Genomic DNA, 144,179 nt, shown 5'->3' on the forward strand with positions numbered 1-144,179 from the left:
AAAGTCCACTCATGTAGAGAGAAGGAACCTGCACAAGTTCTATTCTTGGAACTAGAAAAATCAGTCTTCCCTTTGGTGTTGAGTGTGAATTTCTGACTGGGAAGTCCAAGCTGAAGAGCAGGTGGAGGCCTGGGGGACTGGCCATAGCTTGGAGAAGGCAGCCACAGTTCAGCTGAGGCGGCCATGAGAATAGGACAAATTGGCCAGACTACTCCTGGCAGCACAAGTTAGAGAGCATGTTGGGTGCGTCTGTTAGCGGTAGAGAATCCATATTGGTCTGCACCAACCTCAGTTCTTGCCTCCTCAGAAGAAAGAATTTGGCCAAGGGGTATAAAGCAGAAAAAAAGTCCTGGCAAGTTTTAGAGCAGGAGTGAAAGTTCATTAAAAAGCTTTAGAGCAATAACGAAAAAAAGTAAAATATACTTGGAAGAGGACCAAGCAGGCAACTTGAGAGATCAAGTACACAGTTTGACATTTGACTTGGGGTCGTATACACTGACATGCTTCTGTGGTTGCATCTCTTCTTCCCTAATTCTTCCCTTGGGGTGAGCTGTCTGCACGCGCAGTGTGTTTACGGGAGTTGTACGCAGGCTCACTTAAGGCATTCTTCCCTTACTAGCCGAAAGTTTCTAGAAAGTCACATACCAGTTAAACTCTGCCATTTTGCCTCTTAGTGTGCATGCTTGAGCCCACTCGCCCAACTCCCGAGATCTTATCGGGAAGCTGTTGATCACCAGCTTCAAGTGTTTTCTGTCTGTTAGGAGACTGCCTTTCCCTGGAGCCAGCTGTGCCCATTATTATTTTAGAGAGACAGTTAACAAACCTCCTGACCATCACCTGATGGTTGCCTGACATTCCAGGTGTGGGGAGGGGCCCCCTCTTGTCCTGCTCACATCTGCCTGACTATCTACCGGAACCATTCTCCAGAAACAGCACATAATATCATTCAGGTGAGACCAGGATGCACTGAACACTGGGTCTTCAGGCTAGGGTGGTGGTGATGGTGGAGCTTCAGGGGAGGCCCAGAAGGCCAACACACACACCTGGAGAGCACAGCAGCAGCTCCTAGTCCCATTCCTCATCTTGGGAGTTGAGGGATAAGCTAAGAGCTGGCCGTTTATTTACAAGCTGAAACAACCTTTGCAAATTTATAACTGAGGAAATTATGACAGTGAAAGAAATCAGACCTAACCGACTGCATCTTGCTTTTAACTTTAAACTGTCCTTGTTCATTCCTGGGCATAGACCGAACTAACTTTGGGAAGGAATTCAGTTCATAATATGACTCTGAAACAAAATTGATAACAGCCCTTTTCCGAAAAGACCACCCTTCGTGCCTGGGAACAAGTTTAACTTTGCAGGACTAACAAATAAGCTATAAGATTAGAAATCACCGTTTAGGGGTCATGTAGTGTCTGGCTCTAAGGGTCTGAACTGCCCCAGATTTTAAAACCTAAGAGCAGTGCTTGAGATATTTTGCAGACCCTGCACTTGATGGATCCGCTGACACCACCCAGACCAGGAATCTGGCTCAACCAGTTCTGCCATTCCACCTAGAAACAGAAAACAGCAAGAAAAACTCACTTTGACCCCCTATGATTCCATCTCCAACCTGGTCAATCAGCACTCCTCACTTTCCAAGCCTCCACCTGCCAAATTATCTTTAAAAACTCTGATCCCTGTATGCTTGAGGAGACTGATCTGAGTAATAATAAAGCTCTTGTCTCCCGCACAGCCAACTCTGTGTGAATTCCTCTTTCTCCATTGCAATTCTCCTGTTTTGATAAATTGGCTCTGTGTAGGCAGTGGGCAAGGTGAACCCATTGGGCAGTTGCAATGCCTCAGATTCCTTTAGGACCAATGATTGAAATTTTTTCCTAAAATCGGGAATTCCAGAAGTGGAAGCAGTGCAAAGGTCATCACATATAAGAATTACCCTGGCCTCGAACATCACACATGGGGGCCTGTCGTGGGGTGGGGGGCTTGGGGAAGCATAGCATTAGGAGAAATACCTAATGTAAATGAGAAGTTAATGGGTGCAGCAACCAACATGGCACATATATACCTATGTAACAAACCTGCACATTGTGCACATGTACCCTAGAACTTAAAGTATAATTTTTTAAAAAAGTAAAAAAAAAAAAAAAAAGAAACCATCCCGGCCTCATTTTGCCCTCCAGTTCCCCCCAGAGCTTTCGTGCCCCGCAGCCCACCAACACCTGAGTACCATGAGAGCAAGTTGCTATCTGTCTCCTGAACACAGCTCTGCCTGAGGAAACTTTCCTTTTGGATTGAGTGACAATGAATCTTGCTGTAGCTTTCTTTCACCAGAATTGCTGTCCCTTTCTCAGAGACCTCTACCACAACCTTGCTAGGTGACCTTGGGCAGCTCACCTTTTCTTTCTGTGTCCACATTTTCTCTGCCTGTCTAATGGAATTTCTGGCAAGATCAAGTTAAATTACTACATGAAAGCACTTTGAACAAGTAGACTGGACACATGGTGGTCACGATGGTTATTGGTGTGTTTGGTATTATGTTTCGGCTCTCTCTGACCATGGTCTTCCTGTGCTCTGCCAGCTGCAGAGCTCTATACTCTGGACTATGAAGAAAAGATCTTGTATTCCAGTGCCCAGCTGTCCCTGTGTGAGCCACTCATTGTTCTGATCTCCTCAAGAGAGGAGTAAAAACAAATTTAGGAATTTGAAACATTTAGACCACACCCCCAAACACAGCCCTAACAAATAACATACATTCAAGTTTTCTGGAAAGATTAAATCTTGTCCACATATTCCATTAAAAACTACACCCCGGTGCATCCAAGAGCTCTTCAACAGGGGTGTTTACAAACCTGAAACCAGCCATCAGAGCCACTGAAACTTCAGCGGCATCTGTATCAGGGAGTAAAAAGACCTTTATTCTCTGTGTTTAGGTTTAGTGCCTGGAGTTCTGCAGATGAAACAGAGAAAACACAGGTTAGCAAGAGAAAAGGGTTTCTTTCATATGCATATGGAGGACACACAGAGAAATGAAAAAAAAATCCCATGGGGTGCTCATACCTGGAGACTTATATACCATTTTAACAAAGAAAAATAATTTATAAAGAAGTGAGAAGATAAAGAAAAAGTTTGAAGTTGTTACGAGTAGTAAACTATGGGAAGGTAAATACGTGGAGGAAATAAATGAAATAAAAGGGATATTTTAGTAATACTGGTATGCTGGTTCCCCTCAGACTCCAGTGATTAAGAGTCTAATCTCTTTGCCCTTCCTGGTATGAGCGATGAAAAGAGCAATGTCCTCACGAAGGGAAAGTTATGCCCTGCCTTTAGGCAAATAGGAGTAGGATAGAGAAATTTTTTTGTGTCTGCTGTTTTTTAGTTGCCTTCAGCTCAAAATAATCCTTATGCCAAAGTGGCATATTTGGGGTGGCCTATTCTGAGCACCTTCACTTGCATAATTGTAGCAAAAGCATCTTCTGAGCCATTTGTACTTCAGTTATTTCCCTCTCATTGTCCTTTGGTCAATCATGCTGAGACTGAAAATTATCCAAAAGTTTTGCTGGCCACAGTTAAGAATCTCCGACTCTCTAACCAAAGGGTCAAGACCCATCCCTACCTGTCAAGATCCTACTTGTGTGTAAAGGGATTATTTTAAAGGCAGTAAGTAGTTGATGAGTACTGAGTCATTGATTTGGAAGTGTAGCCACAAACTGACTTTCATCAATCGTCATTGAGTGCCTCCTAAACACCAGGGCCTGTTCAATGTGCTAGAAAACAAAGATAAATCAAGCACAATTCCTGTCTTCAGGGAGCTTTTCCTCTTGGGGGTCTGATATAGTTTGGCTGTTTTCCCACCCAAATCTCATCTTGAATTGTAGTTCCCATAACCCCCACATGTCATGGGAGGGACCAGCTGGAGATAATTGAATCATGGTAGAGGGTTCCCCCATCCTGTTCTTGTGACACTGAGTTCCCACAAGATCTGATGGTTTTATAAAGGGCTTTTCCCCCTTTTGCTTGGCAGTTCTTCTTGCTGCTGCCATGTGAAGAAGGACGTGTTTGCCTCCCCTTCTGCCATGATTGTAAGTTTCCTGAGGTCTCCCCAGCAATGCTGAACTGTGAGTCAGTTAAACCTCTTTCTTTTATAAATTACCCCATCTCAGGTATATCCTTATAGCAGTGTGAGAATGGACTAGTACAGTAAATTGGTACCAAGGGAGTGGGGTGCTGCTATAAGAATACACAAAAACGTGGAAGCAACTTTGGAACTTGGCAAGAGACAGAGGCTGAAACAGTTTAGAAGGCTCATAAGAAGACAGGAAAATGTGGGAAAGTTTGGAACTTCCTAGAGACTTCTTGAATGGCTTTGAGCTGAAAGGGATATGGACAATGAAGTTTAGGCTGAGGTGGTCTCAGATGGAGATGAGGAACTTGTTGGGAACTGGAGTAAATGTCACACTTGCTATGCTTTAGCAAAGAAACTGGCAGCATTTTTCTTCTGCCCTAGAGATCTGTGGCACTTCGAAGTTAGAGAGATGATTTAGGATATCTGGTGGAAAAAATTTTTAAGTGGCAAAGTGTTCAAGAGGAAGTGAAGCATAAATGTTTGGAAAAATTGCAGCCTGACAATGTGACAGAAAAGAAAACCCCCTTTTCTGGGGAGAAATTCAAGCTCGCTGCAGAAATTTGCGTAATTAACAAGGAGCTGAAAGTTAATCACTGAGACAATGGGGAAAATGTCTCCACGGCATGTCAGAGACCTTCACAGCAGCCCTTCCCATCACAGGCCTGGAGGCCTAGGAGTGAAAAATGCTTTCCTGGGCCAGGCCCAGGGCCTCTCTGCTCTATGCAGCCTCTGGACGTAGTGCCCTGAGTTCCAGCTGCTTCAGCTCCAGCCATGACTAAAAGGGGCCTACAGCTCAGGCCCATTGCTTCAGAGGGTGCAAGCCCCAAGCCTTTGTGGTGTACATGTGACATTGGGCCTGTGGGTGCACAGAAGTCAAGAACTGAGGTTTAGGAACCTCTGCCTAGATTTCAGAGGATGTATGGAAACACCTGGATGTGCAGGCAGAAGTTTGCTGCAGGGACAGGGTCACTGTGGAGAACCTCTGCTAGGGTAGTGTGGAAAGGAAATGGGGGATTGGAGCCCCCACATAGAGTCCCCACTGGGGCACTGCTGAGTGGAGCTGTGAGAAGAGGGCCATCCTCTAGACCCCAGAATGGTAGATCCACTGACAGCTTGCACCATGTGCCTGGAAAAGCTGCAGACACTCAATACCAGTCGTGAAAGCAACTGGGAGGGGGACTGTACCCTGCAAAGCCACAGAGGTGGACCTGCCCAAGGCTGCGGGAGCCCACCTCTTGTATCAGCGTGTGCAGAGTGTAAGACATGGAGTCAAAGGAGATCATTTTGGAACTTTAAGGTTTAATGACTGCCCTATTGGATTTAGGACTTGCGTGGGGCCTGTAGCCCCTTTGTTTTGGTCAATTCTCCCCTTTGGAATGGGTGTATTTACTCAGTGCCTGTACCTCCATTGCATCTAAAAAGTAACTAACTTGCTTTTGATTTTACAGGCTCACAGGCAGAACAGACTTGCTTTGTCTCAGATGAATCTTTGGACTTGGAATTTTGAGTTAATGCTGGAATGAGTTAAGCCTTTGGGGGACTGTTGGAAGGGCGTGATTGTGTTTTGAACTGTGAGGACTGAGATTTGGGAGGAGCAAAGGGAGGAATAATATGGTTTGGCTATGTTCCCACCCAAATCTTTTTTTTTTTTTTTTTTTGAGACGGAGTCTCGTTCTGTCGCCCAGGCTGGAGTGCAGTGGCCGGATCTCAGCTCACTGCAAGCTCCACCTCCCAGGTTTACGCCATTCTCCTGCCTCAGCCTCCCGAGTAGCTGGGACTACAGGCGCCTGCCACCTTGCCTGGCTAGTTTTTTTTTTGTATTTTTTAGTAGAGACGGGGTTTCACCGTGTTAGCCAGGATGGTCTCGATCTCCTGACCTCGTGATCCACCCGTCTCGGCCTCCCAAAGTGCTGGGATTACAGGCTTGAGCCACCGCGCCCGGCCTTTCCCACCCAAATCTTATACTGAATTGTAGTTCCCATAATCCCCATGTGTCATGGGAGGGACATGGTGGAGATAATTGAATCATGGGGGCAGTTTCCCCTATCCTGTTCTTGTGATATTAAGCTCTCACAAGATCTGATAGTTTTATAAGGGGCCTCCCCCTTCACTTTGCTCTCATTCTTCTCCCTCTTGTCACCATGTGAAGAACATGTTTGCTTCCCTTTCTGCCATGATTGTAAGTTTCCTGAGGCCTCCCTAGCCATGCTGAACTGTGAGTCAATTAAACCTCTTTCCTTTATAAATGACCCAGTCTTGGGTATGTCCTTATAGCAGCGTAAGAATGGACTATTAGAGGGTCTCAGAATCAAAACTGTAAGTGCTCTGAAGAGCTATAAGTGCTGTGATAGACTGAAATGTAGTATACACAATGTGGATATAGGGAGGAAGAGGTCACTTCTATCTGAGCAGGATGGGGTGGGATAGGGTAAATGAGATAAATTGTCATAAACAAGTGATGTTCAAGGCTGAGTTTTGAAAGAATGGGTACTCAGTGGGTGTTTAGGGGCCTGGGGCAATAAAATATTGCAATGATTCCCTTGTTTCTCCATGGTTTGTATGATTTACCCAAGGCTCAGTCATTAGTCACATGTCAAGATTTGTATTCCTATTTGGGAATAATCTGGTTTCTTCATTCCTTGATTCAGCAGGGGAACCTAAACTTCAACTTGACAAGCTTTCAATGGTAGCATCCACCTTCTCAATTGGAAATTATTTTCTTTGCATTCCTATGACACTTTCTGAATTCCCTTCTTATAGGATTTACCTAGTATTATAACTGCTGATATACCTATACTATCGGTTATCAGTTGTAAGTGTGATCAGAGCTTTGAAAGGAGAAGCCCAGTGTGATGTTTCAAGGTAAAGAAGGGAAACTGACATAGTGGAGATCACAGGAAGGGACCCTCAATGGGTACATAAATTTTTTTTTTTAGACGGAGTTTCACTCTGTCATCCAGGCTGGAGTGCAATGGTGCAATCTCAGCTCACTGCAACCTCCGCCTTCCAGGTTCAAGCTATTCTGCTTCAGCCTCCCAAGTAGCTGGGATTACAGGTGCATGCCACCACGACCAGCTAATTTTTGTATTTTTAGTAGAGATGGGGTTTCACCGCATTGATTGGGCTGGTCTCGAACTCCTGACTGCGTGATCTGCCCACCTCGGCCTCCCAAAGTGCTGGCATGAGCCACTGTGCCCGGCTACATAATTCTATGTTGTCTAAATTAAGCTGGAAGACACTTGTCCCCAACTCCTGCCTGACTAGTTTTACTCTTTGGTGTGCAATGCTCCCATATTTACCCTCTAGTTCAAAATCCTATTAAATGCCTCTCTATATAAATTCACTGTACCAGAGATCAAAGCCCCAATAGCTATCTATCGTTCTCTTTTCATTTGTCTCCTTCTCTGTCTTCTATAATAAAACACCAATATTTAGCTGGGCAAATGGTCACTCAGTTAGCAACTGTATTTCCCAGCCTTTGTTGTAGCTAAGAGGGAAATATGACCAAATTCCTCCTATTGGAGTGTGAGCAGAAGTGATGTGAAGAACATCAGGGCCACATTCTTTACAGACAAAAGGGCTTGTTGTGCTCCACTATCCATTTCCTATTGTGTGGGGAAGAGCAGCAACAGCAGCAGCCACTTTAGGCCACATGGGTGCCACCACTGAGGGTAACAGAGCTGCCCTGTGCCGGTACCTTGGGATGATCTTAGGGAACGGCATTGCCTGTCTGCTCTGGAATTCTAGACTCTCTATGGACCCTTTCAAGAGGGAAAATTAAACTTCTGTCTCACTGTACTTTGGGGTCTCTTTGCCAGGGCAGTTAAACTTGTGTCCTAACTCATATACCCAGGCGCTGCCTTTGGGCATGTCTTTAGTTTAGCTGAGGGCCATAAAAGCATCTACCCACTTTGTCGTAATCTGTGCATAGTTTCAGTGGGAGGTTTCTCTTGAGTGATTTTCCAGTTTAAGTATTATCATGATCCCCATCTGGCTGTCATTTCTTTTCACTCATCCTCCCCTAATGCTCACTTTTATTGTACAGAAGCTCTAAATATTTTGAGAACTGAAGTCATGGAGTCATGGGATTTCTTGGCTGGGTCATAATACTTTGGGAAGAGTGCACTAAGAGAGAAAGGGGATGTGAATGAGATTCTAATATGAGGATGAAAGCCTTAGTTACCCAGAGTCACAGCTCTCCATTAATATGAATGTTTTCACCACACCTTGAGAAAGAAAAAAACTATAATCAAATAAGCTGTTATTAGAGATCCATTCAAAAAACCAATCTCGTAGGCCTATGCCAGAGTTTCAGCCCAATTGGCTACCCTTCCATGATGACATCCACAACTCTCTGTGATGAAGTGAGAATTTGTCTTTTCTTGTATATTTGTTTGAGTTCTTTGTAGATTCTGGATATTAGCCCTTTGTCAGATGAGTAGGTTGCAAAAATTTTCTCCCATTCTGTAGGTTGCCTGTTCACTCTGATGGTAGTTTCTTTTGCTGTGCAAAAGCTCTTTAGTTTAATTAGATCCCGTGTGTCAATTTTTGCTTTTGCTGCCGTTGCTTTTGGTGTTTTAGACATGAAGTCCTTGCCCATGCCTATGTCCTGAATGGTACTACCTAGATTTTCTTCTAGGGTTTTTATGGTATTAGGTCTAACAAAACAACCCCATCAAAAAGTGGGGAAAGGATATGAACAGACATTTCTCAAAAGAAGACATCCATACAGCCAACAGACACATGAAAAAATGCTCATCATCACTTGCCATCAGAGAAATGCAAATCAAAACTACAATGAGATACCATCTCACACCAGTTAGAATGGCAATCATTAAGAAGTCAGGAAACAACAGGTGTTGGAGAGGATGTGGAGAAATAGGAACACTTTTACACTGTTGGTGGGATTGTAAACTAGTTCAACCATTATGGAAAACAGTATGGCGATTCCTCAAGGATCTAGAACTAGATGTACCATATGACCCAGCCATCCCACTACTGGGTATATACCCAAAGGATTATAAATTACTCTACTACAAAGACACATGCACACGTATGTTTATTGCGGCACTATTCACAATAGCAAAGACTTGGAATCAACCCAAATGTCCATCTGTGACAGACTGGATTAAGAAAATGTGGCACATATACACCATGGAATACTATGCAGCCATCAAAAAGGATGAGTTTGCGTCCTTTGTAGGGACATGGATGCAGCTGGAAACCATCATTCTTAGCAAACTATCACAAGAAGAGAAAACCAAACACCGCATGTTCTCACTCATAGGTGGGAACTGAACAATGAGATCACTTGGACTCGGGAAGGGGAACATCACACACTGGGGCCTATCATGGGGAGGGGGGAGGAGGGAGGGATTGCATTGGGGAGTTATACATGATATAAACGTCATGCACATGTACCCTAGAACTTAAAGTATAATAAATAAATAAATAAATAAATAAAAATAAAACTTACAAATTGTTTAAAAGATATTTTTTAAAAATAATAAAACAAAAAACCCTCATAAACTCTTCAAAAAAAAAAAAAAGAGAATTTGTCATAATATCACTGAGGCCATCTTTTCAAGATCAGAGAGTCTCTGCTTTGTCAAAGCATTTTCTTTGAGGGGAAAAATGGATGGCAATGCTTATTAAAGAACACATCCTGGCTGGGCGCCGTGGCTCAAGCCTGTAATCCCAGCACTTTGGGAGGCCAAGAGGGGCGGATCACGAGGTCAGGAAATCGAGACCATCCTGGCTAACATGGTGAAACCCCATCTCTACTAAAAAATACAAAAATTTAGCCGGGCGAGGTGACGTGCGCCTGTAGTCCCAGCTACTCGGGAGGCTGAGGCAGGAGAATGGCGTAAAACCCGGGAGGCGGAGCTTGCAGTGAGCTGAGATCCGGTCACTGCACTCCAGCCTGGGCGACAGAGAGAGACTCTGTCCCAAAAAAAAAAAAGAAAAGAATACATCCTAAAGAAGTACTATACACATGTGCAAAGGTACACCTACAAGGATATTTATTGTGGTGTTGCTTACATTGGCAAAAAAAGTACAAACATCCTAATAGCCAGCAGTATGAGGAAGATTAATAAAGTATAGTTTGTCTTATTATAGAAAGCAAGGCAGCCACTTCAAAGAAGGTATGTCTGTATCGACTGACTTGCAAAACTGCTCACAATATGTTGTTAGCAGAATGATTCTATTTTTGATAACAATAGACAATAGATATTTATGTATATATTGTCATATACCTAGAAAAATAGCCTGGAAGGATATGCATGAAATTATTAATAATGATTACCTCTGGGGAGGAGAATTAGGCAGGATGGAGTAGACTTTCATATTTTACTCTGTATAATTCTATATTGTTTGAATTTTTTATGATGGTGGGAATTAATGATGAGACAGAGGTCATACTTATCCTGCTCACTGCTCTCTCATGCATAGAATAGAGGAGGTGATCAATAATAATAGTAACAGTTATGTACCACCTGCCATGTGCTAGGCACCTTCCTATGGACTTTACATATGTTAATCTATCTAATTTTCATACGTATGCTATGAGATAAGTACTATTACTCTCTCCAATTTAAAGATGAGGAGACAGAGCATAGAGAGAGTAAGCAGTCTGCCCAACAGAACAAAGTGATGGAGCTGAGATCCAATCCAGGCAGACTGGCTCCAGCAACTCATCTTAACTACTATCATTTGTTGTGTTGATTAATTGATTGAATTAATGAATGAATGAATGCTAAAAAAATTAATTTTCCGGCTAAGTCTTTCATAAGTAGAAGAATCAATAAGCCAGGAAAGCTCATTCCAAGAGCATTCTACTTAATCAGGATTTTACAATTTATCTTTCATTGCAAGGTAATGGGCTATTTATACTTAGAGCCTTCCAAATGCTGAAAAGACACTGATGTTAACTGTTGTTGATGAGTGACAGGGAGAAGCTGAACATTTTAATTTCAAGTAAGTGAAAGAATTAATTGTCAGCAAATTAAAAGCCTTCATCCGCTGTTCCTCTGCCTTCCACCTGGAACAATAGCAAGGGCATCGTGAGCAGAAGCATGACAGCCTGACTTTTCCTTTTCAAGCTGCCTGGTTTTCCAGCTTGTGAAATTGTCTTCTCTGTGTTTACATCTGGTAATTTGGAAATGTAGGACAGAATTCTATAGTCTGGAACTATCTCTATGCCCTAAGTGACCAATGGGACTCCTCCCTCGGGGAAAATGGCTAAAAAACAGACCATGCTCTTGGAGCAGAGGAACTAGCTTTTGTCTTATTAGTATTCTCAGCATCTGGCAGAGTACCTGGCACATAGTAGGAGCTTTATATAACCTAGAACAAGACCATCTTAACTGTCAGGTCAATAGAAATTTTTATGGTTTAGAGAAAAGCACAAGAAAATAAAGCATAGGCCAGGTGTGGTGGCTCACATCTGTAATCTCAGCATTTTGGGAGGCCATGCAAGCAGATCACTTGAGGTCAAGAGTTTGAGACCAGCCTGGCCAACATGGTAAAACCGTGTCTCTACTGAAAATACAAAAACATTAGCTGGGTGTGGTGGTGCACACCTGTAATCCCAGCTACTCAGAAGACTGAGGCAAGAGAAATGCTTGAACCTGGGAGGTGGATGTTGCAGTGAGCTGAGATCATGCCACTGTACTCCAGTCTGGGCAACAGAGCAAGACTTTATCTCAAAAAAAAAAAGAAAAAAAGAAAGAAAAAGAAAAAGAAAGCATACTCCTTGGTTAAAATAGTGTTTTCTAAGTATAAAAATAGCATTCATTTAGCAAATGAATACTTAGCACCTACTATGTGTAAAACACTGTGGGAGATACAAGTGAATACAAAATGGTCCCAGTCTTTAGATTACTAGAGCCTGAGAGATATATGCACATATGTCAGCCTTGTGAATTTAGGATAGGAGAATTTTGTAAATTTGCAGTATTCCCCCAACTAATCTTGTTTCTTTTTTTGTTTGTTTGTTTTTTGTTCTTTTTTGAGATGGAATCTCTCTTTGTTGCCCAGGTTGGAGTGTAGTGGCACGATCTCAGTTCACTGCAACCTCCGCCTCCTGGGTTCAAATGATTCTCCTCCGGCTTCAGCCTCCCAAGTAGCTGGGACTACAGGCGCCTGCCACCAAGTCCAGCTAATTTTTGTAGTTTTAGTAGAGATGTGGTTGCACCATGTGGGCCAGGCTGGTCTCAAAATTCCTGACCTCGGGTGATCTGCCCACCTCGGCCTCCCAAAGTGCTAGGATCACAGGCATGAGCCACTGTGCCCGGCCTCTCTCAATCTTAAAGTACAATTCAGGAGTAATTTTGTGGGCGTGTGGAATTTGTAGACAGGGCTAAAATGCATTTTTGTGTTATAGAGGGAACAAATAGAATCTCTTCCTGAGGAAAATTAAATGTGGTTTCCTGGCAGAATGGGGGTTGAGCTGAGTTGAGAGTAGGTCTGCAGATAAGCACCCATGAGAGAGAAGGCAGAAGAAAATCCTATGGGAAAAAGACACATCAGCTTGTTTGCTGGAACAAATGAAGTTTTTGGGGGAGGAGGAAAGGAGAGCAGTACTTAAATTAACAGTTGTGCTGGCTCCCTGATCATTAATGGTCTTTATAAAAAGGGCATAGAGCACTAAATAACTGACACAAAACTAGGGTGGAGTTAGAAAGGTACTTGTGGGAGAAAATTTGTGACGCTCACACTGTGTCTCACTCAAAGTGGATCTGCACAAGCATTAAAGTTCTGAGCTCACACAGAATGGGAATGTTGCAATTCTGTCTGTTTCTGTTTAGAAATAATAACACCTTGGCCGGGCGCAGTGGCTCATGCCTGTAATCCCAGCACTTTGGGAGGCGGAGGTGGGTGAATTGCCTGAGCTCAGGAGTTTGTGACCAGCCTGGCAACACGGTGAAGCCCCATCTCTACTAAAATACAAAAAAAAAAAAAAATTAGCTGGGCATGGCGGCATGCGCCTGTAGTCCCAGCTACTTAGGAGACTGAGGTAGGAGAATTGCTTGAACTTGGGAGGCGGAGGTTGCAGTAAGCTGAGATCGCGCCACTGCATTCCAGCCTGGGCAACAGAGAGAGCTTCCATTTCAAAAAAAAAAAAGAAAGAAAGAAAGAAATAGTAACACCTCATCATATATTTTTCATGAATCTTTGAGCCTTTGGGAAGACAGCATAGTTTAGTGGTGAGAAGAACAGGTGCCAGATTGCCAGGGTTCAAAACGCATCCGCTGTGTTACTCTGGGAAAAAAACAAACAAAGAAACACCTTATGTGGACAGTAATATATTCAAAGGGCTAATGTTAAGATTGAGACAATATATGTAAAATGTGCAGCGGATCATAAGTAATCAAGAACTGCTAGCTATGAACAGCAACAGCTGTATAATTATACATGACAACAAGAGGTAATGTGTGTGGAACCTTTGTTTGCAAAGTGTTTTCTTATGCGTGTTCTGGGGTGGGATCTTACATGTCTGACTTCAGATACTGGTTCCCTTCTCACCAACTTTGCAAACATAGCCAAGTTAGTTAACCTTTAAGCTGCAGTTTCTTCATCTGTAAAATCAGATGAAAACAGTAAAAAGCTGTCCTCACAGGGCTAACAAGAAGATAGAAACATAGTTAATTCTGGACAGAAATATAGCTATAATTAAACATTAATCAGGCTGAACTTTGACTCACTTTTTTGCAACCAAAAGTCAGGGAGCATTAGATACTGACCACTTGTATCCCCATTGTTCCCATAGATAGGATTTCTAGCGTTAGCATCGTAAGGCTTTTGTTTAAGATAGATAGAATATCTGACATTAGAATCATAAAGGTTTTGTTTTAGGAATTGCTTAAGCAGATCCTGAATTCTGGTTGAATAGCTGATGCCAACCAGTTTGAAGACCCCCACAGAGGAACCCAATCAGCATTGGAATACAGTTTCTTTATCTTCCTGCTCACGACGTCACCCTGTCGTGGATGGTTCAACCAATCATCCATCTCCACACTTTGGCCCACTCCAAAACCCTTAAAAACCCTCCTCCTCAGGGGGTAGATTTGAGGTTTCCTTCTGTCTCCTCAGGCAGAAGCCCTACACTTAAACCTCTTTCTCTGCTGCAACCTGGCATCTTGGCACATTGACTTGCTACACATTGGGCAATGAACCTATTATGGTTACAAGTACATAAAGTGTACAAAGCAGTTCTGAATGTCAAATTGAATCATTATGTAAGTTGTTTAGTATATAGTAAGTGTTCAATAAATGTTAACAATTGTCCATCATCCTATTTATTCTCCTAAGAGGTGTATTCTGAGGGTCCTGAGGCTCAGAGCTGGAAGCATTCCAGAGCACAACTGAGATCAAATTCTAGTGCATGTGGAGCCCTTGCCTGAGAACATTTTCCACTGATGACATAAGGCAGATGATACAGTTTGGGTGTTTGCCCCCTCCACATCTCCTGTTGAAATGTGATTCCTGTGTTATAGGTGGGGTCTAGTGGGAGGTGTTTGGATCATGGCAGCAGATCCCTCATGAATGGCTTGGTGCCATCCTCACAGTAATGAGGGAGTTCTCACTCTACTAGTTCACATGAGATCTGGTTGTGAAAAAGAGTCTGGGACCTTCTGCCTCTCTCTCTTGCTCCCTCTCTTGCCATGTGACACACCTGCTCCCCCTTTGCCTTCTGCCAGGAGGAAAACTTCCTGAGGCCCCACCAGAAGCTGAGCCAATGCCAATGCTATGCTTGTACAGCCTGTAAAACTGTGAGTCAAATAAACATCTTTACTTTATAAACTATCTATTCTCAGGTGTTCCTTTAGAGCAATACAAAACAGGCTGACACAGAAAGTGTCTCAGGAAATGAGCTGGAGACTTTCAGAAGGCATACCTTGTACCTGAGCCAAAAATGAAGATTCTAGTCCCAGAGGCCTTAAAGCCAGCAAACCCTTTCCCTTGGAGGAAGGACTCTATTTGAATCTGGCACAGTGACACAGAGATTCTGTCACTTCCCTAAATGAGGACATTAAGTGGGCATTCTCTACTAGGCTTCTTTCTCATCATCAGGAATGAAAGCCAGTAGGGAAGTCATAATGGGCCGTGATGTGCTCAGAGAGCTCTTGGCTGTCCTCAGAGCTCTGCTGCCCATGCCCTAAATTAAAGAAAATCCAATACAGGGAGTCACAGAAGTGGGGCCAACTTGGGTCTCTTGGATCAGCACCCATGAAGCTGTAGGATGCGTGATTCAGCTCTGAGATCTCCTGCTAAGTCAGAGATAATGGTCTCCTTACAGGCACATGTAGCATTTGCAGTAAGAGACATAAAAGAACTACATTCTGTTTCTGTTGATACTATCCTCCATTCCCCCTGCTTATTTTCTCTTTCCCCCTCCAGTTACCTCTCACACTGCGCTTACTCAGACCCCACCTTCTTCCTTGTGAACCCCTAATAACTGAGACAGGTCTCAGTCAATTTAGGAAGTTTACTTTGCCAGTGTTAAGGATGCGCACCTGTGACACAGCCTCAGGAAGTCCTGACAATCTGTGCCCAAGGTGGTCTGGGGCACAGCTTGGTTTTATACATTTTAGAAAGACGTGAGACATCAATCAATATATGTACAATGTACATAGATTCAGTATGGAAAGGTGGGACAAGTGGTGAGGGGGGCTTCCTGGTTATAGGTAGATGAGAGACAAACGTTGCATTCTTTTGAGTTTCTGATCAGCCTTTCCAAAGGAAGCAATCAGATATGCATTTATCTCACTGAGCACAGGGATGACTTTGAATAGAATGGGAGGCAGGTTTGCCCTAAGCAGTTCCCAGCTTGACTTTTCCCTTTAGCTTAGTGATTTTGGGGTCCCAAGATTTATTTTGCTTTCACATCCTGTATGCAGATGTCTACTCACTCAACTCTGTTATTGAGTTTTATGTATGCATGGTCCTCTGCATAGACCACACTGTCTTGATGAGTGTCTATGCCTATCTACGTACAGTGTTCACAGCAGTGTGCATGTGAATGTGTGTATTGGTGTAACATAGATATGTAGGGTCAGGGACTTAAGCCAAAATCATGAAGCTAAATCCTCAAAGAAACATAGTGGTTTGCTGAACTAAGGTAAATCTAAAAGTTAAGCTTATCTTGAACCAAAGCTTAGAAAAACAAAAGGGGGGCTTAATTTGATTTAAGACAAAAAATAATTTTTTAAAAAATTATTTAATTTTTAACGTAAAATGTTTATATGATTCAAAATTAAATAAACTTGTATACATATATTTCTTTTTTCCACCCCTGTCCTGCATATGTTCATTTCCACTTCACCTTTGCAAACCAGTAACCTGTCAATGTTTTCTTTGAATTCTTTTTTTTTTTTTTGAGACAGAATCTCACTCTGTCGCCCAGATTAGAGTGTAGTGGTGTGATCTTGACTCACTGCAACTTCCGCCTCCCGGATTCACGCAATTCTCCTGCCTCAGTCTCCTGAGTAACTGGGATTTTTAAATATTTTTACTAGAGAGGGGGTTTCACCATGTTAGTCTGGATGATCTCAATCTTTTGACGTCATAATCTGCCTGCCTTGGCCTCTCAAAATGCTGGGATTACAGATGTGAGCCACTGTGGCCGGCTTCCTTGAATTCTTCTAGAGATTTTACATTCGTATACAAGCAAATACAATTTTACAATTCAATCTCTTCTTTTCCATACAAATTAGAAAACTATGCACATTATTCTGCATCTTACTTTTTTTTTCACTGTATAATTCATCTTAGCAACCTTTCAATATCAATTCATAAAAAGTGTCTTCATTCTCTTTCTATTAATACAACTATACAATATTCTATTATATGGATGTACTATAACATATTTAACCAATCCCCTATTGGTGGACATTTAGGTTGTTGTCAAATTTCTTGCTACAGTAACTGCAATGAATAACTAATTTTTTTTTTATACAGGGTCTCACTTTGTCGCATATGCAGGAGAGCAGTGGTGTGATCACAGCTCACTGCAGCCTCGACTTCCTGGGCTCAAGTGATCTCCAACCTTAGCCCCCAAAGTAGATAGGACTATAGGTGCGTGTCACCATGCCTGGCAAATTTTCTGTATTTTTTGTAAAGACAAGGTTTCACCATGCTTCCCAGGCTGGTCTCAAACTCCTGAGCTTAAGCAGTCTGCCTGCCTCAGCCTCCCAAAGTGCGGGGATTACAGGCATGAGCCACCATACCCAGCCTTGAATAACCAATTTTGATGGTTGTTGCTATGTTGCCCACCTACATGACTAAATGCCATTTGCAGCAGTGGGTAGGATAGTGCTCATGTCCTTCTTCCACGATGACAGTGTGAATTAGTACACTTCAATGTTACTAATTTGATCGTGAAAATGGTATCTCATTGTAGCTCGAGTAATGTGAGTAAGGTTGACACTCATATATTTAAAAGGTGTATATACTTCCTTTTTTCTTTGAACTGTCTCTTTATATTCTTTGCCCAATTTTCTTTTGGATAATTGATCTTTTTTATTGGCCTGTAGGAGTGCTTAAAATATTAAGGACATTAAACCATGTCTGTGAAATGAGTTGCAAACAACTTGTTCCCATTTGTCTTTTGACATTGCTCAAGTAGTTTTTGCCAAGCAAAGATTTTGATTTTTATGGAATTTAATTTTTAAAACCTTTTCCTTTATGCCTTCTAGATTTTATCTCTCATAATTAGAAAGGTCTTCTTGCTCTGAATTTATACAGGAATGTTCCTTTTAGGACTTACTTTGTACATATAATATTTGATTCATTTGGAATGGATCCTGGTATAATACATCAGGCATAAATCCAACTTTATTTTTTCCAAATGGACCCAGAGTTGTTCCAGCATGATATATTGAATAGTCTATTATTTTCCTCACTGATGTGAGATAGCAACCCTCTCATAAATCCCTATATGTATTTGAACCTATTTCTGAATTTTTGATTCTGTTGTACTGATCTGTCAAATAACAGAATATTTAAAACTGTGTAAATCACTGAGCTATCAGCCAAAACAGAAATATATCCTAAAGGACAGAGAAATTTGGGAAATGAAAATAATACTAAACGAAAGCCTTGTACAGGAATACTTGCTTTTCACAATTTCAGTGTGAATCTGAGGAGTGGGGCCAGGAAAAAGTCAGAAGGATGGTCCTGTGTGATCTGAAGGCTGGACACAAACATCCAGATGATTCTCGTGGCTTTGCCATGTTCTCCATGAAGCCTTGCCCATCCAGCCATAGATATCTGGCCCAGGGTTGAGGCTCTGACCCGGAAGAGAGCCAATCAAAAACCTTTCCAGGAATTTCTGAACTTGAGACCAGAAAGAGAATCAGGCAGTTCTTGGTGGAGGTAATCATAAAGTGTAAACCTTGGAACTTCCATGAGCCAGGTTTTTTCTGCACGAAATAGGCAGCAGAGAAAGAATAAAGCAATACAGAGAAAAAAGCAGAGATGATGGAATACTATTCAGCAATCAAAAGGACTGAACTACAGGTCACACAACAGCATGAATCAATCTGAGTGAAATCAGACAAAAATAAGTACCTACTAGATGATTCCATTTATATAAAACCCTTGAAAATGGAAACGAATTCGTAATGGCAAAAATCAGGTCAGTCACTGCTGGGAAGGGAGGAGAGGAGAGGTGAGGCAGGTATGGGAGGGGGAAATCGCAGAGACATGGGGAGATTGGGGGTGTTGGATATAATGAGGGTTTCATGGGTGTGTGCGTATTTCAAAACTTATACAATTGTATGCTTTAAATATGCACAGTTTATTTTATCATTTCAATTCAATAATACCTCAACAGAGTTGTTTAAAAAAAAAAAAGCAGAGATGAGAGGGAAACTAGTAGAAAGAAGCAGAAATTAGGGTTGTGAGTAGGATAGAGGGCAGACAAGAGGAAGAATGGATTTAGATTACATTTGTTCTTTAGTTCTAGATGCCCAGCTGCATCTCCAATTTGTTTTCTTAACCTAAATTTGGATTCTGAGGACAATATAGTTACCGTTTTGCCCAAGCTGAGTTTCTGACTTTTGCAGACAGAATAATAAGACCAATATTTACCCACACCGTTCCCAAGAAAGAATCAGAGTCCATTTTGCTATTCTTCCTTATCTGTCACACTCAGTTTATCACCCAGTACAACCAATTCTACCTCCAAATATTTCTTGCATTTGTTCTTTCCCATCCAGATGTGCAGAGTCCAGGGTCCCATCCTCTTACACTTCAACTCTTTTAAGGCCTCCCAAAGGGTCTCTCCCCCATCTTCTATCTGCCATGTTGTTTCCAAAGTTACATATTTAGAGCATAGATCTGATTCTTTCATCCCTCTTCTTAAAACGATAATATTGGCAATTAGTGACCACTTAACACGGTATGGTGCTCACTGAGCCAACCCCCAGCATCCCCTCCCAAAAATCTCCAGCAGACCCATCACTCTCGCAAGCATCAAACCTCAGCCATACCAAGCATATTTACCCTTGAGTGCTCTTATCCTATTTGTCCACCTGACAAACTTCCAACTCAATGTTGGACTGTGTAAATCATCTCAAATGTTGCCTTTTTATATCTTTATTTGGCTCTCTCCAGCTGAATTAATTGTTCCTTCATCTGTGTTCCCATAGCTCTTACCATCTCTGTTGTGATGATTAATGATTCTGTTTTTCCCACAAGATGATAAACTTCTAAAGAGCAGAAAGTGTGTCTTATTTATTTTTATATCCTTAGAAACAAGAATATTTCGCAAAATGTAGCAGGTGCTTAATTAATGTCCGTGTAATTGATTTAAATCGAGGGAATTGAAATAGATCAATGGTTTTCAAGCCTTTTTGAATACCCCACAGTACAACTCCTTAAAAACAAAATGTTACAAGGAATCTCAACATGTAATTTAGATGAAGGTGGAACTGATCTTGTTGAAGAGTAAATCAATGCATTTGATACAGATGCTATTCTGGTTTTTCATAGTTTTCTTTCTGTCTGCATCCATGTATATAAAAGGTTTGCTTTTCTGCCACTTTCCTCAATTTCCTCATCTTCTCCATCACCTGATGAAGACTCCACTCACCCTTTTTAGATAGAAGTATCTGTAACCCTTCTGTATCATGAAATGTCCCCCAGAACAACTCTTTGTGCTACCAGGCGCACCTGCTCACAGCTTTCATGTATCGTAAAAAATTCCCAGTCATGAAAAAACCAAACGAACAAGTTTTTGGACAAAAATATCTCTAACCACAGAGAAAGACAGTTCTCATAAAGAGGTTTCTATTTGCTCAAGTTACTAAGCTAGTTTCCAAACAAGTTAAATGCAAGATTAAATGTGTCTCTAAAGTACCAAGGAGTCTGGGAGTTAAGCCACTAGTTAAGTCATTCATTCCTCCTGATTTTAAATCATAATAATAGGAGTGCTTCTCCTATTTATTCTTCCTGCATGCAGAGTTTTAATTTAAAATTTTGAGTCTGTTGTCATTTATTTCCAGAATACCGCTTTATAAAATTGATTCTGACCTTGTTTTTGTCCTGTATTATCCAAAGAGATACCATGTATTAATTCTTCCCACAATTTTATAAATAAAACTGGTTCAATACAGAACCCAATGGGCTTCATTTGTAACCCACGGGAAGCATTCAGAATATTTGTGACATATCAACTTTATAACAAAGATAAAACTGAAGCAATTTCATTGTGTTTGTAGGCAAAACGAGGGCATTTAGCCAGATGATCTCCAAGGGCTCTTCCAACCTTGAGAGTTAATGGCTATAGGGCAAATGAGAACAATGGCATAGGTTTCAGATGAATTATGTGAGAAGTATAGTGTCTTTGCACAGATGAATAGAATATAATGGCAACAAATCCCAGGACGAACATTTCCAAAATGATCTTAAATGCTTTATTATTTTACCGTTTCATTTTTTGGTTTTCTTACTTTGTAAGAAATGCCACTATTGTGGGGTTTCAAGTGTAATTCAGCAAATGATATGTCTAATTCCAGCTTCTTCCATATTCCCGGGACAGAAGCCACAGGACCAAGAGCTATTTTGCAAGGTCAATGGGACTAAGTGAGGAAAGGAGAGAACATTATCCAGTTGTTTATGTGTCCAGAAAGAGAGTGTTTCAAAAGTTCATCTCTTGGTAGGAATTCAAAATGCATTTGCCCAAAACATCGAAACTATATGGTTAGGTTACCAGGCTAGATTCTAAGAGCCTGTTTAACCCTAAATATAAAAAGGTTATTAAGCTGGACATGGTGGTTCATGCCTGTAGTCCCAGCTACTTGGGGAGGCTGAGGCAGGAGGGCTGCAGTGCTGTGTGCTGATCAGGTATCTGCATTAAGTTCATCATCAACATAGTGACTTCCTGGGAATGAGAGACCACAAGGTTGCCTAAGGAGGGGTGAACCAGCCCAGTTTAAAAACAGAGTAATTCAAAACTCCTATGCTGATCAGTAGTGGAATCACACCTGAGAATAACCATGGCACTCTTGCCTGGGCAACTCAGCAAGACCCCATCTCAATAAATAAATAAATAGGATTCTTCAAAATTTTATTTTGATTTATTTAGCCTCATATATAGCATCTTTTTCTTGGGAAAAAAAGTCCACACTCCCAGCTGTAATGCAGTAGACATATCTCCCCCAGCCCAGCAGTAGAAACAGACTTGCAGTGGTGAAGACAGTTTATGGGCAGGGATCTGTGTAGGTGATCAAATCCGCTGAGTAGATACACCCAAGCTTTGCATCTGCCTAAGAGAAAGCAAAATTGTTGCAAACTGGAGAACAAGGAAAAGTTACCTTGAGGAGTGGAGTTCTGAGTGTCAACTCTCCCCCTTGCTATATTTAAATTATATTACACATTGAATATTCACAAACGGCTGCTCGTCTTTGCATTCATTTTGAATCCTGTTTTGTGACTGTAATTGAGGACTCAAAGGTTTTTTTGTCCTTTGTCATACTTAGTAAATGGTTTTATGTTCCTTGATTATGATAAATTTGTTTTTGAAATTCATTGCAATATCTAAATTGATGATTATCACAAATGAGTGTCAGTGCTTGGCTATCAGTGTTTTTCTTTTAGCGGAAATGAATGAACAAAATTTTTGAATTACTATCTTGTGGGTTTCACTTTTAACTACTGGAAGAGAAAAAACACAGAATGATGAAGTATATTTTGAACCAAACATGAGCTCAATCATTCATTCAACAAACATTTATTGAGTACCAATCATTGGGCTAAGTGCTTTGGAGTGTAAAAAGACGAATAAGTCACATTTCCTGAACTCACAGAACATGATTTGAGGAAATAAGACAGATAAATAAATAGCTCTACTAAAGGTAAAGTGAATAAATACCTTAAGAGATGACAGAGCTCTTAGGGCATCAAAGTGGGAGTGGAGACCACATTCAGCTGAGAATTTTCCAGAGAAATTGGCACACAAACTGATTCTTGTTAGAGAGGGAAGATTTAAAAAGTGTTCAAACGGGACCCCAAGAGGAGAGAATGGAAAACCACTGATGGTTTTAGAAAGGCAAATGACATGGGTTAGCTGTGTGCTTTAGAAAGATCACAGGTCCTAGCTCGGTGGCTACTGTAGTGATTCAGATAAAGCTGTGAGCCAGGTGAGAGACCACAAATGTGAACGGAACACACAGATTTGAGAGAGGCTTCAGAAGCGGAATCAACAAACCTTGGGGATCTTTTGGAAACAAGAGGTGGAAACACAGATCTGGCAATCAGTAAAAGTAATTACTAAAATCTAAAAATAGTGGTTCTTAAGCTTATCAAGCACAAGAATTACCTGGAGAGCTTATTTAATGGCAGGTTTCAGGCTCCACTCTGCGGAGAGAAAGATTCAGTTAGATTCAGTGTTGAGACCAGGAATCTATTTTTAAGCAGCATCCTAGAAGATGTGGATGCAGGTGCTGGGCTGATCACACTTTGAAAAGCACTGCGATGGAAGTAGAGATTCCCCAGAGTGCCTAGGAAGAACAACAGGCTCCTGAGAACAGCTTTTGTGAACCACCTACACTCAGGAGGTGGGAGGAGGAAGAGAATCTGCACACTGGAGCTCCTACTGTGTGCCCCATGCTTTTCCTGGGATGTCCTACTGTGTGCCCTGTGCTTTTCTATGTCCTGGGATAGCAAGGCCTTGACTTCTTGGAGCCTCCATTCTAATGTAAAATAATACACACAATAGACAAACACATAAATATGTAATATGGTTTTAAATAGTGCCATGGAGAAAATAAAGCAGAATAAGGGCTTGAGATTAATGGGACGTGGGGAAGTGGGGGAGGGGGGAAGGGGAGTGGGGGTGGAGTAGCGCTTTTTGATTGAATAAGGAGAAGCCTCTCAGGCAGTGACATCTGAATAGAAACCTGAGAAGAGGCGGCCATAAGAAGGTCTGGAGGAAGAGCATTCCAGGCAGAGGAATGAGATGTGTAACGATTCTGAGTTGAGAAACAGCTGGTTGTGTCTGGGGAATGGCTGCAGAGCCAGGCAGGGTCCAGCAGGGCTGCAGCAGAGTGAGTACTGGGGAGGGGAGGAAGAGAGGAAGGCAGAGGAGCCAGCAGGAGCTGGGCCAGGGAAAGAAAACTTTTGGCTATGGCCTTGTAGGCGGTGGTAAAAGGTCTTGGAGTTTATTCTTAGATGTGTTGGGGACCTCACTGGGAGCTCTGAGGAGAGTGACATGATCTGACTTGCTTTTTAAAGGCCCAGTTTGTCTACTGTGGACTGTAGAAAGTAAGTGTGGAGTGGAAGACCCACCAGCAGGCACTGAGCTAGTGCCCAGAGATCACAGTGGTTGGGTCATGTATGGGAGCAATGGAGATGGTCAGAGGTGGGCAAACCTGACATGCGTTTTGAAGGCAGAAACAACACAACTGCTGAAGGGTTAGCTGTGGTATGTGAGAGAAATTTCTGGTTTTCTAGGGTTTTGGTAGAAGGAACAATTGAACATTTAAGAGATAAAGATGATGTAATGGGATTGATGGCAAAGGAAAAGAGGACATCAGAGCCTTCTATGTCTTGGTATTGCTAATGCCTTACACCATGACGCGCATGGCAAGCTCTTAACGAATATGTTTTGAATGAATGTTTGGATGACTCAATGCTGCATTTAAGCTAAGCAGGCAAGGACTGAAAAAGTCATTAGATGGTATAATTAAGATGCTGTTGGGGGTCAGGGTGGACGGTGATGTTACTAACCAGATGAGGGACATGGAGGAAGCGGCAGTTTGGGGGTAAGAAGGTAACAGTTTACAGATGTGATGAGGAAGATCAACAGAGGAGAATGGGCCTTGGCAGGGCTGAGCTCCTACCGATGAGAGAGAGAAGGAGTTTGAACCTAGAGTGGTAACCTAGACCAACTGAATAATGACTGATACCTAGAAGCAGCACCATAATTAAGTGCTAAATGGTTCTTCACCCTCTCCTGTGGGGACATGTGTGTGTGTATAGATGAGTGTGCTTATACATTTGTGGAGATTTGGATCCATGAGAGTGGTGTTGGATAAGAGGAAAAGGTGTTTATATCACGGAAAAAATATCTTTGTGCCAGCACATTGTAGAACTTTCTTCCATGCTTCCCTTTCTCTCTTTCCTTCTCCCTTTCATCTCTCTTCCTTCATTCTTCATTTTTTTCCACCTAGTTTTCTTTGTTAATAATTTTTATATTGATTACATGTTAAAGTGATACTATTTTGAACACATTGGGTTAAGTAATATATAAGTCAAATTCATTTCACATTTCTTGTAACTTATTTAATGTGGCTACTAGGAAATGTAAAGCCACAGATGTGGCTTGTGTTATTATTTCCATGGGCCAGGGCTGCTGTGGAGTCTCACGCTCAGCAGCAATGTTCTTGCCTGCTTTAAAGACCTTCAATTAATGAGCTACGATACTCCCTTGGAAAAAGGATCTAATTTAACTATCTTGGTAATCAAGAAGGAAATGAAGGATTTCTGACCAATGTCATACTTTAACAAGGCCCTAGGACAAATGGGAGTAGACGTTGTGTTTCCAAGCTGAATTGGTGACTTAAATGTGTTTCAAAAGAGCCTGAGGCTACTTTCCAAGCAATAAGTCAGTGGACTGCCTTTTGTGTGTTTCTAAGCATAGATAAACTTTGGATTTCCTTTCATCTGTGACCCTTTGAACTATTTTGGTCAGAAAATATGGTTGAAAAAGGCTTACCCCGTGCCAGTAAACAGCATCCATTATCACTTAACGGATAGAATCTTGGAGAAGTATTTCACTTGCATAACATTTTATCTTTTCCAGACAGGTCCATTAAATTAGTTTTAAGTACCTCATAAAATAAGGCCATATTCCAAGTTTGTGTTCCTATAAGATTATCTTTAAATAAAATATCGTAAAGACTTTTTCTCTTGACACAACAAACTACCATTTTAATACAACTTCCTGAATTTGAGAAAATTGCCGTATCTAAGTAATCACTTTTAATTGGTTAAACAATCTGCCTAGTCTACGCAAACTTACAACAGCAAAACTAATACCACATTGGACTAGTTAGTACCCCACCTGTTTTGTTGTTGTTGTTGTTTTTGTTGTTGTTGTTGTTTGAGATGCAGTCTCGCTCTGTCACCCAGGCTGGAGTGCAGTGGTACGATCTCAGCTCACTGCAAGCTCTGCCTCCCGGCTTCACGCCATTCTCCTGCCTTAGCCTTCTGAGTTGCTGGGACTACAGGCGCCCGCCACCACGCCTGGCTAATTTTTTTGTATTTTTAGTAGAGACAGGGTTTCACTGTGTTAGCCAGGATGGTCTCACTCTCCTGACCTTGTGATCCACCAGCCTCAGCCTCCCAAAGTGCTGGGACTGCAGGCGTGAGCCTCCACGCCTGGCCTACCCACCTGTTTTTAAAGATATATGTACAAGTTTTTGTTTGCACCTGCTTCAATTTTGGTTGGTATATACAAAGGAGTGGAATTGCTAGATCATATGCTAATTTTATATTTAACTTAATGAGGAACCACCAATCAACTGAGAACCTTTTACAGTGTCCTCTCTGAAGACTTTTTTGAACTGTCCTTTCCCTTCCCACTCAAGTTATCCCTCCTTCTATTCCCACTGTTTCCAATTTACACATCACGCCTAGCACTTGACTTGAGTTTAATAACCTTATATTACCTGCTTCCTATCAGTAGTTTGTAAACCTCTTAAGAGCTTACTCCTTTGTATTGTTTACTTCAACTCCATTTATCTTTGATATAGTAAGCCCTCAATAAATCTTTACTGGGCAAAATAATAGAAAGGCTGTTCTGGGTACAGAAAAGACTCAGCTTCAAACAGGGTGACTTTTCATTTGGAGAACCAAGAACCTGAGATGTTATGAAGTGTTAATTGCTGTTTTTATCTGTAATTGCTGAGATATGCTGGCTCACCAAGGTTGCTATTATATTTATTTAGGCAAGAAAGAGAGGGTGTATGTGTCTATATGTGTGGGGAAAGGGAGGCTGTATTTGGTATGCTACGGCTTTTTGACAGTAAGCTACATTTACAAAATCTGTCTACCAGCCAAGTGACCTCAACCAAAGTGGGAGGAGCTTCTCAGAACTTCAACTTTGCACAAGCTGAAGTTGCTGGGCTCCTGGCTGATATGTAGATATCTGAAAATGCTGCTTTTTACCAGCCATGGTTCTGCCTAGAGAGGCTAAAATTTTTGGCAATCTTGCAAAAATCACAAGGGTTTTAATTAAATTGCTTTCAACAGAGCTTTACTTCATGGGTCATAGGACAAAATGTTGAATTAACACAAAGAATTTCCTAATAAAGTGAAAACAAATGGGAGGTGGCTTCTCTTGTGAGCTTCCTGTAATTGGAACCACCAGTCAGAGGTGTCCACATAAGGGCTCCCTGAAGGAATCTTTTTTTCTTTTTTTTTTTTTTGCCTCTGAGTCAGCATACAACATTAAATGCTGAAGAAAGGTTGACTTTCCAAGTGCATCATTGCTGAGGATCAGACAGAGAAGCTAAGGCATCGCTTTTCTGCTTGCTAAGGGCTTATCATCTAGCTGTAGAGGTGTGAAAGGGACACAAAAGATCATAATAAATGTAGGTAGCATGTAAGAGAACTGAAGGAATAATATAAACAATTGAAATGAGGGGCATTCGTTGGGATGGAAGTCGAGGGGCGAGTGCTCACTGCAGCCTTGGGTAGGAAGAGAGATGTTACTTGAGCACGCCCTCGAATTGTGGAGAAGTTCATTAAGACAGGCAGAGAGGGTGCTGTGTGCCAAAGGAAGAGCATGATTGTGAAAAGTGTGTGAAGGTCAAGGGCCGTGGAGTAATCTAGTTTGAATGGAGTAGGACATTCAAATGTGCCAATGCAAGAATGGCATGGGTACATTGGGAACCAGATTGAAAAGAGCACTGAAAATAAAAATAAGTTTAGACAAGGCCAAGCGCAGTAGCTCACACCTGTCATCCCAGCACTTTGGGAGGCTGAGGCGGGTGGGTCATCTGAGGTCAGGAGTTCAAGACCAGCCTGGCCAACATGGAGAAACCCCATCTCTATTAAAAATACAAAAATTATCTGGGCATGGTGGCAGGCACCTGTAATTCCAGCTACTCGGGAGGCAGAGGCAGGAGAATCGCTTGAACCCAGGAGGCAGAGGTTGCAGTGAGCCGAGATCATGCCACTGCACTCCAACCTGGGCGACAGAGTGAGACTCCATCTCAATAAATAAATAAATAAATAAATAAATGTTTAGACAGATTTTCTTCTGTAGGGAGTGAGAAGCTGTTTAGGTTTTCAAGCGGGAGAATGACACATTGACAGTTATACTTACAGCAAAGTAATCTAACAAGGTTTTGTGGACTGGCCTAACTGGAGAAAATAATGGAAAAGAGACATAAATTAAGAGGTTATTGAAATAGTTCAGCTGAGAACAGAGAGCTTGAACTAGAGCGGTGGGAATAGGGATATAAAGAAGGGTATGGGGGGCGTGTAAACCCAATCAATAAAGTTTGAGTCCCTTTTTTTTCTTTTTGGAGATGGAGTCTCACTTTGTGGCCCAGGCTGGAGTACAATGGTGCAATCTCGGCCCACCGCAACCTCCACCTCCTGGATTCAAGTGATTCTCCTGCCTCAGCCTCTCAAGCAGCTGAGATTACAGGCATGTGCCACCAGGCCCGGTTAATTTTGTATTTTTAGTAGAGATGGGGTTTCTCCATGTTGGTCAGGCTTGTCTCAAACTCTCAAACTCAGGTGATCTGCCGCCTTGGCCTCCCAAAGTGCTGGGATTACAGGCGTGAGCCACTGCGCCCGGCCTAAGTTGGGGTCTCTTTAGTTTTAGGTAGATATTTTAAATTGATGGGTTTTATTTTATTTTATTTTATTTTATTTTTTTAATTTTTGAGACGGAGTCTTGCTGTGTCGCCCAGGCTGGAGTGCAGTGGCGCGATCTCGGCTCACTGCAAGCTCCTCCTGCCGGGTTCACGCCATTCTCCCGCCTCAGCCTCCGAGTAGCTGGGACTACAGGCGCCCGCCACCACACCCGGCTAGTTTTTTGTATTTTTAGTAGAGACGGGGTTTCACCATGTTAGCTAGGATGGTCTTGATCTCCTGACCTCGTGATCCACCCACCTCGGCCTCCCAAAGTGCTGGGATTACAGGCTTGAGCCACCGCGCCCGGCCGGGTTTTATTTTTAATGTCTCTGTTCTTACTTCATTTTCTCCAGACAGTGCTCTGTTGGACATAAGAATCCCTTAGCTGACCAACACACAGTCATGGGACTGCTCGCATTCATAGCTTTGATTCTAACCTCAAGAGGGTCCCAAGTGCTGCCTGGCAGTCTGAGCACATTTCTCTAGTGGATTCACTGGAGTGTGAGCTCTGCATGGACAGGGATCTCTGTGCTATCCCAGGTGCCTGGAAGAGTGCCTGGTATATGACATGTGCAGTGAATGCGTATGGCTAGTCATTTCATACTCTCTCCTCTTTCCTCAGACCTCAAATTCATTTACCACAATTTGCACTCAGCTGTCGGTCTTACTACTTGTTCCACTGTGAAAATAGAATTAATCTGAAGAGAACATCTACACACTCCCACAACAAAGTCAGCCAGCCCATGTGCAACCTTATCCACAGGGCTCCTTCCCACTCATCATAATTCAGCTTGTCCCAGCTGCTGTCTAAGGCTAACCCTCCCAACTGTGCAATGGTTGTTACCCTTCCTACTGATTGACTCTTCTCTCTCCTGCATGATCAGTTTTGCCTCTCGATGGGATAATTCCCATCAGTATACAGAGAAGTTCTGGAGGAATCCCTGAGGTAGAAAAGCAAAGAGGTCCTCTGGTGTGTGTCTGAGGTAGGATGCTAGAAACTTGCACAGACCTGCCCACAGGGCTGCCTTGAGGTGGGTTGCAGGCACCCACAACACCTGCTAAAGGAGTTTACACAGTTTTCAGTGCGTAATTTTACACCTGAAAATAAGTAGGTGCTCAATATATCGTCACTGAAGAACGAATATCTCCTATTTTCAATTATCCCTCCTTTGACTCCACATCCCTTCTAGCTACCATCCCATTTATCTGCACCCTTTTATGGCAAAATCCATGAGATCATTGTTTATATACTTACTGTCTTCTCCTCCTGTCCTCTTAGTCTCTCTTGCTCTCACTTGATTGGACTTTTGTCTTTACTCCTCTCCTGAAACTATTCCTTTAAGATCGCCAGTGACCTCCATTTTACCAAATCCAGTTCTTAGACGTCTTCTGACTGGACCTTTCAAGCACCATTTGACGAGTGAGTCACCTCTTCTCTTTTCCTCATTGGCCCCTTCTTCTCAGTTGAATTTGCTGCTTCCTACTCAGCTCTGCAATCTCTTCATGTTGGGATCTCCCAGCTTCTGCCCCCAGACAGCTTGTTTCTATCACCCTCTCCATCTTAATGTCCTGTCTAAGTGCTGGTGACTCTCAAGTGTACATCCAGGCCCTGAATGCAAGACTCATGTATTCAGCATCTCCTCTTGGATTTTGAATAGACACTTCTCTCTTTTAAATTTCAGGCACATAGAATCATAATCTGTGGTTGATGACACACTTGTTTTTGTCAGTGCTTGGCCTTTTTCTAAATTTTATTTATTTATTGTTTTAAATAATCCAATGAATACCTGTGAACCCACATCCCAGTACAGAAAAGAGAACATTGACACAAGGCCCACAAGGCCCTGCATGACCTAACCCTTTGAGTCCTCCTCTGCTACCGTGTTCTCCTTGCTGTTCCTTTGGCATAGTCTTTGAAGTTGCTATTTCAACTGTCTAGAACACTCCCTTTTTTTTGAGGCAGAGTCTCGCTCTGTCACCCAGGCTGGAGTGCGGTGGTGTGATCTCAGCTCACTGCAAGCTCCACCTCCCGGGTTCAAGCCATTCTCCTGCCTCAGCCTCCCGAGTAGCTGGGACTACAGGCGCCCACCGCCACACCTGGCTAATTTTTTGTATTTTTAGTAGAGACAGGGTTTCACCATGTTAGCCAGGATGGTCTCAATCTCCTGACCTCGTGATCCACCCACCTCGGCCTCCCAAAGTGCTGGGATTACAGACTTGAGCCACCACCGTGCCTGACCAGGATACTCTTTGCTGAGATATCTTCATGTCTTTCTCCCTCATTTTATTTGCCTTGTTACTTATCAGTGAAGCCTCCTTAGCATCTTCATTAAAAATAACATTCTTGCTTGGCTCCTGGTATAGTTTGGCTGTGTCCACACCCAAATGTCATCTTGAATTGCAGTTCCCATAATTCCCACACTGCCTGTATGTCATGGGAGGGACCTGGTGGGAGGTAATTGAATGATGGGGGTGGTTACCCTCATGCTATTCTCATGATAGTGAGTGAATTCTTATGAGATCTGATGTTTCATTTTGTTTTATTTGAGATGGAGTTTCACTCTTGTTGCCTGGGCTGGAGTGCAATGGCATGATCTTGGCTCACTGCAACCTCTGCCTCCCAGGTTCAAGTGATTCTCCTGCCTCAGACTCCTGAGTAGCTGGGATTACAGGCGTCTGCCACCATGCCCAGCTAATATTTTGTATTTTTAGTAGAGATGGGGTTTCACCATGTTGGCCAGGCTGCTCTCAAACTCCTGACCTCACGTGATCCACCCGCCTCAGCTTCCCAAAGTGCTGGGATTATAGGTGTGAGCCACTGGGCCCGGCCGAGATCTGACAGTTTTATAAGGGGCTTTTCCCCCTTTTGCTCGGCACTTCTCCTTGCTGCCACCATATGAAGAAGGACATGTTTGTATTCCATTCTGCCATGATTGTAAGTTTCCTGAGGCCTCCCAAGCCATGCTGAACTGTGAGTTAATTAAGCCTCTTTCCTTTATAAATTACCCACTCTCAGATATATCTTTATTAGCAGCATCAGAACTGACTAATACAGCTCGTAAGTCACTTTCCAATTTGCTTATTCTGATCATCACCTCCTTTAACGTATTATGTGTGTATGTTTATTGTCTGTCTTCTCCCAGTAGATTGTATGCTCTGTGAGGACAGAGACCTGTTCTTGTTCACTAAGCCACAAGCTAGAATAGTACCTGGTACTTGGGAGCCACTTGTTGCAGGTTGGTTCTCTGGGAAGCAGACTCTGCAATAGTTTGATGTGCATGACTTCTGTTAGAGAGTGCTTTTAGGATCAACAGCTATAAAAAGAAAAGAAGGAAACAGGATGGGGCAGAGGAAGAAGTTGAGCTGTGATGCAGTCTGACGACAGCCCCAGTCAATCTCATAGGAGGCTCTGAAGTTGTTCCAAATTGGTGTATGGGGCCTGAACCTTTATAAACCTACATAGACCAGTTATTCATGCAGGTTGTCCTAGGAAGGGGGCATGACGTTGGAGGAGGGGCTCTTTTTAGCTAGACAATTGTATTGTGTGATAAGGGCTGAGGGCTTGCTGTCAGCAGCACTCCCAGGAGCTGTGTAGCACATCATAGTGCCCATAAGAGCCCCAATAAGGTGGTTGGTTGAACAAATGGACTCAGTGAGATCTAAAAACAGAGCGGATGCAGTGAGGGTTCATGATATGCAAGACAGAAAGACAAGGAGAACCAGGTCAGTGAATCCTCCTGCCCAAAGTCCTCCATTTTCTTGTTTATCCATTTTCCTAGTATAGGCAAAGCCCTGTCTGGGTACTATAAGGGATCTAACATCACAGACAATGTCCCTGACCTCAAGGAAGAGAATGAAACATAGGCACAAATATCCATGGTACAAAGTAGTGTGATATAATTTACATGTATGGCACAAATGGGTGCTTATAGAGGGGAAAGAGGAGGGAGAGTGCTTCCAGCAAGGGGAAGGAGGAAGAAGGCCCAGGGAAGGCAACATGGAGGAGGCTTTCAAAGCCTTGAAAGAGAGCTAAGATTTTGTTGCACAAAGGAGAACGGAAGGCAGCCAACAGGCAAAGAGGTAGTAGATCAAGGGCTCAGTTGTAGAAAATCCCAAACCTTGGGGTCAACAGTCCTCTCACCTCCTATGCTCTGATGCTTAAATGTTGGAGGCTTGACCACATATGAATCCCTCAAATGCATACAACCTGTGTGTTCAGGTCAAATCCTGAGAGAGGAAATTGCTGCCTCTTTGTCTGCCAACACAATCAGCCTCAGGGGGTAAATTTGTAGTTCTATGTGACTTGTTCTATTTTAAAATTGTAATGAGCCAGTAAATCCAATCACCCAAACTATAAAGCAGACCATTGTATTTGGGAAATGGAATGTAATCTGCATGGAAAAGACCACACCTTTCTAAAGAGAAACCAATGGGGTGTTAGCTGGGTCCCTAGTTTTAAAAGTTTAGACTCAAGTACATGATGTAAAGCTCATTACTAGGGTAATCTTACAGGTGAGGAAACTGAGGCACAGAAAGGTGAAGGGACTTCCTCAAAGTCATGCAGCAGATCAGTGTTTGAGGTAAAATCCAACCGTAAACACACAGTCCCTACGTTCCTTGAACAGCCCTCTAAGGTTTTTGATCAGGACTCCTTGTATGACATCTGCTTTCCTCCTTCTTTAATTAACAACAACAAGAGCCACTGGCCAGCCAATCCAGTTGCAGGTCAAGTGGCCCCTCTCATCTAATCGTAAACACTGCAAAGAGGCCTGACAGCAATGGCGTCAGCTTGGAGTGTGTTTTCTTGTAGCTCATGGATGGCAAACCCAGAAATAAACTATGGGCTTTATTTTTGCAGTAAGAGAATGATATACAAGGCCCTGGCAGGTCATCGGCCTTGGCTCTGATGGAAAGAAGGAAATAGTCCGGGGCTGCAATTTTAGGGAGTGACAAATAGTCACTTGAAACCATGGTTTCAGCTTGAGGTTCCAACTTGGTTTTGTGTTTTCCTGCCAGTTAACTAATTTCTGTTTGCCTAACATAATCAAACTGAGTAACAACTTCCTGATGTGCTTCTAAAACAGTCTCTTCCCCCGCTCCCCATACTAGAAAGGCACCCAGCATTTTTTTAAGGAACTAGACTCCTTTGACTATGGAATAGTGATCTCGGACTTCAGCTTGGAATGTGTGGAATATCTTGTGATCAGACCAGGGACCAAGGTGAACACCGGGTGCCAATAGCAGTTACTGCAGGGTTTGACCTTCCTGGAATCAGAACCCAGATGGGAAATGACACTGTTAGAAATTAGGCCTGAAAGATACAACGAGCCCACATACAAAATTATTCAAAGTGTGTTATTAGACCTCAAGAAATACAGAAGCAGGCAAATGTTTATTATTTATTCCAAATGTGATGGCTTTTAACTAGTGAAGAGGCACACCTAGTTTTCTTAGTAGCAAGCCACATGACCACAGATACCTGGGTGTGGACCACATGAATCCTTTATTCATAATTATGGGAATTCAAATGGTCCATGCTTGCCCTACAGGTTCTGGCAGGGACCGAGTACATACAGATGCTTACATGATACCAATTATTCTATTTGTCAGGATCCCCCACAATGCCCAGTTTCAAGATGAAACTTGGGTAGGATGAAAAGTTATAGAATTACACTCAGGCTCAAATATCATCATTAATGTATAAAAGCCGGCTAGTGTTAGACCAGGCAGAACAGTGTGTTAGGCCATTCTTGCATTGCTAGAAAGAAATACCTGAGACTGGGTAATTAATAAGAAAAGAGGTTTAATTGGCTTACAGTTCTACAGAGTGTACAGGAAGCATGGCTCTGACATCTGCTTGCCTTCTAAGGAGGCCTCAGGGAGCTTTTACTCATGGTGAACGACAAAGAGGGGGCAGACACATTACATGGAAAAGCAGGAGCAAGCAAGAGAGAATGAGGGGAGGTGCCACAGACTTTTAAGTGACCAGATCTCCCTGGAACTCCCTATCACAAGGACAGCACCAAGCCATGAGGGATCCTCCCCTATGATCCAAACGCCTCCACCAGACCCCACCTCCAGCACTGGGGATTATAATTCAACATGAGATTTGGGTAGGGACAAATACCCAAACCATAGCAAGCAGTTACACAGCTGTTGGGCTTGTGTGATGAAGCTTATTAGATACTAGTGGCCCACCAGCTTAAGGGTTAGACAATTAGTAAACATGTTTTTGCGTTTCTAAAAATCTTAGACCGGCCACTCCTTATGGATCACAGTTTGGAGACTACAGTTCAACATGTCACTTGTTAGTGCCTCAAGTTTCCATTCTCTCTGTCATTCACTTCTCGATGCCAGACTTTTGTCCAATTATCTTGTTCAAAGATGGATTAACCACGCCATTAACTTGACCCTTTCACATCTACTAGGTACCTGATTCTACCGTTCTTCACATGGCTGCAAACCTGCTCAACTTAATCATTTCTTACTATTCAGATTCTACCATGATGGCCTGGTGGTGGTGATGGTATGTGTGTCTGTGTGTGACATATGTCATCTTGTTTCATTCTAAAAGCAGCCATGCTCATTCCCATTTTACAGATGACAAGATGAGAGGATGCAGTGATGACAATGGTAACAGGGACCAGATGAATGCAGATCTTCTAGGCCAGGACAGTTTAGCTCGAGTGGGAAACCACTGGAGGGTTGTTAGGAAGTACATGATGTGATCTGCTTTATGAATTTGATCACTGTGGCTGCCACTGTGTAAATAACGGACTTGGTGATAAGAGTATCGAGGAGTCTGCAAGGTACTTCAGGAGAGAGTTCATAGCTTCTGTTGCCCAGTGCTAATTCTTTATCTTCACTCCTCCAGTAGGCTTTAAGCAAATGAGGAAAGCTTTGGTGCTGCTTAGGATAGCAAGATTCTGGTTCTTCTCCCATATCCCCTCCACCCATTGCTGCTCAAGTGCCCCTTGGGTGGAGTGGTTGGAAGCAGACTCAACAGGACTGACTGCTGTCAAACCCTCTTCCCTTTCAGACCCAGTGACACTGATGGCTCCACCTCAGGAAAGCCATGAGCCAAGAATATCCCATGAGGCTGAGAGGCTTGATAGCCTGCTTTGGTTTTGTTTTGATTCTGGTAAGAAGGGAGTTATGGGACGTGGGGGGATGTGGGGAAAGAGGTATGATGATGAAAGACAAATTGAAATAAAAGCTGGCTGTGATGACCAGTGAAAGAGAGGAAAGGAGAAGAAAGGAAGTCACAGAAAGTGCCCACATGTACCAAAGATTCTTATGATGCCACCAATCCAGGGACTATGGAAGCAATAAAAAGAGGGTTTGGGGCTTCATCCCACTTTTGTGTCCCTCATAAATGTTTGGGGTGGCATACCTAATGACCATTCCAACCCCTTTCCTCCCTTTATATCTCCCTTTATTTTTTTTCTCTCTCTCCCTCCCTTCCTTCCAACCTGAGAGGTTTTTTATTTGCCATGTAGCTGATTTCACGGTAGTCATTTTCTTTTTACGTGTATAAGTCACTTTCCTACTAAATTGAAGTTTCCCAAGAACAGCAATTGAATCTTATAGTTGTAACTCCTGAGGTGCTTGATACATGCTACATAGATGATTGATGGATCCTGGCATGATTGATGCCAAGGTCTCTCATCTATGAGACAGGGATAAGCATTCTGATTTTGTGACTTGTTGTAAAGATCAAATTAGACAGCATATATGAGCATCTCTGACACACAGTAAATCTTCTTCAATAAGTCTATGAGTCTGAATTTATTGGGGTCTTTCCACAGTCATTGGGCCACACCCATCATCGGTTATTTGGATTGGGTGGATGTGGCCTCAGTCATCTGTGTCTAAGACCGCCCATTGGGAGATGGATACAGCTCTCATTGTGGGAGGCCACAGCAGAGTGGGGTAACATGATTTTCTGATAGGGCCACAAGTTCTGGAAGTGATTATATTGGGCCAGCATTTCTGAATTTATAATTGTCAGTTTCTTACCTGGATGTCTGCTGCCCCAAGCTAAGTTTTCCCTCTCTGTTGTGTGTCCCATGGTCACTGAAGACAGCTATGCTTTTAACAAGCAATCACTTGTGGAGCAGCTACCAGGGACAAGGCATTATGTTAGGGGCTGTGAGGGAGACCCACAGAACCACCATGTGTTGAGTGTTGTTTTCTGTGTACCAAACTCTGAGTTAGGCCTTCTATATGCCTTATTTCATTTACAAAGATGAATAAAGTTTCTCATCATAAGGAGGTAAATATTATTTAAGGAAATAAGCATATATACACAAAAGGATAATGAAGAAGGAAGAAGTCACTGCTAAGGGTGTGGTCATGAAAATCTGCAAATGAAAAGTTGAGTTTGATATGGGCCTGCAAGGATGGGCAACATTTGAGAAGGGAGAGAGAAGAAAAGATGGCCACGCTGGACGCAGTGGCTCACGCCTGTAATCCCAGCACTTTGGGAGGCTGAGGCGGGCGGATCACCTGAGGTCAGGAGTTCAAGACCAGCCTGGCCAACATGGTGAAAGCCCGTCTCTACTAAAAATACAAAAATTAGCCAGGCGTGATGGTGGGCACCTGTAATCCCAGCTACTTGGGAGGCTGAGGCAGGAGAATCACTTGAACCTGGGAGACGGAAGTTGCAGAAATTGAGATTGTGCCACTGCACTCCAGCCTGGGTGACACAGCAAGACTCCCTCTCAAAAAAATAAAAAAGAAAAGAAAAGAAGGCCATCCCCTGGAAGCATTGCATGAGTAAGTCTACAAATGGGGATGAATTTAGGTTATTGCCAATCTTTTGCTATTATAAACAATACTGCATTGCATAACTTTGTGCATATGTCACTTTGTATATGAGTATATTGTAGGATAAGTTCCTAGAAATACAATTACTAGATGAAACAATTTGTGCATTTGTAATTTTCATAGCTGTTGCCAAATTGTCCTCTATCAGGTTTTACTCCCACCCACAGTGTATGAGAGTGCCTGTTTCTTCATGTCTTTACCAGCTCAGCATGTTACCAAACCCTTGTATTTTTGCCAGTCTGACAGGTAAAAATTCTATCTTGAGGGAGAATCTGAATTTGTCTTACTATGAATGAGATTGAGCGTGTGTCCATATATTTAAACAACGATTTGTATTTTCTTCACCGTGAACTGTATGTTCATAATCTTTGCCCATTTTTCTTTCTTTTTTTTTTTAAGGTTTTACATTTAAGTTTTATTTATGTATTTATTTATTTATTTATTATACTTTAAGTTCTAGGGTACATGTGCACAAAGTGCAGGTTTGTTACATATGTATACATGTGCCATGTTGGTGTGCTGCACCCATTAACTCGTCATTTACATTAGGTATATCTCCTAATGCTATCCCTCCCCCCTCCCCCCCCAACTTTGCCCATTTTTCTACTGAGTTGTTGGGCTTTTAAATTTTATAAGAAGGAAATTTACATAGGGAAAAATGTGTATTAGAAACATAAGCCCTTTGTTTGTGGTATGAGTTGCAAATAACTTTTTCATTTTGATTTTGCTCCTGACATTAGTTAATTTTTTCTGTGTATAAACCATCCCAAAATAGTTTGGCTCGAAGCAACAGTCACTTGTTTGCTCAAGATTCTAGGGTTTGGGTTCTGTTGAGACAGTTCATCTTTATTTGTATGTTGGTCACAGGTTCCAGGAAATAGCAAGAGAGCAAGCACCAGCGCCCACGTGCTTTAAGACCTTGCTTGCATCACATTTGTTATCGTCCCTGTGGCTAAAGCAAGTAACATGGTAAAGCTAGAGTTAGGATGGGAAGGGAATACCTAAGAGTGTGAATAAAAGGAAGGAATTTTGTGGCTATTTTTGCAAACAATCTACCACACTTATGAGATTTGTTTGCTTGGTTTTTATTTCTTTTCTTGGTGATAGTGGTGTTAGTTTATTTTTCTATCAAGTATGAAATTTTTAAGTAAGGCAGTTTGTAATGCAATATTTTCCTTCAAGGGTTCTGAGTTTTGAATAATAGTTAGAAAGCCCTTCCCCACTCTCAGCTTATAAAGGTAATTCTTATTTTCTTCTAGTACTTTTACGGTTTCATTTATCACATATAAAGTTTGATCCATTTAGAATTCACCTTTGTGCTCACTCCACCAATATATTCTTAGCTAAAGCCCAGTTCTCCTCTATTTGGGAAGGTTGTTTTTTCATTCGGGATTGGCAAAGTTATGACCAATAACAAAAAACTTTTAAGTCTCAGTGGCTTTTAACAGTACGGTTTATTTCTGGCTCATTCTACGTGCCCATCACAGTTTGGTATAAGCTCAGTTCCATATGAACCTTCCTCCAGGTCCCAGACCGGTGGACCACTTCCATCTAGAACATTACCAATCTTGCCCAAAGGGAGAGAAAGCACAACCAAGCACGCACTGCATCTCACAGCCTCCCCTTGGAAATAGCCCATGTCCCTCTCATTCATATTTCACTGGCTAAAGCAAGTTACATGACCAATCCTGCTGTCAACAGGGTAGCGAAGTATAATCTTCCCCTGAGAAGGGAGAGCAAATATTTGGGAACATTTCATCCTCCATCATCATCCTTTCTGTTGATGTGCAGCTTTGAAAAAGCACACACCTGGAATCAGAAGCAGGCTAGGGAGCCCATCTCACCAGGTAGGCCAGCGCATCATCCCTGACCTGTGATAATGTGTCTCAGAGTCAAATTAACCCCACATCCAACCTTTCTCCCCAAGATCTTGCATGTTGCTCAGAGCAGACAGCGTGTGTGTAGTCAGGAGCAGCAGAGTGGAGAAAGGGAGGAAAGTGGGCCTCCTCCAGGGAACATTAGGATCGAATTGTATCCCAGTATCTTAATCCATTTGGGCTCCTCTAACAGAATACTATGAACTGGGTAGTTTAAACAACAAACATGTATTTCTTACAATTCTGAGGCTGAAAGTTTAAGATCAGGGTGCCAACATGGTCAGGTTGTGGTGAGGGCTCTCTTCCGGGATGCAGACTGCTGAGTTTTTGTTTTTCCTCACATGGAAGAGAGAAGGTGAGAGAGCTCTCGGAGGTCTCCCAGCTTTTTTGTTGTTGTTGTTATTGTTGCTATAGAGTTTTGCTCTGCTGCCCAGGCTGGAGTGTAATGGCGCAATCTCAGCTCACTGCAACCTCCGCCCCCTAGGTTCAAATGATTCTCCTGCCTCAGCCTCCCGTGTAGCTGGGATTATAGGCACCCACCACCACACCCGGCTGATTTTTGTATTTTTTTAGTAGAGACCGGGTTTCCCCATGTTGGCCAGGGTGGTCTCAAACTCCTGACCTCAGGTAATCCACCCACCTCAGCCTCTCAAAGTGCTGGGATTACAAGCGTGAGCCACTGTGTCCGGCCAGGGGTCCCTTTCATAAAGGCACTCAATCTCATTCATGAGGGCTCCTCCATCATGATCTAATCACCTCCCAGAGGTCCCATCTCCCAATGCCATCACATCAGGGGTTAGGATTTCAACATATGCATGTTGGAAGGACATATTCAGTCCATTGCACCTCCCAAAAAGATATACTAGAGTCCTCACCATCCCCCTTTAGTACCTCAGAATGGGACTTCATTTGGAGTTAGAATTTTTTTTTTTTTTTTTTTTTTTTTTTTTGAGGAAAAGTCTTGCTCTGTCACCCAGGCTGGAGTGCAATGGCATGATGTTGGCTCACTACAACCTCTGCCTCCTGGGTTCAAGTGATTCTCCTGCCTCAGCCTCCCCAGTAGCTAGGATTATAGGTATGCACCACTATGCATGGCTAATTTTTGTATTTTTAGTAGAAATGGGGTTTCACCATGTTGGCCACCCTGGTCTTGAACTCCTGACCTTGTGATCCACCCACCTCAGCCTTCCAAAGTGCTGGAATTACAGGCGTGAGCCACCGCGCCCGGCCTGGAGTTAGGATCTTTAGAGGTATTCAAGTTACAATGAGGTCATTAGGGTGGGTCTAAATCCAATATGAATAGTGTCCTTTAAAAAGAAAAAGTTTGGACACAGAGGCAGATGCATAGAGGAAAGATGTTATGAAGAGACATAAAGAGAAGATGGCCATCTACAAGCCAAAGAGAGAGGTGTGGAACGGATCCTTCCTCACAGGCTCATGCCTGTAATCCAAGCACTTTGGGAGGCCAAGGAGGGCAGATCACTTGAGGCCAGGAGTTCGAGACCAACCTGGCCAAAACCTGTGAAACATGTTGAAAACCCGTCTCTACTAAAAATATGAAAATTAGCTGGGCATGGTCATGCACACCTGTAGTCCCAGCTACTAAGGAGACTGAGATGGGAGGATCACCTGATCCCAGAAGGTGGAGGTTGCAGTGAGCTGAGATCACGTCACTACACTGCAGCTTGGGCAACAGAGTCAGACCCTGTCTCAAATAAATAAATCAATTTGGGGTCTGCTGACCAGGGATTCCACTCAGGCCCCAGGACATTCTGACTTAGTGATAACAGTAGGGGTCACACAGATTTGTGAACTGGTAAACCAATAGGCAGGGCTGCCAGGAATTGATGCCTGAGGGCTTCTAGCTGAAGGATGAGGAAGGAGGAATGGACAAGAAGCATAGCATCTGCCTCAGATACTGGTCCTCAGCCTGGCCAGTGATGAAGCAATCAGCCTTTCCCTTATATGGAGGTGCCAGTAACTAGCAGAAGAAAGTCAAGGTCTCAGACAAAGTGATAGCTCCTTAATATTTTACCAGATGTCAGCATCCCTTTCAATTAGCCTTTTTGAAGTTTGCTATATTAAGACTACAAGGTCTGCTCTTCCCAGCTCTGCAAAATATTATAAGATCTCTTCTCCTTTAGCAGGATTCCAAATTCCTGCTATTGACAAGGTGTTTCTCAGAATTGAAACTGCCTTTACAAAAATTGTAAGTGAGAAAATTATGGCAGTTGGGGAGATCTGATCTAGCCAACTCACTTTTGACCTTTAGCCTTCAAGCTACACTTATTACTGGGCTTGGGCCAAGCTAATTTTGGGAGACATTTAGTTTATAGTTTAAGTGAGAATAGCTCTTCCCCCAAACTTAACTGCCTTTGTAAAACCAATGACAGACCACCAGGCTAGGAGGATAAGGGAGCCTGAATTCTGCTAAGGTGTAGACAAACAATTGCCAGCCATTACTCCAGAGGTCACAATGACACAGGATTTTTCTTGATCACTCTGCCAGTCGGAGAGCTCCTGTCAGCAATGCCCCTGCCCAGGCCTTGTTCAGGCCCAACCCTTCAATTGTCAGCATGACCTCATTCTTCTTGGACATGGGACAAGAACTTAAGACCCATCAAATGAGGGGACACAGAAGGCTGTAACACTGTGGCCCCCTGCCCTCCACCGGTGAAGGGCAGCTGCCCCATGCTATGGAAAGCAGTGGTGGTGCCAAGTTAGCCCCAGAGCCGCTGGCCAGAGTGGGGCGAGGAACTCACAGAGCTGTTAACATGCCATTGTCCACTAGGCAGCAGAAACTGGGACTATAAGAACTAATTAGCATGCTGTAACACCCCCTCTGGGGCTTTGGGGTCATGGACACCCCTGCCTGGGTGCCACTGCATTCCCCTTGTCTGGATGCCAGAGACCACCAGGGGAGTGGCTTGCAACATGCCTGGTCCAGTCACAAGCACACCACAGAGCCTGCTTCTGTGCCAGCACTTTGAACAACCGGCTAGACCCACACTCACTCACAGGCGGCTGCTCTTCCTATCAGAGCCAGAATGTGCTGTGATTCCAAGGAAATGTAAGCCTTATACACAGGAAAATGTGCAGATACACAATGAGAAAATAGAGCTCCAGGTGACCGGATGATTTAAATAATTTTTTAAAAAAATTCATAAGACATTTTGATTCCAGATACACTAAGTAGTCTCTGCCTCTTTCCCCAAGATCAACAAGGAGAGAATAGATTTTGTGCTTATCTCCTGCATCTGCTTTATCTTTGTCTTAATCATCAATTGTTCCTCTATCTCAAATGCGACTTGTTCTCTGCTGCCTCTAATAGTGTCAATCCAGCTCACAAGACATCTCCTCCAGAAAACATTTGATTGATCACACCCCAGGTTGATCCCTGCTCACTCATCCATCAAATGTTACTGAGTGCTTTTTATGCCTGGCACGGTGCTAGGACCTGATAACAAAAAAAGATGAACGAGGCCTAGTTTTTACCCTCCAGCAGCTCACAGACTAGCAATGAGATAGATGCATAAATGGAAAATAGTACCATTACTGTGTGCTGTGAAAGAAAAATGTGCATTTATCCAACAAATATTTAATGATTGCTTACTCTGTGCATGCATGCCTTATGCTGGTGTGAAATACAAAAATGAATAAGACACCTTTCTATTTCTAAGGTGTGTCTAGTGAAGGAGATAGACAATTCAATAGTCCCAATTTAGGAACATAGTAAGTGGCACCAGGTTCACATGGGAGCCCAGAGCATGGCACCTGCCAGATGGTAGTTGTTTGGAAAATTTCCCATAAATTTTATATAAAACAAGAAAAAGGTAGGGATGGATTCCAAGTAGAAAGAGCAACGTATTTAAAGGCAGGATGGCTTGGGAGAACATGCTGGCATTTTAGAGCAACCTGAAGCAGCGCAGTAGAGCTGGTCCACAGAATGAGAAGAGGGGACGTGAGGGAAAAATCTGGACAGGTTGGCAGAGGCCAGACCACAGGTTCTGGAGAGGCATTGGTCATTTCAAGCAGGCAAGTGCCTCATCAGATTTGCATTTGAGAAAGATCACTCTAGTGGAAGTGGGTGGATCAGCACAGGGAAAGGCAGACTAGGAGAAGGACACTATTTAATAATGTAATTCAAATTGGAAATGATGAGGGAGGAAATTTGGGCAATAGTATTGGGAATAGAGAGAAGGGATGGACTTAGGAGGCATAGAGGAGTTTTATGGGCTGAATTATGTCTCTCCCCAAAATTCATAAAGTCCTAACCCCCTGTATTTGGTGATAAGGCCTCCAAAGAAGTAATTAAGTTAAAATGAGGTCATTAGGGTGGGCCCTAATCCAAGATGACTGGTGTTCTTATAAGAAGAGGAGATTAGGGCTGGCACTATAATCCCAGCTCTTAGGGAGGCCGAGGCAGGTGGATCACCTGAGGTCAGGAATTCGAGACCAGCCTGGCCAGTGTGGTGAAACCCTCTCTACTAAAAATACAAAAAATTAGCTGGGCGTGGTGGCGGGTGCCTGTAATCCTAGCTACTTGGGAGGCTGAGGCAGAATAATTGCTTGAACCTGGGAGGTGGAGGTTGCAGTGAGCCGAGATCACGCCATTGCACTCCAGCCTGGGCGACAAGAGTGAAACTCTGTCTCAAAGAAAAAAAAGAAGAAGAAGAAGAGATCAGGACAGACACACACAGAGGGAAGGCCATGTGAAGACACAGGGAGAAGACACCATCTACAAGCCAAGGACAGAGGCCTCAGGAGAAACCAACTCCACTGACATCTTGATCTCAGCTGTGCAGCCTCCAGAATTATGAGAAAATACATTTCTATTGTTTCAACCACCAGTCTATGGTACTTTTTTATGGCAGCCTCAGTAGACTAACACAAGGAGGAGGAATCAGGGATGTAGGGAGATGAGCAGGCAGAATAAAGGGTGACTTTGAGGTTTCTGACTGTGCAGCCTAGGGTGGGATGCTGTTGTGTTCCAAAAAGTGTGACCTAGGGGGAGCAGCTGGGTTAGAGATGGGAGATGGTGGCTTCTAGACAGCCGAGTAGAGATGTCCACTAAGCAGCTGGGTGTGTGGGGTTGGGGTTTGGTCAAGGGAAGGGAGCTGAGGATGCAGATATTGTGATCTCCAGAGAGAGGAGCAGTTGAAGCAGAGCAGTGGACGAGGTCACCCAGGGCACATGCATACTCTGAGAAGAAAAGGCAGAGGACAGGACCACAGGGACCCCTATCACTTACAGGAGAGGTGAAGGAAAAGGGCCTGGGCACAAGGCAGTGAGGGGCATTAGTGAGAGTCTCAGAAAACAGTGTCAGGGGAGCCAAGAGAGACTTTCAAATGCTGGAGAGTTCAATGTTTCCAAGACTCTCTTTACACAGGCACGCACGTGCACATGCGCGCACACACACGTTTGGGCTGTTGCTTTGTAATGATTTCCCTCATTATTTTGTGTGTGATACTCTTAAGGTTTTGGAGTCAGAACCAGAGTACTGTCCATTTGCTTCTCCAGAGGCAGCAGAATGCTTTTCAGCTCCACATGCCTGCCAGGTAATGCCTGCCCTCTAACAGGCAGGCCGCTGAAGCGGCATTTTCCCTCTTACTTGGAGGTGTCTCTGCTGGGTTGTCTTGATTTTCCCTCCAGGGTCATCCTTAGCTGTTCCTTTAGTGATGATGCATGGCTAGAAGAGAGAAACTCCATGACTCTGCCCCAGGATGTTTGAAGTGGGGCTGCTTTTTTATTTTATTTTATTTCATTTTTTGAGATAGTGTCTTGCTGTGTTGCCCAGCGTGGAGTGCAGTGGCATGATCATGGCTCTCTGTAGCTTCAACCTCCCATTCAAGTGATCCTCCCACCCCAGCCTCCTGAGCAGCTGGGACTATATGCCCAGCTAATTTTTTGTTTGTTTGCCTCCTACCAGAAGGATTCTTTTTTTTTTTTTTTTTTTAATTTTGTAGAGACGAAGTCTCACTATACTGCTCAGGCTAGTTTCGAACTGCTAGGCTCAAGAATTCCTCCTACCGGCCAGGCGCAGTGGCTCATGCCCGTAATCCCATTACTTTGGGAGGTCGAGGTGGGTGGATCCCTTGAAGTCGGGAGTTCGAGACCAGCTTGGCCAATATGGAGAAACCCCATCTCTACTAAAAATACAAAAATTAGCTGGGTGTGGTGGCGCATCTGTAATCCCATCTACTTGGGATGCTGAGGCAGGAGAATCACTTGAACCCGGGAGGCAGAGGTCACAGTGAGCCAAGATTGCGCCACTGCACTCCAGCGTAGATGACAGAGCAAGATTCAGTCTTAAAAAAAAAAAAAAAAAAAAATTCCTCCTACCTTGGCCTCCCAAAATATTGGGATTATAAGCTTGAGCCGCAGTGCCCAGCTGAGGCTGCTCTTCTTAAGGGTCATTGAGGGGCAGGGCAGAATCCCTGTGCCTTTGGTTGGAATTACAGAAACCACTGCTCCCACTGCCCTCAGCTTCCCCAGACCCGGGAAGGACCCACTCAGCATCGGCGCTGCATAGATTCCAGGGCATCGCCCTTTACTTACTCTGGGGAGGGGAAGGCACATAGACTCCCTCTCACTTATTCCTCACTCCAGCCCGGTGAGACACGCCTTGAAGTAAAGTGATGTTCTCAAAGCCACATGATGAATTAGGAATCCAGGAATTGAACCTAGCTGTGTGACTCTGAAGGTCTTTCCACTGTGACCTTGCCCTCTCCTGTTGCCTTCTTTTCACTGCTCAGTTCTCCCTTCCTGCACCATCTTTACTCAGTGGTTGCTCCACCTGCCCATACGCCAACACTAGGAGGATGCCGCTGAAGGCCTGGAGCACCTTCACTGCAAACATAGTCAGTCAGCAGCAGCAGTAAACTGGGCAACCAGTCGTGAAACTTTCCCATCCGAGGTTCTCCTGGGGGCTGGAGGAAACAATAAGGAGAGAGAAAGAGAGACAGAGAGCAAGGCTTAGGCTTTAACGAGAATCTTGCCTAGTTGGCAATCTGCTGGATGAAATGTCAGAGATTTTTGCTAACTCACTCACCTTTGACAGTAATTGCTTCTGGGTCTTGGGATCTCCAGAGAGAGGGGCAGTTGAAGCAGAGCACATTCAGTGTCTTTTTGGAGTGTCAAAAAAATTGCAAGGTGGGAAGTGCTGGCCCTCTCCCGCTCCACTGAAATGAAACCGGAAGAGAATTGCACACCCAGCTGGGCATCTCAGGAGACCTAGGCAAGTTCAGTCTTGAGTGACAAACTCAGTGGTCTTGTCACTTAAGCTCATGGCCTTCCTGAGGTCCCCCAGCGTGAGTCTCCTCCATGAGAGACCTGACCAGTGGTGACCCAGCCTCTGAGCATCATCTACCAGCAGAGATGGGGACTCCTGGCCCCCAGGCTCCTAGCATAGCCTGACACTTTGAGTTATTCCAGTCCTTTCTTATTTTGAGATTAAATCTCCCTCCCTACAGCTCCCTTCCACAGTCAGGAGGAAAGTCCTGCTGAATACAAGCCCTGAAGCAAGGGCCTGGGAAGCTTTTCCCCGTCACCCTCTCCCAAAGTCAAGGCTTGGAAAGGCAGCTCTGAGCCCCTGGCTTGGCTGGCTGGCTGGAGCAGGCAGCCACTGTGCCTGCAGGGAATTCTGCACAGCCAGTTTCCTCATACCTGAGCTGTCTACAGGTGCACGCACCACTCCCGGCCTGAACACACTATTTAAGGCCAGCACACGGGAGCTGATTGTGAGTCACCAAGGAGGGCAGCAGCAGCTCCACTCAGCCAGTACCCAGATACGCTGGGAACCTTCCCCAGCCATGGCTTCCCTGGGGCAGATCCTCTTCTGGAGGTAGTATATACTCTTCTGTCTATCCTTATGGGTGAAGGGAACAGCGGTGAGGTCTTTTAGGGGTGCTGAGCACTGCTGGGCTGTCCCATAGGACCCCACCTATAATTTTATCTGGTCCAGCATTGGGCCAGTGGGAGCCTGGCCAGACAAGAGCCTGGACTTGACTTAACATCCCACCTCAGCTGCTCAGGGCACCTGCTCAGGGTTAGGGAGGTTTTTGGTTGGTGGCCTGCCATGGAGGGCTGGCCCTTGCTGGGCAGCTTGGACTGAGGGAAGTGTGTGCCAGGCTGGGCATTCCCCTGAGATGTCAAGGCTGTGAGCACCGTTTTGGGGACACCGAGCAGGCTGGTGTGGGCTGTATTGTGGGATGGCAGGGAATCCATGACTGCGACGGTGGAGGGGATGCAGGAGGACCCTTTATGCAGCCCCCGGGGGAAGGAGGAGAATGTACTTTCATTTCTCTATGGGTGTAATTTCTTGCTACTCCTGAGCAATTCACACCAACACCCTTTCCCAGACCCCCTGCCCCCAGCTCAAAGGTGGGGTCCCTAGTTTTCCTAGGAGCTCCTTGGAGAGGAGAACTTGCTGCTGCTGCTGTTGCTGCTGCTGCTGAACTCTCCAGAGAGGAAGAAGGAAGCAAGTCCTCTCCCCTACCTTTTGCTTCTCCCCTGAGCTACATTCTAGTTGCCTCTTTTTCCCTCAGAACAGCATTTACCGTCCTGGAGCGAAAGAGATGGAAAGTGCAGGGTTTTCTTGAAATGATTGATCCAATGTCAGTCACAACTCAGGACAGTGTTTAGGGAGACTGATACTTGTTGGTTCTAGAGGTTGTTTGAAAGATCAGTCCTCCAATTTCTGTTTCTTTTTCCCACAAAAGGAAGAAAAGAAGAGAGGGAAGGAGAGAGGAAAGGAATCCTCAGGTCAACTGTGAGAAGTTTGTGAAGAGACTAAGAGAGTAGTGTTACTTCCCAGAGGCAGCCTAGAAAATTCTTCTCCTTGAAACAAAATATCAGCTCCCGCAGACTCGACTCACATTTATCTGAAATCACTTGCTGGGTAGCAGGGATGAGGAGCTCTTCAGGGCTGGCGGGGGTGGCTGCGGCAGCACTTCTCCCCCTCCCCTGTGCCTGGCTAGAGCACTGTGCTCCAGGAGAAGCAGTGGGTGGCGGGGGCTTTCCTCTAGACCCTTCTGCCCTGAGAGGATGTCCCTAAGAAGCACCTATGTCAGAGGAGCCAGCATTTTGTGAGCGCCTCTTTCCCTGCCCTGCACTAGGTGTCTTAGAGCAGTGTGTCCACTACCGCCTTGTGAGGGCTCGTTATCACCTCAGAGAAGTTAAGGCCAGGTGACTGTGAAACCGTGCATGCGGGGATCTTGCTCTGAAATCCCAAGCTCTTTCCCCTGCCACCCTTGCCCCTGCTCCTGCCAGTCCCAGCTCCCCATGCCCCTCATTCCTCCAGCCTTGATCCCAAGGACATGAAACGCTCCTTCTATGACAAGTGGCTCCGTTGTTCGGAGTCAGATGGGATGTGTGGGCTCTCTCATAAGGCTTTGCATCCAGTCTGACTGGTTTTGCTGGAGGATTAGCAGGAGGTTCGTGTTCAAAATTCAGATCCCCCCCCCTTCAGAAACCCATTGGAATCAACAGAGACTCCTCTTGTTGGCCCCTGCATGCCTTGTTAGCTATTCACGCTCTGCAGTTTCAGAAGCAGTGACTGTCCGTGAGGGTGGCAGATCCTTTGTGCAAGGGGCCTCCAGGAAGAGGGCCAATGAGCAGCTTCAGTGGGGAGCAGGATCATAAAAGCTCGTCTCAGGGATGCAGGTGGAGCCTGCCTGGGGGAACTCTTGACCCTAACAACCCTCTCCCTTTGTCATAATGGCCTTCATTCATAAAAATGCCTCTCCTGGAGGTGATCATGACAGTGGTGATGTGGGAACGCTCATGAAAGGGCCTGCCATCCTCTGCAGACTCGGTGAGTTATTCTCCTAAGTATTCATAATTACCAGAGAGCCTAATTCCTTCAGATCTCACTTTCAGCATGCATGCTGCTCAGGGATCAAATGCTGATGTGCAGTTTTTAACCATGCCTGGCCTCCATGCACATTTAGGAGCTGTATAACTAGCACCCTCTTCCCCTCTCCCCATTATGGCTGTCGACGGCAGCAGCATTCACTTATGGAACATTTGCAAAGTGCCTGCTAGGAGGACAGGGGTAGAAAACCCTTGCTCTGAGGGAATTAAGTTCCAGTCAACAATATTAACTGAGCACTTACTATGTCCTGAATTTTGCACTAGACAATGGGGCAAAGGTGACTAAGATGCAAGATGCTGTTAAGGTCATAACCTAATGGAGGAGAAAGACTCCCACATAACAACTCTAACGTGCCACCCTTAAGTCCTGAGACAATAAGCACAGGTTGCAAGTGGAGCACTTCCGTCACCCAAGGCTTTTGGGGAGGGTTTCTGAGCCAGAGGATGGGTGGGCCATGTCTTGGACAATGAGTTCGTATGACCCAGGTGAAGAAGGGTGGAAAAGGCTGTCTAAGTAGAGGAAACAGAATTAAATCAAATGCAATAACACTCACGAATGAGTATGGTATGTTGGAAAGCTGCACACTACTCTGTATTATCACAACATGAAGATGAGGCAGGGAATGCTGGGAGATGAGGCTGAGAGGTCACACCAGGTCACAATGGGCCTTCTTCACTAGACTCAGAACTGGGATTTGTGGTGATGAGGAGCCCTTACAGGCACAAGCCATATTGGTGTCCAACTTTCAGTGTCCCTAAGCCTATAAAATCTGAGCCTTCAGAGCCTTCAGAAGGGGGTCAAGGTGGTTTTCATCAGGTGGACAGCAAGCCTGGAGGCCAGAAGAAGAGTTGGGAAACAGTTGTGGTCAGAGTATACAGAATGACAGGGACCTGGCATAGATGAGAGTGAGAGTAAAGAACTACAGGAGGAAAATGGATTCAGGAAACACTGGACTTAAAACTGGTGATATTTGATCAATGATTGGAGGGGCAGGTAGGATGCTGCAGAATAAGAGTAGATGTGGCAAGGGGCAGATCCTGGAATGACTTCCATGTTTCTGGATTGGGTGCAGTGAGTTGGGGACAAGGAAGAGAGGAGATCTAGTTAATGTGTTGAGCTTGAGATTCCCCTGGGACCAACCTAAGATGGTCCCTAGGTAGCAGAAGGCATGAGGCTAAAACTAGGAGAAGTCAGGGCTGGGGATAGACATATGAGTGTCAATAGCTCAAGGGCAAGGAATAGTCATAGTGGGTGGCTTCTAAGGAGAGCACGTGGAGGGAGAGAAGCAAGGGGCTGGGATGGAGAGCTGAAGAACACCAACATTCAAGGGTGGGCAGAGGAAGCGGGGGGTCAAGGAAAGAGCTGAGAATAAATGGCAAGAAAGATAGCAAGAGGTCAGGATAGAGATTAATGAATGTCAACAGAGCGGAGTCTCGTGGAACACGCAAGGTAGTGATCCATAAACACTTGCCCTGTTTCATCTGAAATCACTGGTGACAATGGGATTGATAAAAACATCACAGGAAGGAAGCTACTGAGTAGAGAAGGAGCAGGGATCTTTCTACCAGAGGAAGGTGGATGAAGTAGAGAATGAGGGAGCCTGGAACAAGGAGGCTCAGGGAGTTTGCTTTGGAATTTTGGTTTCCCATTTCTCCTAAGTTTGCAAGCTGGTGCCTGGCTCAGACATCTCAGACCCTGATGGTCGGGGAAAACAGTGCCAAGCAACACCATGGAAGCTTGTCTGGTAAGAAAATCTTGCTTGAGCCTAGGCTAAGGAGATCTCAGCACAGGCCATATTGGTGTCCAACTTTCAGCTTCCCTGAGCCTATAAAATCTGAGCCTTCAGAACCTTCTGAGTCCATCCCGTGAACAGGACAGGAATCTGCAAGATGAGATAAATTGTACATTGGAAGAAAGACTTCAATAGGTGGCACCTGTGTTCCTGCCCCCATCGGGAGTAGATGGTTTTCTGAGCGTTACGCTTTTCCCCCATCTCCACCTGTTGCAATGCTACTCATTTCTTTCCATATTCAGCTCAAATGCCACCTCCACTTTGAAGTCTTACAGGATTTTTCTAGTTGCCTTCAATTGCCCATCTTATGTTCACAGTCAGCCATGTTTATGAATATCTGTTCCTGGTGCCTGTTTCCCTCACCAGGGTCCTTGAGGGTTGGGAGTCTGTCTTGCTCATTGTGGTAGGGAGGCAATGCAGCACTACGCAGCACTATGGCTATGCATCTGGATTCAAATCCTTGTTCCATCATGAACATTTACCCTCCAAGAGCTTCAATTGCCCTATCTATGAAACGGGGCAGATAATAGTACCTAACTCCTAGGGCTGTATGAATGCCATGTGATAATCATGTTCCTGGCACATCCTAAGAACTCCATAAAGGTTAGCTGTTGCTATACTCATTACTTGCAACTCCCTCTACAATCCATGGTACTTGGTTGGCTCTCCATAAAAATTTGTTAAGTTCAATTTCACGACTCCACTGGCACTTCTGACCCTGAAATAGATGTTGCAGTGAGGGTATACTTTGGATTAATTACCCCAGGAATCTCTTAAATTCAGTTAGCTCTAAAAGAACTCTGGAGTTCTCTAGATTCTTATTCCACAAAATAATAATAGTAATAGAGTCCACCACACACACCTTTTGTTGTCATGAGAATACTCGTAGAGTTCTGTAGATTTATTCTACAAAAAAAAAGAAAAGAAGAAAAGATAATAATAAAGTCCACCACACCTTTTGTTGTCATGAGTCTGAGACACAATCCCTCTCTAAACCTGAGGATGCTAGGATTTAAGACTTATTAAATGTCTGACTCTTTTAATTCCAGTATAGAGCATTAAAAGTTGGTGGCAAAGAGCTTCAGCGTGGGTGAGGTGCATCTGGGAGGTCCTAGTGTGTACAAGCTCAGCGTCTAGATCTCTGCTGAGGCACTGCTGACACCAAGAACAACAACCTCAGGGGCCAGTTGGAGCGATGTGACTATGACCAAGCACGTGGTAATGCTTAATTAGCTAAACTGTCTCATAGTCCTAATTATCTCCATTTCATAGATGCAAATGTTGAGGCAAGTTACCTTGCTCAATGTCTCCTAGGCAGCCAGTGGCAGGAACCAACCTGTTACTATCTAGTCCTCTATACCGACTTTTACTGAAAAATTACCTTTCTAATCAGCTGTGCTTATTCTCTTGCTACTTAAGCAGAACCCTTTATCACTGGGAAAAACCGTGCCTCCTCAGTGACTGTCATGGCAGAAGAATTCTTAGCTGGCCAAGGGCAGAGCTCTTCCCAGAATTGGCTGGAAACTGTGGATTGTTGGTCTGTGTTGCTTCAGGCAGCTGCTCTAGATGAATGAGTGCAGGAGTAAGGAGTGACTGAAACTCAGTAAGAATTATATGCTGGCCGGGCACCATGGCTCACACCTGTAATCTCAGCACTTTGGGAGGCCAAAGCAGGTGGATCACTTGAGCCCAGGAGTTCAGGAGTTTGAGACAAGCCTGGGCAACATGGTGAAACCCCATCTCTACAAAAAATACAAAAATCAACAAGGTGTGGTGGTATATACCTGCAGTCCCAGCTACTCGGGACTGAGGTGGGAGAATTGTTTGAGCCTGTGAGGTTAAGGCTGCAGTGAGCCTTGGTGTTACTGCACTCCAGCCTAGGTAATAGAGCAAGACTTTCTCTCTCTCTCTCTCTCTCTCTCTCTCTCTCTCTCTCTCTCTCTCTCTCTCTCTCTCTCTCTCTCTCTCTCCTCTCTCTCTCCTCTCTCTCTCCTCTCTCTCTCTCTCTCTCCTTTCTCTCTCTCTCCTCTCTCTCTCTCTCTCTCTGTATATATATATATATAATACAATATATATTTATATAAACAAATGTATATTTTTATAGATATATATATATTTAAACTCTTTCTTAGCTTAAAAATTCAGAAAGTCAGAACACCTTATTTTATCAATGGGATAATCAGAATAAAATATGCAGCTTGTCCAAGGGCTATGCATTTAAAGAATGGTAGAACAGGGTTTCTTTTTTTTTTTTTTTTTTTTGAGACAGAGTCTCACTCTGTTGCCCAGGCTGAGTGCAGTGGCACAATCTTGGCTCACTGCAACCTCTGCCTCCCAGGTTCAAGTGATTCTCCTGCCTCAGCCTCCCAAGTAGCTGGAACTACAGGCGCCCGCCACCACGCCTGGCTAATTTTTTGTAGCGACGGGGTTTCACCGTATTAGCCAGGATGGTCTCCATCCCCTGACCTCGTGATCCGCCCACCTCAGCCTCCCAAAGTGCTGGGATTACAGGCGTGAGCCACTGTGCCCGGCCAAAACAGGGTGTTTTCAAAGATCTTACATTGCCCAGGGACCCTAGCTAAGAACTGTGTTGAGTGGCCGGTCGCGGTGGCTCACGCCTATAATCCCAGAACTTTGGGAGGCCAAGGTGCGCGGATCACGAGGTCAGGGGATCAAGACTATCCTGGCTAACACGGCGAAACCCCGTCTCTACTAAAAAAAAAAAAAAATACAATAAATTAGCCGGGCGTGGTGGCGGGCGCCTGTAGTCTCATCTACTTGGGAGGCTGAGGCAGGAGAATAGCATGAACCCGGGAGGCGGAGCTTGCAGTGAGGCGAGTCGCACCGCTGCACTCCAGCCTGGGCGACAGAGCGAGACTCCCTCTCAAAAGAAAAAAAAAAAAAAAAACTGTGTTGGACCCTAGCAGACCACATTTTACCCAAGCACCAAGAATCCACAAATCTGAGAGACCCAGACTTCATACATACTTACTTTTGCCATATGAAAGTGTGGAAATAACGTGGATACTGGAGTTAGTCTAATCTGTGGATGTATTCCAGCTCTCCACTTCCTAGCTGGGTGACCTCAAGGAAGTTCCTTAACCTCTCTGTGTCTTCATTACCTTATCAGTAAATCGGGCATTAATAATAGTAGCACCTAGGTCACAGGGCTGTTATAAAGACTGAGTTAATACAAGTAAAGAGCTCAGAGCACCGTCTTGTAAATAGCACTTTATGTGTTAATTACTCTCAAATTATTCCCGCCAATGTTTTTGCAGAAAACAGAGACTTGGAGGGAGGGAGAGGAATGACAAGTCCAACAATAGCAGCTGGACTTAAGGACATTTTGTGTCTGGAATCTTTTGAGATTTCAATGGATTCAGATATCCTCTTTCTAGTCCTTGTGCTGTGAGGTGTGGGAAATCCCCTGCCACCTGAGGTGGTGAACTAGATGAACCCTAAGGCCTTCCCCATCCAAACTCAATGTTCAAAGTATGGTCTTCCAACCAGCAGCATCCACATCACCTGGGAACTATAAGAAATGCAAATTTTCATTCCCCCCATCCTGCAAAGAATCAAGAATTCTGGATCAGGGCCTGGTAATCTGTGGCGTAAGAAGACCTCCAGGTGATTGTCTGTATTAGCAGCCTCTCTGTGCTCCCTGATTCCTTCAGAAAAGCACGAGGATTTAATCCAGACAGATATAAATTTCACCTGGGATCATTTATCATTCCACATTCTTCTTTAAGAAATCTGCTACAGAGCCGCAGATGGGTCTTGATGAAAACAAGGAAAAGCCATAAAGTTTCTACAGGTAAGAAACCCAGGCTACATTTCTCTGTGTGTGCGCTTTTCACAATCCCAAACCATCTGCCTGCAATGCTTCTGATTTCCTATCACATCACTTCAGATGTGTTCCTGCTGCTGCCAGCACAGTGATCATGGGAGAGAGGGCAGGCAGTTTTTCCTCTTTCTTATTCTGCAATTTAAAATGAAAAATTTCATAGACAAAAACCATGAAAGATTTGAGAGACAGAGAGTGAATCCATAAAATGTAGGAATTGTCTCTTGTAGCTCCTTGTCTTGCCTCCTCATTGTGTTTTCTTGGCACCTCCACCCTCAGAATGGCCATTTCATACCTCTCTTCCCTCTTCAATCCTCTTACAATCCTCATCCCTTCTCCCCACCCCAGCCTCAGATGATTATCTTGCTCTCCCCCTCACTGAGAAAAGAGAAACCAGCAGACAGGTACTCCTTCATCTTTTCACATCCAAAACTACCTGCTACAGTCACCGGGTGCCCTTTTTCTCTGCCTCCCCTCCTGGTACCAGAGGATTTGCTCAGCTCATATCAAAGGTCAGCCCCTCTGTGCTCTGGATCCATCTCATCTCCCAGCTCACAAACACCTCCTCCAGCCGATATCATCAGTCTCTCCTCTGCACCTCTATTATCCCCATCAGCATGCAACCCGTGTAACAGGATTTTCTGTCTTTAAAGAAAACCCTGTCTCGGCCCCACAACCTCTCCAGCTACCCACCCCATCTCTCTTTTTTTCCTTTTCAGCACTTGTTGCTAGTGTTGCCTGGAGTGAGTGTTCATCCTGGTTTTGTGGCATTGCAAAAGGAGAGTGAGGTAGAGGTTTCAAGCACAGGTTGGAGCCCCGTTGTCTGGGTCCATCCAACTCTGCAGTGAGCCGAGTCACACTTTCTAACTGTGTGACCTTGAGCAATTTAATTATCCTCTCTGCGCCTGGATTCCTCATCTGTAAAATGGGGATAATATTAGAATCTACATCATAAGATTGTAATAGGAATGAGATGAGCTAAGACATAAAGCGCTTAGCAACATATTCTTATTTCCTTTTCAATTTACTCTAGATGGATTTTGTCCCCACTATACCTAGATACTGTTCCTGTCAATGCCTCTCATCCCCTCCACATGGCTGAGTCTAATGTTTACACCTCTGTTCTTATCTTGTCTTCACTTCAGCATTCAACACAGATGTCCCCACCACCTCCCTGAAGCTCTTTCTCTTGGTTTCCATGACACTACACTCCCCTGATCTGCTGCTCTCCCCCTCACTCCTGACATCGGCTGGTCTCTCAGCCTCCGTTTCTCTATATGCAGTTGCTGGTGGCAGCTTTTCTCCTCTGCTGCCCCCACGACTCAAAGCCACCAAGCTCTGCAGTCAGGTACAAGGACATATCCTTTCATCCGTTTCCTATATTTGATGATTGACCCTACCTTTTACCAAAAGACCTAAGTGTTCAGGAACAGAATATAACAGTATGGGAACAATTATCCTTTAAAGTGGTTGGCAGAAGTTTCATAAAGTCTTATGAGGCATGATAGGGTAAGTCATGTAATAGCAAGTACTGTGTGGGAGGGAATTTCTTTTTGCATCCAGAGGAGCCCCAGGCATAAGCCCTTGAAGCTTGAGATAAGTTTTCCAGACAGGTCCTGGTGGAAAGCCCTGAGGCAGGAGAGATTTGAACGAGGGAGGCAAGAAGCTGAGATTTGATTTCACTTCTGGTCATGCAAGGAAACTGCCTTCTAGCCTCTTCCTTCTTTCTTCCATTTGTTGAAGAGAGTTCAAATATTAATGATTTTCTGCAGCCAAGAGAGAAGCAGCCAGATTTGATGGGAAAGTCATGGTGTCATTTTATTGGCCTTAGGCCAGGTGATCTTTGTCTAATGACCTTAATATGGGGTCATGGCAATTTAGCAAAACAAGCCAGGTTTTTAACCCTTCCCCTCCCCCCACCCCCGCCACAGTGGTCACCTTCACCTTGGGACCAGCCCTGTGGGTGCCTCTCCATAGAGGGGCTATATATCTCTTGGGTACTTACTCATGTCAGGTCCTTCAGAAGGACAGTTTGCAAGGAATATTAGGGGCAGGCTTGCAAGTTGCTGCTGGCTCAGAACCTAGGAACAAGACTGCATTTGTGAGTGGGATGTGTGCAGGGAAAGGGGGAGATCAGGATTCCAGAATTTCCCCTACGCGGAGGGATTCCCCCACAGAGCCCTGGGGAGAAAGCCATAATCCTGAGTTACTGTGCCTTTCTGGTCAGCAGCTCTGTGGTGCTGCTGCACTGGGAGTCCCTCCCACAGGCCAGGCTTTGTCTAAAGGTCTGGACAGAGGAATTCTCTTGGGCAATGACAGTCTCACTCTCCACCAAGAGACTGCTGAGGGGCTTTTGGGACAGTGACGTAAGCAAGCCCAGGAAGACATTTTCTCATGGTCACAGCTTTGTAAGTTGGAGCTAGTTCCCTAAGTTACCCTCAAGAGTGCATTCTATACTGCAGTTGTGCATTTATGATAGGATTATTTTCTACTATTTTCCTTTCCCATTATAAATGTACAGAATTGTCTGGGCAGGGTGGTTTATACCTATAATCCAAACACTTTAGGAGGCCAAGGCAGGAAGATCACTTCAGCCCAGGAATTCGAGACCAGACTAGGCAACATGGAGAAACCTTGTCTCTACCTCCTGTACCCCACCAAACAAAAAACAAACCAAAAAAATTAGCCTGGCATAGTAGCGGGGATTACGCCTATAGTCCCAGCTACTCAGGAGGCTGACATGGGAGGATTGCTTGACCCCAGGAGACGGAGGTTGCAGTGAGCTGAGATCACACCATTGCACTCCAGCCTGGGTGACAAAGTGAGATCCTGCCTCAAAATAAATAAATGTGCAGAACATCTAAAACATTGGAATCCAACAGACATCTGGGGCCTAACTGGAAAAGTTAACCATCATTTGTAAATAGTGTTGCTGTAGGATCCTGTGCAGAACTTCAAATAACCAACTTAAATGCAAACTTTGGAAAAGAGCCATTGGGTGAAGATCTATGTAGACAGGCTTCATCTGGGTAAGGAGGCAGAGAAACTGTTCAAACAGTAATGCTTTACCTGTCTCTTAGGTCTTGGAGTCCACCTAGCTCAGTGAGGAGGCCAGAGGAACATAATACTGAAGTCCTGGCTGGAGGTCATCTTCTCCTTGACACTACTCTCCAACCTTGGAAAGAATGGGGAGGGGGTACACTGGGATTTTTCTCAGAATTCTGTTTCCCAGGCTGGGCGGCCGCAGTGAGGTCATGGTTCATTGTAGCCTCGACCTCCCAGACTCCAGCAACCTCCCAACTCAGCCTCCCAGGTAGTTGGGATTACAGGTACTCACCACCATGCCCAGCTACTTTATTTATTATAGACGGTGTCTCCCTATCTTGTCCAGGTTGGTCTCAAAAACTCCTGGGCTCAAGCAATCCTCCCACTTCAGCCTCCCAAAGAACTGGAATTACAGGCATGAGCCACCATGACTGGCCCATAGTTCTATCCTTATAAATGACTCTTTTCTTTTTTGTTTTTGCCCTTTTAAAGTCCAACTGTGAATAGGTTTTACATAGTTATTAATACAATGTGTGTGCTTTTGTGCTCTGCTTTTTCCATGAAAACTTTTCGTGTTAAAACAAAATTTTAAAGCAATTTTACAGTTAAAAGAATCCTTGTGGGCCGGGAACGGTGGCTCAAGCCTGTAATCCCAGGACTTTGGGAGGCCAAGGTGGGTGGATCACAAGAGATGAAGACCATCCTGACCAACATGGTAAAACCCCATCTCTACTAAAAATACAAAAATTAGTCAGGCATGGTGGCACATGCCTGTAGTCCCAGCTACTGGGGAGGCTGAGGCAGGAGAATCACTTGAACCCGGAAGGCAGAGGTTGCAGTGAGCCGAGATCACACCACTGCACTTCAGCCTGGGCGACAGGGTGAGACTCCTTCTCAAAAAAAAAAAAAAAAAAAAAAGGAATCTTGCGGCTGGGCGCAGTGGCTCACACCTGTAATTCCAGCACTTTGGGAGGCCGAGGTGGGTGGATCGCTTGAGGTCAGGAGTTCAAGACTAGCCTGGATAACATGGCGAAACCCCGTCTCTACTAAAAATATAAAAATTAGCTGGGCATGGTGGTGGGCGCCTGTAACCCCAGCTACTCAGGAGGCTGAGGCAGGAGAATGACTTGAGCCTGGGAGGCAGAGCTGGCAGTGAGCAGAGATCGTGCCATCGCACTCCAGCCTGGGAGACAGGATGAGACTCAGTCTCAAAAAAAAAAAAAAAAGAAAAAGAAAAAGAAAAATGGTAATTTCAAAGGACTTGACCTAATATATATTCTTCTAGGACATTCATTGTGCATATTAGCATATTAAAGGCTTTAAAAAATCCTATAGACTTAAAGAAATCTGTTTAATTGTGATTCACCCAATATTATGAAAATGTAATGCCTTTAAAAATAATACTCGTTAATATACATTAGGACACCTTCAAGAAACTAGGCATTGGGGTAATTACAAAAGAATAGAAGCCACGACGAGACAAAAGTATGTGAATGTGGGAGCCCAGGAGCAGCATCTGGGGCCTTCTCCCACCTTCCAAACTGGATGCAGATGCTGCCTGAGCAGATGCCCAGGAACCAAAGGACAGGCTGGTATTTTTACTTCCCAGGAATGCCCTCTCATATTTGATATCCCAAGTCATCATATTTTTCAGGCCTTCCCCTTCTACAACAATGCTTTCTTGATTAACCTTGCGCCACATTGGCTTGTTTTAGAACTGACCTATGCTCTTTCCTCTCATAAAAGTATAGAGAGGATTCATGAGGTGATAGGAATGGGCCACCCCATAGTTCTCAAATGACAGACATTAAATAAACATGGGTAGTGTTTTGACGGCCGTCTCATTGTTATAATTTTAATTACTTTACCTTTCAGGGTATTATTCTCATCTTAGTTTATAGATGTTCATTTCATTTGCTGACAACTCCCAGGTGGGTGATGCCAATGTGGATGCAGGAGGCGATGCAGCCCTAGGTTACCTATGCCTCTACAGAGACCACGGATGCCGAAGGCACAAGTAACCAGAATTTGAATTAATTTTTCTGCAGCCACTGGAGCCAAATGTCTAAGACAGGGAATGGAAATGTCGGATGGGGGTAGAATCAGAGTACAGTGAAACAATGGCTGGCCAGGACTAAATCCTTAGTACTTCTACTTTTTTTTTCTTGTTTTACTCTACTGTCCCACTCTCTGGAATCTTTCCCATGAGAGATCCTTTAACAGGCTTGTCTGTCATTCACATATAACACACAAGCCTTTATTAGGGCTGTCTGTCTTTCACATGTTGTTAGTATGACCAATTCTCTAGAGAGTGAGGAGGCATTTTGACATCACTGTGCCAATCTGATCTGGTTACCTACCAGTTGTTAGATGTGAGTAGAAATAATCGTGATACTTCAGGGAAGTGGAAGATGAGAGTTGAAAGGTAGGGTGGGGGCGTCCCTAGGATAGCACACGTTAATGTAATTAAAGTGGTTAACTGTAGCTGGGTAAGGTTGAAGTGACATTAAATGGGGCCCCGACAGTTTTGTGCCCCTGCAGTAGAAAGCAGTGCCCAGAGTGAATATACCTACAGGAGAAATTCTTGGACTCTCAGGGGCATTGCTACAAACACCCAGTTACCAGGAGGCATAAGAACAACCTTTTGCTTTCTCATGATGTAAATGGAAGTACAGCCCTTGATTTAGACTCACCAAAAAAGCAAACACTGGCAAACCTTGAACAAGCCATGCCGTCTTCCAGATCCTTACCTCTCATTTTGTTACCAGTGGAGGGTGTCCAGGTTCTCAGCATCGTGAACAAAGAATTGGACAAAACACACAAACAAAGCAAAGAAAGAATGAAGCAACAAAAGCAGAGAGTTACTGAAGGTGAAAGTATGCTCCACACGATGGGAGCAGGCCAAGCATAGGGGCGTATGAGCCCTGTTACAGAATTTTCAGGGGCCTAAATACCCTCTAGAGGTTTCCATTGGTTACTTGGTGTATGCCCTATGTAAATGAAGAGGATGAAGTAAAGTTTCAAAGTCATTTACTCAGTGTACTCCCTAAGTAAATGGAGAGGATATTTCCTGTTATAGCTGAAGCGTTTCCATTTGACTTAGTTCTAGGAAGTCAGCATGAATGGGCCATATGCTCCCTGTCTCCAGACCCTATTCTCCTGCCTCAAATTTGTCCTCTATAAAAGTCAAAAAAATCCTAATAATATATCCTGAGTTCTCTGAGAGCAGTGAGAAGGGGGAGGGGTGTGACCATTGCTAATTCTCTTTAGGTACATGATAAATCTGTTTTCTCGTATTTCTACATTGATATTTTCTAGCAGACAAATTACTAGGTCAATGAAATGGCTTGACTTTTACGGGCTTAGCAAATAAGTACTTATAGTTTCACGAATACTGACCCCAACATATTGTACTTATCTTAATAAACATGTTGTGTGAAAGTAAATGATGATTTTCCGAGGCAGAAAGTATGTGAACTGCAAGAGAATCTTTTTAATGTGGGTAGAGGCTCCTGCTAGCTTCACAATTTTCTACCTTTAAGGCAAATAAAGTTGTAAAGAAGTGAGCTGCAAGATGGTGGCTTTCATTAGCATTCCCCAAAGGTGTCAAACTGTGAAGGAAGTATTCTGTTTATTCGAAAATTCTAGGGGCTCCAGGTGCTGCTCGCTTGAGCTCTCTGGAACTGAGGCTGCTCTCTAATCATTGCCTGGGGTAGCTTGTGAGCCACATATCAAATCAACTTATGAAGAACATGCTTGCTCACTTAAATGAAGAAAAACAAGCTATCTATAATTTATAGCACATATTCACTTGGGTACTAGCTCTTTCTGTGAGAGTTATTCTGAAAATGCAAACCACTAACCCAGGAAAGTATTTAAGTTACCAGCTTTACGAGAGCATTAAATGGAGAGATGCCTGTTTGCCCAACATCTAAAAGAGCTAGATTGTACTCTTAAAAAAAAAAAGGCAGGGTTTTCTTTTTTAGAATATCTTTTCCTTGTTTGTTTTATAAGAATAATATTGGATTAGTGTGGAAAATTTGGAAAATACAAAAAAAGCACAAAGGAAAAAATCTTTATCGGTCCTAACCTAGAGATAAGCACTATTTATATGTCCTTTCAGTCTGTTTTTTCCTCTCTCTCTCTCTCTCTCTCTCTCTATATATATATATATGTATTTAATACATAGCAAAATACTGAACATATTATTTTGGAAACTACTTTCTACTTATTGGTCTTATAAGTATTTCTCAAATAAATCTTCTGTAATATGATTTTTTTTTTTTTTTTGAGACGGAGTCTCACTCTGTGGCCCGGGCTGGAGTGCAGTGGCCGGATCTCAGCTCACTGCAAGCTCCGCCTCCCGGGTACACGCCATTCTCCTGCCTCAGCCTCCCAAATAGCTGGAACTACAGGTGCCTGCCACCTCGCCCAGCTAGCTTTTTTGTATTTTTTAGTAGAGACGGGGTTTCACCATGTTAACCAGGATGGTCTCGATCTCCTGACCTCGTGATCCGCCCGCCTTGGCCTCCCAAAGTGCTGGGATTACAGGCTTGAGCCACCGCGCCTGGCCTGTAATATGATTTTGTAACAAATGTATAGGATTGTCACTAATGATGAACCTTAATTCACTCACTAAGTTCCCTATTGTTGGACATTTAATTGCCTTCAATTATTTGCCACAAATATTACATTTATTTTATTTTATTATCATCATCAAGACACAGTCTCACTTTGTTGCCTCACCTAGAGTGCAGTGGTACCATCATGGCTCACTGCAGTCTCAACTTCCCAGGATCAAGTGATCCTCCCACTTCAGCCTTCCGAGTAGCTGGGACTACAGGTGCATGTCAACATGCCTGACTAAATTTTTTAAATTTTTGTTGAGGCAAGGCCTTCCTATGTTGCCCAAGCTGGTCTCAAACCCCTGGGCTCAGGCAATCCTCCCTACTCGTCCTCCCAAAGGGTTGGGATTGCAGGTGTGAGCCACTGCACCCAATCCTATTACATTAATTTTAATCAACACTATAGAAAACCTTGGAAATGCATCTTGTTGGTTCTATAGAATGAATTCCTAGAAATAGAATTACTGGGATCAAAGTGGGCTGTGCATATCGTAAGCCTTCTGATATATGTGGCCAAGTTTTTCCCCTCTCCCCACACTAAAATTGGTACCAACTTATGCTCCTACCAACCATTTAGATGCCTTAAAGTATTAATTTTCACTAAAGCCTTTTTCCAGAACCAGCACTAACCCTGCCAACATATTGAAAAAGAAAATGACAAAATTTTAATTTAACATTCCCATCTTCTTCAATATTTGAGATTTTCTTTCTTGTTTCTTAGCCTCCTTTCTCTTTTTTCCCCACAGCTTAATTGAGGTATAATTGACAAAAATTCTATGTATTTAAGGCATACAATGTGATGATTTGATGTACATATACATTGTGAAATGATTACCACAATCAAGTCAGTTAACACATATACCACCTCAGTTATTTGTGTGTGTGCAGTGAAAACACTTAAGATCTGCTGTTAGCAAATTTCAAGTGTACAATAAAATATTACTATTATTATTATTATTATTATTATTTTGAGATGGAGTCTTGCTCTCTCTCTCAGGCTAGAGTGCAGTGGCATGATCTCTGCTCACTGCAACCTCCTCCTCCCGGGTTCAAACAATTCTCCTGTCTCAGCCTCCCAAGTAGCTGGTACTACAGGCGCCCGCCACCATGCCTGGCTAATTTTTGTATTTTTACTAGAGATAGGGTTTCACTATATTAGTCAGACTGGTCTCGAACTCCTGACCTCAGGTGATCCACCCACCTCGGACTCCCAAAGTGCTGGGATTACAGGCATGAGCCACTGTGCCTGGCCTACAAAACAATATTTTTAACTACAGGCCCCATGCTGTATATTAGATCCTCAGAACTTATTGTTCTTATACATGAAATTTTGTACCCTTTGACTAACACCTCTCCAGTTTCCCTAACCCTCATCCCCTGGCAACCACCATTCATCTCTCTGCTTTAACCAGTATAACTTTTTAAGAGTCCATATATAAATGAGATGATATAGTATTTGTCTTTTTGTGTCTGATTTATTTCACTTAGCATGATGACCTCCAGGTTCATCTATGTTACCACAAATGGCAGGATTTCCTGCCTCTCATATGCTGAATAATATTTCATTGTAAATATGAGACACAATTTCTTTGTCAACTCAGGTATTGATGGACACAGGTTGTTTCCATATGATGGCTCTTATGAATAATGCTGCAATGAACGTGGGGGTGCTGATAGGCCTTCTAGACATTGATTACATTTCCTTTGGATAGACACCCAGCAGTGAGATTGATGGATCAAATGGTAGTTCCATTTTTAACTTTTTGAAGAATCTTTGTACTGTTTTCCACAATAACTATACCAATTTACATTCCCACCAGTAGTATACAAATGTTCCTTTTTCTCTGCATCATCACCAACTTTTTTTTTTTTTTTTTTTTGAGACGGAGTCTTGCTCTGTCACCCAGGCTGGAGTGCAGTGGTGCGATCTCGGCTCACTGCAAGCTCCGCCTTCCGGGTTCACTGCATTCTCCTGCCTCAGCCTCCAGAGTAGCTGGGACTACAGGCGCCCCCCACTGTGCCCGACTAATTTTTGTTTTTGTAGTACAGATGGGGCTTCACCATGTTGGCCAGGATGATCTCAATCTCCTGACCTTGCCTCACCAACATTTTTATCACTTGTCTTTTTGATAAGGGCTATTGTAACAGGTGTGAGGTGATATCTCACTGTGGTTTTTATTTATATTCCCTAATGATTAGTGATGTTGACCACCTTTTCATTTGCCTGTTGGCCATTTATGTATCTTTGAAAAAGATGTATATTCAAGTCTTTGCCCATTTTTAAAACTTGGGTTATTTGGTTTCTTGCTATTGTGTAATATGAGTTCCTTATATATTTTGACATTAACTCCTTATCAGATATATTGTTTGCAAATATTTTCTTCTATTCTTTAGGTTGCCTGTTCATTTTGTTGATTGTTTTCTTTGCAGAAGATTTCTAGTTTGAAGTATTCCATTTATTTAGTTTTGCTTTTTTGCTTGTGTTTTTGGTGTCATATCCAAAAAGTCATTGCCAAATCCAGGATCAAAGGGAACTTTTTTCCTGGTAGTTTGAATTCTGAGTCTTATATTTAGTCTTCAATACATTTTGAGTTAATGTTTGTGTGTGGTATAAGATAAAGATCCAATTTCATTCTTTTGCATGTGGATCTCTGGTTTTCCCAATATCATTTATTGCTGCTGCTATTGGATGGAATGTTCTATCTATGTCTATTAGCTCCATTTGGTCTGTAGAATTTTTTTTTTTTTTTTTTTTGAGACGGAGTCTCGCTGTGTCGCCCAGGCTGGAGTGCAGTGGTGCGATCTTGGCTCACTGCAAGCTCCGCCTCCCGGGTTCATGCCATTCTCCCGCCTCAGCCTCCGAGTAGCTGGGACTACAGGCGCCCGCCACCTCGCCCGGCTAATTTTTTGTATTTTTAGTAGAGACGGGGTTTCACCGTGTTAGCCAGGATGGTCTCGATCTCCTGACCTCGTGATCCACCCGCCTTGGCCTCCCAAAGTGCTGGGATTACAGGCTTGAGCCACCGCGCCCGGCCTGGTCTGTAGAATTATTCAGGCCTACCGTTTCTTTATGGATTTTCTGTCTAAATGATCTCTCCATCATTGAAAGTGGGATATTAAAGTCCGCTACTATTTTGGTTTTGCTGCCTTTTCTCCCTTGAGTTCTGTTAATATTTGCTTTACATATTTAGATGCTCCAAGGTTGGATGCATAGATATATTTATAATTGTTATATCCTCTTGATGAATTAACCCCTTTGTCATTATCTTTGTTATTATCTTTGTCTTTCCCAACAAATTTTGACTGAAAGTCTACTTTGTCTGATATAAGCATAGCCATTGTTCTTCTCTTTTGGTTACCATTTGCGTGGAATCTCTTTCCATTTCTTCACTTTCATTCTGTGTCCTAAGGGTAAAATGAATTTCTTATAGACAGCATATTGTAGGATCTTTTTAAAAAATCCATTCAATAATTCTGTCTTTTGATTGAAAAATGTAATCCATTTACATTTAAAGTAATTATTGATAGGCAAGTACAATCATCCCTAAGTATCTGTGGGGAATTGGTTCCAGGAACCACCCCCAACCCCAGAATGCCTGATACTAAAATCCACAGATGCTCAAGTTCCTTATATAAAATGGCGTAGTAGTTGGATATAATTTATGCACATCCCCCATATACTTTAAATCATCTCTAGATTACTTAAAATACCTAATACAATGTACATGCTGTGTAAATAGTTGTTATGCTGTATTGTTATTCTTATTCCCATTGTTATTGTTGTGTTATTTTATTGTTTTCTTCCTAACATATTAATATTTGATGCACAGTTGGTTGAATCCACAGATGTAGAACCCATTAATACTAATTTATTATTATTTCATTTTGTTGTTTTCTGAGTGGTTTGTAGTTTCTTTCCTTCTGTCTTTCTGTCTTCCTTTGTGATTTGATTACTTTTTTGTAGTGTTATTCTTTGATTCATTTCTCTTTATCTTTTGTCTACTAGAATTTTTTTTGAGTTATCCTGAGGTTTACATAAAACACCTTATAACAGTCTATTTTAAGCTAACAACTTAACTTCAATTGCACATGAAACTCTACAATCTTACCCTCAACACATACATCTTATGATATTAATGTCACACTTTATATTTCTAAAAGTATATACCCGTTAAAAAATGATAGCTATAGTTGCTGGACGTGGTGGCTCACGCCTGTAATCCCAGCACTTTGGGAGGCCAAGGTGGGTGAATCACGAGGTCAGGAGTTCAGGACCAGCCTGGCCAAAATGGTGAAACCTCGTCTCTAGTAAAAATACAAAACTTAGCCGCGCCTGCTGGAAGACACCTGTAATCCCAGCTACTTGGGAGGCTGAGGCAGAGAATTGCTTGGAACCTGGGGAACGGAGGTTGCAGTGAGCCGAAATCGTGCCACTGCACTCCAGCCTGGGCAACAGAGCGAGACTCCATTGCAAAAATAACTAACTAACTAAATAAATAAATAAATGCTATAGTTATATTTAATACTGTTGTCTTTTAACTTTTATACTACAATATAATGTGACTCCTGTACCACAGTTACAGAATTTGAGTATTCTCAATTTGACTGTATATTTACTTTTTCCAGTGAATTTTATACTTCTATATGCTTTCGTATTGTTACTTGGCATCCTTTAATTTCAACTTGAGAAATCTTCTTTAGCATTTCTCATAAGGCAGGTCTAGTAGTAATGAAATCCTTTGGTTTTTGTTTATCTGAGAATATCTTCATCTGTTCTTCATTTCTGAAGGATAGTTTTGTTAGGTTTAGTATTTTGGGTTGACAGTTGTTTTCTTCTAGCATTTTGAATATATCATCCCATTTCTTCCTGGCCTGTAAGGCTTCTGCTGAAAAATCCACCAGTAGCTTCATAAAGTTTCCCTTTTATGTGACAAGCCTCTTTTTTCTTGCTGCTTTCAAAATTCTGTCTTTGTCTTTGAGTTTGGATTTTATTTTGTTATAATGTGTCTTGGAGTAATATTCCTTGGGGACCCTGCTTAAAATCTTTTGAGCTCTGTAAATTTGGATGTCTATATATATATATCCTAAGATTTGGGATGTTTTCAACTACTATATTCCCCCCCTACCCCACCCCCCCACCCCGAACAGTGTCTTGCTTGGTTGCCCACGCTGGAGTACAGGAGTGTAGTGGCATGATCATAGTCCACTACAGCCTCAAACTCCTAGGCTCAAGAGATCCTTCCACCTTAGCCTCTCAAGTAGCTAGGACTACAGGTGTTTGTCCCTATGCCCAGCTTATTTTTTATTTAATTTAATTTAATTTAATTTATTTATTTATTGAGATGGAGTTTTGCTCTTGTGGCCCAACCAAGGTAAAGTGCAATGGCGCAATCTCAGCTCACTGCACCCTCTGTCACCTGGGTTCAAACAATTCTCCTGCCTCAGCCTCCCGAGTAGCTGGGATTACAGGCATGGTCCGCCACGCCCGGCTAATTTTGTAATTTTAGTAGAGACAGGGTTTCTCCATGCTGGTCAGGCGGGTCTCAAACTCCCGACCTCAGGTGATCTGCCCGCCTTGGCCTCCCAGCATCCAGACTGTTTTTTATTTTTTATAGAAATGTAGTCTGGCTGGCTATGTTGCCCAGGCTGGTCTCAAACTCCTGGCTGCAGGCAATCCTCCCACCTTGGCCTCCCAAAGTGCTGAGATTACAGACATGAGCCACCATGCCTGGCCTATTACATCTTTAAATAGTATGTTTTCCTCTTTCTGTCTTGCTTCTCCTTCTAAGACTCCCATAGTGGATATATCTGATCACTTGATAGTGACCCAAAGGTCTTATATGCTTTCTGTACTATTTTTCATTGTTTTTCTTTTTGTTCCTCTAAATGACTGATTGCAAATGACCTGTCTTTAAGTTCGTTGATTTTTTTTCTTGTGTGATCAAGTCTGCTGTTGAAGCTCTCTCTCTATCAAATGTTCTGTCACTACATTCTTCAGCTCCAAGATTTCTGTTCAGTTCTTCTTTATGGTTTTTGTTTATTTATTAAACTCTTCCTTTTTATGTATTGTTTTTCTGATTTTTGTTTAATTGTCTGTGTTCTTTTGCATCTCATTGAGCTTAAGATTATTATTTTAAATTTTTGTCAGGCAATTAATAGATTTTCATATTTTGGGTTGGTTGCTGAAATTTTACTAGTTTCTTTGATGGTCTCACGTTTGCCTGATTCTTCTTAATCTGAATAGACTTGCATTAGTGTTTATGTATTGTAAGGACCAAACATCTGTTTTAGACTTTATAGATTGGTTTTGGCAGGTAAGGACATTTGCCTGTCAGTTCCCTGGGCTGATGGTATTGCCTCCAGGATTGTAGTTAAGCAGGGTTGGAGTCGGGTTACATAACTGCTCCTGGGTCTGCAGTGGGGTTCACTGTTGGTGGGCCCATTACCAATGGCTTGGGCAGGTGTGGATCCTGTCTGGAGGAGTCCTAGATTTTGGTCAGTAGGGCTGATACTGAGACAAGGTCTACCTCAGGGTCTGCGGGTCTGTGGACAGTGGTCTTGTTATCAGGTGTGTGTATGTCTATGGCTCCTGCCAAGTCTCTGGGAGAATCCCTGCTGAGTTAATAAGCAGGCAGCATTGGCTCTGGTCTGTGGCTAAGAGGGGCTGAAACCAAGTCACAGAGTTCCTTCAGGATCTACAGTTGAGACCAGCGTTTTCAGGCCTACCTCTGCAGACATGGATGGGCATGGCTCCTGCCAGGTTCTTGGGTGGTTAGGACTGCCGAGGCCATAGCCTGAGAAGTGCTGAAGGTAGGTCATAGGGCTGCTTCAGAATCCTCAGCTGGACTGAGATTGGCAGGTCTGTCTCCATGGGCACAGACAGTTACGTCTCCCATCAAGTCCTGAGTGAACAGGACTGCTTCACAGGCACAGTGGAGAGGGACTAGCACTGGGTCATAGGCTGATTTGCAGTCCACAGATGGGAACAAGATCAATGGGCACTTGTGTGTGGTGTGTGACTCCTCCTGGGCTCCTTGGCTGATGTTGCTGGTGGCAGGACCAAGACCAAATGGGATTGTAGCTGAATCCACAGAGGATGAAGCTGTTTCTGGATCTTGTGGTGGGTGAGTCTGCCACCAAGGCATGAGCCTACCTCCTTGGTCTTGGGCTTCACTGGGGTTTTGCAAACTCCTACTTGGATTCCAAAGCTCCCACAAAGGTACCTGGATCCACCAGTGGTTGCCAAATTAACACTGCTATGGGGGAATATGAGTGGGGATCTCCTATCCCACCATTTTACTGATGACCCTCTTCTTAGCTGCCTTCCTTTTAATTTACCACCCAACTCTACTCCCAGTAAGGTAACGGATACACTCATTTACCCAGCTATCAATAACTAACGAGTGAAACATCGTACTAAATATTTTAATCAGGAACAAAAACAAAGAAATAACTTCCTTGTTCTGAAGTTTCACTTTATTATCAGGCTAAAAATGAGAGTTATTTTGAGGTGAAGAAAGTCCACCTCTGCAGCGCTTCAGAGCAAGTAAAGCAGGTCATCTGTTCCTGTTGTTCCTGAGGCTGACTTTTGCCAAGTCTCCCTTTCACGGAACAACAAGGAAAAACAATTAAGTACTCACAGAATTTTCTTTTTCTACCCAACTTCTCATGAAAATCTTAGCACTTTCTGCTAAATCTCCACATTCCCCAACTCACAATTATGAGTTCAATGGAGTAAATCATGCAGAGAAGACTGAAAAGGAAATGAGAGAAAGGACAGAGGATAGTGGACCTGCACGTGCAAAACAAGAAAATAGGCAGCAGGGTGGGCACAGAGGGAGAAGAGATGAGGAAGTGAACTTCAGAGAGAGTTTTGAGGAAATTCTAGGAAGGGAAAAGTTTGGGGGAACTAATAAGAAGGGTGGAAGTTGGTAAAGAGGATCTTTTCAAGAGGAAGTTTTGCTGTGCATTATCCATGTAATGCATTTTATATTTTTCTAAATATTCATTGGTTTCACCTACACTTTTCTGCTTGGCTGATATTTTGTTTACTGTGACACTGCCAAAACCTAGACCACAGACATCAGGACTTTATGTGGATTATAATAACATTGTATCTCTGGAGTTAGAAAATTATTTTTTACTTACATATGATAATTAGCAGATTCCTTTTTCTTTTTTCTTTTCTTTTTCTTTTTTTTTTTTTTGAGATGGAGTGTCGCTCTGTCACCCAGGCTGGAATGCAGTGGCATGATCTCAGCTCACTGCAAGCTCTGCCTCCCGGGTTCACGCCATTCTCCTGTCTCAGCTTCCCGAGTAGCTGGGACTATAGGCACCCACCACCATGCCTGGTTAATTTTTTTTTTTGTATTTTTAGTAGAGATGGGGTTTCACCGTGTTAGCCAGGATGGTCTTCATCTCCTGACCTCATGATCCTCCCACCTTGGCCTCCCAAAGTGCTGGGATTACAGGTGTGAGCCACTGTGCCCGGCCAATTAGCAGATTTTTAAATATGTATTTGTATTTAGTTAATTGTAATTGTTCACATAAAACTACCTAAAACTGTTCACATAAAACCTACTCAAAAGTATAATTTAAGGAGTCATTACCCTGAAATGAAAATATGAACTGCTTCCAATGGCCTGAAGGATCTTGGGGGAAAAAAAATGGGCTGCCATTCACTTGAGTTGTGTCATGGACATATTTTGGTATAGTAGTAGAACATGTCCCAAAATCAGGTGAGCTCAGTTTAGCATTTATCAAATGCCTAGGATGAGTCAGGCATGATGTCTGACACTCAGGGAAATAAATGTGATTGATGAATTGATTCAACATGACCAGTAGTTATAATCAAAGGAATACTTTCTTTTTATCTCCGACCTTTTAAAGTGTATGTATAGAAATACATGATGAAATTTCTGAAGCCTCTGATGAAAACCTGGTTTTACCTTCAACTGCCTGATGTTGCCCCAGTCCCTTATTCCCCAAAAGTCTGCTTCACACATGACTGTCACTGCTCAGTTCCCTCTCCCAGTTATTCCTATTGGTGAGGACTCCACATGGTTCTAGGACATCTGCCTTGCTGGAAGGATGTACATTCCTTGCCTCATAGAAGAGTGGTGACTCTCGCAGCTCTCTCTGTTCCCTCTCTCTGTCTCTGTCTGTCTGTCTCTCTCCTCTCTCTCTCTCTGATCTGTTCTAGATCATATTGAATTTCTCAAGTATGATTTAAATTCTAATCCATGGTGTCTCCCACCTTACCCCATCAAGAACACATTACAAGCTCTTCAAGTTAAGCTTTGTATTTGTGTGTTAGAGACGGGGAGGAGGATGTTCATATAGCACAGGAAAAAAAAAATCCCCAAAGAAATATCGTCCCAAACCTTTTCCTACCCTGGCCCCTTTTAATACCCTTCATCTGAGTGAAGCAGCTAAGCATTATGGAAATAATTGTCACAGTGAGTGAGGTGGGTAAGAATTGTGGAAATGATTTTCAAATATCCCCTTTTTATTTAGTTTTTTTTCTTTTCTTTTTTTCATTTTATAATTTAGTTTTTATTTTTGGTATTTTTCTTTACAGATTCCCTTTTTAAGCTCTGCGTAGTGATGTGGCACCTCACTTTGGTAGGCAGCGTCTATTGTATCTTGGAACCTCAGTTGAAACTTTAAATGTAACATCCTGTTACACAAAAATGAAAAGATATGGTTCCTGTTCTTGAGAAACTTAGAGGAAACTAAAGGAGACACAAATGTGTGACCAGATAATTTCAATACAATGTAACACATTTGTGTTAGAGGAATGTATCTGGTATAATGAGGACACAGAGACAGTTTCTGATGTATATGGTCACCAGTTTCCCTGAAAAATTGTCTGGAGGGAAGCTATACACTAAAGAAGGAGTCGTCTGTGTAGCTCACAAACGCACTGACAGGATTCTGTATGTCATTGGGGACTTCATGCTATTGCTTTGTCCCCTAGTTCCTCAAGTGCCTGAAGGAACAATAATGAAATTATAGGTTCTTGGTAATACTGTTAAATGGGTAGGAAAAAGCTCCTTTTTTTTGTTTGTTTGTTTTTTGAGACAAGGTCTTGCTCTGTCACTCAGGCTAGAGTGCACTGGCTCACTGCAACCTCTGCCTCCTGGGCTCAAGCAGTCCTCACACCTCAGCCTCCCAAGTAGCTGGGACTACAGGTGCACACCACCACACCTAACTAATTTTTGTATTTTTTGTAGAGGCATGGTTTCACCGTGCTGCCCAGGCTGGTCTTGAACTCCTGGGCTCAAGCGATCCACCCGCCTTGGCCTCCTAAAGTGCTGGGATTATAGGCATGAGCCACTGCTCCCAGCCAAAAAGCTCTTTTTTTAAAGGTTTGAAAAGGGACCCAGAAATCTTAGCAGCCATATATAAAAATAGTAATCCCCTCTGAATCTGCCCTAAGGAATTCAAGAACAGGGTGAGTTCTGGAGCCTGAATAACACTGTTTAATTTGTTTTATGGAGACGAGGTATGTTTCCCAGGCTGCTCTCAAACTCCTGGCCTCAAGCAATCCTCCTGCCCTAGCCTCCCAAGGTGCTGGGATTCCAGATGTGAGCAACCACTGACCAGGATAATTCAGATGTGTCTTCCTACAGTGTCCATGGCTTCATGGACATCAATGAATGTACAGAGAATACCTAGACTTGAAGTGGAGAGGGAAAATAAGGGTCCCCATCCAATATACCTACCCTCTCATTCCCTGCATTCTATCTCTTATCCAATTATTTCTTTTCCTTTGCAATAACTAGTTCATTTCACTTTCCAAGCTCCAGTCCCAACATAAAACGTGACATTATAAAATCACAAAATACTCAAAAGGTCTAAGAATGAACTTGCTCCTCTAATACTGCTGAGGTAGGGAAGCAGGAAGCTATAACCAGTTAAGGGCCTTGCCTGGTTTATGCTTCTGAGCCCCAGCATCTTGAAGACGTTTCATTTGGCTGTCCTAGCAGGTACAATCCACTTTACACACTGAGAGAAAATACCTCCTTGGGAGTCCAACCACACCGATAGCTACATGCCTCAGATTTAACATGATTGTTCTAATTTCAGCTATATTACCTATTGTCTCTCCAACCATTGACATATTCCAGAAATTCAAATAGCTATGAAGCCAAACTACACCTTTCAGATCTCTCATGCCTGGAAGTAACACTCATGACTATGGCTGAACTACATTTCCAGTTTCTGGAAAAGATAGCTCCTATAGCTAGGGACCACATTTCAGAACAGTGAAGCAGAATTTCATGCAAGGAATGTGTGAACCCAAAAGTATCTGAGACGGGTCTTAATCAATTAAGGAAGTTTATTTTGCCAAAGTTAAGGATGTGCCCATGACACAGCCTCCAGAGGTCCTGATGATATGTGCCCAAGGTCGTTAGGGCACAGCTTGCTTTGATACATTTTTTTTTTTTTTTTTTTTTTTTGAGACGGAGTCTCGCTCTGTCGCCTGGGCTGGAGTGCAGTGGCCAATCTCAGCTCACTGCAAGCTCTACCTCCCGGATTTACACCATTCTCCTGCCTCAGCCTCCCGAGTAGCTGGGACTACAGGCGCCAGCCACCTTGCCCGGCTAGCTTTTTGTATTTTTTAGTAGAGACGGGGTTTCACCATGTTAGCCAGGATGGCCTCGAACTCCTGACCTCGTGAACCGCCCGTCTCAGCCTCCCAAAGTGCTAGGATTACAGGCTTGAGCCACTGCGCTCGGCCGCTTTGATGCATTTTAGGAAGACATAAGACATCAATCAATACATGTAAGCTTTACATTGATTCAACCTAGAAGGGTGGGACAACTTGAAGTGGGGGTTGGAGGCTTCAAGGTCACAGGTAGATTTAAAAATTTTCTGACTCGCAAATAGTTGAAATAATTATTATCAATAGAAAGGAATTTCTAGGTTATGATAAGAGGTTGTGGAGACCAAGATTTTATCATGCAGATGAAGCCTCCAAGTAGCAGGCTTCAGAGAGAATAATACATTGCAAATGTTTCTTATCGGATAAAACCTGTGTTGATTGTAATGCTGGTGGGCTTTTCTTGAATTCCAAAAGAGAGGAGGGTATAACGGGGCATGTCTGTGCTTCCCATCACAGCCTGGACTAGTTTTGCAGGTTAACTTTGGAATGCCCTTGGCCAAGAGGAGACGTCCATTCAGCTAGTTCAGGGATCTCAGAATTTTATTTTTGGTTTACAAATGCCACTTTGGCACTGATCAGGACATCCCCAGCCTAGCTATATTTTGATTCTGATGGTAGCCCATGGAAACTTTTTTCTAGTGGAATGTGGTTCGTTTCCATGAAGTAGTAGAAAAATTGCCTGGATGGAAAAGGACCAAGATCCTAGTCATTCCTGCCTCTTTTCCCATAGGGCCCTGGTTTCTGCTGCCATAGCTTGGTCTTTCCTGGCTTTCTCAGGAAGAAACCTGAGACTTGCGTGACCACTGGGAACTGTTGTATTTGACTAAAATATGAAAAAAAATGTTTCTGCCCTAGGTTTGGGTAAGATATGCCTAAAAGATGGGAGAAACTAAGAAACATTATAAATATAAAACTAACAGAGCTAGTTATTTATCCTAACTTCTCAAGTCTAAGTCAAGATCTGACTTTGCTGTGGCAGCATTAGAGGTACCAGCATTTGTTCCTTTTCTTGTCTCTGGATTAGCAAGAAGCAAAGCTAATTAGTTTCTAGACCAAGGGAAAACTGGCTAGGCATTGCTTCCAGGCCTAGTAGGATTCTCAGTCCCTGACAGAATCTGCCTCTAAGTGTCTCTGGACGAAACCTTCCCCTAACTCTATCCTTCACCCCTCTGGCCTTGAAACACAACACACTTGGTATCCACAGTCACCCTGGCTCTTGCTGTGGTCCTTAACCTCTGAGTAGCAGGAAAGAGCCAACATCTTTAGTGCCTTTGCTCCATGCCAGGCACTATCCTCCCAACACTACATACACACATCATGAAGAAGGGCACCAAGTGAAGAAAGGAGCTCCCTCCCTGGACTTTAAATATTCTTCCCTCAAGCTCAGAAAAATGCTGTAAGTATTAAAAAGATGGTAGTACTGCCCACTGACATCCCCACCAGCCAGCATAGAATTCAAAGTATAAAGAATACTGAACTATAAAAATACACACAAGGTAAAAAAAAAAAATGTTTAAAGTCACTTCTTTCTAGTTTTCCTGATTGTAAATTTCTAGATAAGTTCATTGAATCTTAACTTTTCCCTCTGGTCCCTTTTTGTGGGTGTGTTGCTCAGGGATGGGAGAGACAGGTTGCCACTCCTGCCTGGCTAATGCTGGAAGGATAAGCTCAGTCAGCCTTGCAGATAGCCCAGTGCTGCCCAGACTTCAGGTGACACTGGACTGGCCTAATAAATGCCTTCCATATCTTAAGGTTCTTGATAGCTTGGACTGCCACAGCAAAGGTGGGGCACTGGGAGTATGAGAAGGCAACAACCTCACTTGGTCTTGGTGCTAGGTAAAGAAAAAAATATATATATTCCCTGAAATTGTGTATATATAAGCCAGTCATCATGCAGATTTGAGGCCTGAATTCATAACACCTCCATTTCCCAAAACCCCTGAAACCAAGATTTCATTTTAAAGGGCTCCTTCTTGGCAGTGAGTCCCCAGCTTGAATGGCCCCTTAGCTCTGTCTCTGGTATTTGGCATGGCTCTGAAGACAGAAGCTTTTGGTCCCTGGAATGCATAGCCAGTGTGCCCAGAACTCTCTTACTGATCTGGACACTTGTGTTGGTTTCATTTTTAGCCTCTGCAAATCTCCCTCATTTTTCGTGCTGGCAAAAATGAAGTACTCAAAAATGTGTGTGTGGTTTTGTCTTGTTTTTTATTGTTGTTGTTTTGTTTTCTTTTCTTTTTATTCAGCATTTTAAGTATTTTTATCAAGGATTTTTTAAAAGGCTATTATTATACACTATTCTGGAAATTTAACTCTTCATCCCCTACAAAGTCCTTTCTCTTTTAGAGAAACACTTCTATTTTGTAACTTATTTGTGGAGAGAAATGGCCAAGAGGACTCAAGATTAACAATTATTCAAGCACAGCTATTACGAATCTCTAGGTTCCCTTCTTAACCACAGCCAACCAGGTCTACCATGTACAACCCTCCAAGGCATTTTTTTACAATTTATAGCATCAGCAAGATTTCCCATACCACAATATTTCAAAAGTCTGTTTAAAGAGAAAGATAAATGATAATTTCTCCCATAAATGGTTTCTCAAAAGTTAAGAATCTGTTAGTTTCTCTCTCTTTTTTTTTTTTTTTTTTTTTGTGAGACGGAGTCTCGCTCTGTCGCCCAGGCTGGAGTGCAGTGGCCGGATCTCAGCTCACTGCAAGCTCCGCCTCCCGGGTTTAAGCCATTCTCCTGCCTCAGCCTCCCAAGTAGCTGGGGCTACAGGCGCCTGCCACCTCGCCCGGCTAGTTTTTTTTTTTTTTTTGTATTTTTTAGTAGAGACGGGGTTTCACCGTGTTAGCCAGGAGGGTCTCGATCTCCTGACCTCATGATCCGCCCGTCTCAGCCTCCCAAAGTGCTGGGATTACAGGCTTGAGCCACCGCGCCCGGCCTAGAATGTGTTAGTTTCTCTTAATAGCACAGCATGGATATTTATTTGTTCATTAATTCAACATATTTTAAAGACTATGTGCTAGACGCTCCGAGGAAAACAGTCTGTAAGGTGGGGCATTTTTTCAACAAGCATTTGGTAAGTTCCTCGCATGTTCCAAGAACTTGAAAAATAATAGGAACAAAGGCATGGAGGCAAAAAGCAACCTGGTGTAGTCAGGGACCCAGAGTGGTTTAGAATGGATGGAGTGTGGAGGTGATGGGAGATGGGAGAAAGTAGTCACAGGTTTATGTAAATTCTTCTTGAGCTTATATTTTTATTCAAACTTTCAGGTTTAGTATGCTTTCTTCGCTTTCCATGCTTAAATCAATACTTTATATTTTAATCTTATTCTTTTTCTTTAAGAAATGGTATCAGAAAGTATAAAAGGCTTAGAAAATAAAACAGACTTCTTGTGATTCATAAGAGCCCCATAGCCCATCTCCAGGTCAGTGTCAGGCCCTGGGCTTCAGTGGGTCCGAATGGCGACGGGAGGTGGGGTAGGTACAGGACACAGCACATAGCATCAGTCTGGGAGTCTCTACCGGGGGAATGCTGAAATCGATAGGAGAAAGCTAAGATTGGTGCCCAGGAAGTCAGGCTGGACCAGAGAGAAAAGACCAAGTAACAGAATCTGAAATCATAAGGCAGGCCCTGGGTTGAAGGCAGCTCCAGGAAGTAAGAAAACTACAGATTCCAGGCTGGAAGACCTGGGAAGCTTCCTTTGTGTCTGCTACAGATGGTCAGGACCACAGAAGGGTTCTACTTAAGGATGCCTCCACCCTAGGACAGGGAGCATCTCCCCTGCCTTGGGTTTCAGAATGTCCCTTGATGTAGGCAGGTAAGGGTTGTTATGGTACAGAGCGGCCCCAGGGGCTGCAGCCGGGGAACTGCTCAGGCAAGCCAGGCCCTCAAGGGGTGGGTCTGGCAGCCTGAGTTTCACACCTAACTTCTCACAAGCTCTACATGGCTACACCTGCAGAACTGGGCTCCAGTATAAACTAAGAGAATGTGGGTCCCAGCAGGCGAGGATTTGCATTGGAACTCATGGTAGATCTTTTGAAAGACTGAATAATACATCCCCTACTTACTTCTGGGATACAGTGGTCTGCTTTTCACTGGGAAAACTGTAATTCTGGCATTATAAAATAAAGACAGTGGATGACAGAAGCCTTGGAGTGTACAAATATGACCTTGTACATAAGAGAACTCACAGACTGCCTGAGACGGGTGTATAGGCTTTCGTAGAGAAAAGCTCTGAGGGTAATAGATGTACTTGTTTCCAGCTTTATTAATGAATAAACAGTGAACTGATCCCAGGGCGAGGCTTTCTGAGAAGCAGCCAACCCAAGTGCTTCTCTGAATCTCTTCAGTGACAGGCACAGATTTCCTGAAGGCAAGTAAAGGAATGAAATTCAAAACAGTCACGGTGGCTTTAGGGTGTTGCAAAGGTAATCTAGATTACAGCTCACTCTCCCTGTCAGGCCATCCATCTGCCTGAGGCCCAGATCATGGTGACTGATGACCAGGGTGACTGATGAGCATGCTGACTGATGACCACACTGACTGATGACCTCGCTGACTGATGGGGAGGACAGGCTAAATAGAAATGCAAGTCCCTCACAGGGAGCCTGCCCTGCCCTTCCCGTCAGTCCTTTCGGGGCCTAGTTCCCCCTCCCAGCTCCCGTCTCAAACCCTAGTGCCACTCAAGCCCTTCCTCCTCTTCTCCTCACACGGGTTCAGCCTCCTGAGGTTCACCTGCCTTCCCACTCCCTTACATCCATTTAAAAAAGAGAAGGAAGGGCACATTCCAGGCTGGCCCTCAGGAAGGAGCCTGAGGCAGGTCAGAGCTGAGCTGGGCTCTGGATGGGGCTGCTTCTGATTACCTGGGAAGAGGTGGAAGCGTGTTCTAAGCAGAGAGCAACGGGGCAGTGAACAGTCTGATGAGAACACAGGGCTTCCTAAAGGGAGAAGGGTTAGAAAAATAGCTCGGGGCATTTAAGGGTGGTCTTAAATTCTAGGATCAGTTTCAATTTTCTTTTTTCTTTTCCATGACCACCAGGCAAGAACAGTTTGAACTTTGATAAGCAATCAGGAGTTATTTAAATTTGGGAATAGTGAAAAGTAAAAATAAGAATTTGCTTTTTTTTTTGTAAAGACAGAGTCTCACTATGTTGCCCAGGCTGGTTTCCAACTCCTGGCCTCAAGCAACTCTCCCGCCTCGGCCTCTCAAAGTGTTCAGACTACGGGCGTGAACCCCCATGCCTAGACAAGAATTAACGTTTATGGTTTTAAAATAACAGCTAATATTTGCGTTTTGTAAGGAATAGTTTGTTTCTTTGGACCCTCACAGTAGCCCTGTGGAAGAAGTCGTGTTGAATCTGGAGGCAGGCACAGGATGAATTGCAGTGTTGTCCAGCTGTTCACGTCTCCTGCTCCTGTGGAGCCCCCGTTAGGAAATGCTGGGTTCTCCGTGGAGTGGATAAAGGGAGGAAGAGCAGCAGCTTCTTTTTGTTTCGTCCATTCCAGAAATGATCAGGCTGTCCCCGAGCAGTGCTCCTGCCCTTGTCTATGGCTGGGCTGGAGGAGGAGAGGTGAACAGAAGTGGAGAGAGTTGGGGAGAGCAAGGGGGATGCCAAGATTATGGTGGGGGGAAGTCGGTGAATGGGAGAGCAGCCAGGACAACAGCCAACCATGAAAAGAAGTGTTCATTAGCAGCCAGACCTCCCCCAGGTGCTGTGAGCACCCCTGCAATCTCTCTTAACCTCCACTTTGGAAGACACACAATTAGGCTGTTTTTGTTTACACCACAGAGACTGCTTATGGGATACTCGGCTTTTCTGACAGTACAGGCCCTTTGTGGGAGGGTCATGAAAGGTTTGGAGTGGGTTTGTTATTCAACACAATGGGATCAGTTATGCTGCTGAAGGAATCTTGTGGAAATGTTTTTTTTCTCTACAGTGAGAATAAGGAAGAACAGGAAATACAGGTATGATTACGAAAAGGACTGGTAATCAACCTTGCATTGCCTTTTGTCTCGCTCTGCTTGTGCCAGTGACAAATAGTGTGCTCCAGGATGATGATGAAATGCTAATGTGTGCTTATGGCAATCAGGGTGATGTTATATATAGGACAGGCTTAAGAATAGAACAGAATGGCTTTGCTGCAAACTCAAATAAGGTTTAAGGAAAGGTGTCTACTTGTTAACATTGTGAAATTTTCCACCTGATACTCATGCCCCCTGCAGTTTTCCTTCCAGAGTCTGAGATGAAAGACACCTCCTGTAGGTGAGAGAAATTTTTTTCAATCTATCTAAGGTTGTATGTACTGTCCTTCCATCAGTTACAACTGTACAAACACAAGCCTAGCCCCTGATTCAAATCTCAAGATTTACAAATCTTTTGGTTAATATAAAATAAGGTATAATGATGAAGACCAATGATGATGGCATCTGAGACCTGAGTCTAATCCTGCTCTCTCTAATTTCCCAGGACCGAGTCCTCAGGGGAATTACTTAACATTAGGCCTCAGCTTCCTCATCTATACAACAAAGATAATAGTATCTATCTCCATAGGTTGTCATAGGGATTACATTAGATAGATGAGGCAACGTACTCAAATAAATATTAGCAATCATTCTTATATTATTAACAAAGGTTTTAGGAGGCATGTGCAGGCAAAGCCAAGGCCACAGCAAATCCCAGGGAATATCAAATTACAGAATCGTATAACTAAGTATTTGAAAGGGCTTTTCAAAATTCTTTGAAGCTTTATCTGGTACTAGAAACTTTTCCCACCCACTGTGTGTTTACCCAGCTCCTGCTTGCACGTGAAATTGCAGGCCAGTCTCAGCGACCTCTGTTGGAAAGTTTCTCCGTATTTTTGAGTCTAAATCTAATCTCCTAGAATTTTCACTCAGTGCCTCTGTTTCTTCTTCCAGAGTGATGGAGAACAGGCCAAACACTACCTTTCTTTCTTTTTTTTTTTTCGCTTTTTAAAATTATTATTATACTGTAAGTTCTAGGGTACATGTGCACAACGTGCAGGTTTGTTACATATGTATACATGTGCCATGTTGCCGTCCTGCACCCATCAACTCATCATTTACATTAGGTATATCTCCTAATGCTATCCCTCCCCCTACCCCTACCACATGACAGGCCCCGGTGTGTGATGTTCCCCTTCCTGCAAATACCACCTTTCAAATACTGAAATGACATCACTATATTTAGTCTTCTTTAAATTGAACCACCCTAGTTCCTTCAACTATTTTTCAAAAAACATGATTTCTAGTCATATCGCCGCCCTGATTTCACTTCTTCTAAATCAATGGTTCTCAGCTGGGGTGACATGTCTGGAAACAGTTTTGGTCGTCACAACAAGGGTAGTGGTGGTACTGGTATCTGGAAGGTACAGGCCAGGAATGCTGCTAAACATGCTACAGTGCAGAGGATGACCCCCAATAACAAAGAATTATCTAGCACAAATAGTTCGTAGTGCGGAGTTTGAGAAACCCTGTTCTAAGTATGCATGTTAATCAGTGTTCTTAAAGTGTGAGCCAAAAATGTGCATGGAGGAGTGTCAGCTAACATTGCTATTGTACTGCCATTACATTGCTATTAAATTAGCCTGAGATTCCCCTGATTTTGTAGCTAGCAGTGACTTAAAGCCTCTTTTCATGTGTGTCTGCTAACCCAGGGATGGAATACATGGGGCCCGCATGCTCACTTAGAAAACATTCACAAGGCTGGGTGTGGTGGCTCACACCTGTAATCCTAATACTTTAGAGGCCAAGGTGGGAGGATTGCTTGAGGCCAGGAGTTTGAGACCAGCTTGGGCCACATAGTGAGACCCTGTCTCTACATGAAATAAAGAAAATTAGCTGAGCATTGTGGCATATGTCTGCAGTCCCAGCTACTCAGGAGGCTAAAGCGAGAGGATTGCTCGAGACCAGGAGTTCAAGGCTACATTGAGATATGATTGTGTAACTGCACTGCAGCCAGGGGAACAGCTGGCCCTGTCTCTAAAAGAGAAAGAAAGAAAAGAAAACACTGAAGGCTGGGTGCCGTGGCTCACGCCTATAATCCCAGCACTTTGGGAGGTCAAGGCAGGCGGATCACTTGAGGTCAGGATTTCGAGACCAGACTGGCCAACATGATGAAATCCCATCTCTACTAAAAATACAAAAAATTAGCCAGGTGTGGTGGCACATGCCTGTAGTCCCAGCTACTTAGGAGGCTAAGGCAGAAGAATTGCTTGAACCCAGGAGGTGGCGGTTGCAGTGAGCCAAGATCATGACACTGCACTCCAGCCTGGGTCACAGAGAGAGACTCCATCTCGAAAAGAAAAGAAGGAAGGAAGGAAGGAGGGAAGGGAAGGAAGGGAAGGAAGGGAGGGAAGGAAATGAAAGAAGGGAAGAGAGAGAGAGAGAGAGAGAAAGAAAACACAGTCAGGTGTGCCTGTAATCTCCACACTTTGGGAGACCAAGATGGGAGAATCACATGAGGCTAGGAGTTTGGGCAACATAGTGAGAGCTTGTCTCTACAATTTATTTTTTTTTAATTAGCTGGGTAGTTGTGCACCTGTGGTGGTGTACACCTGTAGTCCCAGCTACTTGCGGGGAGGTGTGGTGGATTGCTTGAGTGTGGGAGGTCAAGGCTGCAGTGACCCATCATCGCACCACTGCACTCCAGCATGGGCAACATGCTGTCGCCCACCCCACCCACCCATCCCGCCAAAAAAAAAAAAAAAGAAAGAAAAGAAAACACTCATTAGTGGTGGCACTCTTCCCTGTGAGCCCAGAGGCAATCTTGCAGTCTTTTCAACACAATATTCTAAGCCACAACTGCCAGTCATTCAAATGATTGTTGGCATACAAGATGAAATCTTTCTGCCAGCCATGTTACCCTAGTTTTACAGTGTTGGGACCCAGGTCATGATTTATTCTGGGGCCTGTGCTTTGGAGGAATCCACTAAACTGTGCTATGATTATTGGGGGTAGCTAGAAAGAAAAGAGGATGCCTCAACCTGATACTCAACAGCAGCCAAGTCTCTTGTATGCAATTCCCCAAAATTCCTTTCCCAAATACAAAGCCTGGCCATTCACTGCCATGTTGATGGAGCAGGAGCTGCCCTGAAAGGAAGTCCTCTCTCTTCCACACACACCCCTCAAGTCTCATGTAATGACTCCTCCTCATTGCCAAGTTCTCCTCAAGCCTATACCCGCCGTTCCTGATGCTTCTGCTCTTGGTTTTCCGGACCAAAGCAGGCCTTGACTTTACCAGTATAAAGAGATACAGGGATAAGAGTAGAGGCCAGAAAACATATTCTACACCTTGAATTCTTCAGCAAAACAAACACTGGAGTGGACAACAATCTGAGCTTCTCAGACACCTGAAACCTATGCTAATCAATATCTAGAAAATGTTTAGTTTTACTTTGAAGCCCAGTGCTTTATTCCACATAGCATTGAAAATAATTCCTTTTCCCCTTTATAGGAAATACTTTTTCCCCGTAAATAAATTTCCTTTCCTGCTTTTAATCTCCTTTTTGCTTTTTTGCTTTTTTGATTTTTTTGAAATGGAGTCTTGCTCTGTTACCCAGGCTGGAGTGCAATGGCATGATCTCAGCTCACTGCAGCCTCTGCCTTCTGGGTTCAAACGATTCTCCTGCCTCGGCCTCCCAAGTAGCTGGGACTGCGCATGCACACCACCGGGCTCAGCTAATTTTTGCATTTTTAGTAGAGACGGGCTTTCACCTTGTTGGTCAGGCTGGTCTTGAACTCCTGACCTCAGGTAATCCGCCCGCCTCGGCTTCCCAAAGTGCTGGGGCTACAGGTGTGAGTCACCGCACCTGGTCTGTTTCTTTACTAAAGCCCTGATCACATTCTGCCTCAGATTATTACAAAGGTTTGTGTGTATGTCACCTCAGTTTAACTATAAGCTTCTTGAGGGCAGGGACTTTGTTTACATCATCTCTCCGTTTCCTTCATATTGACTAGCACTATGTCTTTCACATAGTAAGTACTTAATAAATGTTTACTAAATGAGCAAGCCCTCCAAAAGCATTGATTTTTATTTGGGCCCTTTTGTAATGAGTGGGTACCAAAAGTACACTGTGAATCCCAATGCAGTGGTTAGAAGACATAGTTTTGCACTAAACATTTCCTGTAGCATAGTTATTGGAAATCATTGAGGGGAAAGCAAAGATCAGAAAGCAATGTAAGAACCCCTACAGTGAAATATTTTTTTCATCCTTCTAAAAAATTAATAAGCAACAGACAGGAATTAATTTGGCTGCTCTGATAGTTCCTGCTTCTCTTTCCAAGGCTCTGGAAGTTGAACTGTTTCCCAAGGGAATACTAGTTCAGAACAAACCTCAAGGTGATTCCTGCTCCGATAGGGAATTTGGTGACAGATGGCAGGGTTCTGTTTTCACAGTGAGGAAAATGTGGGCCTGGTGTGATGGAGGGGATAGGAGCTTTGGCTGAAATACACAACTTCCATTGTCCCCCTCTTCTTGGCGAGTGCTCACATATCTGTTCAGTGTCGCTGTTCAGGTTCCCTCCCATAAAAGTCACAGCTTTTAATGATAAACTTACAGCAATAGCTTATATGTAAAATGTATTTATAGTAAAAAGTGTGTATGAATAGCCCCTTCTGAATAATGCCACATGCATCGTCTAATTTGATCCTGAAATGACCTTTTTGTATTAGTTTGCTAGTGCTGTTGTAACAAAGTACCAAAAACCAGGTGGCTGAGAAATAGAAATGTGTTATCTCACAGCTCTGGAGGCTGGAGGCCAGGATGGACATGTCTACAGGATTTGTTACTTGTGAGAGTGGTGAGAGAGAATCCGTTGTGTCTCTCTCCTAGCTTCTGGAGGTTTGCTGGCAACCTTTGGTGTTCCTTGAGTTGTAGATCTCTGCTTTCATTTTTACATGGTGTTGCATGCATGTGTGTGTGTGAGTATGTGTGTTCATGTGCGTTCAAATTTCCCCTTTTTATAAGGACACCGGCCATATTGGATTAGGAATTCACCCCTACCCTACTCTAGTATGACCTTAACTAATTACATCTGCAGTTGTGTCTGGAATTTATTCCTTCTGGTGGGTTCTTGGTCTCGCTGACTTCAAGAATGAAGCCACTGACCTCGCAGTGAGTGTTACAGATCTTAAAGGTGGTGTGTCCGGAATTGTTTGTTCCGGAGTTGTTTGTTCCTTCCAGTGGGTTCATGGTCTCTCTGACTTCAGGAATGAAGTCGTGGACCTTCACGGCAAGTGTTACAGCTCTTAAAGTTGGTGCAGACCCAAAGAGGGAGCAGCAGCAAGATTTATTGTGAAGAGCGAAAGAACAAACCTTCCACAGTGTGCAGGAGGACCTGAACAGTTTGCCCCTACTGGCTGGGGTGGCCAGCTTTTATTCGCTTGTTTGGCCCCACCCACACCCTGCTGATTGGTCCATTTTACAGAGGGCTGATTGGTGTGTTTACAATCCTTTAACTAGACACAGAGTGCTGATTGGTGCATTTTTACAGAGTGCTTCTTGGTGTATTTACAATCCTTTAGCTAGACAGAAAAGTTCTCCAAGTCCCCACTGGACCCAGGAAGTCCAGCTGGCTTCACCTCTCACAGTGACCCTATTAATAACTAAAGGCAGACTCAGAGGTACTTGGGGTTAGGACTTCAAGGCGAATGTGGCCGGGGGCGGGGGAGGGGGGACCACGCCCAACCTTTATAATAGGTAAAGCAGGAATTACTTTATTTCCCATTTTACAAAAAAACAAACTGAGCCTCAGAGAGATGAAGTAATTTACCCAAAGTGAATGAAAACCCTAGGTCACACACAAGTCGGCTGCCTGTCTCAGTAGTCAAAGACAGCCGGAGGATGGTGCCTCTCGCTATAACTTTAGCTGTTCTCACTCTCTTGGACCAGTAAGAACTGAGGCTGCACTGAGGTATGGAAAAAGAGGAGCAGTGGCCAAATGTGGTCTCCCCTTGGAATCAGTTTAGCAGATGCCCTATTATTTAAAGCTTCACTTGCTGCCCTGTGGCTGCACCTCATGAGGGCTAGGCCTGCAGGGTACTCTTGTTTCTGTCTGGTGGGCCCATTCCTGAGCCATAGGAGGCTGGGTACAATGAGCCTATTCAGGGCAGAAAGTGCAATGCCCCGTGCTTCATTTTCCTCTCTATAGCATCGTTCTTTGCCTCCCTGTGCCTTTCTTTTGTCCTGCCTATTGAGTAACATCAGCGTGGGTGTTGGGAGCGTGTGAATTGGCAGCCGTGTGAGAGGGCGGCTGAGGACGTCTGACCGATGATGTATGCGCCAGGACAGGCAGCAACGGGCGAGCTTCCCAGGAACCACTTTGACCTGTGCCTTGTGCTCTGCCTGAGTCACTCTCACAAGCTAAAGCAGGTGACCCCTCAAGGAGTGCATGTTCCCCTTGGCAAAGAAAAGGGACACGCCCCATCCGTGAGCTCCTACCCTTGGTACACTTGGAGGGAGTTGAGTACAGATTTAAGAGACAAATTCTAAATTCTAATCTCTGCTCTGCCACTTGCCAACTGTGTGACTTTAGGGAAGATGCTTTATCTCCCTGTGTCACTTCCCCATCTATAAAATGGAGACAATAAAATTTGCTCTCCTCCTAAGATTACTAAATGGATAATTGATGTAAGTTATAAATGCTGCTTGGAACAACATGTCTGCCATATAGTTCTAGCACTTAGTACATGTAAGCAATAGTTCCTTCTTTATTTATTTAGTTTCCCAGGTGTCATTTGTTAATCTGTTCATTAAAAATTGGGGAGGACCCACCAGTTAGAATGGTGATTATTAAAAAGTCAGGAAACAACAGATGCTGGCAAGGTTGTGGAGAAATAGGAATGCTTTTACACTGTTGGTGGGAGTGTAAATTAGTTCAACCGTCGTGAAAAATGGTGTGGCAATTCCTCAAGGATCTAGAACCAGAAGTACCATTTGACCCAGCAATCCCATTACTGGGTATATACCCAAAGGATTATAAATCATTCTGCTATAGAGATACATGCACACGTGTGTTTATTGCAGCACTATTTACAATAGCAAAGACTTGGAACCAACCCAAATGCCCATCAATGATAGGCTGGATAAAGAAAATGTGGCACATATACACCATGGAATACTATGCAGCCATAAAAACGAATGAGTTTATGTCCTTTGCAGGAACATGGATGAAACTGGAAACCGTCATTCTCAGCAAAGTAACACAGGAACGGAAAACCGAACACCACATGTTCTCACTCATAAATGGGAGTTGAACAGTGAGAACACATGGATACAGGGAGGGGAACATCACACACTGAGGCCTGTCGGGGGTTGGGGGGAAGGGGGAGGGAGAGCATTAGGACAAATACCTAATGCTTGCAGGGCTTAAAACCTAGATGACGGGTTGATAGGTGCAGCAAACCACCATGACACATGTGTACGTATGTAACAAACCTGCACGTTCTACACATGTATCCCAGAACTTAAAAAATAATTGGTGAGGATCATATCAAAACACAGTGGTTGTGTTTAGATGATGGGATTACAGGTGATTTATTTGTCTCATTTTTGCTTCTTTATGTTTTCTAAACTTTCTACAATAAATATGTTTTTGTTTTTGTTTTTTTAATAAGAGAAAACAGACTCCCACTGAGGATGTATGGAGTGCAGTAGATGAGGCATGAGTGGGTACAAAGTGAAGAAGATGTGGCCATTGTCCTTAATGGAGTTTAAAGTCTATGGAAGGAGACAAGACAGGAAGACAAATGACACAAGAGGGTGGACAGTGATACTCAGGGCAGGCTGGGAACCGGACCAGTCCTTCTCAAGTGGCACCTGGCATTGAAGAGGTGTTTTCATCATTCTTGCCCCAACAGCCTTCATATATGGTCTTCCCTGATCTGGAAATAGGACAGTAAATGGCACAGTCAGAGGCAAGGGTCACTCTTTTCATTGATCACAGAGCCCCAGGGGGATGGGGATGGAATTGCTGAAATTCCTTTCTAAGGTACCCATTTCTAGGAAGAAGCTTATGTGGAAGAAAAAGTTGAGATGCTTTATGTAACTCATCTTATCCACAACAGATTTGTACCCTGGTTGCAAAGCAGCACATCAAGAGGAACGGAGAAGTAATTTTCTGTTTCTCTCTCTCTTCCCGTAGCATAATTAGCATCATCTTTATTCTGGCTGGAGCAATTGCACTCATCATTGGCTTTGGTATTTCAGGTATGTGATTTATTGCATTACTGCAATCTATTCACCCCTCACCATTAAACTCCTAATCACTCAATGTGGTAGCATGGAAAGAGCCCAGAGCTTGGACCCAGAAAACCTCAGAGTATAGCGTTCATTCTTCTACTTCTTGTGCTCTCTCCACATTAGTCATTTAAGTCCTCGACGTCAGTGTCCTCATTTTTCATTATGTATTTATTTATTTTGAGACAGGATCTGGCTCTCTTGCCCAGGCTGGAGTGCAGTGGCATGATCTCAGCTCACTGCAACCTCCACCTCCTGGGTTCAAGCCATCCTCTCACCTCAGCCTCCCAAGTAGCTAGGACTACAGGCATAGGCACCATCATGCCAGGCTAATATTTTTATTTTTAGTAGAGATGGGGTTTCACTATATTGCTCAGGCTGGTCTCAAACTCCTGAGCTCAAGCAATCCACCTGCCTCAGCCTCCCAAAGTGCTGGGATTGCAGGCCTGAGCCACCATGCCCAGCCTAGTTTCCTCATTTTTGAGTGGGGAGATACTGTCAACATCTCCAGTTAGTTGAGATAATCAAACGACATGTTTATCAGTAGTCTATCTATCAGTCAATGCTGAAGATGTCATTCTGGGATCACAGGTAAAGTGTTGCCTCTGAGCCATTCTGTCAGTGGTTGGCCTGGGTAGATGATTTCTTTGCAATGAGGCTTCAGCTGAAGTGTTAAAGAATGTCAAATCTTTGTACACAGAGGTCTTGGGTAAAGAGAAAACTGGTCATGACTACTGTACCATGTAGAAACCAGATACCACTGTAGCACAGATGGCTAGTTTCTTTTTTTTTTTTTTTTTTTCCTTGAGACGGAGTCTTGCTCTTTTGTGCAGGCTGGAGTGCAGTGGCACGATCTCGGCTCACTGCAAGCTCCACCTCCCGGGCTCACGCCATTCTCCTGCCTCAGCCTCCCGAATTGCTGGGACTACAGGCGTCCGCCACCATGTCCGGCTAATTTTTTGTATTGTTAGTAGAGACGGGGTTTCACCGTGTTCGCCAGGATGGTCTCGATCTCCTGACCTCGCGATCCGCCCGTCTCGGCCTCCCAAAGTGCTGGGATTACAGGCGTGAGCCACCGCGCCCGGCCTCAGATGGCTAACTTCTGAACGTAGCTAGCCAATGTCAGTTGCAGAAGAGTATTCACTTTCCTCTTCTGCGTAGGCCACTCCTTTGAAGCATCTTTTATGGATGCTGCTTTAATTTTGACATTGAGTGAGTTAAGGCCGGCAACTGTCTTCTCTGAGGCGAATTGTCTGCTCTTTTTTTCATAAACCACCTGACTCAGTCCAACACATTCATTTTAACTCAGTCTGTGACCAAAGCTCCGTAACTTTAGTTTCTATATTCCAGAGACCTTTCTGCCATGCTCCTCCAGTGTAGACATGCTGCCACTCAATACTGTCACAAAGTCGAAGCTAAGAAAACTTGCTAGAGTTGTGTTTGCTAGAAAAGACATTCATCCCTTCCCCACTTTCTTCGTCATCAATCATATATATTTTAGGCCAGGTGTGGTGGTTCATGCCTATAATGCCAGGACTATGGGAGGCTGAGGTGGGAGTACTGCTTAAGGCCAGGAGTTCAAGACCAGCCTGGGCAACAAAAAGAGACCCTGTCTCTACATTAAAAATAAAAAAATAAATAACATGTATATTTTATCTTTCATTCATTTTTTTCTATTGGGGTATTTGTCTTTCTCTTTTTGATTTGTAGGTAATTCCTTGTATATCATGGATGCAAACTAGTTATAGGCATCGCCAAATCTCTTAAACTCTACACTTTGCTTTTTCACTCTCTTAATGATGTTTTTTAATGAGCAGAAGTTCTTAATTTTAATTTTTGTTGATCCTTTTCTTTATATTTGGAGCTTTTTGTAACCTGTTTAAGAAATCTTTGCCTATTCCAAGGTCATGAAGGTGTTCTTCTAGATTATCTTGTAGAAGCCTTATTGTTTTGTCTTTCACATTTATATCTGCAAACCATCTCGAGTTAGTTTTGTATGTAGTACAAGAGAGGGGTCAAGTTTCATTTTTTTCCTTATGGTATCCAGTAAACCCAGCACCGTTTATTGGATACACTGTCCTTCCCCGACTTCCCTCCAGTACCATCATGGTCGTAAATCACGTATCCAAATGTGTGGGGATCTGTTTCTGAATTCACTAGCCTGTTTCATTCTAATATTGATTTCCTATGTTAATTTATTTCTTTTCCTGTTCATAATCTTGGTTGTTTTTTCTCTCTCTCTCTTTCTTTCTCTCTATTCTTCTCTCTCTCTTGTTTTCTTTCTTCTGTCCTCTCTTTTTTCTCTCTCATATGCTAAAATAGATTTATAAGGTGTTGAAGGTGTTGTTATCTTTATAGCAGTTTTGAAAGAACCAGCTTTTAGCTTATTTATGTTTTCTCTGATTTGTATTCCTATTTTATTACTTTTGGCTTTTATCTTTATTAATATTCCTCTTCCTGCTTTATTTGGCCATCTTTCAATTCTTTTTCTAATGTCTTAAAGCAGCTCACAAAGAGTGTGAGTGCTTAAAAAAGCAGCTCACAAGGAGTATGTACAAAGGGCCAATAAATAGCTTTTAGTAGATACTGCCACTCCGTTTTTCAAAGTGATGAGCCAATCTACTCTTCGCCAACAATGCATGAGAGATCGAGCTCTCCACGCCCTCACCAATACTGGGTGTTGTGGAATTTTGTGGTTTTAATTTCTGTTTCCTGGTGACAGAGACTGAGCACATTTTCATATGCAAAACATAATGTGGAACTACAGAAGAGCACAAGAGTAAGTTCTGTATGATTCCATGCATATGAAGTTGAAAAACAGGCAAATGATCTCTGCTGGCAAAAGGTAGAGTAATAATAATGGTTCTTACCTTTGGGGACAAGTAAGCGGGTAGCAGTGAGGAGGGGCATGAGGGCACTGCTGGGAGGGCAGTAAGGTTCTATTCCTTGGTGTGATGATGGTTACCTGGAATAAAGTTATAATCATTCTTCAAGCTGTACAGTTATGATATGTGGATTGTTATGTTTGTATACTTCAATACAGACATACAAAAACTTTTGTAAATGTATGTATATAAATATATATGTATATAATGTATATAATGTCATGAATGTATATATACACTTTATGTTTATATACATATATATTCTTTTTTTTTTTTTTTTTTGAGACAGAGTCTTGCTCTGTCACTCAGGCTGGAGTACAGTTGCACAATCTTGGCTTACTGCAGCCTCTGCCTCCTGGGTTCAAGCAATACTCCTGCCTCAGCCTCCCGAGTAACTGGGATTACAGGCATGCACCACCACACCTGGCTGATTTTTTTTTTTTTTTTTTTTTTGAGACAGAGTCTTGCTCTGTCACTCAGGCTGGAGTGCAGTGACATAATCTTGGCTCACTGCAGCCTCTGCCTCCCAGCTTCAGGTAATTCTCCTGCCTCAGCCTCCCAAGTAGCTGGGATTACAGGCACGCACCACCACACCTGGCTAATTTTTTGTATTTTTAGTAGAGACAGGATTTTGCCATCTTAGCCAGGCTGGTCTCAGACTCTTGACCTCAAGTGATCTGCCTGCCTTGACCTCCCAAAGTGCTGGGATTACAGGTGTGAGCCATTGCTCTCGGATTTACATATATGTTCTTCATAAGGAAATAAAATATTGACTGATAAACCAAATATTTTAGAATAAGTTTTAAAGATATTAATACTAAAGTGCATTTTGGTGCCTTCCTCACTAAGGCTTAACTCTTAATTATAATTTACCCTGATTAATAATTATAATTATTTCTGATCTTATACATCACCTTCAATTAAAACCCTAGTATTTGTCACTCTAAATCTTAATGACAAAACTTTCTTGGATCTAAGGCTCACTGGCTTGGCATCAGAACTCTTAGAGAGTTGTTTATCTTTTGGTTGTTAGTGGTGTTGACTACCCTAGCAAGAATTTTCACAATGTCATAACTTCCCTGTGTTAGTCAACAGGTTTGCTATTCATATCTTTTCCTGTTGCATAGCGACAGCCACCTTGAGAACTGAACTCAGTTCCTTGAATGCACAGGGTGCTCCTTAAGTGCTCTTTGAATGAACAGTTGGATGGATGCATGGAGGTATGAATAGATTGAAGTAATAGTCTACTCAATCCAGTAAGATGCCATTAAAAATTTGAAACTCTACTACTGCCAATAAAAAGGTGTTCTGCCTCCTTCCCATTTCACTGGGTGACAGCTGGTTATTTGGATAAAATGGGCAGTTTATTAGTTTAATACTGTTTAGTTGGATTTTTTCAATTGCCTCTATTAAAAGGACTATAACCTTTATCAGAGATCATCATATGAGCACACTTTAAATGAATTCAATAAAATGTTAGCTGGTTTAATATATAAGACATTGAAATTAAGCAAAAAGCATTAAGCAGACAATGATGTGTATTAGGCCATTCTTGCACTGCTATAAAGAAATTCCTGAGCCTGGGTAATTTATGAAGAAAAGAATTTTAATTGACTCACGATTCTGCAGGCTTTACAGGAGGCATGGTGCTGGCATCTGCCTGGCTTCTGGTGAAGCCACACGGAGTTTTCAATCATGATGGACAGCAAGGGGAAACAGGCATGTCATATGTCCAAAGCAGGAGCAAGAGGGAGAGAGAGAGTGGTGAGGAGGTGCCGCATACTTTTAAATGACCAGATCTCATGTGAACTCAGAGCCCAAGAGCTCACTTATCACCAAGGGGATAGCCCAAGCCATTTATGAGGGATCTGCCCCCATGACCCACACACCTCCCACCAGGCCCCACCTCCAATATTGGGGATTACATTTCAACATGAGATTTGGGTGAAGACAAATATCTAAACTTTATCATGATGCTAATATCTTTTGAATCCTTTCTTCATGCACTCCACTGTACTAAATAACTTTGCATACATGGTTTGTCTTACTACACACAACAAATAAGAGGTAGATGTTATTACTATGTTCAGATGGGAAATTTCTAGAAGGACACACACAGTCAGCAAGTGAGCATGGCTGTATTTCCAGCCTTGGGAATTTGCTTCCCTAACCTATACTCCTACCCATCACCCCATACCAAGGACAATGTCCACACAGAGTTGTGGTGGAGAAGGGTGTTTTGTGGTTTGCCTTGCAGGCATGATTCCTGAGACTACAGCTTTTGAAAATGTAAAACTTTTCCCCAATACAGAAAGAAATTCTATGTCTTTGTAACTTTCCTGATGCTGTATAGGCCACCTTTGCATAGCCATCCTGCTCCTTACAAATTCTGAATAAAGACCCCATAAAACATAAAATGCATTTGGGGTGGACCATTTGAAAGAAAGGTTGAGGGGTTCCAATCAGCCCCTGTAAAGAACAGCTCTTGTGGACAAGCCTTCAAGAAGGAAGGAGACGTGATGGAAAGGCCCCTCACCATACCCAGCCCAGTCCCTGCGCTATCACACACTCTCTGAGTGACTTTGAACAACTCTGTATAATGGAGGAATCTCAGAATCAGAGCCATTCCAATCTCAGGGCTCACAGTAACTGTATATCGTTTGGGATACAACTTAAACGTTTCCTCACTGGTAAAATAGGCATGGTCATTGTGAGAATTAAAGGAGAGTTCTTATCGAGTGCCTGACACCTGTGTGTGATAAACAACTGCCATTGTTATTTATATTGATGCCATCAATGCTTTTAGTAAAAATTTGCTATTATTAACGCATTCCTATAGCACCTCCTAGGAACTGCACAATTTCCTGGTCACACCAGTAAAGGCCTCCTTTGAAGCCATAGGATGCTGCCTCCTAATAATTGTTACGAGCAAAACCTGGAACTGTAACATGTGTCCCGCATCGCCCCCACAACCCCCACCCCCCTGCCAGAACTGGGAAGCAGCTGAAAGACCAAAGAATGACTTAGACAAGTCCAGTCTGGTGAGTAATTGAGTTTATTAGGACTTACATACAGGGCACTCCTGGGCGGCACAAGACAGCCCTAGAGATCTGTGCCATCTCCCATGTCTAAGCTGCATTTAAGCTGGTTTTCTGGCTCTTTGCCTGCGGTGTGTTTGCAGTGAGACTGTTTTTCTTGGTGTGTTCTCAGATACTGTCTGGGATGTTTAGGTTCTCAGGGACATCTGCTCCTCAGCTGGGCACCAAGTCCTTGGCTCACCGCTCAGCTGTTGGGGTTCAAGCAGCAGACACAAACCCTTAAGTAACCTGGTGAAGGACCATCACACTACTGTAATGCTCCAGCTTCAGATACTGGATAAACCAACTAGGTGTGTGCTGATGACACCAAAACAGAAACATTGTACAGTTTATTTAGCAAATATTGGATCTATCCCTCAAAAAAAAGGAAACTTCGAGTCATCTGAGAAAATAAACAGCTATGGGCTTTTCTTACACTTATTTTGTGGTTTTTAATTGTTTGGATTTTTAAGTGAAATAGGGATATCTTCTTATTGGGTTGGCACTCTACATGTCTCAATCTGGCCCTGGGTATCAGCAAAATATGGTAGAAAGGGCATAGGCTCAGGGCCAGACCAGGCTGTGTTTGACCCTGACTCCACTAACAGCTAGATCCAAGGAATTCGGCAAGCCATTTAACCTCACGGAGTCTCTGTCCTCATCCATAAATGGGTATAATGGTCATTCTTACTCTCTCATGGCTTAAAATGAGTCACTGTAAGCAAACATTTAGTGAAATGTTGCTTTCCTTACCTCCTGGGGCTCTGATCTGCAATCTTTCCAAATGATTCTAGTTAATCATGGTTATCAATATCAATACTGATTTAAGGTTTAGCATGTGGCAACTCACGTACTGTATTAAACACTTTACCTGCATCGTATCATTAAGTCCTTTCAAGAACTCTCTAAGGGAGTATCCCCATTTTACAGATTTTAAAAAATTATGAAATAAAGCGTTGGAAAACTTGACCAACGTTACATATCCAATAAGTGGCAGAGCTGGGACTTAAACCCAGACAGCCTGTACCTGTGCCATGTTCTCAATCACCATGTTCTGCTGCTTTCCTACATTGTTCCGTATCTGGCCTGGCCCAGTGTCCTTTTAAATTTCTTCTCACAGAAGGAACTGTTCTCCCAACCCCACCGTCTTCTTTGGCAAGAATGGCACTCACAGGTGTGATCCCAAGGTTAATCTTTGCATTTCCACCTCGTAAGCCATGTGCTGTGGTGCCCATCTGGACAGCTGAGTTTTAGCAGATGCTGATGACCATCTGCTGAAGACATCTAGCATGCTCTCTATGCTATCGGAAGGTACAGAACTTGTCTTTCTGAGTCATTTCAAAGGACAGCTCATTTTCCAGGTTTTATCCAGTGCTGTAGGCTGCTCCAGCATCACAGTTTCTGCAAAGAATCCTTGCCTTGTATTACCCGTACCCCCACTTCAAGATATTCCTGCTCCTACAACGGAGCGCTGATTGAATAGTACTCCCTCCCCCCGTGTGAACACAGAGCTGCTCAGGTTTCGTCTTGCCCCCGCTTTAACAGCCCCACTTTCCTCATGCAGACAGGAGCTGTGGTAGTAATTAGCCCTCACAAGCTGGATAATTAATTTTCAGTAAGTGGCTCAGTCTTCCAATTTTAAAGGGGTTTGATGAAATCTTAGCGGCTAATGAAATGCTTAAAATCTGTGCCCATTGAATGAATTCTCTATCAATAGGTTCCTGCCTCTAACCCGTCTCCATGGGGCCTTTTGTCCTTTGACTCAACAAATCACACAAGAATCTTTGGTAGAGTGAGTCTCTGTCTCCAAAAAACAAAAATAAAAAAGAATCTCTGGTGGTCAATAGGTCTGGAGAGTCATACGAGGCCAGACGGCATCATCCTCCTTGAGCCTATGTTTGTTTGCAAGTCTGAATAGTTTATTTTCTTGTGAGAAGTAATACTTACATGTGGTTGCTTGCAAATTAAATTTTATCTCTTTTAACAATCATTTATTCACTTAACAAACAAGTGTTTTATTGACTGCTTTCTGGGTACAAAGCAATGGCGAGGTCCCTGTGGTTTTTTTAAGTTCTCACTGGCTCTTATTTCTCTTCTTTATTTGACATTGGGGTGGAGGGGATTTAATCAACATTACACTCATTCCATCTGCCATATCATTAATGCAACCTTAAATGACTAGAACCTGCAGCAGGTCCCTGGGGCACTCTACAGCTGCCTGCTTTTAATCATTAACTTCTCTGGGAGATAGGTGGCTGGTTTCCCTACCTGTGAGCTCAAGGCCAACATATTAAAATTAATTCAGTAATACAGTTACTGAACTAAGATATGTCATTACCATTTCATTCTCTCCATAAACCATGCTAATCATGTATTTTTTCCGAGAAGTAATTTTTCAATTCAACTTTAATGGCACTTTATCAACAACCATCAAATTTACCCTTGCTCTAACATAGTTGTATTTGATTCATGATTTTATTGTGAACCTCTCTGTATTTTTATTGCCTTCCTTTTAACTGGCTCACATTTCCCCAAAACTTAGATGTCGTAATCCTGCCAAACGTCCCTTACTCCTACAATAATTTTAGCCTATCTCAAACAATGCTTTGATTTCTACTGGTTTCCATTTATTTATTCATTTATTCATAAACTCAACAAACATTATTTTTCTCTGTAGAAACATAGCTATAGGCACTACAGGACTTACAGATAGGATTAAGACAGTCTCTGCTCTTGAAACACTCACAAACTAGTTCCAGAGATAGACTAGAGACTAGGTAGAGGGAGATAGCTGCTATAATAAAGGCCAAAAAAAAAAGTTATAAGAAAGTAAAGAGATAATCTACTAATTTTTCCTTTGGTTAATTAAAAGAAGGTTTCATGGGAGGGCTGCCATCTGAACAGACTTGAATATAAGTAGAATTTGGATAACTGGTGGTAAAGAAGTGTGTGCTGTGAATTAATAGGTGCAAGACGAACAGGGGTGTGAGGGCGCATAGTGTAATTGTATAACCCATGCTAGCCTGGGATGCCTTGGATATCAGTCTTTAAGTAACAGTACTTGAAAAACAAACTGAATCTTTAAATCAATGTTCAAGAAAATACCAATGCAGGGAATGGAGGTGTGTTGTGTTCTTATTACACCACAAAAACTTCATTTTGTCCCCTTTCATAATTCCTCTCCCAGATCTCCCACAGGAATGGCCGTGCATGGCAGCTGCTTCCAAAGTCTCTCTTCTCACAATCTCAAGCCTCTAAAACATCCTTCCAAACCAGGCTATGTACTTGTTTTTGTCTCCTCTTCCTCCTTCTCTAGCTATAATTTTTCTTCCATCGGTAGCCTTCTGTTCTTTCTGCTGCAAATCCATCTAGATTAGCTTCTCCAGTTCTCTCTTCCTCATTCATTACCCTCATTTACTTTGTAGAGGTCTATGAGTCAATGAGATAATTCCAACCCCTAATAGGCTGGAAGAGGAGAAGAACCAAGGATATCCTTATGCCGATAATGTTTACCTATTACATTAAAAAAAACATACACATCTGCTTTGTTTGTGTATTTTTTATTGAAGGCAGAAAATCAACAAATAATTTGATACAGATAGACAGAATGGACTATGAGAGGATGTAGTTGGGGATAGGGCTGCAAAGACAGCAATAAGAGCTAATACGTATGGAGCATTTGCTATGTACCAGGCAGTATTTGGCTTTGAAGGCCAGGCTGGAAAATGTGAAATCCATTCCACAGCTCTTAGGAACCATTAAAGATGAGTGATTAGAAAACAGACATGTTCAAATTGTACCGTAAGAAGGTCTACCTGTAGGATTCATGTATGTAAAATGGATTGGATGGAGGCAAAGATGAAAGGTAGAAATATCAATAAAGAAGCTGAAAAGTCCAGTTAAGAAGTGCTCAGGACCCGTTATGTTGGGCTTTTTTGGCTGTAAGAAAGAGAGACTTGTGCAGGCCACTTTAATATCAGGTGTTGTTTAAAAGATATGCAGAGATTAGGACAGGAACTAGACCTGAACACCCCCAGGATCCAAGACAGCTCTGGGGATAGAAGACTCATTTTTCTCTCCCATGGTCTCTCCCCCATACTTGTTTGTGTCTCCTCCACTCTCTTCTTGGGCTCCAAGGCCATCTGCCCTTAGTTTCATATCCAAGCCACAGAAAGAGCCTCTCAAGAAGATTCAGTTAATTAAATCACCCCAATAGGTGTCCTCAGTCAGCAGCCCCCAGTGTACAATGAACAGCTGATTGATCCTTCCCTGACTGGGTGGGCTGTAGTCTGGCCAAGTGAGGAAGAAGTAGTTGGATACAGCTGGCACATAATTAATATTTCTACTGGTGGTATGTTTGGAGAGGAGAGGGTGGCTTTCATATTAAACCCAAAATCAACCGAATTAAATACAGTTCTTCATTATGCTATAGCTAGCACTGTAAACTTGATGAAATCACTTATTTTCTCAATGCCTTAGTTTCTTCATCATTCAAATTGAGATAAAAGTCACAGCACTTTAGAATTCAGCATTCTTCAGAATGACTAGCCACATTTAATTAACATGAGATTTTACTTCTGTGCCACTTCTAGTTAACTGAGAATAACAATACCTTATATGTGTAATTACAGTTTGCAAATCAAGTTAATATCCATTTGATTTGATCCTCATAAGAAACCTTTAAAGTAGGTGATACAGTTTGGCTCTGTGTCCCCATCCAAATCTCACCTTAAACTATACTCCCATAATTCCCATGTGTTGTAGGAGGGACCTGGTGGGAGATAATTTGAATCATGGGGGCAGTTCCCCCCATGGTGTTCTCATGGTAGTAAATAAGTCTCGCAAGATCTTATGGTTTTATCAGGGCTTTCAGCTTTTGCATCTTTCTCATTTTCTCTTGCCACTGTCGTGTAAGAAGTGTCTTTCACCTCCCGCCATGACTCTGAGGACTCCCCAGCCATGTGAAACTGTAATTAAACCTCTTTTTCTTCCAACTCTTGGGTATTTCTTTATCAACAGCATGAAAATGGACTAATACAGTAAATTGGTACCAGTAGAGTGGGGCACTGCTGAAAAGATACCTGAAAATGTGGAAGCGACTTTGGAACTGGATAACAGGCAGAGGTTGGAACAGTTTGGAGGGCTCAGAAGAAGACAGGAAAATGTGGGAAAGTTTGGAACCTCCTAGAGACTTGTTGAATGGCTTTGACCAAAAGCTTGATAGTGATATGGACAATAAGGTCCAGACTGAAGTGGTCTCAGATGGAGATGAGGAACCTGTTGAGAACTGGAGGAAAGGTGACTCTTGTTATGTTTTAACAAAGAGACTGGCGACATTTTGCCCCTGCCCTTGAGATGTGTGGAACTTTGAACTTGAGAGAGATGATTTGGGGTATCTGGTAGAAGAAATTTCTAAGAAGCAAAGCATTCAAGAGGTAACTCAGGTACTGTTAAAGGTATTCAGTTGTATAAGGGAAGCAGGGCATAAAAGTTCAGAAAATTGCAGCTTGACAATGTGAAAGAAAAGAAAAACCCATTTTCTGAGGAGAATTTCAAGCTGGCTGCAGAAATTTGCATAAGTAATGAGGCACTGAATATTAATTCCCAAGACAATGGGGAAAATGTGAGAGGTCTTCATGGCTGCCCCTCCCATCACAGGCCTGGAGGCCTAGGAGAAAATAGTTTTGTGGGCCGGACCCAGGGTCCCCATGCTGTGTGCAGCCTAGGGACTTTGTTCCCTGTGTCCCAGCTGCTCCAACTGTGCCCAAAAGGGGCTTGGGCATGGCTTCAGAGGGTGCAAACCCCAAGTCTTAGCAGCTTCTATGTGGTGTTGAGCCTGTGAGTGCACAAAAGTCAAGAATTGGGGTTTGTGAACCTCCACCTAGATTTCAGAAGATGTATGGAAATGCCTGGATGCCCAGGCAGAAGATTGCTGCAGGAGTGGGGCTCTCATGGAGAACTTCTGCTAGGGCAGTGCAGAAGGAAAATATGGGGTTGAAGCCCCAACACAAAGTCCCCACTGGAGCACCACTTAGTAGAGCTGTGAGAAGAGAGCCACTGTCTTTCAGACCCCAGAATGGTAGATCCACTGACAGCTTGCACTTCTGGAAAAGCCACAGACACTCAATGCCGGCCTATGAAAGCAGCTGGGAGGGAGGCTGCACCCTGCAAAGCCACAGGGGCGGAGCTGCCCAAGACCATGGGAACCCACCTCTTGCATCAGCATGACCTGGATGTGAGACCTGGAGTCAAAGGAGATCATTTTGGAGCTTTAAAATTTTGGACTTGCATAAGCTCTGTAACTACTTTGTTTTGGCCAATTTCTCCCATTTGGAATGACTGTATTTACCCAATGCTTGTACCCCCATTGTATCTAGGAAGTAACTAGCTTGATTTTGATTTTACAGGCTCATAGGTGAAAGGGACTTGCCTTGTCTCAGATGTGACTTTGGACTGTGGACTTTTGAGTTAATGCTGAAATGAGTTAATACTTTGGGGGACTGTTGGGAAGGCATGATTGGTTTTGAAATATGAGAACATGAGATTTGGAGGGGCCAGGGATGGAATGATGTGGTTTGGCTGTGTCCCCACCCAAATCTCATCTTGAATTATACTCTTATAATTCCCATGTGTTGTGGGAAGGACCCAGTGAGAGACAATTTGAATCATGGGGGCAGTTTCCCCATACTGTTCTTGTGGTAGTGAGTAAGTCTAATGAGATCTGATGGGTTTATCAGGGGTTTCCACTGTTGCATCTTTCTCATTTTTCTCTTGCCACCACCATGTAAGAAGTACCTTTCACCTCCCGCCATGATTCTGAGACCTCCCCAGCCATGTGGAACTGTAAGTCCAATTAAACCTCTTTGTCTTCCCAGTCTCAGGTATGTCTTTATCAGCAGCGTGAAAATGGACTAATACAGTAGGTAAGACAGATATTGTTACCTCCAATTTTCTAAGATCCAAGAAGGTTACATGACTTATTGAAGGTTACATGGCTATTAAGTGACAAAATCAAGACTTGAATTTTCATCTTCAAACCCCAAGTCCAATGTGTTCTCAGGGTTTGGGTTACTTGATCTTACATAAGCCATTATATATGACAGATCTGCTATATATATATATATATATATCAAAACGATTGTCTTCCTGCTCTTTCTCTTCTTGTCTTCTTTTTCTTAATGCCTCTCATGTTCTTCTGTATTTTTAATTTATCACAGAAGTCTCTGTCTGGCTTTCAGTAATGAAGGGTTTGGTTGTAGAAGTTCCAAGGCTTCCCTTAGCATTGATCTTTGCTTCCTGAACTGCAGGGAGACACTCCATCACAGTCACTACTGTTGCCTCAGCTGGGAACATTGGGGAGGATGGAATCCTGAGCTGCACTTTTGAACCTGACATCAAACTTTCTGATATCGTGATACAATGGTTGAAGGAAGGTGTTATAGGCTTGGTCCATGAGTTCAAAGAAGGCAAAGATGAGCTGTCGGAGCAGGATGAAATGTTCAGAGGCCGGACAGCAGTGTTTGCTGATCAAGTGATAGTTGGCAATGCCTCTCTGCGGCTGAAAAATGTACAACTTACAGACGCTGGCACCTACAAATGTTATATCATCACTTCTAAAGGCAAGGGGAATGCTAACCTTGAGTATAAAACTGGAGGTAAGTTACTTTTGGAGAGACATTTTTTTAAAGCACCAAAAGTATTTGAGGCTAAAGATTATGAGTTGCTGATGAAATATCATGTTGTGACCAATATCAGACAATGACGCTCCCAATTCTGCTAACAGCTATTTGGGCCATTTTATGGCCAAGACCCACACCAACCCCAAAAGTAGCCAACTATAAGAGAGGCCTTAAAAATCTTTTGTTCTGGGTTCTCACTGCTTCAGAATTTCCCGGTGTGTTCTCTATTCAACAAAATAAATGTAATCTCTTTTGTGGTAGCCCCTGGTATAGCTAATAAGAGCAGCCTAGCCTGAGACATTTCCATGCTAAGTAGACCCAAGTCCAGTCCTGAAATCAGTACCTTCAGAGACTCATGACAGTGGGCACATTTTAGACGTTCAAAGGAAACTAACCAAAACAAAAACAACACTGTCCTGTAAACTTATTAATTCCCCTTCCCCTGCAACAGTGAAATCCACCCTTTGTTGCCAACCCAATTTAACATTTGTTTTCTGAATTTATATACAAGGGACTCAGATACTGTGAGGAGTACAAAGATGATGAAACAGATTTCCCTTACCCTTGCAGAGCTCATAGTATAGATCTCACAGAGTTAAGGGTCCAGACAGAGATAATAAAAGTCTGTAAACGATAATAATTAGTAAAGTGTATCAAATGCTTTAAGAGAAATATAAATAGAGTGATTGAGAGGAAGAGAGAGATCCCGTTCAAATGCATAGGAGGGGAAGCATAGGAAAGGCCCCTGGAGAAGGTATCATTTGAGGGCAGCCTTGAGGGATAGGCAGAGACCGGGCCTTTCCAGCCTAAACTAGTATGCACAAGCCTTTCTTGCACACCTCATAACATGTATATACAATGATTCGAAGCTCAGATCTAGAATCAGACCTGTGTACGTACAGTGGCCTGGGCAAAGCAATCTCTCTGAGCCTCAGTTTCTTCATCTTAAAATGGGGTCATGTCAAAGGGATACTGGAGCCAACTGAAAGAGCTTCCAATGGCAAAGCTGTAACAATTTAAGCAACAAAATAAATAACATAGTATTGAATTATAACTCAAAGGTATAGCATAAATACATATGAGTTCATACTTTTTAAATAAATGAGGGATATGAAACAAATTCCCCTTACAGATGAATTCCAAATAATTTATTTAGATCTCTTCCCCTCCAGAAAATGGAACTTGAAACCTTCCCTACCCCACTTAGGGTATATTGGACTTAGTGAAATCCAGCTTGCAAAGAAATCCGGCAAACACTGCTTTAGTCAGGTGATCCAGGTTAACATCATTAATAAGTCATGTTAACAGCATGTCCCTTCTGATATGATGTGATGAGAAGGGCACTTTGCCTCCTGTGCTCTTCCTCTCTCAAACCTGTAACCTCAGTCTAATCAGGAGAAAAACATCAGATGAATTCCAACAGAGGGTCGTCCTACAAAATACCTAACCAGTACTCCTCAAAAACCGTCAAGGTCATGGAAAATACCTAACCAGTACTCCTCAAAATACCTAACTAGTACTCCTCAAAACAGTCAAGGTCATGGAATATATAGAAATTGGGAAAACATGACAGACTAGAAGAAACTCAGGCAACATGATGACTAAAGCATGGTGGTGTTCTGGATGGAATCCTGGAACAGAAAAAGAACATTAGTGGAAAAACTTGAAATACAAATCAAATCTAGTATTTAGTTGATAGTAATGTACCGATGACAGTTTCTCTGTTTTTTCTTTTTTTTTCAAGATGGAGTTTTGCTCTTGTGGCCCAGGCTGGAGTGCAATGGCATGATCTAGGCTCACCATAACCTCTGCCTCCTGGGTTCAAATGATTCTCCTGCCTCAGCTTCCCAAGTAGCTGGGATTACAGGCATGCGCCTTCACACCTAGCTAATTTTGTATTTTTAGTAGAGAATGGGTTTCTTCATGTTGGTCAACTGATCTCAAACTCCCAACCTCAGGTGATCTGCTCACCTCAGCCTCCCAAAGTGCTGGGATTACAGGCATGAGCCACTGCGCCTGGCTGGTTTCTCAGTTTTGACTAATGCACATTGGTTATTTAAGATGTTAACATTAGAGGAAACTGGGTGAGGCTTATGCCAGAACTCTATACCTTTTATGCAACTCTTCTGTACACCCGAAATAATTTCAAAATTAAAAGTTGATTTGTTTTTTAATGGGGATGATAGTATTCACAGGAGTGTTGTGAGGATCAAATGAAATAAGGTCTGGAATACAGTACTGGCACAGAGTAAACCCTCAGTGAATGGTAATTCATTGTCATGTAACCTTAGTTTCCCACATCATCTCCCAAGAGCGTGTTCCCTGCCTGCTCCGAGCATATGAGTCTTGTCTCCCCTGCTCGATAACAGACTCCTTAAGGGTTAGGCAAGGGCTTTCCTTTTATTACTTACTCAGCACCAGCTTAGTCCCAGGTAAACGAAGATGCCAAATAAATTAATAAATTATATTTTGCCCCCATAAAAAGTCCAGGCTTTAACATTTTTCCACAACTGTCTCTCTGCCTGGATATGGGGTGAAGCTAAGTCTTAATTTCAAAATGCAGTTACCTCTCCAGTGAGGAGAATTACCTTGGAGGAAAATAAATTTCTATTTCTATCCCTGGATACCAGAGCAGACAGTCTCTACTCAAGCAAATTCCAAATCTCTGTGATGACAAAGCTTGTGGATGGAATTTCTATGGGTGATAGATGAATGCTGTTTGTTTCTTCTTTCTCCTTCTCCCTCCCCACCCTAACTTTATCCTCCAGGGAGAAAAATACATAAAATCCAGAAGCTTCATAGATCCCTAGGAAAATGCCTAATTTCTCTAAGGGATAAGCTTTTTTATGACCACTGAAGTTCCTCTTACTTGGAGAAAATTATCTATTGTAACAATAATATACCTAGAATTTAGGTTCTTGGGATTTGTGATTGGCCAAAGGGTTGTGATATATAGCAATACTATGAGCAAATAATTATTCGTGCCTATAATACAATTGGCCACACACAGATGGACCTCTGAGGAAGTACTGAGTAGCTTCAATGGTGAAAAAAAAAAATGACTGCATTTTTAAGCCCTAGCACTTCAAAGGCTGTATTGTCTTATGTATCTGACTTTGGCATCTGCCCTTTTCGACTTTTGACCCTACAGCCTTCAGCATGCCAGAGGTGAATGTGGACTATAACGCCAGCTCAGAGACCCTGCGGTGTGAGGCTCCCCGATGGTTCCCCCAGCCCACAGTGGTCTGGGCATCCCAAGTTGACCAGGGAGCCAACTTCTCGGAAGTCTCCAATACCAGCTTTGAGCTGAACTCTGAGAATGTGACCATGAAGGTTGTGTCTGTGCTGTACAATGTTACGATCAACAACACATACTCCTGTATGATTGAAAATGACATTGCCAAAGCAACAGGGGATATCAAAGTGACAGGTGGGTTCCTCCCTGCTTTGGTATGGATTTACTGGGGAAAGAGTAAAATCTAAATTAAAATTTAATTACATTAATAGATATATATACCAAGGCACAAAAATCTCTATAGAGTCCTCTTCACTAAGAGTTTGATCACTCAATTCCAGTTGAGATTGTATTACATAAGAGAAAGCCCAACACAAAACAATATGTACGACATATAGATCGAAGATGGCAATTAGGTTTCATCTTCTATGCTTTCTCATTGACCGGTTGTCTGGGGAACAGTGTTTAGGATTCTGAGGCTCTGCGTAACTCGGTAGGACTACCTTGGCATAGCAGTGGGGAAGTGATAATTAATTACTTGACATCTTGGATATGTTCAGCTGGACTTCAAGCCCTCCAAATCTTAGGCTAGAAACCAAGGTTTGGTTCCACCCTGACTTTGAGAAGCCTGTGAATCTGAAGACTAAAGTCTGGAGTCTGACTTAGTTTTATTCATCCCTCATGGGACTGACTCATGATCCCACTAATATTGGCTCAGGATTAATCTGAAACCCTTAGATGGAACTGGTCTCCTAGCACGCTAGCTGAGAACTGGCTGAGAAGACCCAGCACCCTAGTCTCCCTGCAGTGCTTTAGTGCATACAAAACCTTAGGTTGAGCTAGTATCAAGAAAATGCATAGACTGAATTATGACTTTTAAGACCATCCTTCCTGGGGCTAAATTGGGTTCAAACTGTAGTGAAAGGAGTATGTCAGGAGGCCACCGTTTAAATCAAACCTAGCACTGGGCACAAATACCTTACATATTGTAAGTACCCTATAAATGTTTGCTGAATCTAACTGAATAAATCATATTCTTATGATTTTTTAATTTGAAATTACAAATATGAACCCAAAATTATCTACAACTCTGATATATCAATTTAAAAAATAAATTACATACACACACACACAAAAGTAACCTATGGGAGAAAATATTTATAAATCATTTCCCTAAATAAGGGGTTTCAATCCAGAATATATTAAGAGCTCCTAGAACTCAACAACAACAAAAATCAAATAACCTCATTTTAAAATGGGCAAAGTACTTGAAGAGACATTCATCCCAAGATGATATAAAAATAACTAAAAGGCAAATGAAAAGATGCTAATCACTAATTATCGGAGAAATGCAAGTCAAAACCACAATGAGATATCACCTAATGCCCATTAGGGTGGCTACTCTAAAAACAAAACAAAATAAAGCAAAAACAGAAAATAACATGTTGGTGAGGATGTGGAAAAATTAGAACCCTCATGCCCTGTTGGTGGGACTGTAAAATGGTGCAACTGCTATAGAAAATAGTATAAAGTGTCATCAAAACAATTTTTAAAAAAACTACTGAGAGGTGAAGCCAGCCAGACTTCCTGGGTCAAGTGGGGACTTGGAGAACTTTTTTGTCTAGCTAGAGGATTGTAAATGCACCAATCAGCACTCTGTGTCAAGCTAAAGGATTGTAAATGCACCAATCAACACTCTGTAAAAAAAACTAATTAGCACTCTGTAAAATGGACTAATCAGCCTTCTGTAAAATGGACCAATCAGCAGGATGTGGGCAGGGCTAAATAAGGGAATAAAAGCTGGCCGCGGAGCCAGCAGCTGCAACGCACTGGGGTCCCCTTTCAAGCTTGTGGAAGGTTTGTTCTTTCGCTGTTCACAATAAATCTTGCTGCTGCTCACTCTTTGGGTCCGCACTACCTTTAAAAGCTGTAACACTTACTGAGGTGCTCTGTGGCTTTATTCCTGAAGTCAGTGAGACCAGGAACCCACCAGGAGGAACAAACAACGCCAGATGTGCCATATCTGAACATCTGAAGAAACAAACTCCAGACACAACGTCTTTAAGAACTGTAACACTCAGGCCAGGCATAGTGGCTCACAACTGTAATCCCAGCACTTTGGGAGGCTAAGGCGGGCGGATCATGAGGTCGGGAGATCGAGACCATCCTGGCTAACACGGTGAAACCCCGTCTCTACTAAAAAAAAAAATACAAAAAATTAGGCGGGCGTGGTGGTGGTCGCCCGTAGTTCCAGCTACTCCGGAGGCTGAGGCAGGAGAGTGGCATGAACCCGGGAGGTGGAGCTTGCAGTGAGCTGAGATCGCACCACTGCACTCCAGTCTGGGCAACAGAGCAAGACTCCCTCTCAAAGGAGAAAAAAAAAAAAAAAAAAAACACTCTCACCACAAGGGTCCGCAGCTTCGTTCTTGAAGTCAGCAAGACCAAGAACCTACCAGAAGGAACCAATTCTGGACTCACTACCATATGACCTAACAGTCCTGCTTCTGGGTATGCCTCCAAAAGAATACAGATTCTGAATCAGATATTTGCACACCCATGGTCACAGTAGCACTATTCACAAAAGTCAAGAGGTAGAATCAACCCAAAATGTCCTTTAGTAGATGACTAGATAAAATATGGTATACACATACAATAGAATACCATTCAGGCTCGAAAAGGAAGGAAATCCTATTATGTGCTACGACGTGAATGAACTTTCAGGACATTATGCTATGTGAAATAAGCCAGTCACAAAAAGACAAATACTGTATGTTTTAAACAAGGCATCTAAAGCAGCCAAATTCACAGAAACAGAGAGTAGAATGGTGGTTAGCAGGGGGCAAGGTGGAGGAGTTGAAGGAAAGAGAGATTTTTGTTTAATGAGTACAGAATTTCAGATTTGCAAAATGAAAAAGTTCTAATGATTTGTTTTATAACAATGTGGGTATACACTACTGAACTGTACACTTAAAAATGGTTAAGATGGTACATTTGTTGTGTTTTTACTGCAATTTCTTAAAAGTAATTTAAAAATTATATATGAGAGTGAGAGCTCTTGTGCCATCTTGAGGAACAAATTGGCAACTATCCTTGTTAGGATTATTAGTTGCCTGTAACAGAAAACCGATATAAATAAACCTAGGCTGGAAGGGAAATGTATGAATTGTACTGGAATGTGATGGAACCAAAGACAGGAAGTTCAGTTGACTTCAGGAACAGCTGGAACCAGGAACTTAAATCCCACTGAGATTCTTTGTTTCTCATTTCTACTTAATTCTTTCTTTACTCTCTCTTGTTTTAGTCCATATGGCAAGATGTGGTTGCCAAGTGTTCCTATATTTAAAAATATCTTAAGAGAGTGATGAGACTGAACCTGAATTCATCAGTCTCATTCTACATTCCCAAGAAGGACTTTGACTCAACTTGGGTCAGCTGCCCATACCTAGGCCAATGAGACAGTATCTGATGACAGGCCTTCCCAGAAGAGAAGGAGGTACTGAAGGAAGGAGGGACTGAAGTATTGGTCATTTAAAACAACGGGTGCTGACAACGGTATCTCAGTCCAGTTCTCAGTGAAAAGCTCCAAACTGTGTAAATAGTGTCTTCTAGTAGCAAGAGCCATAACTGAACAAGACATAGACATTGAGCACACCTTTTATTCAATTAATAGATCTTTCTTCTTTACATGCTTGTTGGATACATCAAAACAAGTGTTTGAAGTGTCAGTCTAGGATGAAATACAACGTTTAGTAGCTCAAAATTAAGAAAATAGCAGAATTTCTTATTGTTATACACAAAGTAGGTGCTCCATACATGTTTTTAAACAATTAAGTGGGGCCATGGGATTTACATCCTGTGTTCTCTGCCTATTCTACTAATTTAGGTCATTCATTTAACAAATATCTATTGTGTGCCAAGTATGTTCAGAGTACTTTTTTAAGCCCCCTGAGATACTGAAATGAATAGTGTAAGTATCAAAAAAGAAATTAATCACAGTGTAGATTTAGTACCTATGGGAAAGGGTTGTTAATTATGACTGAAGTGGATCCATAGATAAGGCAGAGTTCAGGCTGGAAGACAAAAAATGGTTTAGATAACATGGGAAGACATGAAGTCAGGAGCTTACAGTAATGGTCTGGGGGAGAAATTGTGAGAGTGTTAACTGGGGCAGGGGCAATGGGAACGAAAAGGGGGAAGAATCCAAAGTTGCTTAAACAAAATAATGTGCAGTCCTTGGTGATGCAAATGTGAAAGTCAAGAGAAATCACAAGTCAAAATGGGTTTGATACTTCTACCCAGGATACTAAGAAGGTTGGTGATGCTACCAGGAAAAAAAAAAAAAAAAAAAACCCAAAACATAGGAGCAACATGTATGAGGAGTAGATGAGAGTTTTAGAGATGTTCAGTTTAAAATGCCCATAGTGTACCCAGGTAAAGATGCCCAGTGCTTAGCACAATACCCCAGCATGTGATAGGTTTTGGGGAAAACACTACACCCTTTCACCATATATTTCTTTTTATGAGAAGGGATCCCCACCAGTGCAATCTTTTTAGCCTCTCTCTTCCTCCCTCTTTCACTCTTCCCCGGAGAACAAGGAATTAATTTATGTGATTGATGAGTATATTAGGAGCAGCTGGACATAAGTAGCTCAGCTCCTTCTTTTTCTCTTTGTTTTTGCTAACTCTTTGGAAGCCCGTGTCCATTCTGCTGTGCTCCTCCAGGCCGTCAGTTGTTCAGGGGTAGAATCTGCTCTTGCAGTAGACTTGTGCCCGTCTGGTTCTGTCTGACAGTGGGGAGTCTAGGCTGTAGCCCACTTGCCTGCCTACAAAGCCTCATTCTCTATTAACAGATTTTCAGCACTAAAGGTGATATTTTGATCTTCCAGTTGCCTTACTTTTTTGTCCTTCTCTTTAATTGGTTCAGAGCTAAGCTGGGGAAGAGGCTGTTATTTATTGGACTCCTTTGAACACCAATAGTAGGTACTCAGAAATATTTACTGAATAATTATGTTTTAAACGACATATCTAGCAGCAACTGGAAATCTAGATGTGGAACGCAGGATAGAGTTCAAACTAAGGAGGTAGACTTGGAAATGACCAGCATGAAAGTGATGCTTATTAGGCTTGAGTGATGTTGGTTCTATTGTCGTTTTTACAGCCAATACTTATGGAGTGCTTATTATGGGCCAGACACTGTTCTAAGTGCTTGGCATGCATTAACTCATTAATCCTCATAAGAACCCTATGAAGTAGGTTATTACTACTTTAGCCCTATTTATAGATGAAGAAACTGGAGCACATATATTGAGTAACTTGCCTAAAGTCACACAGCAAGTAAGTGACAGAGCTGAAATGAAATAAAAGAGATAGGATTGGGGCCGGGCGCAGTGGCTCAAGCCTGTAATCCCAGCACTTTGGGAGACCGAGACGGGTGGATCACGAGGTCAGAAGATCGAGACCATCCTGGCTAACCCGGTGAAACCCCGTCTCTACTAAAAAATACAAAAAACTAGCCGGGTGCGGTGGTGGGGGCCTGTAGTCCCAGCTGCTCGGGAGGCTGAAGCAGGAGAATGGTGTAAACCCGGGAGGTGGAGTTTGCAGTGAGCTGAGATCCAGCCACTGCACTCCAGCCTGGGTGACAGAGCGAGACTCCGTCTCAAAAAAAAAAAAAGAGGTAGGATTGTCTAGGGAGGAAATCGAGCAAAAGAAGTATTATTTCATTTCTTTACATCTACCTTTCTCTACTTCAGAATGGGAATAATACTTCCCAGACACTTTATAATGGTATGATGAAAGCTAATGTAATGACATGGATCCTGTAAAGATCACTACCTGGAGGGAAAATGCATCTCAAGCCAAGAACTGGCCATGGCTATTTGTTTAGCCTATTCTTTATTTGGTAACCAACAACAGTCTCTCTATTGGTATAGTTTTTCATTCGGCTGAGTGTTCACTGGAGTGGACCACAGAATGGAATTTTCTTTGAAGAAAGAGAAAGCTCTACTTTTAAGCCAGTTATGGAAAGGTGGGCAAAGGGTAAAAAACTGCCTGTATTAGGAACAACTTGTTCTGTTTTTCAGGTACTTTTCTTTGCTAACCAGTCATGTGAAGAAGACATCCAGCTTCTCCTGCATGACCCTTAACTTTTTCTCTCACTTCACAGAATCTGAGATCAAAAGGCGGAGTCACCTACAGCTGCTAAACTCAAAGGCTTCTCTGTGTGTCTCTTCTTTCCTTGCCATCAGCTGGGCACTTCTGCCTCTCGCCCCTTACCTGATGCTAAAATAATGTGCCTCGGCCACAAAAAAAGCATGCAAAGTCATTGTTACAACAGGTGAGATTAATCACAAATAGTGTGGGAGACTGGTTCTGTGGGTGCTTGTGCTCCTAATGAGAGTCAGATAGCCTTCAGCATCAGCCACAGAGAGAAACATTTAATGACACCAGGGCTGTGACATTATTTCCACTAGTACTGGGAAAGGTAATCATTTGTTAGGTAAGCAAACAGCATAGACTTCATTGACAGACCCATAGGAAAAATAACATACAATTCAAGTATTTGTGTAAATTCAAATACCTTATAAGTTACTCAGTCATCAATGAAGGCAAAATAACTTATGGAAGAGAAAGTGATATTTAGCCCTGACTAATTACCCTGAATTTCACTGTTATTTATAAAGCATGATGACATGCATATCATCATTCACATAAAAACCTCTCCCTGCCCCTCCAGCCGGCCCGCGTGGACAGTTGGCAGATGACTCACCAACTAGCCCTCCTGCTGAGATTTCCTTCTCATTTCCATCCTCTGGCTCCAATTGTTGTTAGGATATTTCCTTTTGAATATTATTCTGCATATGAAATGTGTAGAAAGCTAAGATCATGAAATTCCAATTGATACTCCCATATTACTCAGTGGCATCCCCACCAAGCCTCCAGGTTTAGAGCCTCAGAGCTATTTTTGTCTCCCCTCTGTCCCTCATGTCAATTTCTTAACCCCTACCTATCACATTTTCCCATGTTGCCTCTCAGATTGACCCTAATCCAGCCTTCATCATCTCACACCCAGACTGGTTTTGAAACACTGTGCCTGCTCCTTCCTCCCCCTATTTTAGCTGATAGGAAACACAGTGCCAGAATCGAAGTATTCTGAAACACGATTTCATCATAGCCTTCCTTTGCTCCAGAGCCTAAAGTGACTCTCTGGGTATTACTATATCAAAGTTAAAGTCACAGACACATACCTACCCACCATTACTACCTACCACTACTGCTGCCTCCCACTACCTGCTACCTACCGTTACTTTCCGCTCTTGCTCCCTCCCTCACTGTCTTTTCCTGGAAATCTTCTCTACTCTATGGCAATTTATACCCACTACTTCCTTTATCCATTTTAGGAAAGTGCTTCCTAGCTTATATCCCACCTTCCTGAGGGTCTTTGTATTTTACATCCTCTTGGCATGCATGTATGATTTATATCCTACACTCTCCAGGTCACATGTATTCCTTGCCTACATTGCTAAGTCCTCAGGGGCAGGTAAAGATCTGTTGATCTGCTGCTTTTCATTCCTTCTCTTGTTCTTCAGGATTTCACTATAGTGCAGCGAACAAAGGAGATTCTTTGTAAGGAAACCTGCCAGTTTTCATCATTTCCAATCCTCCGCAGTTGTCAGCAGAGATTTCCCTAAGGAAACTGTCCCTTGGGAATCTCACTAGTACAGGGAAAAGCACTTTTTTCTTTTGTTGATTCCCCACAACACTGCAAATGAGTGTTTAATAACCTGCAACTAAATAAAATGTCCTATATAACATAGCTGACTCATCTTTACCTTGTATTCCCTTAGAGTAACAATTGACAGCTTAAAAAAAAAAAGCCATGACATACATCTAATGGATGATGTTCACATGCAGCACATGTAGGCTTATATACAATTACCCAGTTAGCTGCAGTCCACCTGTTCCTCCCTGGCACCATAGAGGAATAACCATAAGTCAAGTAGATTTTTTAAAGTAAATGAATAAGGCTGGGCACAGTGGCTCACACCTATAACCCCAGCACTTTGAGAGGCCAAGATGGGAGGACTGCTTGAGCCCAGGAGTTTAAGATCAACCTAGGCAATATGGTGAGACCCCATCTCTACAAAAAAATTTAAAAATTAGCCAGGCATGGAGGTACACCTGTGGTCCCAGCTACTCAGGAGGCTGAGGTGGAAGGATTGCATGAGCCCAGGAGGTTGAGGCTACAGTGAGCCTTGTTTGCACCACTGCACTACAGCCGGGGCAACAGAGTGAGACCCTATCTCAAAAAAAATTAATAAAAGTAAATGAATAGAACATTATTTGAGACACACAATATAATGGGTCATGGCATTTTAGGCCACACACACTCTCTGGTTAGGAATTGCGGCAGAAACCACCTTTCCACCTCTATTCAGGAGACTGCCCAGACTCCTCTCAGTTCTCATTTACTATGAGGACCTGTCTCTTCTCTTCCTTGAGACTGCCACTGGGATGATACCCCGCTAAGGAGAGATTCCAGCTATCTCTTTTTCCCCAGCAACCCATGGGACCATGTGGCCTCAATAGAACAACATCAAAATACTGAAAAATAAGCCCCTTTCTAAACAAGAGATACACCACGCAGTGGCAGGGAAGCTCTCAGTTCTCAATAATTGTTTTGTAAATGGCTATAATGGTATCTTATTACTGTTGTTTCCACAATCCCAGGGATCTACAGAACTATTTCACCACCAGATATGACCTAGTTTTATATTTCTGGGAGGAAATGAATTCATATCTGGAAGTCTGGAGTGAACAAACAAGAACAAGAAACAAAAAGAAGCCAAAAGCAGAAGGCTCCAACATGAACAAGATAAATCTATCTTCAGAGGCATATTAGAAGTTGGGAAAATAATTCATCTGAACGAGGCAAGTGTGTTAAGAGTGATAAGTAAAATGCATGGGGAACAAGTGCATCCCCAGATCTCAGGGACCTCCCCCTACCTATCACCTGGGGAGTGAGAGGATAGGATAGTGAATGTCCTTTGTCTCTGAATTTTTAGTTATATGTGCTGTAATGCTGCTCTGAGGAAACTCCTGGAAAGTCCATCCCAATATAGCCACATCTTATATTCCACAAATTAAGCTGTAGTAGGTACTCTAAGACGCTGCTAATTGACTGCCACTTCGCAACTCAGGGGCGGCTGCATTTTAGTCATGAGTCAAACGATTTACTTTTTATGATGCTTCCAAAGATGTCTCGGCTTCTCTTCCCAACTGACAAATGCCAAAGATAAGAAAAATGATCATAATTTTAGCATAAACAAAGCAGTCGGCAACATCGATTTTATAAATGAACTGAGCACCTTCTTTTTAAACAAATGTGGATGTATTTCTCAGATGATGTTCATCCGTGAATGGTCCAGGGAAGGACCTTTCACCCTGAATAGATGGCATTATGTCATCACAAGCTCTGAGGCTTTTCCTTTCCATCCTGCATAGACAGCTATGACCTCAGTTTTCAATAGCATCTAGAGCAGTGGGACTCAGCTGGGGTGATTTTGTCCCCCATCCCTAGGGGAATGTCTGAAGACAATTTTTGTTACCACAATGAGGGAGTGGAGGAGGATACAGTGCTACTAGCATCTAGCTGATAGAGGCCAGGGATGCTGCTCAACCTCCTACCATGTACAGGATGTCTCCCCATTACAATTACTCAATCCGAAGGGTCAACTGTGTCAGGGCTAAGAAACCCTGGTTTCGAGTAGAAAAGGGCCTAGAAGGAGGGGAGCCAACAAATCTGTCTGCTTCCTCACATTAGTCATTGGCAAATAAGCACTCTGTCTGTTTGGCTGCTGCCTCAGCACAGAGAGCCAGAACTCTATCAGGCACCAGGATAACATCTCTCAGTGAACGGAGTTGACAAAGCCTGTGGGAAATGCCTGATGGGATTATCTTCAGCTTGTTGAGCTTCTAAGTTTCTTTCCCTTCATTCTACCCTGCAAGCCAAGTTCTATAAGAGAGCTGCCTGAGTTCTAGCTCAGGTTTTCTTACTCTGAATTTAGATCTCCAGACCCTGCCTGGCCACGATTCAAATTAAGGCAACAAACATATACTTTTCATGAAGCACACAGAGACTTTTGAAAGCAAGGACAATGACTGTTTGAATTGAGGCCCTGAGGAATGAAGCTTTGATGGAAAAGAATACGTTTCCAGCCCCCTTCCCACACTTTTCGTGTGTTAACCACTGCCTTCCTGGACCTTGGAGCCACGGTGACTGTGTTACATGTTGTTATGGAAAACTGATTTTAGAGTTCTGATCGTTCAAGAGAATGATTAAATATACATTTCCTACACCGTTGTCTGCCTGGTTTGTCAAAAAAAGTGAGTGAAGGGAAGATGGACTGAAAAGCCATAGAGTAGGTTCTAAAGATTAGTACCTAGCACTTAACAGGCCTTCAATAAATGTTTGTTGAGTGAATGGGTAAATGAATGGGAGGAATGATAAGACTGTGAGTATGGGCTGGGGGGCTGGGTCTAGTTTCTTGGTGAAAATCCACTGGGCTTATACCAGCCTGGCACATTTCCATCTTGGGAAATACTAGTGGCAATGGGCTTCAGGCAGATAAATGTAGGAGGAATACATATAGGTGGACAAACTAATTGCTCTAGTGTCAAGAAATCTGACTTTCACTACTGAGCAATTATTAAATTCTCAAATATTAGAGCTGTAAAAAACTCAAAGTCATCTTTTCTAGTCCTTTAATTTTTCAGATAAAGACCCAGAGGCTCAAGGTAAAAGAAATGTAACTGGCTATGCTCAGAGTTAATAACGTTCTAAAAGTCACACTGGCAATTGGTAGAGAGATGTAATCTACAGAAAATTTAATTGCCAAATGGCAAATTGCCAGAGGATCTTTAGACCAACTTTGCCCTGTTGCATTCCCAGTTTGGTCCCAATATAGGCTTTCTGCAAGAAGAGATCAATGCCGAACCAAACTGAGAAAGCAAACTGTGAAAGCATAAACAATCCTGGCCCAGATTATTTGGCTGTGTCCATGAGTACACAGTAGATACCTTAGACAACAGATGTGTCATATCAGTCCGACTGCAATGACCAGATTTTGAGGTACACCATAGACATCTGGAGATGTTCAAACCGAGGTGCCAAAGGCAAAAACGTTTCAGAATTGTTGTCACATTTGAGGGAACAGACAAGCCAAACTTCAAGGTGAAGTATGGGCTATCAGATATCTCCAGGTTGTAAATACACAATGACCTCAATCTGTGCATTGTTAATTGAGGGAGAGAAGTGTGCAGGGGTCATTATTACATAATAAGGATTCTGCCCTGTGGCATAGGTCATGTGCTTTGGTTCTGTTGATGAAACTTGTAATTCCCAGTCTACTTCCAGCTGGTGAAGTCTCCACACATCCATCAGGCTGCTCTAATTCCGACTATATTACTATGTGTTTGAACTGTTTGCTCCTTCGAACCTTGGCTTATTTCATCTTTCATGGAATCATTCCCAGGAGTTTCAATATGGGAGTCATCAGTGAAAATAAACAGAGTCACAGAAACAGATGCCTTGTCCATGAGCACACAGTAGATACCTTAGACAACAGATGTTATCACATCAGCCCAACTGCAAAGACCAGATTTTGAGGTACACCACAGACATCTGGGGATACTCAAACCTAAGTGCCAAAAGCTAAAACATTCCAGAAGTATGGATACATTTGCTGTCTCCCATCTTTCTTTAAATTTTACCCATCATCAAGTTCCCTCCAAAATTCTTCTTTCCTCATGAAGCTATCTATCACTTCATGGTCCAACGCACCGTGATGTTACTCTTTTCTTTAGTCTACACATGCATTTTAGCACAAAATCACACAATTTTTTTTCATTGTTGTGCACTTGGACTCCCTGAAGATAACAAAATAAGGATGGGACCCAGACAGCCCTTGGAAGTTTGCTCTGTGAAAGAGGATCAAGTAGATATTCCCTGGAAGGGTTGTTTACTGATGGTGTCTGCTGGGCCAATGCAATTAATTTGCAGCCTGGAAACAGCGGATCTGTAGTTATCACTCCAGAAGCCTCGTCTACTGGAAGATTGGCTCCCTTGATGATGACATTGCCTGACTCTTCTCAAAGTCATAACTTTGACCTTTAGCTTTATCTTATCTCTTCAGTTCAAATCTAATTGCCTGGCCTAAGAAGTATTCTTAGTAGTTTCAATTGAAAGATCTCTTACCCCAAACTCTAAAAGATACTTTAAGAACTTTATGGACACTTTGGTCTTATATCCTTTCCTTGGAACAAACCAAAAGTTATGTTCAGTTCATCTAGGCTATGAGCTGCTCATGGTAGACTGGGACCACTTCCTTTCTCTCTAGTTTTCTATATTTGCAGTTACCAAACTTTGTTTGTAACCATTCATGTATCATTATAGGGAGAACTATTTAGGTTTTGACAGATTAAATCCGAGAATCTTATAGTACTTAATATGCCTTTATGAGATGGATCAGGTAGCCATGTATAACTCAAGTGGTGAGTCCAGGTCTTATACCTCGGGTAGGTGAGACTGCATGGGAGACAGGGTGATAGCATAAAGATGGCAGTTTCTAGTGAGAGACAGCCGGTACTCCCGAAACAGCCAAGTCTCAGCCTGCTAAATGAGGCTCTATTAGAAAAAGGATAATTGTCTTCACTTCCTCTCACCTTCCCTTTTATCTGTTTTTCCTTATGGTTCAATCAGCCCTCCTCTATGTCTTGTGTACTCTCCATCTTTCTACTATTACTTCCATCAAAACTCCCTCCAACACCAGCCCCAACACAAATATTCCCTGGCATCCAGCTAGATATGAGAAGGTAGTTTATCAACTACAATTTTCATTAGCTTAATGCACTGCCTTCCCATATAAGCAAAGCCTTACTTTATTGAAATAAAGCTACTAAGAGTGAAGAATAAGGTATCACAAAAATATCAAACTCATGAGAGATTCTTGGGGTATCACATACTATAGACTGACAATTCTCAGGCAGGAGGCTCAAGGGTGCTTTTTAGCAATACAGATATTAACACCTCCATGCCACATTGCTGAGTTGAGAATCACTGTGAGGCCAACTGTGGTGGCTTATGCCTGTAATCCCAGTGCATTGGGATGCCAAGCCAGGACGATCACTTGAGGCCAGGAGTTCAAGACCAGACTGAGTAACATAGCAAGATCCTGTCCTTGCAAAAAAAATTTTTTTTAATTAACCAAGTGTAGTGGCATGCACCTGTAGTCCCAGCTACTCAGGAGGCTAAGGCGGTAAGATATTTTAAACCCAGGAGTTCAATGCTGCAGTGAGCTAGGATCACATTACTGCACTCCAGCCTAGGTGATAGAGTGAGACCCTATCTTTTTAAAGAAATCACCTTGTAACATGAGATATGTTTGAAGAGAACACATCACTATATAAACATGTAACTATTGGGGAAATCTGAGGTCTACTGATGCAACTAACCACTTTTATAGAAGAGAAAGAAATGGAGTGCCTCCTACGGGTCAAACTAGGTATTTCTGTCATCCAATCCTTATCCCATAAGGTGGTATCATTTTGACCCTAGCACCATCACCATCACCATTTTATAGAGGAGAAAATAAGTTCTGAGAGGTTAAGTAAGTCACCCAGGATCACATAGCCAAATGGTTAACCAGAATTCAAACCCAAATCTATCATCACAACCCACACTATTTCTGAAAGAGTACAAGAATGTGCAAAATTGCTACATAAGGTTTAAAACATTGCATGAATATTGACAATCATATTCTTATTTGTATCAAAATATGAGGATTTGTTGGGAGGTTCAGCTTCATAAGATCTTCAGCCGTCTGTGAGGAGGATGATTCCTTTCCCTGGAGGAGACAGCAATGGCTGCTCAAGTATTACGCTCAGGCCTTCCCTGATGCACAAAGCGGCTGGCAGTGACAGTGCAAGCCTCTTCCTAGCTCACTGTGAGGACACTGCCTTGTGCCCATGCAGCTCCTTGGAGCTCTCTTCAAGGCTTCACATGTAGTCTGTAATCTGAGGAGGCAGAAGTCTTTACCAGATGATGCAAAATGTTTCCTGAGACCGGATTATGCATTCCTTCTTGTTGGCCTTAAGTATACCTGGAAAGAACAGATTTAATTATTAAATCCTCCTGAGTGCGCTAATGTTGAGAATAGATTACATATGGTTCTAGCCTCTTTGCCATGACCCACCACACTGCTTTTATATAGTCAAATCTACCAATATTTTCTATTTTGGTTTCTTTCTTTATATTTAAGTACTTCCTTTAGTACTTATGCCTTCTGCAGCCCTCGATTATACAAAAAAATTAATCTTTACATTTTAATGCGTCCATGTTTTATTGTTAACATTTAAATATTTAATCCAATCTGAAATTAATTTTTTGTATATTCGATGAGATGAATTAACTATTATTTTTTCAAGTGATTTTATAATACTATTTGTTAATTAATTTATCCTTACCCCCACTGACTTTTAAAAATATTTTATTATGTATATTTTTCTTACATATACTTGTATCTGTTTCTGAACTTTTGATAACCTTTGAGACCTACAGTTTTAGCCAGCGTATACAGAAAGGAAAATGTTATGTGCACATACATTCACCCAGCCATTCCATGGAGATGGGTAAGAAAGAACAAAATAGAGGAAAACATTTGAAATTGTTAGTGAATAATCAGAAAGGACCTATCAGTTTAATAAATAAACCCTTGTAAGAAGTCTTTCTGGTGTAAATTAGGGTATTACCATTCTCCTTTAATGAACAAGGAGCAAACAGGTAGATACAATCTCGATAAAGATACACAAGTGTCAGGGAATTCTTGTGTCCATTAAACTTCTCTCCCCACCTCATCCATTTATGAGCCAGAGCATTCTACTTACCTACTTTTAGGGTCAACCCTGAGCATACTCTCAACAGAGTTCCTGCTGTGGGCAAAATTTATATTGGGAGTGCCTGTCTAAATAGTACCTACAATTAAATGAGATAATTCATAAAAAGCAGTTATTACATTGCCTGCCTGTGTTAGTCTGCCAGGGCTACCATAACAAAATACTGCAAATTGTGTGGCTTAAACAATAGACATTTATTTCTCATAGTTCTGGAGCCTGGAAGTCTAGGATCAGATGTCAGCAGAATTGGCTTCTGCTGAGGCCTCCGTCTTTGTCTTGTAGACAGCTGCCTTCTTGCTGTGTACTCACAGCGTTTTCTCTGTGTGTGTGCACTCCTGATGTCGCTCCCTTTTCTTGTTATTTTTTTCCACTGAGGCATTTTATTTGTAAATATGTATCACATTCTTAGAAAAAGAATCCCAGGATTTTCCCTCCTGTGTGTTTTTGTCTTACTTCTTTGTGGTCCTTGATGCCAGCTTAGATTGTCAGTACAATGACACCAAACTGGTGGGATGGGAGATTTGTCTGCCATTTTTCTAGATCTTTGAGTTGCACATTAAATCTGGGCCTTATCACTCCACACTTGTTTAACCTGCCTGTGAGATTCACAACAGTTTTCCCAGCTCTGTGATCATCAGTGATTTCAAATTTGCCAATGTAACCATGCTTCATCATCACAGTTAGAAACCCAATGATGACTTTGGAGCATGGCCTAGTAAGAATCTGGTGTTTGACTCCTTTTCCAGTGTTTATGTTCTTGAGAGCATCAGCCAGGGCATTCATGCATGCCATTATGGCAGCATGGAGAGATGGCGGAAGGAGGATGGGAGGGGAGGGCACGTGGAATTCTCCCTCTTCTTATGAGGGCACCCATCATACTGGATTTGGGCCCACCCAAATGACCTCATTTGACCCTAATTGCCTTTTTTTTTGAGACGGAGTCTCGCTCTGTTGCCCAGGCTGGAGTGCAGTGGCCGGATCTCAGCTCACTGCAAGCTCCGCCTCCTGGGTTTACGCCATTCTCCTGCCTCAGCCTCCCGAGTAGCTGGGACTACAGGCGCCCATCACCTTGCCCGGCTCGTTTTTTTGTATTTTTTAGTAGAGACGGGGTTTCACTGTTAGCCAGGATGGTCTCGATTTCCTGACCTTGTGATCCGCCCGTCTCGGTCTCCCAAAGTGCTGGGATTACAGGCTTGAGCCACCGCGCCCGGCCCCTAATTGCCTTTTTAAAGGCCGATTCTTCAAATAGAGTCACGTTCTGAGGTATCCTGGAGGTCAGGAATTTAACATATAAATATGGGGGCGGGGCACAATTCTGTCCATAACATGGGCATATATGAAGGAACTAATAAAAATTAGCTATTATGAAGTACATGTGGTGGTCAGAGCAAATGAATATCAAGGAACCACAAAAGGAAAGATATGAACTTTGCTTTTTTCCCTCCACTTAACCAAGAATAGATGTTTAATGCTTGAACAGCTGGGGCACAACAGAAAGTCTTGTCCAAATAGCTACTGATAGCAAACCAGGTCAGAGGACACTTAAAAACTAGAGCACAATGGCTCAGCAGGTAGATGCTGTTAAGGGAACAGAATTGGCTAATGGCCTCCCCAACCCACAGGTTACTATTTTAAATGTTACAAAAGACCACAGATCACGAAAAGATAAAAAATAAACCAGTGTGGGTCCAATCTTCAAAGGAGGAGAATTGAGTGATAAAGGGGCAGGTTTGTCTCTATATGACTAAACTAAATTGTTGAGTGCTAGGGATTTTTTTTTTTTTTTTTTTTTTTTTTTTTTTTTTTGAGGCAGAGTCTCCCTCTGTCGCCCGGACTGGAGTGCAGTGGCCGGATCTCAGCTCACTGCAAGCTCTGCCTTCCGGGTTTACGCCATTCTCCTGCCTCAGCCTCCCGAGGAGCTGGGACTACAGGCGCCCGCCACCTCGCCCGGCTAGTTTTTGTATTTTTTTTAGTAGAGACGGGGTTTCACCGTGTTAGTCAGGATGGTCTCGAACTCCTGACCTCGTGATCCGCCCGTCTCGGCATCCCAAAGTGCTGGGATTACAGGCTTGAGCCACCGCGCCCGGCCGCTAGGGATGTTTTTAGGCTAGAGGTAGATTACAATCTTTTCTGTCCTGGGGCTCTCAGGATAGAAACCGGTGTGTGTGTGTGTGTCTGTGTGTCTCTGTGTGTGTGTGTGTGTGTGTGTGTTTTCTTTCCTTCACTCTTAACTTTTTGTAGTCCTTGAAGACTGAAAACACCTGTGTGCTAGCCAGTCAGGCAAAAGGGATACAGACACATTTACTTCTAGAGCTACGTAGTATAAACATAAAAGAGGGCTTTTCTGGGGAAACAATCAAATTTCAAGGAGCAGGGTAATCCTCTGGGCCCTTATAGCACTTAGGCTGGACATAGCTATACTAGACTCATCAGGTTCAAGTGTTCCAGTAGAGAGTGACCCTTCCCCACAGTAATGGTCTATATTATATTTGCAGGAAAAGTAGGCAACCATGATGCTATGCAAGCCTCCAGTTGAAGAAATAGCCCTGTTGGAAATGGGAACCCCCAAATCTCAGGAGCTGTTATTAGGTTGTTCTTCCAAGGACTTCCAGGGCCTTTCAGATGTATATCTGCTCAGATAAAGAAAAGGAATAATCAGACCTCCCTAACAGCCATTAGGATGGTCAGGCAATCCTCCCTACATACAAATGTCATTGAACTATTGATCAACTGAAACTGCAGCACAAAGGGTGAGCACTTGGGTGTGGCCACATGTGCAGGGTGCCAGCTCCCTGCCACATATGGGAAGAAGAGGCCTGCAGGACTCTGCCCAGATTTGCATTAGCGCTCAAGTGAACAATTGCCATAGGCTCAAGACTAGTCTTCCTGCCCTCAGACTTTCAATTTGTGATCCAAGAACCACCCCCACTCCCACCCCCTTTTTTTTCTTTGAAACGGACTTTCGCTCTTGTTGCCTAGGCTGGAGCATAATGGCGTGATCTCAGCTCACCGCAACCTCCGCCTCCCGGGTTCAAGTGATTCTCCTGCCTCAGTCTCCCGAGTAGCTGGGATTACAGGCGTCCACTGCCACGCCTGGCTAATTTTTTGTATTTTTAGTAGAGATGGGGGTTTCACCATGTTGGCCAGGCTGGTCTCAAACTCCCAACCTCAGGTGATCTGCCCACCTCAGCCTCCCAAAGTACTGGGATTACAGGCGTGAGCCACCACCCCTGGCCCGAGAATCACCCCTTTAATACAAATACAAGTAATCAGGAAGGGGACAGCAAGCATTCATCATGCCTGCAGGTTCAAAACAGAAGAGTGATGAAGTTGAGAAATAGACAAACAATTCTTTCCCAGGTCAATGTGTCATGGTGTGGTGGTTTGATCCAATAATTCTGGCAAAGTCCTATGCATGTTCTTGAGAGAAGGTGGGAAGACTTGATTGGAGCCAGGAAGACAGAGGGAAAATGGCTACTCAACTAGTGGGTTAAATAAACCAAGAATCCTTTAGGACTGAAAATAGGTGATTCTCACCTTTCTTTAATTAATGTGCAAAATTTGGGTATGTACATATGCTAAAAATTATTGATGATTTTTAATTTATAGAGAAAATAATTACTCCTAAATCCACCTCCTTAATAATGATCAGAATGTGTATGCTTTAGTCCTCATCCATTTGCACACATATTTTGAAAAGCTGTGATCATAGCCTTTGTCTTGGATAAATGTATATTATTACATACCCAAATATTTGCTAATTTAGAAAACAATGGATTTACCAATCCCATCCATTTCACTTGAGAAATTTTCCATCTGGAGTACAACTTTCATTAGACAATGGTTCCTGCTGTTGAAGGCTGAAGTTGCAGCCTGGGTTATACCTACACACTTTTATACAATAGGAAAGGTGCAGAATATGGTAAGGAGTGGTAGATTTTAAATGATGGACGCTTGATACAAGGGAAATGTCTGGACTCTAGAAAACAAACAAACGAAAAGAATGTCTTACTTTCTTTTTTCTTTTCTTTTTTTTTTTTTTTTTTGAGACGGAGTCTAACTCTGTCACCCAGGCTGGAGGCTGAGGCAGGAGAATTGCTTGAGCCCAGGAGTTCAGGGTTGCAATGAGCTATGATTGTGCCACTGCATTCTAGCCTGAGTGACAGAGTAATCCCCCATCTAAAACAAAAATTTTTTAAAAGCGTAGGATTTTTTAACAATCCAAGAACCAAGTTCTGTCCATTTAGGAGCAATATTTCTCCCGTTTAGAATGTATGAGATAAACAGATCTAACATAAAGAAGGAATAAATCAGATTATAATAGAATGAACTCCTATTACAATTAGTTTTTAGAAAGAATATTAATATAGTCATCACTTATATAAATGTAAAGTAAGATAAATTGTGAATTTTCTAACAAAAAACTGCATGATTTTGCTGTGAACCTAAAACTGCTGTAAAAAAGTATATACCTTAAAAACTGTAAAAGTAAAAAAAAATTATTATTTCAACATGCAATTAATATAAAACATTATTAACAAGATATTTTATATTCTTTTTTTCCATAATGAATCTTCCAAAACCAGTGTGCATTTTCCACTTACAGCATCATCTTAATTTGGACCAACTACATTTCAAGTGCTCATGTCGGACAACACAGGTCTAGAGTAATGGCAGTATCAAAGGTGGCTTGGAGGGACTTTACCCACCTCGACTCTTCCTATCTCCCAATCTCTATCAGCATTGCTCCAGGCCACACTAGACGCATATATGAAACAGTGCTTTACCCTGCAAAGGCAGCTTCCAAACAAGTCTCTGAACCTTCTTTCCACCCAGATTGCTGCCTCTCAGCTCCTCAAACACAGAGATTCACCCAGCCCTCCCCAGTCCAGTGCTCCAGACAGCACTATTCCAAAGATTTTCTTGATGGGATTCTGTCTAAAAGAGGGACACGGAACACTGAATAATAGAAGGGCTTTATTACATCAGAATTTCCTGAAGACATCATATACTCCTCATTAATAATAGGAGAAGGAGCTTTCAGGTCCTGAACACTGTGCAAAAAAGTGAAAAATGTATTAAAATGCAGTGCAGATTTAAATGCTATCTAGAAAATAAGTACTTAAGAAAAACTAGTTGCTGTCAATATAGAAATAAATACCTAGGCTTTGCCCCAGTTGGTGGAATTATTTATATTTCCTTGCATCTAGGAACATTATTTATTTATATTTCCTAGCAACATTCCTGGAACTAATGTACAGACTTCTCTGTATGCCATGATATATTATAACCTACTCATCCTCTAAATATTATTATCAGGATGTGGGCACACTTTAGCTCAGAAAAGTTAGTTGTCATCTGAATTAGAAAAGACACTACGTTAAATCATGGTTTGCCCTTATATATTCATCATTTTCAGGTTTTATCCCTCAGAGAAGTGAGAAAAAAAGGCATTTATTTGCTTACCATTTTCAACAGCTCTTCCAAAAGAAGAGAAAGGATGATAAAAAGTGTATGGACTATAAAATAAAAAGAGACTCAGTCTCACAGAATCCTGCAAAGAAAACTGCATGTCATGAGGTGGAATGCACACATTGAATTTATAGTCACAAAATTATTATGTATTGCCTGACTCTTACCTGAGTCCTTTGGAACAAAGGGGGAAATACTGAATATTTAAAAATCAGGGCTGGGCATGGTGGCTCATGCCTGTAATCTCAGCACTTTGGGAGGCTGAGGCAGGTGGATCACCTGAGGTCAGGAATTCGAGACCAGCCTGATCAACATGGCAAAACCCTGTCTCTACTAAAAATGCAAAAATTAGCCAGGTATGGTGGTGTGTGCCTATAGTCCCAGCTACTCAGGGGGCTGAGACAGGAGAATTGCTTGAACTCGGCAGAGGTTGCAGTGAGCCAAGACCGTGCCACTGCACTCCAGCCTGGGCAACAGACCGAGACTCCATCTCTAAATAAATAAATAAATAAATTTAAATAACATTGGTAAAATGTTATATGGTATATATAATCTTATGTGGCATTTTTTAAATTAAGAGGTCTTTATGGAAAATTCAAAATATTTTCCATCTTTACATCAAAACCTTTATAAATTAAGCATCTAATATTTTAATATAATTTAATAATATGACATGATATCTGGTATTTCCTTTAAAAACCCCCAGCAGAGAAAACATAATAAAAGTTGGGGAAGTATATTAAACAAGAGTGACATAATGCTGTAACTGGTGAAGTTGAGTGAGGGGTACTTAGAGGTTAATTACACTTTTCCCTATGCTTGTATATATCATATATCTGAAGTTTCCCGAATAAAAAAGTTTAAAAATTATTGATGATAAATTTTAAAATATGTGGATATTTTTAATAAAAAAAATTATTAACTGGCTGTCTCTGACTCGAGGCCTAGCATGGGAGATTTACTATTGACTTATATTCTTGTAAATTGTTTGCATGTTTTTATCAGATACATTATTTACTCAAGAAAAAGTATGTGTGTATATATATGTATGTATACACACACACACACACCTACACACCCGTATTTTGGTGCTGCACTTGCTTCCTGAGGATACGGGTTATGCATTTAACTTACTAGTTGCTTGCCCTTAGGTAAGTCGGGTAAGTTACTTCTGAGCATTCTTATGGAAGAATAAATACCTCATTTAAAGGTAATGCATTTGAAAATATCCAGCACAGTGCCTGGCATAATACTGGCATTCACTTAGTGCTGGTTTAAATGATATTAAATATGTGGAGAAACTAGATTTAATATAGGAGGCAGGCCTACCCCTAATATTTGAGTGGCCATTAGCAAGAGGACGAACAGGGGCACCCAGCCCACGGCCTGTTCTCATCTTTCTCCATCCTACCAGAGGCCCTTGCATATGTGTGTGGACACTCCAACAGGCTTGATCAAGTTCCACCACCCCCAAAAGCTGTCCTTTGACCATTCCTGAGGCCTAAGTGTGTGTATACTTACCCTTGCAGTCCACAACTGCATGGGCCTGGGAGTGGGCTTCTGGCTATTTGTCAGAGAATTTTGGGCTTGTAGGTGGCTGGAACCTAGTCTGAAGGAAGTGAGGGTGGGGTGGTGAGGGGGGAGATGTACTCTTAGGATTCCTTGGCCCATGGGAAGAGGTGTGGCTGGAGAAGGGCCAGGGTGGATTCTTTGAAAGCAAAGGGTCCAGGGCAAGTGCCACAGGCATCTGAATCTAAAAGCAGTACTGATTCAAGACAAGGTGTTATATTGAACCACTCAATGGAGTGGGTGTCAGAAGACATGGATTCTTGCCCTAATTCTGCCAGTAATGTCATATGTGACCTTCAATCAGTGTCTTTACCTTGCTGCACCTCAATTTTCTCATATATTCATTTAATAAATATTTATTGAGCTCCAACTATGAGCCAGACTTGCAACTAGACACTGAGGATATACAGAAAACTCAACAGATTGCCCTCATTGACTTAGCATTCTGACAGAGAGCAAGACAACTGGGGCAAACTTATTCCAAACAAAAGGCCCCTTCTAAACCAAAACTTTCCATTCAAAATCAATCTTTACAGTTGACATGTTTAATAAGTACAAGTAATGAAAGAATCCTAAAAGGAAAAAAGTGTTAAATTATAATGCAATATTATCAAGAGCCTTTTGTGATCAATTCTCTAACACAGCAGCATGAGCACTGTACTAATTTTAATCACAAGCATTATTGCCAAATGCAGCACGAAATTCAGTCTCTAAAATGTGCCATTTTCTTACTATTGTTACTCATTTGACTTATGAATATTTTATATGGAAGATAAATTTATGTAAAAATAATATAATCACAACATATTTATCTACATTTAAAAAATAAAATACATTAACAGAATGTAGCAGGTAATTTTTAAAACATGTATTTCAAACAACATTAATATTGAGCTCTATTATGTAATAAATATAAAAAAGGGAGTTCAGAGAAATAGATGAAAAAAGTGTAAATAGTCTAAGAACCACCTATATTTATACTAGACCAACTAAGATTGGGTGCAGCTTCCTGTCCTGACTACATCAACTATAGTTTGGGGTCATGACAAACAATTGATCAGACAACTAGGAGTCAATTGAGAAGAGCTAAGGAGTCTGTCTTAGCTATAACAGTAAAGATTTTTTTTCTAAAAGGATAGCTGTTAATAATGGAACTGATATCTTGTGTACTTCTAGTTTGACCTACAAGCAGTTACACAAGGAGAGTTCCAAAGCTCACATTATTCTAGCTGTTTCCTTCTTACCTTCTCAAAGTTGAAGAGTTGCCCGTTTTCACAAAATGTCAGTGATAAGGGACTATTTATACCTGTTAGATCTCACAACTAGAGTCCTCTCAGGTACAGTGAACTTTTAGATAAAAATAAAAATGCCCAGCATGCAGTGTGCACTAGAGTCTGTGCAACCTAGTCCTCCCTTCTCTGTCCATCTTGGTTCAAAATAAATAAAATAGAACAGAAGGAAACTGAGTTTTATTCATAGTATAGCGTTTTTATTGAGCTGTTTCCACTAGATGGCACTACAGATTCTGTGTTTTAGGAATCAGGCCCTTTTAAAAAAGAAAATCGGAAGACAAAAATGATCTGTCTGAAATGAACAATAAATTTCTCCAGTCATCTGTCCTAATGATCAGTTTCTTAGAAATGAAACATGAATCTTGGCCATTTATTCCCTATCAAACATTTATTAAATCATATTAAGTTTCAGACACTGGCCCAGTATTAAGGATGCAGAAACAGGACAAGGTCTTGTCCTTAAGAGTTCCCAGTGTGGAAAAGGAGGGGAACAGTGAGAACAGAGGGCTGAATCAGCCAAGCAAGCAGAAAATTGAAATGCAGAATGTTAAAGACTTGATAGAGGTCATCACAGAGTACCATGGGTAGCACCCAGAGGGACACCTAATGAAGACTTGATGAATGGAGGATTCCTAAAGAAGTTGATGTCTAAACTGAGCTTTGAAGAATGGGTTGGAATTCATTAGGCAAAGAAGAATGGGCAGGGTGTCCGAAGCAGAATGAGTAGTAGCTTGTATAATCATAAAAGAAGGCTGAAACCCGGTGTGCATACTTGGGTTTGGATGGGGCAGTGCAAGAGATGAGGTTGACTGGGCTGACAGAGGCAGGGTCATGGGAAACCATATATACATATGAGATTATATATATCACTTTAAGACATATGGAGTTTTATCCTGAAGGCACCTCCTGCTCCTCTCCCCCTAGTTCATTCTGATTTTGTCACAGTGGCCTCCTCACTGTTGCTCAAACATGAGTAGGCACGTTCCTCTCTCAGCATGCACCAACTCTTCCCTCATCTGAACTATCTTTTCCCCATGGGTCCCTCCTTCACCTTCAAGTATTTGCTCAAATATCACCTTCTCAATGATACTTACCCTGACCACTCCAATTATATTGTAACACCCTCATCCTGCACTGGACGCTCCTCACTCTGCCTAATTTTTCTCCATGGCATTCTCACATTCTAACATACTATATAGTTCTGCAGTTATTATATTTATTGTTTTTTTTGTTGTTTTTTTTTTGAGACAGAGTCTCGCTCTGTCACCCAAGCTGGAGTACAGCGGTATGATCTCCGCTCACTGCAGCCTCCGTCTCCTGGGCTCAAGTGATTCTCCTGCTTCAGCATCCTGAGTAGGTGGGATTACAAACGTGCACCACCACGCCCAGCTAATTTTTGTATTTTTAGTAGAGATGGGCTTTCGCCACGTTGGCCAGTGATCTCAAGTGATTCGCCCACCTCAGTCTCCCAAAGTGCTGGGATTACAGGCATGAGTCACCGTGCCTGACATATTTATTGTTTATTGGCTGCTTTCCTCTACTAGAAGGTAAGTTCCATGAGAGCACGAATTTTTGCTGGTTTTAACAAAACATCTCTGGTGCCTGGCACATAGTCAAAAGTCCTTGCTGTCAAGGAACTTATTATTTTAGTAGGGAGTAAGCTGTGAAGACATTTGGGAAAATCATATTCCAGGTACTCAAAGGACATTAAATGAGTAAACAAAGGCATGGAAGAGGTACCAAAGAGTATGATCAAACTGGAGTTGCAGAAAGATCACTAACAGGATTATAGAGAATGAATTGAAAACAGGGAGTGAATTCGGAGATATGATGGAGGTAATAATAGAGTAAAAAGAGCCCCCATGTAACAAGTGGGTTCATGCTTTATAAATCACCTCCAAATCCCACATCAATTAAGGGAGGATGAAAAAGTTAAAAAAGAAGACGAAGAAAAAGAAAAAGAAGAGGAGGAGGAAGAGGAGGAGGAGGAGGAAGAGGAAGAAGAAGCCACCATGGTGGCTCACGCCTGTAATCCCAGCACTTTGGGAGGCTAAGGCAGGTGGATCACCAGAGGTCAGGAGTTCAAGACCACGCTGACCAACATAGTGAAACCCCATCTCTACTAAAATTACAAAATTAACTAGTCATGGTGGCACATGCCTGTAATCCCAGCTACTTGGGAAGCTGAGGCAGGAGAATCACTAGAACCTGGGAGGCAGAGGTTGCAGTGAGCTGAAATTGTGCCACTGCACTCCAGCCTGGGCAACAAGAGCAAAATTCCATCTCAGAAAAAAAAAAACAGAGGGAGGGCTCATGATCTGCCCACCTCAGTCTCCCAAAGTGCTGGGATTACAGGCATGAGCCACCATACCCGGCCATCTTTAGACACTTTCATGAACCCTGGTCACTTTCATCAGTCCTGTTCCTCTAATCCCATGACTTTTGCACTTCCCTTGGGAACTAGCAACATTTCAGAGCCAAGTGGAAGAAGCAGTGTCCTGTAGAAAACAAGAGAAGTGGTCAGAGTGGCAGGAGGTAGAAGAAAAATCAAGAATAGCATATGGCAACTGAGGAAGAAGAAAGTTTCAAGAAGAAAGTTGTCAGTGTCAGACCAGGCGCAGTGGCTAATACCTACAATCTGAGCACTTTGGAAGGCCAAGGCTGGAGGATCACTTGAGCCCAGGAGTTCAAGACTAGCCTGGGCAACATGGTGAGACCTCATCTCTACAAAAATAAAAATATTAGCTGGGCATAGTGACACACACCTATAGTCCCAGCTTGGGAAGCTAAGGTGGGAGGATCGCTTGAGTCCCGGAGATTGAGGCTGCAGTGAACTGTGATCACACCACTGCACTGCAGCCTGGGCAACAGAGTGAGACCCTGTCTCAAACAAACAAACAGAAACAAAAAACTGTCACTGTCAAAAGCTATAGTGAATTCAGTTAGTTAAAAACTGAAAAGTATCCAATGGGTTTAGCAAATATGAAGTTATTGGTAACTTTGGCAAAGGCAAGTTCAGAGGAATGGTGAGAGCAAATGCCAGACAGAGCTGTGTTTAGGAGTAAAATGCAAGAAGAAGGAGAGAAGCAAATGTAGACTATTATTTTCAAGCAGCTTGGCTATAAAGAAGTAGAGATTGGGAGCTAGAGAGGGGCATAGGGTAGAAGGAGAGACTGAAGCATGGACATGAGAGGAAAAAAAGATCCACCAGAAAGAAGATAAAGACAGAAGAGAGAGAGGAGGCAGGCAGGGCTGAACTTCAGAGCACAGGTCTTAGGAGAAAGGAGTCTCCTTCCTTTGAAGGAAAGAAGGAAGGATGGCAACAGAGACCGATGGAATGGTGAAAGATAAGTCTGACAGATCTCTCTGGTCCCTTTCCATATATCCACTCAATGTCTAGTGGTATTGATCAAGCAAAGTGCCCAAACCAGGCTTGCCTGATTTCCTTATGGGTCATTCTCCCTCCCTGTCTTTCTTGCCTTCAGTATCATCCCTGTCTTGGGCAACAGGGGTGGGCTGAAACTCTTTAGACACTTTTTCCTTTTTTTTTTTTTTTTTGAGATAGAGTCTTGCTCCTCGCCCAGGCTGGAGTGCAGTGGCGCGATCTCGCCTCACTGCAAGCTCCGCCTCCCGGGTTCACGCCCTTCTCCTACCTCAGCCTCCCGAGTAGCTGGGACTACAGGCCCCCGCCACCATGCACAGCTAATTTTTTGTATTTTTAGTAGAGACGGGGTTTCACCATGTTAGCCAGGATGGTCTCGATCTCCTGACCTCATGATCCGCCCACCTCAGCCTCCCAAAGTGCTGGGATTACAGGTATGAGCCACCACGCCCGGCCATCTTTAGACACTTTCATGAACCCTGGTCACTTTCATCAGTCTGGTTCCTCTAATCCCATGACTTTTGCACTTCCCTTTAACTATTTGCTGCCTGGGGCCCCCAGACAGATGAAGCAATGTGTGAGCATGGAAGAAGACACCGAATTAATTCTGAGAAAGGAGCATCCTTAACAAATCCTCTCTCATCCTGTGATGTCACCCTGTATCACTTATGGTCTGCACTATCCATGAAACTCTTGGTTGAAGGTGGTCCTGTTTGTCCTCCCATTAATTGAGATGACCATTCTCTCCTTCATCAATAACAGGTCTTTATTAAATGACTACTGTCTAGGTTGCCAAGATTTTCCATCTTAACAGAGAGAGTATACATGTATGTGATATATATAGTGTGTAAATATATACACATATGTAAATATATACACATGTGTATATATACACATAATAAATAAAAACAATACCACAAGGTAGCACAAACTGCAAAGTGAATAATATAGGCAAAACAGCTATTAAACTCGAATCTGGGGCCTTGAAATAAGAGAAAGCTTCAAGGGTGCAGTGCGAAGTAGGCATTTCATAGCAGGAAGGGTAGATTTAAATAATAAAAGAAGGAGAATGTTGCCGACAACTTAGCAAAGACCAAGAAATATGCTTGGCAATGTTTAGGGAATAACTAAAAAGCAGTTTTAGGAATCCATTGAGGAGTCCAGGTATTATCCTACAAAAACGGGGAGCTACTGAAGGTTTTAGAATGAAGACTGACTTGTATCATGTTTGTATATGTTTTTACAATCAATTTGGAAGAACTGTGTAGATCAATTAAAAAATAAAGGGCAGGGATAATTCAGACACTACTGTGATACTTAAAGTGAGGGTGATAAAGAGCTATAGCATCTTAAAAAGTGTATGCAGTGAGGTGTTGGCAGTGGGGATGGAAAGAAATTGGTGCCTGCCCGGATATGGAACAAGAGCAAGGAGGCCAGCAGCACTATAAGGTTTCATGCAGGAGGGAAAGGAGAATGATGATACTCTGGAGAGAATCAAACAGGAAAATTCAGAGTGCAGTTCAGTGAGCAAAGAAGTTCAGTGAAGTTTATGCTATGTGGGACTTGGTGATAGGAACACATTTGAGTGCAGATTTAGAAATCTATGACAAGAGCTCAGGGGAGACATCAGTACTGGGAGCACTGGTCTGGGAATCATTCACATAAGAGGAAATGTAGACGCAAAGGTAGGAGATAAAGTGGAGGAAGGGGAACTAGTGAGGATGGAAGGTGTGAGAAGCAGCCCGAGAGACAGAAGACTAGGAGAGTAGAGTATTTCAGAAGTCAAGGAGGAGACAAGTTTTAAGGATGAGGAAGCACAAAAAATAGTAAATACTAAAGAGATTGCCTATTGAGAAAAGGCCAGCAATATGGTCACTCATAATCTACAAGAAAGTCTCCATAGGAAAGAGGGGAGGAATAAACGGGTGGTGATGGTTATAAAAAGATGACAAAAGCAGACAGTGAGACCACTCTTTTGCGAAATATAGCGGTGAGAACCACCACCGTTAATACGTTGAAGAGGAGCTAGACCAAAAGACGATTTGCTTCCCCTTTCAGGACTTCATCAGAACTCTTGGCAGAAAAATGGACTGAATAAAACATAGGAAGAATAAGGTTTTGAGGAAGCAGGAGAGGTTGGGATAAAAAGCAAAGATCTTGAGGAACTAATCTTGGCACTAAAGAATGGCAGTCAGGAGAGGTACGAGAGGAGGTGTGAGGAATCATGGATGTTTTAAGTAGAAAGGCGAGGCAGTTCTTCAGACAGCCTTGTTTTTCTCGTCAATGGAAGGGAATTAGCTGCAGCATGTGTGAGGGATTTGATGCTTAAGAAACTGAGAAAGGAAAGGTGGAGGTGGCCAGGTGCGGCGGCTCACGCCTGTAATCCCAGCACTTTGTGAGGCTGAGGCGGGTGGATCACCTGAGGTCAGGAGTTCAAGAGGAGCCTGCCCAACACGGTGAAATCCAGTCTCTACTAAAAATTCAAAAAATTAGCCAGGTGTGGTGGTGCACACCTGTAATTCCAGCTACCCGGGAGGCTGAGGGAGGAGAATCGCTTGAACCCTGGAGGTGGAGGTTGCAGTGTGCCAAGAGCCTGCCATTGCATTCTAGCCTAGGCAACAAGAGCGAAACTCAACCTCAAAAACAAACAAACAAACAAAAGGAAAGGTGAGGTAACCCTGATATAATCTTAGATATGGCATCATAAGGTTGTGTTCAAGTTCCAGATATGTTAACTTGGGCTGGCCATCCAAGAGCTGGCAAGACCTCTTTAAGGCCATTTCCTTACAATATTGTTAAAGGTTAAATGAGATACGGCTAAATGAGATAGTGCACGTGTAAATTATAAAGCACTTCTCAAACAAGAGAAGCTTGAAACTACCACCACAAGAAATGTGATACAGCATGAACAAGAGATGAAGTAAAGCACAGTCAAGCAGCAGGGAGGGTAAAGGTGAAGTTCAAAGCAAGACGACTATATAGCAAACCCAAGTCCACACAGTTTTTGTGACTTCCTCCAGCCTACTGGAGACGCGAATGCAGATTTTCAGAGCAGATGCAAGAAGCACAAGAGGCTGAAAAAAATCTAGGTAAGGACTATTTAAAAATCTTTGGGGATATGCTTAACATTTGGAACTTACTTGCACATTTTATATAAAGGTGGCATTTGACTCATTGGCGTGTTTTATTTTGGAAATGGCTAAACATTTCAGTTTTATATTTTACAGCTTTTTTTTTCATATTTTGGGGTTAACTTTTTCTTTTTCAGATTCCATATTTTTAAAAGCTTAGGCTCCAGACACTATGCCTATAGCATGAAACGGATAACGAAGACATCAGTGAAACAGCCGCCCACTGAGTCCAAATTAAGTAGGGAAGGTCATGAACAAAGAAAGCAGTGAGGGCCCAGTAGACAGGCTGAGGAGACTGGAGATAAGAACAGGTGGAGGGGAAGGGAGCAGCTGTTTCCATTTTTGGAATTTTGGAGAATCGGGACACGCCCGGTAAGGCCAGAGAAGGCGTCCGTGTAATTATAAAGTTAAAGGGGTCGGACGTGTTCATCTTCCAAATTAGTTTTGTCCCTCACTGCCACCGTCCATTGTCCCATTGTGACCAGGCCGGGGCCCTCCGTGATTGACTGATGAAAACAGCGGGTCCAACTCGCTCAGCTCGTTTCTGTTACACAGAAATGTGGAATCCTGGGTGACATTCAACTCCTTAGGTCATCTGCATTCTCCCCGGACGGGGAAACAAAGCCTTCCCAAGCCCAACAAGGAGGATGGCGCTGCCCAGGCCGGTCGAAGTAAGCCCTCCATTCCAGACCTCGGCTCCACGGTCTCCCAAACCGGTTCCCGGAACGCGAGCCTGAGATGCCCTCACCCCCGGAAAATACCCAAAGCCAGGGAGCCGCGGAAGTGCTTGTACCCAGCACGCTAGGCGTGAGGGGCCTGAGTTACAAGCGCCAGAGGACAGAAGCCTCGCGGCCTTACACTGGCGTGGAGGAGAAACGTCTGGCGCCCCCAAGCGGCCGAGGCCTCAGGAGCCAGAAAAACATCTCCCACTCCCAGCACGGGGCCAACTGACAGTGCCACCCACCAATGGGAGAGCCCAGTCTGCGTTCGTGGGACCAGTCCAAGGGCAGAAAGAGGGCCGTCCCGGCAGCAAATCAGCGTGGCTTTTAAAGAGGCCCTGAGGCCTCTCTGGTCACCACAGAGATAGAGGGACAGTTCCTGTGAAACGGTGACGCTGACTACACTATGCCGCTCGCTCCTAGCCTTTGGTTTTTCCTCCCGCCGCACTCCAAGCTCTTCGGCCGCCCCGCCCACGACCTTGTCAGGTCCCGCCCCCCGCCTGAGTGGACTGGCGAAGATGTGGAATTACCAAAACTTATTGGATGCTTAGTGGCGTCACTCTGGAGGGCGGCGGGGCCCGGAGCGGCGAGGGCCGCCCCTCTCGGACGGTGATTGGACTCGCCGGAGTAGATCGGGTTGGGATTGGTGTGAGGAGGGGCGAGAGCCCGCGAGCGTCCTGGGCCGAGGCGAGGGGGAGGCGGTGGCCACCGAGAAGCCGGCGGGGGCTTGCAAGTCCCTCGCCCGGCGCGCGCGCTTCGCAGAGGGAAGGAGCAGGAGGGCCCCTACCTCATCGTGCGCAGGCGGGGTCGGCGCTTGTCGCGTGTGGGGCGCAGTGGGGCGGGCGGCGGGAGGGGGGTGGCCGTGGAGGGAGCGAGAGATGCAGGGGTGACTTTGTTGGCAGCAGGACTAGCTGTACAGCTAGACTTGGAAGTGCATCCCGGGAGGACTTGCGGGGCAGAGGAGGGCGTGGGCGTGTCTGGTATGGGATGCAGTGGAAAGGAGGGGGCCCTCCTGAGTAGGTCTGTGGGTGGTTCTTTTGAGGAAGCCCGGTCTTCCCGTCTGCCCTTTTATTTGTCAGCGAGGGAGTCCCCATGGTCTCTGTTCAAGTTCTGGAAACTTTCTCTTTCGGTGGGCTTAGTCATCTACTACTACATCGTAGAACTGCCCAGGGCCCTTTCTGATATTGGTCACAAACGTGGGGAGTATGTCAGAAAACAGAAAGCTGCTGCTGGGCATTGTAAGCAAACTCCCTAGTGGGACTGCACTTGGAAACTCAGGCAAGACTCACTGCCCCTTGTGCTTCGGGCTTTTCAAAGCCCCCAGGCTCTTGCCTTGTTTGCATACAGTTTGCACCACGTGTCTGGAGCAGCTGGAGCCCTTCTCAGTAGTGGACATCCGAGGGGGAGACTCTGACACAAGCTCTGAGGGGTCAATATTCCAGGAACTCAAGCCACGAAGTCTGCAGTCGCAGATCGGCATCCTCTGTCCGGTATGTGATGCTCAGGTGGACCTGCCCATGGGTGGAGTGAAGGCTTTAACCATAGACCACCTGGCCGTGAATGATGTGATGCTGGAGAGCCTGCGTGGGGAAGGCCAGGGCCTGGTGTGTGACCTGTGCAACGACAGGGAAGTAGAGAAGAGGTGTCAGACCTGCAAAGCCAACCTCTGCCACTTCTGCTGCCAGGCTCATAGGTAAAGATGGGACATTCCACCCGGTGTAGCTTAAGAGCAGATTACAAAGGTGTCAAGACAGAAATCCCTTGGTGAGCAGATGAAAAGGAAAGCCTTCTCAAATACCGTGGAAGGTCAAAGAGCAATATAACAATGCAGTAGCAAATACTCTAGTACAACAGTTAACCCGGTCAGCCTAATATAGTACCTGTAGCAATAGCAATGGAGGTTTTCATAATCCCTTTCAGTTTACAAAGTGCAGCTACAGTTTCCTTCAATCATCAATCATTCATGTAGTGAATAATTGTACTGGGTGCTGGAGAAACAGGAGAATGAATATAATAGCATAGATCCTGCTCTCTAGCTCCTTTGATCTTGCAACTCTTGCAGAAAAGCAGGCCTTATTTTCACCCCCATTTATTAATTGGGGAAACAAGCTCAGCAGTATGTGATTTGCCAAGGTCCTACAGTTGGTGAGTGTGTAACAACTGAGTATTAAATCCAGATCATTCTGACTACATTCCACTAACCCATGCTACACTCCTAGAACAGGTGATGATTGGCTGGACCTCAGCTTTTGCTTTGTACCTTAGAGTTACTCTGGAGCTTAGTGAGGTGGGCTGGTATTAATTGGGGTGTTAATTGGGGTGCAGACTATGTCTTTTATGGCATTTGGTGAATAGTTTGTCAAATGGATCATTTTGTCCCTTCTTACTCTACCTTACCCCATCCTAGGACACCAGAATATAAAATGACCACAGTTTTAGGATTAGCCTAAAATAGATTTTGGGTTCTAACTTCCATTTGTTTTCTGGCTACACTAACAGAACAAGTTTGTAGACTTCACTCTATTTTTAACTTGTAATTATGTGATAGTCCCTGCAACTGTGTTGCTGCCAGCCAAACCAGCTGACCCTATTTTCTCTGCAGCCACTCTTCTGGTGCCAGAATAGGCATATAAGCTTCAAATTGATATAATGCTAATGGAGGAACTCTGAACAGTCACCATGTTTTCCTAGGGATTTCCCTACATCTGTAGAGGGCTACTACAGGAAAGAAATTAGAGAGCTTTGATTCTACCAACCATCGGTTTCACACTTTTTTTTTTGAGATGGAGTCTCACTCTAGTCGCCCAGGCTGGAGTGCAATGACACAATCTCCGCTCACTGCAACCTCCATCCCCTAGGTTCAAGCGATTCTCCTGCCTTAGCCTCCCCAGTAGCTGGGATTATAGGCACACGCCACCACACCTGGCTAATTTTTTGCATTTTTAGTAGAGACGGGGTTTCACCATGTTGACCAGGCTGGTCTCAAACTCCTGACCTCAGTTGATCTGCCCACCTCAGCCTTCCAAGGTGCTGGGATTACAGGCGTGAGCCACCGCGCCCGGCTGGTTTCACGCTTTCTAATAATGTTGACGATGTCTCTTGAAAAAAATTCTAGCCTGCTGATTTGGGTAATATAGGTACTGGTCAACAGAAATGCTTCACCAAAATCTTAGATGCAAGCTAGATGAGACTTGGTGTCAGGATCAGCTATCTGCTTTTTAATTGCTTGGACTTTATTACTGTGTTATCTGGCATGGTTTCTGTTTCTTGGTGCTGGTTTTCTGCCATGCCCTCCCTGCTAGCTTACCTTAGGAAGCCGACTGTGGCTCTTGTCTAAACTCTTTGGGGAAAGTCCTAGCATGTAGTCATAGTCTTGCAACCTTCTACATAGACATGTAGCAAGCCAGAGCTCTAGTCTGTTCACATGTTATTCTATACAGCAGCTCTTGCAGGTAGGGATTGTCTCCACTGTACAGACAAGAAACTGGAATCAGAAAGGATCATGCAATTAGAGATTAGAGCAAGGAATTGAAATCAAGTTTGTTTAACTTCAGAGTCTATGCTCCTGAAATATCTCTGCCCAACTATTCCCAACTAGAATTATTCCCTTATTTCCTGTTATTGACTCTCTTTGCCCCTAGGCGGCAGAAGAAAACGACTTACCACACCATGGTGGACCTAAAAGACTTGAAAGGCTACAGCCGGATTGGGAAGCCCATCCTGTGTCCTGTTCATCCTGCAGAGGAACTGAGGCTGTTCTGTGAGTTCTGTGACCGGCCCGTGTGCCGGGATTGCGTGGTGGGGGAGCATCGGGAACACCCCTGTGACTTCACCAGCAACGTCATCCACAAGCATGGGGCCTCTGTGCGGGAGCTCCTCAAAGGTACTCAGCCCCACGTGGAGGCCCTGGAGGAAGCCCTGGCTCAGATCAACGTAATGAATAGTGCCCTCCAGAAGCGAGTGGAGGCAGTGGCAGCTGATGTCCAGACATTCTCGGAGGGCTACATTAAGGCCATTGAGGAACATCGGGACAAGCTGCTGAAGCAGCTGGAAGACATACGAATCCAGAAAGAAAATTCCCTGCAGCTGCAGAAGGCCCAGCTGGAACAGTTACTGGCAGACATGCGGACTGGAGTGGAGTTCACCGAGCACTTGCTGACCAGCGGCTCAGACTTGGAGATCCTCATCACCAAGGGGGTGGTAGTAGAACGGCTCAGGAAGCTGAACAAAGTTCAATATAGTGCCCGTCCTGGAGTAAATGATAAGATACGCTTCTGTCCTCAGGAGAAAGCAGGCCAGTGCCATGGCTATGAAATTTATGGTACCATTAATACCAAAGAGGTTGATCCAGCCAAATGTGTCCTACAAGGAGAAGGTAGGAAGGCATTTCCCATTGACATTGAGAAGGCAGTCTACAGGGAAATGGTGTGTAAAGATTGGTGGCTTGTTTTGCTAGGAAGCACGCCCTACTGACCAGGTTACCAAAGGTGGGGAGATAAACTGATCTGAAAGACAGTGACCCTCACCTTTGCCCTTTCTGGTTTGTTCTGATTAGGGTACAGTTAATACAGGAGTGAGGCTTGACCCTTTTCCTGTTCAGAGAAGTAGTAACAGCTGAGAAGCGCATAGATTATGTTTTGTTTCTATCAGATGGCAGAACAGAGACAGTGCCCACTGGAGGCAACAGCAGTGACTAGGGCCAGGTGAAATTCTGCCTGCTCAGAGAGGAGCATGGCAGACCCTGGATTCCTAGATCAAGTTCTGAAGGGAGTTTCAGAGGAGTAAGGAAGATGAGATTACGGTTTCCTTTCCTTTAGGCCCTTTTTGGTTCACATCCACCTTACTGGCATTTAAAAGGATATGGTAGGTGTTTCATTTAATTGGGGGAAAAATGGTTTCTTTTAACGAGCGTTCCCTTTCTAATGGAAGCATGTTATTAAAACATATTTCACAGGTCAGTCCTGATAGGAAGATTGCATCTTGAGGGTCATCAGACTCTGATACAGGCATTCTTAACTGTTTGGAAGCCATAGATCTCTTTGAGAATGTTCTCTCCTACAGAAACACCCAGTAACTTGTACATACAATTCCAGATTTTTAGACTCTTCATAAGCCTTTCCATAGACCTCATAGTAGTTCATGAACCCCAGGTTAAGAAACCCTGTTTCATCTGAATGCTGGAGTAGGGGCTGTAGCTACTGGATAGCCCCCCAATACCTTGGCATGAGCTACCAAGTTGCAGAGGACCTCACAACATGGAGGGTGGTGAGGCTGGTCACCTGTACTCCCTGCCTAGCCCAGTAGGATCCGGAGCTTAGGGAGGGTGGTTTTGGGGTTACTAGCCTCTCTCACAAGGTCTAGTGGTTTTCTTCTCTAAATACCTAGGTCAGTCCTGAGTATTTTTAAAGCCTCCTAGGACTGAAGGTAAGGTCCAGGATCCTGTGTGATCCAAAGCAGCTGATAGCTGAGAGAACCAGGCTAACCAGGAAGGACTCCCAAGAGGTGTACTCTAGGAGGCAGAAGGGGAAGAGAAAAGAAAGGGAGCCAGGGTGGTTACAGTAAGCAGGAAAGTACAACCCTTTGTTCTGAAGAGAAAAAGCAAGATGGAGATGTAGTCACTGCAGTTTACATTTGAGGTGAGGACCGAGTGTTTTATCTTTTTCAGACCTCCACAGAGCCCGGGAGAAACAGACAGCCTCTTTCACCTTGCTTTGTAAGGATGCCGCAGGAGAAATCATGGGCAGGGGAGGAGACAACATTCAAGTTGCCGTTCTCCCTAAGGATAAGAAAGACAGGTTTGTATGACACAAGTAGGTGTCATGGATAATAGGCAGTGAGAAAACTGGAAACATGAGGTCCTTTAAGATATTGGAGCTGGGCACGGTGGCTCATGCCTGTAATCCCAGCACTTTGGGAAGTGGAAGCAGGAGGATCACTTAAGCCCAAGAGTTTAAAACCAGCCTGGGCAACATAGGGAGACCCTGTCTCTACAAAAAAAAAAAAAAAAAAAAAATTATAGGCCTATAATCCTAGCTATTCAGGAGGCTGAGATGGGAGGATCCCTTGAGCCCAGGAGGTTGAGGTTGCAGTGAGCTGTGATTGCGCCACTGCACTCCAACCTGGGTAACAGAGCAAGACCCCACGTCAAAAAAATATATATATATATATATTGGAGTGCAACTAAGTAATTACATCTTACCTCCCCATAATACTATGAAACGTTATATGACCAAATGTGTTTTCTTGTGTGGATTTTGTATTCAATTCTCTCTCAAAGCTATGGTCTGCCCCTCAGATTCTTTTCATCTCAAGCTTTAGAATAAGTTGAAAAATCTTCTGTGTTAGACTGAGTGGTACCCTTTTCAAAAATCAGTCTCCCTTTGGTACTAAATTATGCCTGGAACATGTTTATATTTCTCTGGAATTGGAGAAATGGAGGAGGGACAACAGAGCAAGAGGGTTCAACAGAAGCCTGTTGAAAAGGACGCAATGGCTGGGCACGGTGGCTCAAGCCTGTAATCCCAGCACTTTGGGAGGCCGAGACGGGCAGATCACGAGGTCAGGAGATCGAGACCATCCTGGCTAACACGGTGAAACCCCGTCTCTACTAAAAAATACAAAAAACTAGCCGGGCAAGGTGGCGGGCGCCTGTAGTCCCAGCTACTCGGGAGGCTGAGGCAGGAGAATGGCATAAACCTGGGAGGCGGAGCTTGCAGTGAGCTGAGATCCAGCCACTGCACTCCAGCCTGGGCAACAGAGCGAGACTCCATTTCAAAAAAAAAAAAAGAAAAGGACGCAATAATATATTCGAGGAATTTGTCCTGAATATCAGACTAAATTGGAATTTATGCTGTTTACCTTCTGTTGTAAAATTAACTTCTGAAGTAAATTGAAGAAGCATCCTGTTTGGGGATATTTAACATTAATACTAAATGGAATGGTGTAGAGTTTACATTCTGAAATAGTAGCAACTAAAGCCGGCTTGTGGGAGTGAGTGGTGTTTTGACTCTTATCTCCATTCAGCCCAGTCAGACCGATGGTGCAGGATAACAAGGATGGGACATACTACATTTCCTACACCCCCAAGGAGCCTGGTGTCTATACTGTGTGGGTCTGCGTCAAAGAACAGCATGTGCAGGTAAGACTGGTGCGTGTGCTTCCCTGAGCTCCCTGGCTTCTGCTGTCTTAGGATCTGGAGATGTTTCGCATAGGATCAGCTATACAGAGAGATTGAATAGAATCCCCAAGTCTTCTTCTTCACTTTAGAAACAGCCCAGATTTTGCTACTCTTATTCTTCCTGGAGGATGCTGTTGACCATAAGAACCCTCTATCCCTGTGTCACTTCCTGGCAGTTATGGGTATAGTTTATCATTCTCCCAGTCAGTATCTTAGGATTCTTAATATGGAGAAGATGTCTTGATCACAGGGGGTGATCTGCCAGCAGACAACCGTGCATATTCAAAAAATATAATCTAGCTCAGAATTTTCCAGTGTTGTCCAGACTGTATCTGGCCATGAATACAGTTGAGAGAGTTACACCCCCTCCTCACAACTGACTAGTCATCTGTCTGCCTAACCATCTGCTTACGTAATTTTCTACTCTGTTTTACATATAGGTTTTTCTGTTACTATGGTTACTATAAACAAACAAATACACCAAACAAGTTATGTTACCATGGTTTCTACAAACAAGTATACCACAAACAAGTAGAGCACTTTCTGCTTTAGAGATTATGAGTTTTTAAAAATTGGGTGATACTAACAGATCCAGCAGAATCTTTCTGCTGACCTTGGAGTACTCAGAGGTTTCTCTCCCCAGAAATCAACACTGACAGGGACAGTAAAATACCATACAGCATCATGATATGTTAGGCTTACGATTTGTGCACTTAGGGAACACTCATATTAAAAGCCATTTATTTACTTAATTATGGTATGTCAGGAACAGGTTAGGTGTTTTTACATACGTTATTTCAATTTTCCTCAAAACCACTCAGGCACAGGGATCAGTGTCCAATTAGACCAAGAGACCAAACTTGCATTAAAATACACAGCAAATATAGCAAAATGGGAATTTGAACCCATTTCTTTGAATGCCAGGTCGTTTTTTAACTGGATTGTAAACTCTTTAAGATGGGAAATTTAACATCTGAAAGACTTCTAAGGTGCTAGGCTCTCTGCTTTGCGTTTTCTCTAACAGTGTGGCTCTCACATAAGGATAGGCACATTGCAACTTATTAAATATTTAAATTGGTCCCAAGCACCTGTAGTCCCAGCTACTTGGGAGGATTGCCTGAGCCCAGGAGCTCAAAGCTGCAGTGAGCTATGGTTGTGCCAGTGCACTCCAGCCTGGTGACAGAGTGAGATCCCATCTTTAAAAAAAAAATAAGTATTTTTTGTTTAATATGGGATATAAATTAGAGAATGAAAGTTATCCTTAAAGGAAAGGGGGCAGATGGGAGAGTTACT

General features: G+C 43.1%; 2 protein-coding genes across 3 annotated transcripts in view; both read left to right on the plus strand.

Moving 5' to 3' along the window:
* Positions 1–46,919: 46,919 nt before the first annotated feature.
* VTCN1 (V-set domain containing T cell activation inhibitor 1) lies at positions 46,920–115,552 on the plus strand. The gene is made up of 6 exons (XM_033197632.1): positions 46,920–47,050; positions 88,225–88,289; positions 101,589–101,936; positions 105,112–105,390; positions 111,359–111,529; positions 113,923–115,552. The coding sequence occupies exons 1-5, from the start codon at positions 47,019–47,021 to the stop codon at positions 111,481–111,483; spliced, it is 849 nt and encodes a 282-aa protein (XP_033053523.1). The 5' UTR covers positions 46,920–47,018; the 3' UTR covers positions 111,484–111,529; positions 113,923–115,552.
* A 20,593-nt stretch (positions 115,553–136,145) lies between these two features.
* The window catches only part of TRIM45 (tripartite motif containing 45), an 11,183-nt gene continuing 3,149 nt past the window's right edge, over positions 136,146–144,179 (plus strand). The window contains exons 1-5 of one of the 2 annotated variants that reach the window (XM_033196490.1): positions 136,146–136,318; positions 137,152–137,402; positions 139,351–140,084; positions 141,375–141,504; positions 142,733–142,847. In XM_033196490.1, coding sequence (XP_033052381.1) covers positions 136,253–136,318; positions 137,152–137,402; positions 139,351–140,084; positions 141,375–141,504; positions 142,733–142,847 — 1,296 coding nt within the window. In that variant the 5' untranslated portion in view covers positions 136,146–136,252. The other variant, XM_033196489.1, reaches the window with a different exon arrangement.

The sequence above is a fragment of the Trachypithecus francoisi genome, unplaced genomic scaffold (assembly GCF_009764315.1).
Source record: "Trachypithecus francoisi isolate TF-2019V2 unplaced genomic scaffold, Tfra_2.0 Lachesis_group5, whole genome shotgun sequence".
Taxonomy (NCBI): Eukaryota; Metazoa; Chordata; class Mammalia; order Primates; family Cercopithecidae; genus Trachypithecus; species Trachypithecus francoisi.

Bases quoted from the DNA above. Each gene is read 5' to 3' on its own strand.
- VTCN1 (XM_033197632.1), top strand. From the start codon at position 47,019: ATGGCTTCCCTGGGGCAGATCCTCTTCTGGAG. The intron at 88,290-101,588 runs GTATGTGATTTA...CCTGAACTGCAG, and splicing joins CATTGGCTTTGGTATTTCAG to GGAGACACTCCATCACAGTC. The intron at 105,391-111,358 runs GTGGGTTCCTCC...CTCACTTCACAG, and splicing joins AGGGGATATCAAAGTGACAG to AATCTGAGATCAAAAGGCGG.